At 37.0% G+C, this 144,179-nt stretch overlaps 1 protein-coding gene, 1 non-coding gene and 1 pseudogene across 2 annotated transcripts; 1 reads left to right on the forward strand and 2 right to left on the reverse strand.

Annotated features, from left to right (window-relative positions):
• Nucleotides 1–22,824: 22,824 nt before the first annotated feature.
• Nucleotides 22,825–93,186, reverse strand: VWDE (von Willebrand factor D and EGF domains). Its single transcript, XM_066240367.1, has 30 exons — nucleotides 93,120–93,186; nucleotides 90,954–91,138; nucleotides 86,821–87,052; nucleotides 82,547–82,612; nucleotides 77,946–78,193; nucleotides 77,280–77,369; nucleotides 74,934–75,078; nucleotides 71,080–71,297; nucleotides 70,763–70,836; nucleotides 69,107–69,377; nucleotides 66,077–66,285; nucleotides 64,954–65,921; nucleotides 62,023–62,159; nucleotides 57,379–57,534; nucleotides 57,161–57,265; nucleotides 54,740–54,854; nucleotides 53,116–53,366; nucleotides 51,337–51,556; nucleotides 49,046–49,183; nucleotides 46,333–46,881; nucleotides 42,830–42,925; nucleotides 42,654–42,749; nucleotides 41,599–41,694; nucleotides 40,473–40,568; nucleotides 38,400–38,495; nucleotides 33,549–33,644; nucleotides 33,349–33,444; nucleotides 32,499–32,594; nucleotides 28,203–28,306; nucleotides 22,825–23,004 (listed from the first exon to the last, which is right to left on the reverse strand). The coding sequence occupies exons 1-30, from the start codon at nucleotides 93,184–93,186 to the stop codon at nucleotides 22,825–22,827; spliced, it is 5,496 nt and encodes a 1,831-aa protein (XP_066096464.1).
• TRNAI-GAU (transfer RNA isoleucine (anticodon GAU)) lies at nucleotides 37,266–37,341 on the reverse strand. The gene has a single exon. It is a non-coding gene; the product is annotated as a tRNA-Ile (tRNA).
• Nucleotides 93,187–103,129: 9,943 nt separating the features above from the next.
• On the forward strand, nucleotides 103,130–104,435 carry LOC136310807 (bifunctional phosphoribosylaminoimidazole carboxylase/phosphoribosylaminoimidazole succinocarboxamide synthetase pseudogene; annotated as a pseudogene).
• The last annotated feature ends 39,744 nt before the right edge of the window (nucleotides 104,436–144,179 follow it).

Here is a 144,179-nt window from a genome sequence, read left to right on the forward strand (position 1 = left end):
TTAAAAAAAAAAAGAACATTTAACTTTTCTTTCTTCTCTGGGACACTTGTGGAATTTTATTCTGTGTTCCCAGTTTTCAAACTCCAAGACCCTTAACTAAGTATTATTTATTTCTAGCCAAGTGTCCAGACTCTGCGTTCAGTTGACACCAGTATGAAAATATATAAATCAGAAATATATCATGTATGTTAGATAAATTGTTCCTTTTGATTTTAGTCTCTTTTGAGAGCTTTAATAAATATATACATTAACTCCATTGATTAAATTTAACTATTAATAAAAATTTTTTATTTCAATTGCTTTTAAAAATAATATTGAAAGATTAGATATTATTTTTCCTCTTGTCTTCTATACATAATTATAAATAGGCATTCATCATTTTCTCAGTTTACTGTGATATTAATTTATAGTTATATATGGCTTTCAATATAAAGCAATTAAATATTAGAGAAACTAAATATAATATTAAAACTTATGTCATGATAATCATCAGTGGGAGCAAAAGTGAAAATAAAGCAATAACACATTCAGAGTGGACTATTCAGGTTATATTCTTTAACATAAAAATGATGTTTTGAAATGTAAAACTTAACTGATTGGTAAAATGCAAGAAAACGGTCAAAGCTTAATAAAACCAAAAAGTCAACAAAAATATTATTCAAATTAAAAAACAAAATATCAATTCAAAGAAAAAAAATCATAAGTTTCTGAAAACTCTCTTAAAGACTTTTAAATCGAGGTCATCAGATGTGCTTTAAAATATGGAACACTGTATGCGAAATAGAATTTTTTCTGTAAATGGAAGGAACATCTGGGTAGAATCCGATGAAAACAGAATGCCACAATCAACTTATAATACAAGCTAATTCAAATGGAAAAAGACGATTCTCAAAAAAGAAAACGCATTTTGAGAATAAAGAAACGTACCCAAAACCTACAATTTATTCTTACTGATGCTTCATTTTTCAGTTGTTTTATAGCAGCCTTCTACCCAAGGGTCAAAGATTGACAGTATTCCTTAGTCCCTTCATTTTAGCTGTCCCTTTAACTATAACTCTGCTACTAGAATGCACAAACAAGACAATAAATCAGAAGGAACAAAGAACCTTTAAAACTATATGGCAGAGCAGGGAAGGAAAGAGCACTGAAAAATTCCCTTTACTCGCATCCTCAATAATTGATTAAAAGTATCTAGTTTGCTGAGCCCAGTTATGTATTTTTCAAGACAGAGACATTTGTTCATGGTTTTCCCTTGTCTAACTTTAAGCAACACAGAGAGTGCTTCTCACATTTTCTTGTTGACGTTACACTATAGTCAATTTATTTAAAATTAGAATAAATTGTGTTTGGCTTTAAAAATATTCATACTTGCCATGTTCTCAGCACTTTGAAAACCCATAACATATGCCTTTGTTAGTTTGCAGTAAACCTTAATTTACACATCTTTTTAAAAGGAATACACTGTTGTTTTAATCCATAATCCTCTGAACTGGGGATTTCTCTTTAGATAAACCTAAAACTTCTGGACATGCTTAGTTTGCAAACTCCAAAACAGAAATATTAGGACTTTTTAGCTTCATGCATTGTAATAGACCAGATCTCATTAGATATTTTTTCTGATTTCAATGTTCTGTAATTTCATAGCTGAACTATGTTTTATCTGTGCTGAAATTTTGCAAATACTTTTCTTTATGTAAACATGGAAACATTTTTTGACCTAACAACCAGAAGCATGCATGTCAAGGTAAAAGGTTGTCATTGAGCATTCATTACTGTTTTATTTCTATCATTGTAAAATGGTTAAAAGGACAGTCAGGTTAGAAGGAAAGCCGGAGAAAGAGGGGCTGGTTAGAGGTACTTTGGAGAGAACAAACAAACTTAGTTATTTCTCATCTCAAGGACCTTGGCAAGACTACGACAGGTAACGAACAGTAGAATAATCATTGGGTAGGTCCGGGGAGTTGGTTAAGAGTAAAATGAAGAAACTCTGGAAATGGTGTGTACATTCTTCAGTTTCACTGAACTTTCCAGGGAACCTAAAAATGAACCTGGACCATGGCAGGGCCCATTCTCACACGCATTAAATATAGGTGGTCAGGGAATGTTTATGAAATATAACAGGAGTGAAGAAATTTTGTATAATGCAATAGCTTTTCCTTTATGGTATGTAATTAGTTTTTTCAAAATTTAAAAATTCTGTTCTTCCTTCTTACATTTAAATGTTAACTTACAGGGTTGTTGGTTTGTTTTTTTTTTACTTCATGTATGTCATTAATATTAATTGCCTATAAGTAAGTAAAAAATTATATAGAAAAGTAGCAAAGCATTTTTATGATTAGCATCTATCTTTTATGTCAGCAAGAAAAATCGTTTTAGCTTATAACTTCACTTTTCAGGATTCTTTATTTTTCCCATTCTAAAAGCTTTTGATCATATTATGCCAAATCTCTAAACATCTTTTTCCTTTTTTTAAAATTATTTTATTTTATTTATTCATTTTAGAGAGGAGAGAGAGAGAGAGAGAGAGAGAGAGAGAGAGAGACAGGGAGGAGGAGCTGGAAGCATCAACTCCCATATGTGCCTTGACCAGGCAAGCCCAGGGTTTCGAACCGGCGACCTCAGCATTTCCAGGTCGACGCTTTACCCACTGCGCCACCACAGGTCAGGCTCTTTTTCCTTTTTTATAATGCGATTCTTCATTTTCATTCAACAATGCCCGTTCTGTTACCAGATGTGCTACATTTACAGAGAATTGCTCTGCCCTTTTTATGTAGAGTGGAATGGATTTGCTTATTTATTCTTTGCATTTCTGCAAAGAACGCACCTAAAACACTCAGTGATGATGGGCATAGCAATATTCAGGTGAAGCAAAAACGATTTGTTTTTCCTGATTTATTTGACAATTGTTTATGACTTCGAAAAATTCAGTTCAGTCTTGTTTGACAAAAAGTACCCTTTGTGTTTTTGTGCCTTTCATATAACAAAGAATAAAGTGAGTGTCACAAAGAAGTCAAATGTTTACTGTATTAAAATGCAAATGTTATGAAAACATGGGTAGAGAGAGGAGACTAAGTACCCTGACATCTCCCTCCTCTTGACCTTAGATCTGCTCTGTTGATGCACATTGGCCTGGCCCCAACAGAAACTATAGAGTGGGGAGCCCAGGTGAGGTACTCTGTAAAGTTCACTAAACTGAGCACAGAGCCTGACCAGGCAGTGTTGCAGTGGATAGAGCATCAGACTGGGATGTGGAAGGACCCAGGTTCAAGACCCCGATGTCGCCAGCTTGAGTGCGGGCTCATCTAATTTGAGCAAAGCTCACCAGCTTGGACCCAAGGTTGCTGGCTTGAGCAAGGGGTTACTTGGTCTGCTGTAGCCCCACGGTCAAGGCACATATGAGAAAGCAATCAATGAACAACTAAAGTGCCACAATGAAAAACTAATGATTGACGTCACGGAAATGGTGCCGTGAGAAGCGCGTCCGACAGCTCTCCCCTAAATCACAACAAATTTATCAACTAGAAACAGAAAAATTTATCCTCGGAGCATTCCGGAGTTCCACACAAACTGAAAGCAAAAGGACTGTTATCACTTGAATCTGAGAGACGAGGGTGTGGAGGAAGCTACCTCAGCGACGCTCATTCAAGCCGCCAGGGAGTGCGCCTGCGGTGAGTCAGCCCATATACTTGAGAACCGCAAGCCGCCGCGAGCCCCCGCGAACCGCCCACCACCGCGAGCTGCCACGAGCCCCCGTGAACTGCCACCGCAAGCGGCCGCCACGAGCCGCCGCGCGCGCGCGCGCCCGGTCCGGTTGAGCACCGCTGACGTTCCCAGCGGCCCGCACACTGCGAGTGGGGGTCGCTGGCCACCGGTGCCCGGAGAGCCCCATTCGCACGCGTGCCTTGGGCATTCCACGCGCCCAGGGCGCCCTACTGGCCCGCACACCCAGGGGGCTCCATTATCCTGCGCCTGGTGCGGTCCAGCCGCCAGCGGCGGGGCGAGCGGGAGAGGCTTGGGAGATTCTCTCCGTGGGCGGGGCACCTCACCCAGCCATTCAAGCTAACAATCAAGCGTTGGGGGAGGGGCGCGCGCAGGCAGCCTAAAATACCTTCGGAAACAAAGCTGCGACCCAATCACTGAAATTAGCTTAACCCATAAAATCTGCGCACCCTCGGTTCTAATTGATAAGATCTCTCTCAGTTCAGCGATCCAAGACAAGAGGCGTGATATTTTTTAGTGCCTCTCGCTAAAGGGGCGGGGGCAACTTCTGATTGATAGAGCCTCCATATTCAGGGATAAACGCTAACAAGAAGGACTTGGCAGATAATAAGGTCTATACTACACTAGTCGTAAGCAGAGACTAGTGCCTCTTCTTCCCTGCAAAAACAGGCTACAAAGTGTGGAAAGCCTGGGTTGAGAGGTCCAACTAAATGATAGGCGCTGAACAGTCACCTTGACAACAATTGACTCCCACCCCCGCCTGATTACACTGGAGGCCCTGACTCTCAGAGCCTTTCCCAAAGCCTTGCACTGAGTGGGGATAGAGTGGGGATTTCCCAGCTCTTTGAGCCTCTTACTCCCCAGGCAGAAGCAGTTGCAGCCTTATAGCTGGATCACCAGGCTGCTAATTCAGAAAGGGGGGACTAGGAGAGAGAATCCAGGAAAGCAAACTCTCTCATCGTTGGACCCTGCAAACGCCAACAAGCCTTTACTTCCAGCAAGACTAAAGCCAATTATATGACATTGCCATAGAATCCCATCAACTGCAAATCCCTACCTAAGAGTGACACAGGGGCAGAACCTGGGGTACAGAGTCACCGACTAGGAAGAGGGAGAGAAAAGAAAAAGGAAGAAGTTAACCTCTCAAAATCAAGAAAAACCCACAGACTTTACAACTTGATCCACTAATTTTTTGTTGTTGTTGTTGTTTGTTTCTTCTATCTTTTTGCCTTTATTTCCTCCACCTCGGTCCTTCTATTCTCTGCCCATCTTATGCTTCCCCTTTCTTAAACTACACTACCCATGAGTGTTGCATTTTATTTTTCTTCTTCATCCTCACCCTCCTTTAAGGTTATACTCCAAAACACTTAACTCTCACTCTCTCCTCTTTTGTTTTTGTTTTTTTTTTGTCTTGCTTTATTTTGTTTTTTTCTCCTCCTATTTTATTTCTTCCTTCGTTTTTCTCTTTTTCTTATTTTTTCCTTTCTATTCGTTTTTTCTTTTCTCATTTTACTTTCCTCCCATATAATCCTCAATCACGAACAAATTAGTTAATTTGGGACTCAAGGCTTTTTTTTGGCTTTATTTCTCTTTTTTGCTTTTGTTTTTATTTATTTTTTCTCTTGTTTGTTTATTTTTGTGGCATTTTGGGTCCTCCCAACCCAAGGTCTCCATTGTATTTAGTCTTCGCTCCACTTAATACAACAGATTTTTACTTATTATTTTTATTTTTTCTTCTTTATTATTCTTTTTTGGTCCTTTTTTCTGATTCCCTCTTATCCCTCTCATTATATCTCTTAGTTGACCATCACTTACAAGCAAATCATCTTATGCTTGTCTAAGATTTTCTTCCTTTTTTTTTTTTTTTGCATTTAGTAGGTCCCTACTCCCTTTTTTTGCCCCTTGAACTCTTCACCCCAAATCAGGCCCTCCATTATAGGCACGATATTTCCCTGAGGAGGGGAGAGGAGGGAAAGAGAAGAGAGAAAAAAAGGGGGAAATAATAAATTATTACTGTTTTTTTTTTGTGGGGTGTTTTACCCTTTTTTTTTTTTTTTTTTCTTTTTACTCTTTATTAATTCTAATTAGTGCTATCAATAAGACCACCCTCAGATGCCGATAAGAAAGAGGAAATCAAATATTATGGATACAAAAGAAAGAGAGGTAACACAAATAGATGTGGAAAAATCTATGGAGAAAACACTTAACATATTGGAAGCCTTGGAGCTAAATGACAGAGAATTTAAAATAGAAATCTTAAAAATACTCAGAGATATACAAGAAAACACAGAAAGGCAATATAGGGAGATCAGAAAACAACTCAATGAACACAAAGAATATATTACCAAGGAAATTGAAACTATAAAAACAAATCAAACAGAAATGAAAAACTCAATTCACGAGCTGAAAAATGAGGTAACAAGCTTAGCTAACAGAACAGCCCAGATTGAAGATAGGATTAGTGAAATAGAAGACAAACAACTTGAGGCACAACAGAGAGAAGAAGAAAGAGACTCAAAAATAATAAAAAATAAGAAAGCCCTACAGGAATTGTCTGACTCCATCAGAAAGAATAACATAAGAATAATAGGTATATCAGAGGGAGAAGAGAAAGAAAATGGAATGGAGACTATACTCAAACAAATAATAGACGAGAACTTCCCAAGCCTGTGGAAGGAACTAAAGCCTCAAATTCAAGAAGCAAACAGAACACCAAGTTTTCTTAACCCCAACAAACCCACTCCAAGGCACATCATAATAAAGATGACACAAACCAATGACAAAGAAAAAATTCTCAAGGCAGCCAGGGAAAAGAAGAGTACAACATATAAAGGAAGGCCTATTAGATTATCATCAGATTTCTCAGCAGAAACTCTACAAGCTAGAAGAGAGTGGACCCCAATATTTAAAGCCCTGAAAGAGAGGAACTTTCAGCCAAGAATACTATACCCATCAAAGCTATCCTTCAAGTATGAAGGAGATATAAAAACATTCACAAATACAGAAAAGATGAGAGAATTTATCAACAGAAAACCCCCACTCCAGGAAATACTAAGGGGGGTTTTCCAACCAGATTCAAAGAACAAAAGAAAACAACACCACAAGTAACAGCTCCACCAAGAACACAATAAAACCAAACTTAAACTGTGACAACAAAGGAAAAAAAGGGGGGAGAGGATGGAGATTAACAGTAGCAAAGGATGATGAAGTGCAGAAATACTTATAAGATAGGGTACTACAATGAATATGGTAGGTACCCTTTTCATTACTTAATGGTAACCACCCTTAAAAAAACCACCACAAAAACACTTGACTTAAAAAAGGTAGCAACAGAGGAAAGAAGTATGGAACACAAACAAACAAAAACAAATGATAGAAAAACAAAAGAGAAGAATCAAACTAGATACAAAACTAACAGAAAGCAATTTATAAAATGGCAGTAGGGAACCCACAAGTGTCAATAATTACACTAAATGTAAATGGATTAAACTTACCAATAAAAAGACACAGAGTAGCAGAATGGATTAAAAAAGAAAATCCAACTATATGCTGCCTACAAGAAACACATCTAAGCAACAAGGATAAAAACAAATTCAAAGTGAAAGGCTGGAATACAATACTCCAAGCAAACAACACCCAAAAAAAAGCAGGTGTAGCAATACTCATATCTAATAATGCTGACTACAAGACAGAAAAAGTACTCAGAGACAAAAATGGTCATTTCATAATGATTAAGGGGAAGTTGAATCAAGAAGACATAACAATCCTTAATATATATGCACCAAACCAAGGAGCACCAAAATATATAAGACAGCTACTTATTGACCTTAAAACAAAAACTAACAAAAATACAATCATACTTGGAGACCTCAATACACCGCTGACGGCTCTAGATCGGTCATCCAAACAGAGAATCAATAAAGATATAGTGGCCTTAAACGAAATACTAGAACACCTGGATATGATAGACATCTATAGGACACTTCATCCCAAAGCGACAGAGTATACATTTTTCTCTAATGTACATGGAACATTCTCAAGAATTGACCATATGTTGGGCCACAAAGACAATATCAGCAAATTTAGAAAAATTGAAATTGTACCAAGCATATTTTCTGATCATAAAGCCTTGAAACTAGAATTCAACTGCAAAAAAGAGGGGGAAAAACCCACAAAAATGTGGAAACTAAACAACATACTTCTAAAAAATGAATGGGTCAAAGAAGAAATAAGTGCAGAAATCAAAAGATATATACAGACAAATGAAAATGAAAATACGACATATCAGAATCTCTGGGATGCAGCAAAAGCAGTAATAAGAGGAAAGTTCATATCACTTCAGGCCTATATGAACAAACAAGAGAGAGCCGAAGTAAACCACTTAACTTCACACCTTAAGGAACTAGAAAAAGAAGAACAAAGACAACCGAAAACCAGCCGAAGAAAGGAGATAATAAAAATCAGAGCAGAAATAAATGAAATAGAGAACAGAAAAACTATAGAAAAAATCAATAAAACAAGGAGCTGGTTCTTTGAAAAGATCAACAAAATTGACAAACCCTTGGCAAGACTCACCAAGGAAAAAAGACACAGGACTCAAATAAATAAAATCCAAAATGAAAGAGGAGAGATCACCACAGACATCATAGAAATACAAAGAATTATTGTAGAATACTATGAAAAATTATATGCCACCAAATACAACAATCTAGAAGAAATGGATAAATTCCTAGAACAATACAACCTTCCTAGACTGAGTCATGAAGAAGCAGAAAGCCTAAACAGACCAATCAGCAGGGAGGAAATAGAAAAAACTATTAAAAATCTCCCCAAAAATAAAAGTCCAGGCCCAGACGGTTATACTAGTGAATTCTATCAAACATTCAAAGAAGACTTGGTTCCTATTCTACTCAAAGTCTTCCAAAAAATTGAAGAAGAAGCAATACTTCCAAACACATTTTATGAGGCCAACATAACCCTCATACCAAAACCTGGCAAGGATGGCACAAAGAAAGAAAACTACAGACCAATATCTCTAATGAATACAGATGCTAAAATACTAAACAAAATACTGGCAAACCGAATACAACAACATATTAAAAAAATAATACATCATGATCAAGTGGGATTCATCCCAGAATCTCAAGGATGGTTCAACATACGCAAAACGGTTAACGTAATACACCATATCAAAAAAACAAAGAACAAAAACCACATGATCTTATCAATAGATGCAGAAAAGGCTTTTGATAAAATACAACACAATTTTATGTTTAAGACTCTCAACAAAATGGGTATAGAAGGAAAATATCTCAACATGATAAAGGCCATATATGATAAACCATCAGCCAACATCCTATTAAACGGCATAAAACTGAGGACTTTCTACCTTAAATCAGGAACAAGACAGGGTTGTCCACTCTCTCCACTCTTATTCAACGTGGTGCTAGAAGTTCTGGCCAGAGCAATCAGACAAGACAAAGAAATAAAAGGCATCCATATCGGAAAAGAAGAAGTAAAGCTATCACTTTTTGCTGATGATATGATCCTATACATCGAAAACCCGAAGGACTCCACAAAAAGATTATTAGAAACAATAAACCAATACAGTAAGGTCGCAGGATACAAAATTAACATACAAAAGTCCATAGCCTTTCTATATGCCAACAATGAAATATTAGAAAACGAACTCAAAAAAATAATCCCCTTCACGATTGCAACAAAAAAAATAAAATACCTAGGAATAAACATAACAAAGAACGTAAAGGACCTATATAATGAAAATTACAAAGCATTGTTAAGGGAAATCGAAAAAGATACAATGAGATGGAAAAATATTCCTTGTTCTTGGATAGGAAGAATAAATATAATCAAAATGGCTATATTACCCAAAGCAATATACAAATTTAATGCAATTCCCATCAAAATCCCTATGACATTTTTTAAAGAAATGGAACAAAAAATCATCAGATTTATATGGAACTATAAAAAACCCCGAATAGCCAAAACAATCCTAAGGAAAAAGAATGAAGCTGGGGGCATTACAATACCTGACTTTAAACTATATTATAGGGCCACGATAATCAAAACAGCATGGTATTGGCAGAAAAATAGACACTCAGACCAATGGAACAGAATAGAAAGCCCCGAAATAAAACCACATATATATGGTCAAATAATCTTTGATAAAGGGGCCAACAACACACAATGGAGAAAAGAAAGCCTCTTCAACAAATGGTGTTGGGAAAACTGGAAAGCCACATGCAAAAGAATGAAACTCGACTACAGCCTGTCCCCGTGTACTAAAATTAATTCAAAATGGATCAAAGACCTAAATATAAGACCTGAAACAATAAAGTACATAGAAGAAGATATAGGTACTAAAATCATGGACCTGGGTTTTAAAGAACATTTTATGAACTTGACTCCAATGGCAAGAGAAGTGAAGGCAAAGATAAATGAATGGGACTACATCAGAATTAAAAGTTTTTGCTCAGCAAGAGAAACTGATATCAAAATAAACAGACAGCCAACTATATGGGAACTGATATTTTCAAACGACAGCTCAGATAAGGGCCTAATATCCAAAATTTACAAAGAACTCATAAAACTCAACAACAAACAAACAAACAATCCAATAAAAAAATGGGAAGAGGACATGAACAGACACTTCTCCCAGGAAGAGATACAAATGGCCAACAGATATATGAAAAGATGCTCAGCTTCATTAGTTATTAGAGAAATGCAAATCAAAACTACAATGAGATACCACCTCACTCCTGTTAGATTAGCTATTATCAACAAGACGGGTAATAGCAAATGTTGGAGAGGCTGTGGAGAAAAAGGAACCCTCATTCACTGTTGGTGGGACTGTAAAGTAGTACAAGCATTATGGAGGAAAGTATGGTGGTTCCTCAAAAAACTGCAAATAGAACTACCTTATGACCCAGCAATCCCTCTACTGGGTATATACCCCAAAACCTCAGAAACATTGATACGTGAAGACACATGTAGCCCCATGTTCATTGCAGCACTGTTCACAGTGGCCAAGACATGGAAACAACCAAAAAGCCCTTCAATAGAAGACTGGATAAAGAAGATGTGGCACATATACACTATGGAATACTACTCAGCCATAAGAAATGATGACATCAGATCATTTACAGCAAAATGGTGGGATCTTGATAACATTATAAGGAGTGAAATAAGCAAATCAGAAAAAAACAAGAACTACATGATTCCATACATTGGTGGAACATAAAAATGAGACTAAGAGACATGGACAAGAGTGTGGTGGTTACCAAGGGTGGGGGGGGGGAGGGAGGACATGGGAGGGAGGGAGGGAGAGAGTTAGGGGGAGGGGGAGGGGCACAGAGAACTAGATGGAGGGTGACGGAGGACAATCTGACTTTGGGCGAGGGGTTTGCAACATAATTTGATGACAAAATAACCTAGACATGTTTTCTTTGAATATATGTACCCTGATTTATTAATGTCATCCCATTACCATTAATAAAAATTTATTAAAAAAAAAAAAAGAAAAACTAATGATTGATGCTTCTCATCTCTCTTCATTCCTGTCTATCCCTATCTATCCCTCTCTCTGACTCTGTCTCTGTAAAAATAATAATAATAATAAAACCTTAAAAAAAGAAAAAAAAAAAAAGAGCACAGAGTCAGGCAGAGAATAGCTAACCACCAGCACCAACAGGTACACCAGCAGATTAGACAAACCTTAAAAGATAATTAGTTACTGGGCCTGAAAAATAATTACCCAGTAGCATAGAGAGGCAAGGATTTGAAAAATAGGAAAGGCTAGTTAATTGACAGGAGTATTGGAATGGACAGTGTTTTATATTTCTAATTGGTGTCCTAAAGGAAAGAATACAAAAATAATAGGTGGGGGCAATATTAAAGAAGATGCCAGTAAGGTTTATAATTATTCATTAACAATAGAAACCATGTATACAACATTTACTATGTGCCAGGTACTGTTCATAGCACTTGACCTTTATTAGCCAATTTAATTCTTGTAACAATCGTTATGAGTAGGTATAGCATGAATCCATAGATTCAAGAAACAAAAATTATCAAGCAGTATAAATAAAAAATAAATTGATATTCAGCCACCTTGTACTCAAACTATAAAATACCAAATAAAAAGAGAAGAATAGAAAAAGAGCCAGAATAAAAGACAGTAGTAACAACAGTTAGATTAATAATAAAAATTTTAAGCACAGTAAAATAATAGCTTCAATGTATAGAAAAAAAATGACTATAAACCTAGAATTAGGCATTCTGGAAAACTATTTTTCAAGTATCAGGGAATCTCAGTAATACTTTAAGATAAAAACAGAATGTTTACCATTAACAGACTTTCACCAAAAGAGCACCAAAATGAATGTACTGCAGAAAAAAGAACATTGATTTTAAAAAGAAGACCCAGAGGCCAGCAAAAATGATGAACAAATTGGTAAACATTTAACTAAATTTAAGCAAATATTGTCTTATGAAATAGTAATAATATCTAATGTAAGTATAAATGAGAATAAAATTGAAATACAACAAGAGCATGTAACGTGGGAGGAGACTGACAGGAATTAAACTATGGAAGAAAATGTCATTTTTAAAAATAAGAGTGAAGATTGGTTTATATTTTGTTCATCAGTTCAGACTTTCAAAGGCAATAATAAAAAGGATCAAAATATGTATTACTCCGAAGACGGTTAAAGGGCAAAGATTAACCAAGCATCAAACAAATAGAGCATCTTAATCAATACAAAAAAAAAAAAAAAAGGAAGAGGGGGAAAAAGTAGAAGTGGGACAGCTAGCAAAAACAAAAATGGTAAAAATAAGTAAAAAATATTCATAACCATAATACACCTAATTCTTTCCAACTGAAAGACAGAATGACTAATTGTATTTAGAAAAAAATGAAGTTCAGCTATTCATTGATTTAAGAGGTACACATAAAACCTAAGAAGACAGGCCCTGGCTGGTTGGCTCAGCGGTAGAGCGTCGGCCTAGCGTGCGGAGGACCCGGGTTCGATTCCCGGCCAGGGCACACAGGAGAAGCGCCCATTTGCTTCTCCACCCCTCCGCCGTGCTTTCCTCTCTGTCTCTCTCTTCCCCTCCCGCAGCCAAGGTTCCATTGGAGCAAAGATGGCCCGGGCGCTGGGGATGGCTCTGTGGCCTCTGCCTCAGGCGCTGGAGTGGCTCTGGTCGCAACATGGCGACGCCCAGGATGGGCAGAGCATCGCCCCCTGGTGGGCAGAGCGTTGCCCCTGGTGGACGTGCCGGGTGGATCCTGGCCAGGCGCATGCGGGAGTCTGTCTGACTGTCCCTGTTTCCAGCTTCAGAAAAATGAAAAAAAAAAACAAACCCCAAAAACCTAAGAAGACAGAGAAGTTGAAAGTACAGCAGAAAAAGATCAATAAAAAAAACCCCACATTTTTTAGAAAAGTATTTTTTTAAAGATGGGGTAGCCATCAAAATAACCTTTAAGCAGAAAATGTTATTAGGGATAATGTTTTGATAAAGAAGTCAAAATACTGCCTGACCAGGCAGTAGCGCAATGTATAAAGCATCAAACTGGGACACTGAGGACCCAGGTAGAAAACCCCAAGGCTGCCGGCTTGAGCCTGCCTCATTTGGCTTGAGTGTGGACTCATCCAGCTTGAGTGTAGGTTCACCAGCTTGAGTGCAGGGTTGCCAGTTTGAGCGTGGGATCATAGACATGACCCTGTGGTTGCTGGCTTCAGCCCAAAGGTTGATGGCTTGAACAAGGGGTCACTGGCTCAGCTGGACCCCTCCCTGCACCGGTCAGGCACGTATGAGAAAGCAATCAATGAATAACTAAAGCGCAACTACGAGTTGATGCTTCTTATTTCTCTCCCTTCCTGTCTGTCTGTCCTTGTCTGTCTATCTGTCTGTCTATCTGTCTCTCTCTGTTTCTCTCTCCTTCACTTAAAAAAATACTTATTGATTTACCATTAACAATATGTAGTAGTATTGTAGACTTGTAAGTATTGACTTATTTAAACTTCATTTTAATTCTATCAAATAAGAATTATTTCTATTTCCATTTTTCAGGTGAGGAAATGAAGGGATAGAGGTCACACAACTAGTAAGGATGAGTTAGGATTCAAATCCAGAAGGAAGTCTGTCCCCAGAGTCCATGTACTTAATTAACCACCATGTTAAACTGCTTGATAGAGCCTTATTATACTAGAAACTTACAGGCATCAAATTTAATAAACTCATGAATATAAAGTAAAACTTGATGAAACTACAGTGAGAAATAGACAAATACAAAAATGATTTAAAAAAGAGATTTTAATACTTCTTTAAATTATTAGAAGATTAAGCATAAAAATTTTGCAAGATGAAGAACTAAACATATAATTTTAAAGTTTATAAGAAATTAATAAACTCTGTGGTCTTTATCAAAACTTTATAAAAGGCCAAGATATTGGTTATCTACTGCTGACTTTTAAATTACTACAAATATAGTGGCTTCAAATAACACCCATTTATTATATCACATTTTCTGTGGGTCAGATATTCAGGCATGTTTTAACTTACTACCTTTTGCTCATGGTTTCTGAGATTTTTTTTTTTTTTTTTTTTTTTTTTTTAGAGAGGAGAGGGAGAGACAGAGAGAGAGAGAAGGGGGGGGGAGGAGCTGGAAGCATCAACTCCCATATGTGCCTTGACCAGGCAAGCCCAGGGTTTTGAACCGGCGACCTCAGCATTTCGGTTTCTGAGATTTTTATCAGGATGTTGCCTGGGGTGTGGTCTCATCACAAGGTTTGGTATGTGGATGACCCACTCCAAAATCATGCAGGTAATTGTCAAGATTCAGTTCCCCCTGGGCTGTTGGACTGAGGGCTTCAGTTCTTCCTGGTTGTTGGCTGGAACAATCCCTCAGTTCTTTTCTCTATATAGGTCTTTTCATTGGTAAACTGACGGCATGACAACTGGCTTTTTTTCAGAGCAAGCAAGAGGAGTGGAGAGAGAGAAGCTATAGTCATTTTATAATGTAATTTCAGAAGCAACAGTTATTACTTCTGTCATTCAATTTGTTAGAAGTGCATCACAAAGTCCAGTCTACCCTCATAGCAAAGGTATCACCAAAGGGTGTGAGTAACAAAGTGGTAGTTATTTGGGGCCATCTTAGAGGCTGCCTGGCATAGGCCATAAACACAAAACACAGGCCAGTGGTTTGGGTTGAGTAGAAGCAGGTACAACCGTGTTGGCACTGGCATATTTCTGAATAAGATGATTGAATTGTAGGTGTTCATTTTTGATATGCTTTTTAACTTTAGATATACAGTATAGTACTATTTTCTTTTGTATGTAAAAAAAACCACAGCATATGTTTTTTCCAAAATGAAAGATAGTAGTCATCTTATGACATAAAACAATTTTCTACTTCTTCAAGACTGACCCCTTAATAACTTTAGTTTTCACTGAAAATTAACCACTGCATTTCATCTGATTTATAAATTTTAGGGGAGATCACTTCATCTCTACACACCTTGGATTTTATTTATATAAAATAAGTAGTGTGCTTTAATAACCTCTATTTTTAAAGTTAAATGCTCATCAATTTATTTTAAAGTCTCATTGATTCAGTCCTGTGGGCCCATTAGTCATGGCCGCTGTTGCTGCCAGGCAGGTCAGGTGCAGATTCCCGTTAGGTTCAGGCAGACAATAGAGAAACAGTGGAGCCAAAAAATGGCGGGCCATTTCTTTATTCTACTCTCTTACCGGCCAACGAGCAAACACACAGGGCTCCAAAACCCTGACACATTCTCCAATTCCACAATCCGGAGAATCTTCTCCGGTTTTTCCTAGAATCAAAGGCCCCACCAGTCTCAGTCACCTCTGGTTTCCCATCTGCACACCTTCTCCCTTCTCCTCTCTGCACAAACTGGCTTCTCCTTCAGCACCCTGCCATCTTGGCTTCTCTCCTCCTTCCTCACTCTGCAAAAAAATGGCTTCTTTCCTTTCTTCTCCTTCTTCCTCTCTCTTTCTTTTAAAAGTTTTTGGTGCGAAACTCCTCCTCCAGCAAACATTAGCATAACAATAGCCCTTTCTAAGCAGGAAAGTAATCCACAATTTGCCATCAACTGCCCTGCTCTGAGGGCAAGCACACATGTGGCTGCCTAGTGCCATTTTCAACAATAAATGTGAGAAAACTCAAAAAATACAAATCTTACAACTCATTTGCCCAACAAGTTTTTTCACCTTCCAAAATTTTCACATTAAAGGCATGCTACAAATTAATAAGAAGAAAAATTATTTTTAGTGTATTTGCTTTCATAAATTTAGGTAAACATGAGATTTGTGCTTAAATTAGTCATTAAACTAATGAACTCTTTGCTATAAGTGGAACCTCTAAATATTAGAATTAATGCAAACAAAAGAACGTGGTTCCATCACTTTGACATGTGAGGAGCCCTCAGGAGCCACTGCACCACTTCACCGGCAGGTGTTGTAAGGTACCAAAAACTACAGAATTAATATTAATATTTTAAGAGGCTTGAAGAACATTTTATTAATTTGGGTTAAGGTGTGCAGAGAAATGAGGAGAAATAGTCTCTGTACTGTGTGATTGGCAAAACCAGGATGGCCCTTGGCATTGTATTGTAAATGCAAAGGGGAGGAAAACATGGATTCCCAGACATTCCACCACACCTGTGGGGAAAGGGGTGAATGGCTAGCCAGGTGCAGGAAGAGAAAAGCCAGAATAAACCTTTTCTTATAGTAATGAGCCATTTGCGGGCATTTGTTCCCTCGGAAACTACCTCTCCCATATGAATGCATATAGTTAATGTGTGTGACTCTGGACAAAGAAATGGCAGATAAACATTAGAAAATATAGGAATGTTCTTTAATATGTAAAGAGACATCTTTCTACCATTGTGTTGACTTGTAAATTTTGTTTTCTCCAAAATGATGTATGGCTTGCAAATTGAACATGGTCCTATCATGTTAAAGGACATATGACTATAACCAATAGTGGTAAAGGACTCCTAATTACAATTTTTGCTTCTGTACTTCCCACTTACAAAACTATAAAAACTAGGTAGAACAAAGGGCCAGCGCGCTCTCCCTCAGATTTCTGTTGGAGTTGCCGCCACTTGGCCAAACTAGACAGTAAAGCTTTGGTGTGTAATCGACGGACCTTGTTCCTGTCTTCAATGTTTCGGGTCCCTCCGGATTAGGCTTAACAACATGTAGTATATTTCTCTCTTGTCCATCTACTTGCCTGGTATTATCAGAAATATAGTTTGATAACATGAATCAAGCTAATAACATTAGCTTATGACTGATTACCTGTCCAGTTCGGCCTCATATGTTAATTTTGAGCAATTAATTTTAATAGTATGATAACACTCACGGGACTGTAAACCATTCTCATTAATTTAAATACAATTGTTTCCAACTTAAATGCATATGCACTAAGAGATAAGCAAGACCTTTTACTCTAAAGACAGTATGAATTTCACAACTAAAATTTTATACAAATAACATCACTTTTTTATTAATTTTATTATCTTTTTTCAGTTAAGAAAAATTATGCAGTGGTTCTTTGATTTTCAACTCATATTATTCGAATGTTTCCTAATTGGTATTTCAAGAAAGTTGCATTGTTGGAGGCAAATTGGAGAGTCTACAAAAACATAAATTACAAAAATAATTTAAGATCACTATAAAATTTTCAGCAGTACAATTATATATGAAATAATAAGTAAAATCTCTCTTAAATCACCACACTGCTCCTAATCCAACTTCCCTGAGGTAACCAATTTAAAAATTTGGTATCTGTCTTTTTAGAAATTTTGTTATTAAAACACATATGTGTTACACACATGTACACACTCATTTTAAATGAGAGAGTACCATAATTATGGTCTAGAAGTTTGCCTTTTCTATAATATAATAGCCATATTTATAAGGTACAGCTCTATGTAAATTGCTGCTTTATTGACTGTATAGAAATTCCATAGATGGATTTATAATAATCTAACTATTTTTCTGTTGATGTCATTTAAATATTTTATGGATTAATATTTATTTTTTATGATGCCACAATAAATTCTTTCGACAGTGAAATTATTAGAAGAGGAACATATCAGAGGCTATTATTTAAAATTTTGATGTCCTCCCTTGAATTGCCATCTCTCTCAAATTTCCCACTGACAGGTTCAATCTCATAACATTATTTTTAATAGTGGGTGTGATAGTGCTTTAAATTTGGGTCTCAGTGAGAAATTACAAATCTTGATTTTAATTTTCATTTGCTAACTAAATTATTATTACATATCAGCTAAACTCTTCATAATAGTATATCAATTGCATCTCAAATGAACAGCTTAAAAATATAGTTAAGTTTTAAATGTTTTATCTTTTTTAGCATAAAAGCCATAATATGGTAGTGTAAGAGTGTTTACTTTTCACTGACACTTTTGTACATAAAATAAAGAATTTGCTTTTTAAAAAAATAATGAGTAGCAATCATCTTAATTAATAGCAATGCGGCTTTTACAATGAGCTTGGGGCCTAATTAGTTAAAATCTCATATGTAATATTTCCAGCATGAGTTGTCCATCAGAAGTTACAAACTGATTATTCATTTTGGTGTCATCCATGCTTGTCACTTTAGTATTCCCGGAGGGTTGGGGAAACTAATAGCACTCTCTTTCTAGCCAGTTGTCTCAGAAGTGCTTAGTGATATGGACCCGCAGAGCCTGTAATCTGTCTGCTTACATGGCTTGGTACAGGGTTTTTGTGTTGTGTAGCAGAAACTCAGTATATTACCCACTGGGAAGGCTATAATAGTGTTTAAACAATTAGAATAGAAATTTTCTCTTAATAGTTTGCTTTCATAGTGATTGAACGGTTAGGTCATCTAAGCAGAACTGACAGGTGCCTGGAATCTTTGTTTTCTCATTTCAGGAGAAGAAAAAAAAAACACATCAATATATTTCTTGGCAGCCTCCTCCTTTATAATGTGAATCTAAGATTGGAGCTTGTTCAAATATATTATGCCCAGGACTTTATCGTTAACTCTAAACTGCCTTCTGTCCGCTCTAGCCCGTTGCCCTTCTTGATTCAGCCATATGGCTCTAGGAAAATCTCTCTGCAGAGTCAGGCACACAGCCATATGCCAAACCTCAACACCAGCAATTTAGGTTTTTATGTTCTGGTGATGCAAATGTCCATTTCCTACAGCTATTTCTTCTTTTTTTTGGTGGAGAAAAAGAAAACTAAAACTTTCTTTTTCAAATTATTTGTCCAACTCACTTGAGTGATGATGCGTTTTTCTCCATGAAGGTTCCCTCAGCCACCCAACTCGGCTGCTGCGCTGTGATTTTCTCCTGGATTGACCCATTCTACTCTTCTGTGTAGACCACTGTGTAGGAAACAAGGTGGTCAGACTATATATATTGTCTCTTTATTTATTTCACTTGTAGAACTGTAGCAGGGTATGCTGATGACATTTCACTAGGAATGGCTGGACTCTTTGATATGGAGAAATAGATTTCAAGTCAACTCCAAAGGAAGAATTGACTATTATCACAAGAAGTGATTTTTTTTTTTTTTTTCATTTTTCTGAAGCTTGGAAACAGGGAGAGACAGTCAGACAGACTCCCGCATGCGCCCAACCGGGATCCACCCGGCACGCCCACCAGAGGCGATGCTCTGCCCACCAGGGGGCGATGCTCTGCCCATGCTGGGCATCGCCATGTTGCGACCAGAGCCACTCTAGCGCCTGAGGCAGAGGCAACAGAGCCATCCCCAGCGCCCAGGCCATCTTTGCTCCAATGGAGCCCTGGCTGCGGGAGGGGAAGAGAGAGACAGAGAGGAAAGCACGGCGGAGGGGTGGAGAAGCAAATGGGTGCTTCTCCTGTGTGCCCTGGCCAGGAATCGAACCCGGGTCCTCCGCACGCTAGGCCGACGCTCTACCGCTGAGCCAACCGGCCAGGGCAAGAAGTGACTTTTTAAAACAATCCTGTCCCTTTCCCCAGTCCTCAGAAATGGTCAGTCATCAGTTAGAAAGCATCCGCAGAGAACACGGACACGGCACAGAGCAGTCAGAGTAGGGGGTGAGCCCGCCAGCGCCTGCCATCTCCATTAGCTAATACAGGAGGCATTGTCAAAGCCTTTCCACCTTCTGACAGGTCTTGGTGGCTAAAAACACAACTTGGGGACACGGAAAAGGCAAACCCTAAGAATTTCCTAATCAGAGCCTTCAGCCAGCAAGGAACATTGCAGCTCAAGCAGCAGTGACTCAAGGTGGTGAAGGAAATGCAGGTGAAGATCCTGAGATCCTAGGCTCAGAATCCAAACTAGACAATAAGAATATCTCTTGGCCACACTAGCAAGGATTACCACCAATTCCGTGGTGAGGAAGGTTGATTGTGAATAACAAAATTCACTCTCTACATGTTTAATTCATATATATATATATATATATATATATATATATATATATATATATATATATATAACAGTCAGACAGACTCCCGCAGGCGCCCGACCGGGATCCACCCGGCACGCCCACCAGGGGCAATGCTCTGCCCACCGGGGGGCGATGCTCTGCCCCTCGTGGGGGGGGGGGTTGCTCTGCGCGACCAGAGCCACTCTAGCGCCTGGGGCAGAGGCCAAGGAGCCATCCCCAGCGCCCAGGCCATCCTTGCTCCAATGGAGCCTTGGCTGCGGGAGGGGAAAAGAGAGACAGAGAAGAAGGGGGGGGTGGAGAAGCAAATGGGCGCTTCTCCTATGTGCCCTGGCCGGGAATCGAACCCGGGTCCCCCTCTATCGCTGAGCCAACCGGCCAGGGCCTACCTATATCTATTGATATTTATGTAGCTGTCTAAGTTGGGGTTATTCTCACTATAATGTTCATGTCCAAGAAGTCTTATTATATTTTTCAAGTTCATAGTGACTCAGGTCAAAGGTTTCCCAGGTATTGTCATGTACTAGATGTATAGCTAGGAGGACCCTACTTACTTCAGACAAAATTATGGTACCAAGAAGGAGCATATTCAGAAAAGCATTATCCTTTACAAAGACTATTTTCTTTCAGGGTATGCTACCTATTGACCAGTGATTATTTGTCAACGGCAAAATAAGATATAAAGAAATAAAAAGGGGAAAAAAGATATCATTTTGAAAACCTGAAACTGTTGGCTGTTTTGATGGACTTTTCCAAGATCAATGTATGTATGAAAAACAAAATGTGTCTGCTTACCCTAATGCCCCTCACAAAACCATTTTGATCTTATATAGACTCAGTAAGGCACCAGATCTTCAAATGGAAGTAATATCCCTTACTAGCACAATGGGAATCGTTAGCAGCCCTCAGCAAAGTGGCTATAATTATTGATTAATCGCTAGGTATAATGAAGACTTCTGGGCTCACAGAAAAGACTTAAGTTGTGTTCATGAAAACTTTTATTTTTGAAAAAAAAAATGTCATTTTTGCATTAAATATTTAATATGCTTTCTTACCAAAGTGGTAACTTTGCTTTTCTGGCCTGTTACCTGGGAACTGAGTATCTAGCACCATCTGCAGGCAAAAATCTGCTAATTCCATCTGGCTGTAGAAACAATTTCAGTAAAGCCTTACAACTGAGGTTAAAATTGTTTCCATATGAAGGAGAGGCTGTTCTTACAATTAATAAATAAATTACTCAGTAAGCCTATGAAATAAGTTTTGTTTAACCCTATTTTACAAAGGAAGGAATAAATATAGAGGAGGTGAAGCTCTGCAAATCCAGGTACACTCTTTTTGTTTACTTGTAGCATGGATTGAAAAGATAATGGGGAATATAATTATATATTCAGGTAAGATCCCTCCCTTATCAAGTGTTGTGAGTCATCAAAAGCCACTGAAAATTCTTGGTTTTTTTTTTTTTAAATAAGTGATACTATGTCATTGAAACAGGTCACAGGCCTCCATGTCAGACAGATGTACCTTCAAACACAACCATTACAATATGTGAGCATTAGGAAATTAAATAATTAAACTTTTCTGGCATCTGGCATCTTCATCTATAAAGTAAAGGTATATCTTCTTTTCTCAATAGTTTTGTGAGGTCTAAATAATATTAGTTAAAATCCCTAGCATCATGCTCAATACATTTTAATTTTCTCTCCTCAAATTAGCGTAATAATTTAACAACCACATAATTGATCTATTTCTGATGATGAAAACACTTCTGATTCTTATAGTGTGTTATTGAGTAATTTATGAAAAAAATGAATATTGACTGGATATGGCATCATACCTAGCACGGCCTTTGACAGATACATTTATTCACACAAGTTTTAGTTTATCTTCCTTAAATAATATTAAAAACCCAAACGACTAACAACCTCCCTTAATAACCATGATCTGTCTAGAATTACCATAATTTCTCAAGAATAGGGGCCCGTTCTGACATAATTATTGACCTCAATTAATTGCAGTATCACAAAAGTCAGGCTCAGGAACTATGGCATACTGGGAACTCCTTGTGCTCAGACCTACTGTGTGCTCAACTCAGAACATGAACTTCCCCATAGTCCAGCACATAGGCAGCTCCACACATCATATAAATCTGCTGGCCCTGATCATGACTGATGGCCCAGGGATGGACACTAGCTCATGCCTGCGCATTCTACTGGTCAGTCGTTACCTTCCGAGATTGTTCTTTCTTAAGGCTGGAACTAAACATGTTTTATAGTCAATGGATAGCAGCTATAGGAACTGAAAGATTCCCATGTCCATCTGGTGACCACATCAAAACCCGAGGAAGATCAATAAGAGATGGCAATAGTCAGGGAGAACTAGAGATTTCCAGAGAAGCCAAGGCAAAAAAAATTCTATGCAGCTCCAGAAAGAGAAAAGAGTGATTCCTTCCTGGTTTTCATTCATCCCAGTGTCACATCTTGCCCTTGAGTTCTGTGAGATTTTTCTATACCCTTTAATAAACCACAATTCTCATTGAGTTGAATCAGACTTAAACCTCGACTTGATGTTTTTCACCTGAGAGAAAGGAAACAGTTTTCACCAAAATGAGACTTAAGATAGAAAACAAAGAGCGATTATCCACTCTTCAACACCAGGGATAGGTAGAATTCAAGCATAATAGTCGCGTCAAACTCCAGCTCACTCCAGGCCATTGAGAACATACGGATAAGAGGATGCAGAATGTCAAGGATCTTGTCTGTTGCTTTCAACATTAATGAATTACAGGACGAGGTCCTTGTGAGGTAAACTGAAAACTGGGGAGAGAATTTTGACAGGAACGAAGCAACAAGATCAGTTTTTATAGCCTGTTTTCAGGCATTAAGGGCCGAGTTTTATGAAAAAATGGAATGTATATAGAAATAAGCTTTATAAAATGTTTCTATTAAACATTAAATATTAGTGATTTTAGCACAACTCTGTTTTTACTGTTATCTTTACAAATACACCATTTTATCCACTTCATCCGATGAGGAAAATGTGTTTAAGAGTTTTATGCAATTTTAAGACTGTCAAACATTAACAAACCAACAAGAATTGAGTTGATACTTTCAGTATCATTTGCAAACAGTGACTGTGAAAATACCAGCGTCAGTACTAGTCAATGTCCATTATATAAAAATTAATTGATATATTCCACTTAGATATTTATGTTGCTTTCAGTGAACAAGTGAACAAATTCCTCTTTTAAAAAAATCTTAAAATTCTTCCTATTATGTACTTTTTTTTTACTCCTTTTTATAGTTTGTTCACTGTAGATATGCGATACAGTGTTTCTCCTTTAACGTTGTCTGTATTTACTGTGTTCCCCCCCATTTAACATGTTTAATATTTAAGTCACTTCATCTCATTTTAGAAGTAACTGGCATGTATATCATAAGAAATAAATTATTAGGTGGCATACAGGGAAGCAAAATATTATATTAATTTGATTAATATAAATATATAGGGCTTAAATTTTAGCCTATAAATAGTTTTAAAACAATTACATAGTTATAATGGTGTTTATAAAATGGTATAATAGCCTGACCAGGCAGTGGTCTAGTGGATAGAGTGTCAGACTGAGAAGCAGAGGACCCAGGTTTGAAACCCCAAGGTCACTGGCTTGAACATGGGCTCACCAGCTTGAGTGTGGGGTTGTTGGATCACAGACATGACTCCATGGTCACTGGCTTGAGCCCAAAGGTCACTGGCTTGAAGCCCAATGTCGTTAGCTTGAGCCCAAAGTGGCTGGCTTGAAGAAGGGGTCACTCGCTCTGCTGTAGCCCCTCAGTCAAGGCACATATGAGAAAGCAATCAATGAACAACTAAGGAGCCGCAACAAAGAATTGATGCTTCTCATCTCTCTCCCTTCCTGTCTATCCCTATCTGTCTCTCTCTGTCTCTGTCACAAAAATTAATTCATTCATTAAATTGGTATAATATATATAATACATATATATCTTCATTATGGGCTCAAATATTCCCAGGTAGTTCTAATCTAAAATTTTAAACTTTATCATGTATATTACAATTTATACAAGTTTTATGATTTGTGAATATAATAAAATACACTTATAATTTTATTGAAAAGATTATGATACTTTAATATTTTAGAATAAGGGTTATTAGGAATATTTTAAAGTTTAGAGAAGTGCTGTGTTATTTTTTGTTGTTGTTGTTGTTTTGTATTTTTCTGAAGTGAGAAGCAGGGAGGGAGACAGACACTCTCCCACATGCGCCTGACTGGGATCCACCCGGCATGCCCATCAGGGGGCCCACCATCTGAGCCTTTGTTTCATTGCAACTGGAGCCATTCCAGTGCCTGAGGCAGAGGCCATGAAGCCATCCTCAGCACCCCGGGCCAACTTTGCTCCAATGGAGCTTTGGCTGCAGGAAGGGAAGAGAGAGATAGAAAGTAGAAGGGGAAGGGTGGAGAAGCAGATGGGTGCTTCTGTGTGCCCTGGCCAGGAATCAAACCCTGTACTTCCACACGCTGGACCCATGCTGTACTGCTGAGCAAACCGGCCAGGGTTGAGAAGTGCTGTGTTTTAAATAGAGGATCAAAGAAAGAACAATAGTATTTGTTAACACAAATATTTTATGTAAATATAATAGAAATAAACATAAAGTAAGCATATTAAACAGTTTACAATCTGAATATTTTTTGGAAAATTATTTATAAGGTGAACCTTGAATATTATAGATTTTAAAGTACTATAGCTTAAATTCTCAAACATTCATATCTCCAAATATTTTCCAAATAGTTTGAGTAATAAAATTTTAAGGTAATAAATGTGAAAATATCACAAAGATATAAGCAAAAAATTAAATTTCTTCTCCATAAATTTATTAAACTACTTGCTCCTAAACTTACATTATATTTCTAAGACATTAGTTTCATTTGCATGAGTCATTAGCTTTCACAAAGAATGCTTTTATATAAAATCTGTAAACCATAGCACTTCTTCATTATTAGCATATACAGGTTCATTAAATCTATTATAAATGAATAGTCTACTTACTGATTAATTAATTGTAGCTTGGGATTTGTGGTGTGGATCTAGGAAATATTTATGAAAAATTTAAAGTACTGGTTTAAACATTTCAGAATCAATCCCTGAGCAATTATAACTTTTTAACTATAAAAAGCATATTTTGAAAATCAATTAAATAAGAGTACTGATAAAATTGCTATGTTGTATACCAAGCACAGGTGGTGAAGAGCAGATATAAAAATTGTATATATTTCCATAGCAGAAATTTAAGTTCCAATTATTAGCTTTAAAAAATATTCATTTTTATCCAGAGTATTTTTTCCTTCTAGCACTCATATTTTCACAAGAGCTTAGCATTTTAAGTACACACTAATTGCTAAAGATTTATTTTGCATTTACATTTCTGTATTTTTGGTATTGAAATAAAACTTCATGAAACATTACATTCTTTCAAATAATTCTTTAAAATTGCCTTTTAGCAAATATAAAATGATAAATTAAGATCTTATTGATTCTGACATTAAATGCTATTACTTAAAATTTTTTTTATCAAAGTTAGCAATAATTTTATTCTAATAATCTCTCACTTTATCTTATAATTTAGACATGGCTCTTAGGAATGCTTACTCTTTCTACCTAAATAAACAAAATGAGTTTTGTAAGCTCACATAGTTTAAAATAGGTATGTTCAAATTAAAATAAAACATTTTTTGGATGACAAATGAAAAGTTTGAAGTCAAATAATGAAACAGTAATGAAAAAATTTATAACTCTAATCTATGATTATTTGCATCTCTGACACAAATTTTTCAAATATATGTATATTCCCTGTTGACATTAACTCACTTCCCTAACAATTCGTGTCGTTTAATTTTGCTTTTATTTAGCATACACTTTTTCTTTGATATTTTAGAATGATTTGATTTTTGGTTTCTCTCTTGCTTCTACACCAAAATAGATCAAGAATAAAAAGAAGAAATATATATTCAGGTTATTTTTAACATAAACACAATGACCAAGTCCTTTTTATTTTTCTTCTTCATTTTAAATGGAATTAATTGGGGTGACATTGGCTAATTAAATTATATAGGTTTCAAGTGTACAATTCTATAATTCCATCATCTGTATATTGAATTGTGTGTTCACCACTACAAGTCAAATCTCCTCTGATCACCATTTATCCTGTTATTCCTTCTCTTACTTCTTCCCCACCCCTTTTTCCTTTGTAATCATCATATTGTTGTCTGTATAAGAGTTTTGAAGGTTTTTTTGTTTTGTTTTGTTTTTGTTTAATCCTTTCACTTTTTTTAACTCATGCCCCATAAGTCTTTTAAATCCCAAATTTTATTATTTCTTCTCCATTGTTTCAGAAATTGTTCAGGTGAGAGCAGTAGAAAGACTGGAGAAGAAAAAAAGCTAATGAAATTAATGTTTTTATATCACATTAGAAGAGTGATGGCTGGCCCTGGCCGGTTGGCTCAGTGGTAGAGCATCAGCCTGGCGTACGGAAGTCCCGGGTTCGATTCCCGGCCAGGGCACACAGGAGAAGCGCCCATCTGCTTCTCCACCCCTCCCCCTCTCCTTCCTCTCTGTCTCTCTTCCCCTCCCGCAGCCAGGCTCCATTGGAGCAAAGATGGCCTGGGCGCTGGGGATGGCTCTATGGCCTATGCCTCAGGCGCTAGAGTGGCTCTGGTAGCGACAGAGCGTTGCCCCGGAGGGGCAGAGCATCGCCCCCTGGTGGGCGTGCCGGGTGGATCCCGGTTGGGCGCATGCGGGAGTCTGACTGCCTCCCCATTTCCAGCTTCAGAAAAATACCAAAAAAAAAAAAAAAAAAAAAAAAAAAAAAGAAGAGTGATGGCTTTTCTCAGGAATATATTAATAGTTCAAAACAATAAGATGAAGAATATTTAGTATGTCTGTGTTAGCTCCCTTTTGTGCCCTTGAAACCACTGTTGCTTCCTTCTAAGGCTTGGAACAAATTTTCCAGAATACTCCTCTCTGTGAGGTTCTGGATTTGAGTCTGTTAATGAGAAAAGTTCTTTGGAGAATTAGAAGATGGAAATGAATAGGAAGCCATTTTTTTTTTTTTCAGAATTATTTGCAGCTACATACTTGGATAGATGAAAGATTCACAGTGGCATTTCAGCGAATTTTGGATAATGACCCACATTGCCTGAGATAGTAGGTCTTTTTTGGAAGGTTCTCAAGTATTGCAGAAGGTCCAGGAAAACTTCTGAAAAGCACTGACATCTTCAGTATCAACCTCTTTGACCTTCAGCAGCTACTTTCCTGACCTCTAACCTCATCTCGAGCCCTACTTCCTCCTTCCTCACCATTAGGTTTTCCAAAAGTCCTGCAACTCCTAATTCTTCATTAAACACTTTATATCTGAATACATTAAGTGACTTCTGTTTTGCTGACTGAACCCTGATGATGAAGACACTGTCAAAGTAAGGACTGGGAAAATACTCAGTTTATTAAATATTGTGAATGGATTATCAGATACATCATCTCAATATATAAATAGCAAATCACATTTCAACTTTAAATTTAGGTTATTGGGATTTCTTCTTTGCTTTTCTCTGACCTTGACAACAAAGACAATTGTATATTTTATTAGTTTCTTCAGCCCTAAAAATAGCTTTTTAAATGATGTTCAAATAAACTTCAAGTAGCTATCTTCAAATTTTTCTGAGTAAAAATTTCTGTTCTTAAGGCATAGGCTCGTAATCCATGTACTTGATATTATTCCAGGCGTTTTATCTGTAGAAGGAAGAGGAAACCCAAACTTCTTAGAGAACTGTTTAGTCATTACTCATTTACTGCCTCTTCCTCTGACTTGACACATGAAGCCCTGCAGGTTCTGTATTTGCTGCTAGATACTAAGTACAGATAGGTGTCAGCTAATCAGTAGAATATCTGAGTGGATAGCATATGTCAAAATCTAATATATATTTTCCATTAAAAATTTTAAATACCTGTATTTTCTTTTCACATCTGACTCCAGAATATCCATTGCGGCAAGAACAGATGTTGGGAAGTACACATCTGCCTCCATGAAGACACTTTGGATTGCAAATTGCTGTAATACACAAGTTTTTACAATTACGTACTATCTTTTGACACAAGTGCTTGTGACATATTATATTCTGGTGGTCTTAAGCCATTCAACGACGTGGTTAAGAAAATAGTCATAAGAATCTATGTATGAATGACCAACTGCATTCCCTTCCTCCTACACCCAGAGTGCAAACCACACACACACACACACACACACACACACTCATTCACACACATTCAAAAACAGAACACCCAGAACTCAACAGTTTTACAATTCTATAAAGACATTATTAAAGTAAACAAAATTTTTATTGACTATAATTTAAAATGTAACTTTTTCTTATCTTTAGACAGAAGATTTCAATCAGTAACATTCATAATTTGCTTTTTAAAAATTTAGCAAAATTTTTTAAAAAGATAGTTCAGTACAGGCCATGGATGGAAAAACAGACAACTTTATATGCCATCATTAGAAGTATAAAGTGAAACAACTTAGTTGAAACTTTTCTAAAGATTTTCACACTGCACTAGAAATGTTTTCTTTAAAATCTCTTCTAATGAAAATTTAAAATATTTCTCTCACTATACCTCAATATCTATTATCTGTTTATCTTCCTATCTATTTACTTACCAACCTATCTGTTTATTTCTCATCTGTCTATATACCCACTGACAGAAAGAAAATGCTTGTAATAGTAATAACTTTTAAATAACTAGAATGTTCCACATAAGGGGAAAGGTCAAGTGAATTATAGCATTAGTATTATAGAATTTAATATGTCATTTAAAGTTATGTTTTTAAGGACATGGAAATGCTTCTAAGTACAGTAATATTGAGTGAAAATAAGCCTAACATAAAATTATATATCAATACATTTATTTTTCATGGGAAAGGTATTTGCTGCAATAGCTCAAATTGGACACTGGTTTAATTCAAAATAATATTTCCTTTGGCATAAATGCAACATTTAAAGGTTATGTTTTCATCAGGACTGTTGTGTATTATTGGGCAGGATGTGTAATGAATTGCACATCACAGACATCAAGGATTTGAATATTTATTAAACAACTTCCAGAAAATGGCAGTAGGACAACGTGTTCAAATAAAGTCACCAATATTTAGACAGTTTATGGATAGTTGGAAATAAAGAATTTTAAGAAATGAAACTTTTAGTTGATTCTTTTATGTGCCCTGATGGGGTATCAAACCTGCAACCTTAGTGTATCAGAATGATGCTCTAACCAACTAAGCTACCCGGCCAGGGCAGAAGAAGGACATTTTAAAAAATACACATAAAGAACCAAAGTGACCTTGATAGAGGATCGGATAAAAAAGATATGGTACATATATACAATGGAGTACCACTCAGCCATAAGAAATGATGACATATTACCATTTATGACAACATGGATGGACCTTGAGAACATTATATTGAGTGAAATAAGTCAGAAAAAGCTACGAACTGTATGATTTTACACATAGGTGGGATATAAAACTGAGACTCATGGACATAGATAAAAATACAGTGGTTGTGGGATGGGGAGGGGAGAAGGGAGTATAGAGGGACAGATATGTATATGGTGACGAAAAGTGATTTGCCTTTGGGTGATGGGAATACAACCTAATCATCAGTTCAAATGCTATAGAAACGTTTACCTGAAACCTATGTACTGATCAATGTCACCTTAAATTTAATTTTCTAAGTAAAATTTACACACACGTGATTGCGCACACACACACATACACACACACACACACACACACACACACACGGAACATTTGACCTCTTGCTCCCTGACATGTTACCAGTTTGGCTCAAATATGCTTATATAAGTTATCTACAGTTCTGATCGTTTATGACTTATTACGTCAAGTGAACATTGACTAGTGCGTCAGGATTCGGGAAGAAGCCCACGCAGGCCCACGCCAGCTTCCTGCTTCACATCTAGCAAACTTGGTGAGTTTCTCGCAGAATTCTGGGTCTCCTTGCTCTACATAGCAGGCCCTGACTTCATTTAAGCTGTTCTTAAGAAATCCTTGAGGTGGATAAGAGTTGAACTAACCCAGGGAAAGAAAAAGAACGTTGCTGCTTTTAATTTCAGCTTTTTAATTGGATTGTGACTGAGCATCTGAGCAAAAGTTTTGCTGGTTACTTGAGAGACTGAATTCTTTTCAGTTCCAAAAGAGAAAGGACACTTTTTCCCCCCAACTCAAATAGCCAAAGGAGTGACAGCAGTCACTGAGGCGTCACCCACCCCCTTCCAAATCCAGAATGGCAGAGATAGGAGCCTCAGTGTGTGAAGTGCGGAAACGCACCTAATCCCAGAAGAAAAAAGGATTTGGTGGGAGCCGGGGAGAAGGGGGGCGCCTTGGGTGGGTTCATCCTGAGAGAGGGGCCCAGGCCTTGGAAAGCCTTGCAGTTCCGGTCGTCCAGGAAGCTCTCACTGGCCCTTGCTCAGATATTGTTAGGTGACTAAGAATTTTTATGGGACTGCCTAAGGAAAAAATTTTCTTTAGGGCATAAGGCAGTGTTATAAGGGTATTCTCTGCAGATCTCAAAATTCAGACCTGGGAAATCATGCCTTAGAGCTGTGGTCCCCAACCTTTTTTGGCCCACGGACTGGTTTAATGTCAGAAAATATTTTCACGGACCGGCCTTTAGGTTGGGACGAATAAATGTATCACGTGACCGAGACAGCGTCAAGAGTGAGTCTTAGATGATGTAACAGAGGGAATCTGGTCGTTTTTAAAAAATAAAACATTGTTCAGACTTAAATATAAATAAAACGGAAATAATGTAAGTTATTTATTCTTTCTTTGAGGACCGGTACCGGTCCGCAGCCCAGGGGTTAGGGACCACTGCCTTAAAGGCCAACCACAGTTAGCCTCCCATTAATACTAAAATGACTGAAATGAGGATCCTTTCATACTCCTAACTTAGCTTTTGCATGCACAATTAGAAGAAGCTGGCTAAATAGGCAGAATGAGTGGACAACATATTAGTCTTTCGGAGCTTCAAAGAGAGGATTTAGATAAATAGATCAATCTATGATATTGTCCCAATTCTTTGAGGTATATGAATGTCTTTCCTAAATTTAAAAGGGGGAAGATCTTTTGGAACTTGAATTGTCAAGAACACATATAAACTGTAAATGGCTCCAGGGAAAATTAGGATCTAATTGTTCTTTTATAAACTAGTGAGTTTTTCTCATGGCTAAAAGTTTTCTGTTTGTGTCTTATTTATGTCGTAAATGTGAGATAATTTTCTACCTCTGATGATATTGTTAAAATTTAATTTAAAAGCAAGGGCTTGTAAGAATGAGGGATTCTAAAATTCTCAGAAATATAGAGGCTAACTCAAATGCTTTTCAATTCATGTGATCTAAGATTAATCCTAAGTAAATAAAAGCTAGCTTAAGGTTGTTGGTTTAAGCAAAACAGACATGTCTTTATTTTGCCCAGATTTTACAGAAATAATTCCTTGTTAATAATTGACTTAGATCTATAAATAATGTTTGTAGTGGTTATACAGTGTCCAAGCTAAGGAGTGCTAATTGTTTATTTCATTTTTATTAGAAGTTGAGGTTTTAAGGGTTAATTAAAAATCCATATATATATTTTGCCTGACCAGGTGGTGGTACAGTGGATAGAGCATCTGACTGGGATGTGGAGGACCCAAGTTTAAAACCCTGAGGTCACCAACTTGAGTGTGGCCTCATCTGGTTTGAGCAAGGCTCACCAGCTTGAGCCCAGGGTCATTGGCTTGAGCAACAGGTCACTCAGTCTGCTGGAGCCCCCTGGTCAAGGTACATATGAGAAAGCAATCAATGAACAACTAAGGTGCGGCAACGAAGAATGGATGCTTCTCCCTCCTCTCTTTCCCTTCTTGTCTGTCCCTATCAGTCCCCCTCTCTGTCTCTTTCTGTCTTTGTCACGCACACACACACAAAAAATCCCAATATATGTAGGAATAATGTAGCATTTCAGAAGGACCCATGGAACACCTCAAAATATTTGAAATTGAATAGGAAGCATTATCAAATAAGTGAGGAACACTTCTAAGAATATTGTACGGGTAAACAGTAGTTATAAATTAAACAAATAGTAGGGGCTATGGGAAACCCAAGATGGCTGCTTGGTTCTTCCCTGCTCACTAGCTAATAATTATAACAGATTCAGAGCCTGTAGTAGAAAGTAAGTGCTGTAGGCTTACGTATTTGACACTGCACTCCTTCCCACGTGGTAGGACAACTGCATATACCAGGAGCAATACATTCACCACCATTTTTACATGTTTGAAAGCAGATAGCTGCAAATAGAAATATGAACAAGTTAAAAATATCATTTACTAGTCAAATCCTATCATAAACCACAAAAATGTTCTTTAGAAAAATAGAGAAACAGGTAAAAGTCAATGATGAAAGGATCTTTTAACATTTTATCCAGAATATTTCCAATGTCACTACTTATTCTTGAAGAAGTTGATTTTAATGATTGTATAATGTTCCAACATAGAGAGCATAGTGATTTAACTTTTCTCCAGTTTTTGGACATTTCTGTTGCTTCTCCTTTTTCTCTTTGACCAATATGTTATAATAGCTGCTAGTTTTAACCACTAATTTATAAAAAAGGAATAAATGAAACATTTGAATGAGGAAAGCTACCATCATTTTAAAAACTAACCAGATTTGAAAACAGTGGCACCATACCTTGGGAGGTTCTGAATTAATTGGTCTCAGATGGAACCATTGAATTAGTAATTTTTTCCAAACCTTCCCCTGAGTCCTACTTATACTAGGAGACCAGGACTGTTATTTATCCTGGCAACTGTAGTGGACAGATTGAAACATATGGTGTATATCCTCTTCCTCTGCAAACTCAAAAGAATGAGTTGAAAGGACTGGGCATTTTGCTCAGTTTTCTATTTCAAAACGATATCATCTAAAATAGAAACAAGTTAGCAAAAAATAAAAACCAACAACAACATGGAAATGCCGCATGTCTTAAATTCAAACTGATGTTCACAATGTAGCGCAGGCCTCAGCATTGAGCATTCCTCTTACGTGTGCTACAGCGTTCCCCTCTCCAGCCAGAAGGACAAGAGCACATGTTTGGTCCCACACACTTTCCTCCATTCATGCACATGGGATCACAGACACCTGAAGGTAAACAGATGAAATACCGGCCCTTAAATAGCGTTGTTTTTGCTGTATAATGTGTTCGCTTTACCCATAGTTGGCAAATACAGGTTATGGTGTCTTACTTTTTTGGCATCTCCTACCCGTGTATCCTTCACGACAGATGCACACGTTATTTCTCATGCAGTGGCCACCATTCTTACAGGCAAGGTGACAGATAGCTAAAAGAATACATGGCAGCAATCGGTGAATATTACACATTCAATTATTATATATTACATATTGCATCATGAGCTTATTATAGTCTATGGGGCCATAAGGCAGAGAGATGTGCTATTAAAATAAAAGATCATAACTGCAAGTCGTTAAAAGCATCCTTTCTAAATCATAGAATACAATGCTTAGAGTTCTAAGCTGCTAGTGGTTTAGCACAATTTGCAATTTACTGGGAAAGTGTTCATAACAAATAGTCTTTGGTATTGTAGTGTGTATAATATGAACTTCACCTTATGTTTCACCATACTTTGAATTAAAGAGTGGAGTGAGCTGGTCAAAACCAAGAAAATAAGTCAAAACCTAGCTCAAAGTAAGGCAGTATCTGTTCCTGTGGTAATTAGAAAAATCTGAATAATCTATCACATAATATTTAGAAAATATTTTTAAGTTAACTTTGAAATACCTATCATGGTAATGAATGCAGAGCTTTGTATGTGACATTTCTGTGATGTTTGGTAAAAATCTTTTTAATACTAAATCCTTGGCTTTGTTAGGAATACTTGGGTAATCTTGAATATGCTGTAGCATCTTCTATATATAATATATGATTCTGTCCTATGAAGTTCAGAAGCTAATATATAATCTTTTATTAGGGGATTATTATTGCTTCGTGTTTCTTCCAGATATGACAATTAAATGTAGTTGTTTTTACAATAGTAATACATAGGCAATTTAAAGTTTAATTTTCTCTAAATGAAAAATAAATGGAATTTAGATCGTTTTAAAAAAATGAATGTCGAATTAAATTGTTTTGATAATAGGAACATTACAAACCGACTCCCCATTTGAATTAGACTCATCTTAAATTGCCGCTTTCTTCCTTTTTTTCAATTAGCAATAATAAGCCCTCAGATAAACCTCACTGGCAACGATTCTGCCACTGAGCAAAGATTAAATAGCTGCTCTCTTCACTTCCAAACACTGTAGGAAAAATTCAGCTGATTTCAAATGGATTCATAAATGAAAAGAATGTAGTGTTTTATGTATAAAAACAATATAACTGGATTGTATTCATGGATAATTTTCTTTTTTAATTTTTACTGAGTTGATTGGGGTGACACTGGTTAATAAAATGTATAGGTTTCAGGTGTACAGTTCTATAATGCATCATCTATATACTGTGTTTGCCCCCCCCAGGTCAGGTCCCCTTCCCTCACCATTTACCCCCTTTACCCTCCTCCCCCTCCCCCACCCGCCTTTTCTCTGGTAATCACCATACTGTTCTCTGTGTCTATGAGGGTTTTTTTTCCCTCTTAATACCTTAGCAAATAAATATTTTTTATTATTTTAGACTGAGCTTTTTCTGGTTAATGCTTGAGTCTACTGTTTCTGGCATTTTAATTGCTACTTTTTATAATGAAGAAATGTTCTTGTACTTTCTGCTTCTTAATCTTTATATAATTTATAATTATTTCCATTTATTAAAAAATATATATAGCCCTGGCCGGTTGGTTCAGCGGTAGAGCATCGGCCTGGCGTGCGGGGGACCTGGGTTCGATTCCCGGCCAGGGCACATAGGAGAAGCGCCTATTTGCTTCTCCACCCCCCCCCCCCCTCCTTCCTCTCTGTCTCTCTCTTCCCCTCCTGCAGCCAAGGCTCCATTGGAGCAAAGATGGCCTGGGCGCTGGGGATGGCTCCTTGGCCTCTGCCCCAGGCGCTAGAGTGGCTCTGGTCTCGGCAGAGCAACGCCCTGGAGGGGCAGAGCATCGCCCCCTGGTGGACAGAGCGTCGCCTCTTGTGGGCGTGCCGAGTGGATCCCGGTCGGGCGCATGCGGGAGTCTGTCTGACTGTCTCTCCCCGTTTCCAGCTTCAGAAAAATATAATATATATATATATTCTTTTTATTATAAAAGCACCATAAGAAATACCTCTGGTTAGAAATTTAACCGCCCCTTCAAAATTAAATAAACAGAAGTTCTATTTATGATGGGCAACCTTGCTATAATCAATACTCATTATTTCACAAAACTTGAGTATGGAGATAAATACTATATTTATACAGAAAAGTATGTGTAATAAAAGTAATATAGAGAAATATACAGCGTAAAAGTAAGGCGTGGTCATGTCTACCTCTAATCCCATTTTAGGAAAAGGAGGTTTAGGAAAAGAATTCACCTTCAGATATATACCTGCTCGCAAAAATTAGGGGATATTTTATTGCTTCGTATTCATTTTGAAATATCCCCTAATTTTTGTGAGCAGTATATTTAAGAGATTCTTTCGGCTTCAGTTGAATCTTCAATCAGACTTCAAACTGAGCCAAGTAATCTGGCCTCATCTTCTATGAGGATCAAGCTCATGGCATTCAAGGGATAAATGAGATTGGAAGATGTGTTTAATCATCGCTCTGGCAACACATTTTAAGCCTTGCTTATTCATAGTGTTGTATAACTTTTGAACGATGTTGCTAGCTCAGTTTCTATCTTCTTCTTTTGAACTCCTAAACTGTGTTTTCCTATAGAAAAGTTTCTATAGAACACACACTATATACTTCTACTTTACTTTTAACCATAATGCACCTAATTTTATTCAATGGCTTTTTAAAAAAATTTTTTTTAAGTTATATTTATTTATTTAAGATTTTATTTATTCATTTCAGAGAAGGGGAGGGAGAAAGAGAGAGAGAGAGAGAGAGAGAGAGAGAGGGGAGGGGGAGGAACAGGAAGCATCAACTCCCATATGTCTTGACCAGGCAAGCCCAGGGCTTTGAACCTGTGTGCGACCTCAGTGTTCAGGTCAACGCACATCCAAAGATGTGCAACATCTTTCCTTCCTCCCAACTGGGCTCACATTAGGCTCAAAGGTGCAGGTGTTTTAAAAAGAGTGGAAAATGTATTTTTATTTCCTTTTCATCTCTCTAATGTGTCTAAATGACAATAACTTAAGTAATAACTTAAAAGCAGTTGGCATGTGCTGATTGTATGTGCAGGTATTCACTTGTCTTCATGTCTCACTGGGACCCCACTCACAGCAACTGTCTGGTGCAAACTTGAGAACTATGGTAGTTGAGCCCTGTAAACTTTAAGTAAGTTTCCAAAATCCATGCTAGCTAAGAAGTTGTGGAGACTAATTCTAAAACCTGCTAACATGACATATGTTCAATAGATAATTTTTACTTGTACTTCATAATTGAGAGATCTTCCTCCTTTCGCACTTATCTGCATATATTTTAGAGAATTTTTTATTATAGCTTACATGTACTTCAAGTATATAGTATAAGAGATGTAAGTTTTTCTTTTTTTTTTTTTTATTATTTTTTATTTTTTCTTCTGAAGCTGGAAACGGGGAGAGACAGTCAGACAGACTCCCGCATGCGCCTGACCGGGATCCACCCGGCACGCCCACCAGGGGCGATGCTCTGCCCACCAGGGGGCGATGCTCTGCCCCTCCGGGGCGTCGCTCTGCGGCGACCAGAGCCACTCTAGCGCCTGGGGCAGAGGCCAAGGAGCCACCCCAGCGCCCGGGCCATCTTTGCTCCAACGGAGCCTTGGCTGCGGGAGGGGAAGAGAGAGACAGAGAGGAAGGAGGGGGTGGGGGTGGAGAAGCAAATGGGCGCTTCTCCTGTGTGCCCTGGCCGGGAATCGAACCCGGGTCCCCCGCACATCAGGCCGATGCTCTACCGCTGAGCCAACCGGCCAGGGCCAGGGATGTAAGTTTTTCTTTTCCCTTCCTTTACTACCCACTCACCACTATAACTCATAAACATGGGTTTCAACATAGTCTCCTAGCTTTCAAGATTTGCCTTAACTTTGTCTTTACTTTCTAGCACTTTGCTATCTGTTTCCTTAGAGGAAATCTGAATTAGAGAAATTTATTTCCTGTATGCACATAAATGATATTAAAGTGATGTGTTTTTTTTTTCTCTGCCTCAATTGTAGCCTAAAACTCCAAGCCAACCTCCAAATAAAACAATGGGATCAAATCAAAGTGTAACATAGAAAGAAAAGTATAGATTTTAGGAACTAAATAATGGTATGTTCTGATAGGCTTATACTAAAAAAAAATCTACCCTACATTTTGCATAAACTCAAAAATATCAAGATCAGAAAATGCATTTTAAATTTTATTGACACTAATTTATGCCTACACCGATAGTTTCAAGACATGCCCATTGTTCTGAAAATAAATAAGTAAATAAATAAATAAAACAAAGAAAACACCCTGTAGCATTAACATTAGGAGGAAGGTGTTCAAGTAAGAGGCCATAAAGGGGACACGATGCATCTTTCTGTTCCCATATCACCTTGCATAGTGCTGTGCACAGCTGGCTCTTCGCACATGTTTAATGAAACTAAAATCAAGAGAGATCATGAGATAACAGTAGACATGATAGTGAGTACAAGTCAAATGTTTTTGCTGTGAAGGAAACAGAAAGGACACCATTTCACTGTAATAGACTGCAGGGAACTTTGCTTATCTATCTTACACATCACTTCTAAAAAACAGAACAGACCACTGCCATGGTTGTGAACCTAATATATGTTGAATAAATAGGACCATTTTTTGGCAATAATTATGATACGCTTCTATAAAGTGATCCTTTTGTGGCAAAATTGTAACCTCTTAAGAAATAGAGAATAAAGAAATAAAACACTAAATAGCGCCTTCCCCTTTGGGACTTGTCTCTTCGTATTTACTCAGGGCTTTCTCTATGTCTAACTTTCCCTTTGCCCTTTTATTTATAAAGAAAGAATGATTACCATTCTGACACTGTGCACCAAAGAATCCATTCGGACAAAGGCAAGTGTTTGGCTTTTTACAGGAACCACCATTGAGGCAAACAGGGTCGCACAAAGCTAATGAACAGCAGTAGGGAGAAAGACCATAAAAGTTTTATTATTTAAAAATAAAAGCTACACAGAGGGACAAAATAGTACATAATAAAACATTTTATCTTTACTACAAATAAAACCCATAGTCTATAATTAATTAGACTTTGCCAAACATAAGAGGAATGAAATAATGAGTAATAGCTTTGGAAGTCTGCTCATTAAGCTTAAAATAATAGCAAGCTAAGAATGCAGAGGCTGTGATTATAATTCAGAATGTCCTTGGTAAGCTGATAGAATGACTGGAAGTTAGGAGAAGACCATTCAAAAGCTCAAGCAGGATGGTCTGTAATGCATTCAAATACGTGTGGCCCTGGGTGTCTCTTCAACTCAAAAAGACACACTGCAGTGAGTCCTAGACACCCAGGAACAATCTCCGTTTCCTAGACACTCAAGAACAATCTTCATTTTCACTCATTGCCTTTTTTCACTTCATTGCCCCAATTTTTTTTTTCTTAAAGTTACTTTACTGAGGTAACACTGGTTAATATTTTATAAATTTCAAGCATATAACTTTATAATACAAAATCTGTATCCCTGGCCGGTTGGCTCAGTGGTAGAGCGTCGGCCTGGTGTGCGGGGGACCCGGGTTTGATTCCCGGCCAGGGCACACAGGAGAAGCGCCCATTTGCTTCTCCACCCACCCCTCCCCTCCTTCCTCTCGTCTCTCTCTTCCCCTCCCGCAGCCAAGGCTCCATTGGAGCAAAGATGGCCCAGGCACTGGGGATGGCTCCTTGGCCTCTGCCCCAGGCGCTAGAAGTGGCTCTGGTCTCTGCAGAGCGACGCCCGGGAGGGGCAGAGCATCGCCCCCTGGTGGGCAGAGCATCGCCCCTGGTGGGCGAGCCGGGTGGATCCCGGTCGGGCGCATGCGGGAGTCTGTCTATCTCTCCCCGTTTCCAGCTTCAGAAAAATATAAAAAAAATAAATAAAATAAAATAAAAATCTGTATATTACACGTATTGTATTCTTCCCCAAGCCTAGTCTGCTTCCATCACCATGTATTCGACACCCTTTACATTCTTCATCCTCGCCAACTCCCTTCCCCTCCGGTAACCACCAGTCTGGTTCATCTGTTGCTTTTCGTTTCATACCCCACGTACGAGTGAAACACTTGTCCATTTTTTAAACCCAGATTTTGCCCACTCTCTGACATCTACCTCAAATACTATTTTCTTCCAAACTGCACTTGCCAAAATTAACTCTCCTCTTCTCTGCCTCCAAGGAACTGTATGTTAATTGCATAACTTATTATATCACTCAACTTTTATCATAGTCTCTTTTGTGATTGTACCCTGTGTCTCTTTCACTAATGATATGCTCCTTAAAACCCTGGCAAAATCAAATTAATCTTTGTTTCCCTTTGTTTCATGCTTCACACATATTTGGCAAGATATCAACATTGAATTAAATCAGTGTTGAGAAAAGTTATTAGATCACAATGTATCAGATTATACATAATTACAAACCCTGCTGCCAAAGAAGAAAGCCTGATACTGTGATAAATAAATGGACTCATGTAATAGTGCCCACTTAACCCAGAGTTGCTTGAATGTTTAATGAAATAGAATGTCTATGAAAAAAAAGAAAAGAAAAACTTGAAATAGATCTAGACGCAACACAAATATATCTCCCTCCACCATAAGGCAAGTTGATAAAGAAAATATCTAAAAAAAAAAAAGTATTGGTTGGTTTGGATAACCTGGATGACATTAAAGTTGTTATAAAGTCTATGTTCTAATATAAGAAGAAAAAGAATGAAAATAATTATTTTTGAAAGACAGGTTTTTTCTTTGTTTGTTTTTGAAAGACGGGTTTTTAAAAATTCCTAAAATAAAAATTTTATACCAATCTTGTCAGATTAGTTTTATGTTTTGGGACATAAACGTTCAGGACATTGATGCATTTAAAATTTCTTTGAACTGACATTTATTGAAAAGATTTTACCTGTACTGCAGGTAGGTCCATACCAGCCAGGCTTGCACTGGCAAACATCTGGTGTAAGGCATTTACCTCCATTTTCACAGTGTCTGTTACAAACCACTAAGGTAAGGTCATAGAATAAAAATAAAAGAAAGGTAAATTAGGCTTGGAATTGGTTATTACTTGGCTAGCTCGTAACTGTCAATTGCATTTTCTAGTTAATAAGGTCAGAGAAAAAGATAGAAATAATTTATTCTTTGACTTTAAATGGTCTTTAATTTTCACATTTGGTTATTTTTATTTTTTAAGAGAGAAAGAGAGACAGGGTCAGATGGAGACAGAGAGACACTAAGGGAAAGAGATAAGAAGCATCAACTCATAGTTGCAGCACCTTAGTTGTTCATTGATTGCTTTCTCATATGTGCCTTGACTGGGGGGCTCCAGCTGAGCCAGTGACCCCTTGCTCAAGCCAGCAACCTTGGGCTAAAGCCAGTGACCTTGGGCTTCAAGCCAGTGACCATGGGGTCATGTCTATGATCCCACGCTCAAGCCAGCAACCTTGGGCTAAAGCCAGTGACCTTGGGGTTCAAGCCAGTGACCATGGGGTCATGTCTATGATCCCATGCTCAAGCCAGTGACCCCACGCTCAAGCTGGCAACCTTGGGGTTTTGAATCTGAGTCCTCAGCGTCCCAGGCTGATGCTCTATCCACTGCACCACTGCCTGTCTGGGCAGTTTTTTTTATTTTTTTATTTTTGCTGATAGAAATGGGGGGAAAAAAACATTAAGCTTAATGGTAAACAAGAAATGGCCATTTGGAATCATTATTAGTTATTGATGAGAGCAATCACAGACATAAATCAAATGAGATAATTATACGTAATTCAACAAACCAAATTTTTGTTATCTCAAAAAAAAATGGAGAAGTGGTCATGAATAAGGTTAAAAAGAGAGTTGCTTTTAAGAAAAAACTTCTTTATCTTAGTATTGAACCCCAGCAATCCCAGTAGTATGCAAAATAGTAACTGCTGTAATAAATCATAAATGTATGGTTTTTATTTGGGTTTGGGTTTATGTCACTTAGCATTGAAGTCATAAACTGTTCAGAGGAGCAATTTCATTATATGAAACCACAAGAAAGGTTTGCTTACTTATTTCACACCTTGGTCCCACAAAACCATAAGGACAAGTACAGAGATTTCCAGCCAAGCAGGTGCCACCATGTTGACAAGGCGGGCTGCAATATTCTGCAGACACAGATTATGTTATTAAGTCAGCTCTCAAATTTAAAAGAGTCAGTTTATGTTTATGAAGCACAGCCACAATAAATGCTTTTTGTAAGCGCAAATTATAATAAGCTCTATTCTCCTTTATTTTAAAACTTGGTTCTGTGGTATTTACTCTGAGTTCACACTCTGGAAACACCCACAAATCATTAGCATGTCTTGGTTTATATAATTTATTACTAACTGTATGATGTCGGCTTTTTTTTTTTTTTAAAAGCCTACAAATAGAAAACTTTAATATTTCCACAACTATTTTCATATGTTATTGATGTTGACTGTTTTTTAGTTCATTCTACATTTACTTCAACTTGTTAATTTGTACCTTGTTATGAGAACATTTAATTTGGCTTTATTTTATTATATTACCAACATATTTTAAAATACTTTTTAAAAATAATAAATTTGTTTTCTTTTAATATTATCCAATTTAAGAATACCATTTTATAAACTCTCCACTTAAGATTTCAAGCAAAGCAATAAAATTATATGGTTATAGACATGTTTTTAAAAATCACTTTTTATATTTCTTCTTACTACTTGATATCTCTTAATTATTTGGCATTTCAGTTTTTTGGAGCCATGATTGACATGTCATGAAATAATCAGATGTCCTTTGCTTGAAGGTAAAATATTTTTAGGAATGTGGCAACTTATAACTAAATCTTAAAACATTATTTCTGAAGATAATTTTACCAAGGACAAATAAGCTATTGCTCTTGGGATCTCTATTTTAGAAATTTAAGTTTTTTAAACCTGCAGGTAAATTATTTTAAGTAAACATTAAAAATTTTGACTCCCTCATCAGCATTAATGATGATAGATTAGTATATAATACAGTAAAACTATCTTTAAAAATGTTTTAAAGACAATATTGTTTTATTTTTGGGCTCTATTATTTGATTTTTAATTAGAATTATCACCTTCATCACAGGTTGCTCCACCATATCCTGGGGGACATTCACATGTATTAGGTTTAATACATTTTCCATGGTTTTTGCAATCAGGATGACATACAGCTGTGTAAAATAAAGCTCATCGTTAGAAATATCAGCTATCAAGTAAATTTGCTGTGCAAACTAATGAGTGCTATACCTACCAGTTTGGCAGTTAGTGCCGGTGTAACCAGGTTTACATTTGCATATGTTTGGGGCAGCACACTCCTTCCCTTTTCCACATGGGGGTCTGCAAATGGCTGCAAAAATCAAGGATAAAAGGGTGAGGTATTGATACTGTATGTATATGTTGCCCATAGAGTTAGCTATAATCAAAATAAGTCTCTGAATTTGAATATTTTGATACTGTTACTAAACAATAACCCCTACCTTTATCCATGAAATTATTTTCCCCCTAATATTTTGATACTGTTACTAAACAATAACCCCTACCTTTATCCATGAAATTATTTTCCCCCTTATATTTGTTTTTCTACTAAAATGGCTGAGGGAAATGATTAATAAGGTAAGAAAGAAGAACCATATGGGTCATTCCTCCCATAGCAAAACCTGATGTTAGAGGTGGTGGCTAACCATATGTGCGATTAAAATGTTTTCCAGAGGACAATGAAGTGTCAGTTACTAATCAGGTAAATGTTGATGAATGGCAAGAATAATCAGAATTTTAAAGACCAAGATGCCAGTAACACAACATTAGCTTATAGGTTTGTATTCCTTAAGCTTCTATAGCTACCTGATATATTCTATTAGGCATTTAACACTTCTGAGGTAACTTAAACGCATAGGGTTGTTTTGTTTAATTTTTTTTAATAATAATAGTTTTATGTTATAAACATTTAAGCATTGAAGATTATTATTATCATTATTCCTACAGAAAAAAAAAACCAAGAGTTCCTCTAGGGAATGCTGATAACAAAAAAATATTTCAACAGCGCTGTTGTATAAGTAGGTCTCAAACAAATCAAAACAACAATAACAAAAAATTGGCTTTTTTTGTTGTTGTCAAAGCCAAAAATTCTGATTTGTATCAGAAAAAAAGAATGCTGATGATTTAGAAGAGATGTAAGCACTTTAAAAAAATTAATGTGATAATTTATTTTATTCTCAAGAGCTAGAGGAACTGCAGAGAAACCTAGTTTACGCAAATCAGCAGATATGCCAGAATTAGTCCTTAAAAGGACTAACTTCCAGCTGTGAGCTGAAAAGAACGGGGGCCACAATGTTATTCCCATCATTATTTCATCTCTTAGGTGCTTAATCGCAGGAAAGTCAGGTAGCCCTGCAAGGCTCTGCATGCTCATCTGTATGAGAAAAATAACACCCAATGTGGGGGTGTTTTATAGATTACACTGGGGAACAATTTTATTTTAATTTTCTGCTGCATGAGGTTTTAGAACTGTTTCTATATATTTCTGCATCACTGATTCCAAATCTGAAATCCGTTTTTAGGTGCATGCTCTATTTTTTATGCAATTTTAATTTCTTTTTGTTACAGTTAATGGCATGCATTGGTTTTTAAATTGGAGTTAAAGGGCAACGACTCTTGGATTGAACATAACCATAAGGCAATTAATGTTTTACAAACATCACTTTTACATAATTGTAGTTGTTTTTAAATGTAAAAAATTATTATCTGATAAAAACACACTCTTATTTTGTTTTAAGATTGAATCATGGCTTCTTCAAGTAGGCGTAAATGTAAGAATAGTCCTGACACCTTCTGTTATATATGTGGCTGTTACACACTTCAACGTCAAAGGCGCAATATTTCATCACTTGTGACACGTGCATATATTGCCTATTTTCAAGTTCCCCTTGGTGAACAAGACAAGAATTGGGCTCTTCATATTGTCTGTCATAATTGTGAGGAAATGTTTCATGACTGGACAAAAGGAAAACGCAAAGGAATGCCTTTTGGTATTCTCATGGTTTGGCGTGCACCTAAGGACCACAGAAGTGACTGTTATTTTTGTCTGATTCATACAAAGGGCATCGGCATGAAAAAACAGCATATGATTGCATATCCTAATATTCCTTCAGCAATACGACCTATCCCACACTCTGAGACACTCCCGGTTCCAGTTTTCAATGGTTTTATTTCTTCTAAGGACGAAGAAAGTGAACATGGTGACCAAGTGTATTTTGATAAGATGTATGAGGAAATGGTTGTAGAATCTGAAGGGTCTTCTTCTGATGCCAAGCAATCATTATTAACCCCTCAGCAGTTTAGGCAACCCGAATTGAATGACTTAGTAAGAATGACATAAAAATTGTCCTCGACTTTCTGAAGTATGAGAGCATAACTGGATCATTTGTGTGGATCTTAAAATGGTATATTTCCTGCTAGGACAACAGAGAGGTTTCACAAAGTATTCTTGCTTTCTGTGTTTGTGGGACAGCCAAGCTCGGGAGAAACACTGAACACAGAAGGAGTGGCCGAAACCTGAAGCTCTGGAAGTAGGGATGCAAAATATTGTGAATGAACCTGTAGTTAATTGAGACAAGATCATTTTTCCCCCACTTCACATCAAACTTGGCTTAATGAAGCAGTTTGTTCAGGTTTTGAATAGAGAAAGTGAATGCTTTCAACATATTATTTCTGTTTTTCCTGCCTTGTCTTTCGATAAGATAAAAACAGATGTATTTCATGGACCTCAAATTTGAACCCTCATACATGATGAAGAATTTGCCAGGAAGATGAATAAGGAGCAGAAAGCATGGCAATCTTCTGTGGCAATTACAAAGAACTTCTTTGGCAACAAAAAAGCAGAAAACTATGAACTTCTGGTTCAAAGGATGCTGTTGGCTTTCCATGACATTGGATGTAACATGAGCATTAAGATTCACTTCCTGAGCAGTCACCTTGATAAGTTTCCTGAAAATCTTTGAGCTATTAGTGATGAGCAGACTATTGCTAGAGCATCAAACGAGATTGTCCTCAACAAGTACACAAACACAAGAGCTACAAATGCAAATTTTTGCCTGAATAGAATTTAAATAAGTTTTGCCCAAATTTTATGATTAAAATAAGTGTTTTAATATGTTCTATTTCAATATTGTAGACAAATTCTGATGCAATCATATATTTTAGTGTATTGTATTTACTACATTATATAAATTATTATATTTTCACAAAGATGATGCCCAAGAGGACATTCTACTTCATTATGTTAAACTAAATGTTGAAAATTTTACAATAAGATAAAAACCTAAAATCTTGAATTGCAAAACAACTGTAGCTTACAGAGAAAAACTAATGTCAGATTTGAGATCAGCACACTCGAATTAGGTAAGAACAAGTGTTTTTGTGGATGTATCAAAAATTTTGCTCCCCAGTGTTATATGACAAAATTGGACATAAATGTTTCCATAGACTCTGGAACACAGTAGGTATTTAAGAAATATATTTATATTATATAGTTATAATTCTATTTAATATTAATGTTACTTTAAAAAATAACTCAGAAATGTTCATATTCATTTTTTAAATGTGCAAAGAATATAGATAAATAATAAGTAAATAAGATGAATAAAAATTAGTGAACAAAATGGAGTAAATAGAAATTAATAAATAGAAAACATGTCTTAATTACTTTAATGTGAACTAGATAGTTCTTTTGAATCTTTTGAAGAGTTTTCATACTACCTCTGCAATTGATACCATCTCCATAATATCCAAAGGGGCAGCGTCCACATTGGAAGTGACCATCGGTGGTTGGCACACAGGAGACACCAAGAAAACAAGGTGACTCAGCACAGGTTGATATTGTGGTTGACTCAGGCTCTTCTGACAAAATACTGATGGCTCTAGGAACTGATGATGCAGACTCAGTTTTGTGCTGTGTGTAACTTTGGGCAGACTCGTTAATTTTAGAATTATACCCTCCTGCCTTTGTTTGGATGGTGCCTTGGGTAGTGTCCCTTACTTCATCATGGGAACGGTTCAGATTAATGCTTATAGAACTATGGTTGTTCAAAGCTTCTAATTCCTCCATCCTGAGATCTGTACTCAGAGTCTGATCCACATGTTTAAAACCTGATATCTGATCAGAAATAGCCTTTGAGTTATTCATTTGAGTTGGAACTGATTTTAATGAGAAGTATGAGATGTCATGGGTTTCAGTAGTAGCTGGACTGTGGTTAAAACTTGCACCAGTTCGTAAACGCTCTGTTGATGGTGATTGAGAATTTATATCTATACAACCAGAAAAAAAAAAAAAGAAAAAGATATGTTAGTCTATAATAGTTGTTCATGTTCTACTCTATCCAGTATTTAATATGAAGTAATGCATTTCTTCATTTAAGATCTATTACATGTATAACACTATATTAGAAGCCATGTAATAATGAGGAATCATCCCATGATTCCTGCCATCAAAAACCTTATCATATATTTGAATACACAGGGTAACAAAAAATATTAAACAGTATAACAGTTAAAGGACAATATTAATAATTTTATGAAGAGTTAGAAATAGTAAACAAACATTTATTACCACCTAATACACTCAAAGGAAAGAAGGCTCAAAGGAAAAGAAGGCAGAGCTCCAGCCCTGAGAAACTCACTCAGTGTGGTCAAGGATAGAAATACGCAAGCAATTCATGTTAATGTTCTGTGATTGTTACTATAAGAGTGACAGCTATGAAATCTATAGACGCGTAGGAGAGTGAACAAACTTATTTTGCCTGGAAAGGGGAGGACAACAACTGATTGTATATATGAAAATTAATTGGTAAATTATATAAATGCTATTTTGAATGAGAGGCAAAGAACTGTGGCTCTAGTCATTTTACCAATGTGACAAAACAGGATTTTATAGCCCATCGGTGTTGAATGCTCAAGAAGAAATTAAATATTTTTGTGTCTTTATTTTGAGGTGGGTCACTGGGTCATCATTTTCTCTCTCTTCCAGGGTACTTCATTTTCCTTATGCCATCACTCTTTTTTTTTAAGTTTCTTTAGTACGGAGAAATCTAATTAATTTTAGAGTATGGACAATTTTAAGTGGTGATTAGACATGTTTCCCTTGGATACTTTCACTGTCAATTTAGGGTTGATTTTTGCATCATCTTCATGCACAGATCTTCTCAAATTCCTTACAGTATGAAAAAAAGGGGAAACCAAATCAAAATCAAAATAAGACAGAAGAAAACAAACCAAAAACAGTAAAAAATAATCCTTAACACAATGGACGAGCAGAAACAAGGTGAATGAAAGACTTTTGGTAATTTTGAGGACTTTACAAAATTATTCAGCCTCTAACTCACAACATAAATTCCAAGTGGACTAAGAACTAAATGTAAAGTATAAAACAATATAATATAATAAATATGTATAGGAAAATTTAAGAGATTATATGCATAACTTAGAAGTTAGGTGATCCTTGAAAATGCAAGCTAAAATAAAAGCTAGAATAAAACCTGCCTATATTTGACTACATAAAATTTTATTATTCTGCATAAAAAGACAGCATTGATAAAAGCAAGCCACTGAGATAAAAAAGTTAGTTTCAAGAACATGCAAAGTATGCCTACAAATCAACAAAATGGCAAACAGGAGTTATGAATAGAAAATTAACATAAATGCAAATCTAAATGATTTTTATGGAAAAAAAGATAACCTTTGGCTAGTTCTGTCTAGATAAAAACAGTAGGAAGATACAACTATAATTTTAGAGATAAGAAAAGAGAAAAAGCTACATATATGAGGATAATTTTAAATTATACAGCAGTACTGCATGTGATTTTAAACTAATAATTTTTAAATGTTTTAAAAAGTATTTATCTTGTTGATTTTTAGCGAGAGGCAGAGCAGAGAGCAAGAAAGAGACAGAAACATCGATCTGTTCCTGTATGTGCCCTGACTGGCGATTGAACTGGCAACCTCAGTGCTTTGGCACAGTGCTCTATAGTCAACTGAGCTTTCTGGCCAGGGCTAAACTAATAATTTGAATTCTTAATGAGATACATGATTTGATTTTACTAAATATAAATGATTAAATTAAAGAAGTAGTATAATTGTTGATATAATAATTACTATGAATGACACACAAAATAATATAAAATTACCTCCCAAAATGAAGTCAGAACAGATGATCTAATGGAAAAACTTTTAACAAATACTCAAGAAAAGAATATTTTAGAAAACCATTACAATAAACCATTACAATGCACAGAAAGAGATGAAAAGTTTCAACTCTTGTATCATATTTTGGTATTATCTGTATCTAGCTTAACGCATGACAGTTAATGCATATATACTGAATAAATGCATAAGTAAAATAGAGAAAAGAACCGAGTAATCTAAATTAATTAAATTCAGAAAAAAGCATTTGATGGCAGACAGTAGGGACTTTTACCTTGACATATTTTTCCATCCCCATGAAACCCTTTAGGACATGAGCCACAATGATAGGAAGCAAAGGTGTTGAGGCACTCTACTCCTGGGAAGCAGGGTCTGGAGTCACACTCATTCACATCCTCCTGGCAGTGTTTACCTAAATGAAATAAACATTGAGCCTTTACATTATTCAATTTGAAAAAAATATATGTCTAATCAAGTGATACGAGCGTGGGATCATAAGTAAGACCCAAGGTCGCTGGCTTGAGTAAGGGGTCACTCACTCTGCTGTAGCCCCCTGGTCAAGGCACAGATGAGAAAGCAATCAATGAATAACTAAGGTGCCACAACAAAGAATTGATGCTTCTCATCTCTCTCCCTGCCTGTCTGTCCCTATCTGTCCCTCTCTGTGTCTCTGGCTAGAAAAACAAAACAAAACAAAAGAATAGTTGCCTGTTTAGTTTGAGGACAACTTATTTAGTCCAGTTACTGCACTGGCTGTGAAAATCTATGAAAATTTTACTATGTGCAAGGACAGTCTTTCCTCAATAAAAATTTTTAGGTGAAGTGTTGCTCTTTCAAATGCTTAACTTCTTTAAATAAATATATTCACAGCAATTAATGGATGGTATCTCCTATTATAGTAAAAATCCATGAAGCAATCAACATTTGAATTCTTCCAAAGGTAGTCTTTATCATAATAACCCCAGATGATGAACTTGTTATTTTAAAAAGCTGCAGAAAATTAGAAAGCACCTAAATATCCTTCTTAGTTCTATTATAATGTTAAGATAGATGTCTTTAAGGAAAATACCAGCTCAGTAACTTCATATTTATTTATTTTGTATTTATATCTATTTAAATTAAATAAAATATTAATGTGAGTTTTTAAAAAGCCTTGGGAAGTTAAAGGTTATCAATTATATACTTATTTGAGGTTTCTAGAATCATATTTTAAGAAAACTAATGAGTAACAAATAGGTTAATATTTTATTTGATTTCTTTTTAAAAAATGTATTTATTTATTCATTGAGAGGAGGGGAGGCAGGGACAGATTCCTGCATGTACCCCCATCAGGATCCACCCAGCAAGCCCACTAAAGGGTGATGCTCTGCCCATCAGGGGCATTGTTCCGTTGCTTAGAAACCAAGCTCTTCTTAGTACCTGAGGTGGAGGTCACGGAGTCATCCTCAGCACCTGGGGCCAACTCTCTCTAATTGAGCCATGGCTGCAGGCGAGGGAGAGAGAGAAAGAGAGAGAGAGAGAGAGAGAAGCAAGAAGGATGAAGAAACAGATGGGTGCTTTTCCTGTGTGCCCTGACCAGGATTTGGTCCCGGAATATCCATATGCTGGGCCAACGCTCTACTACTGAGCCAACCAAACAAGTTCTTATTTGATTTCAAGTCTAACTTTATACCATGACATTTCTAAGTTAATAAATTAATAATATCTCTCTTAAATGATAATCTTTAACTTCCCATAACAAATTTCTTTAGTATTTCATATTCTATTTCAATAGTAATGCATTTTAATATATTTCTGCCCCAGCTGGTTGGCTCAGTGGTAGAGCATCGGCCTGGCATGTGGATGTTCCGGGTTTGATTCCCAATCAAGGCACGCAGGAGAAGTGGCCATCTGCTTCTCCATCCCTTTCCCTCTCTCTGTCACTCCTCTCCCTCCCCTCCTGAAGTCAAGGCTTAATTAGAGCAAGTTGACCCCGAGTGCTGAGAATGGCTCTGTGGCCTCCACTTCAAGGGTTAAAAAATGGCTCTGGTGGCAATGAAGTAATGGCCCCAGATGGGCAGAGCATCACCCCCTAGTGGGCTTGCCAGGTGGATCCTGGTCAGGGTGCATGAATCTGCCACATGTGGGAGTCTGTCTCTGCCTCCCCTCCTCTCACAAAAAAATAAAAATAAAATAAAATATATTTCTACCTATCAAATACAGTAGGAATGTTTAAAAACCTGCAAAACATGTAAAACTGTGCACCTGAAACCTGTATAACTTTGTTAGCCAGGGTCACATAACAGATTCAATAAAAAGGAACCAAAAAAGAAACCTGAAAAACAAAATGTAAAAACAGAATATTTCCACTGAAATTATTAAAATGTGCAAAATTGTAAGAGTATATATATAAGCAATTTACAATAAAAAGGAAATATGGATAACAAATGTATTTGTGATCACTTTTACTAGAATTTTTAAATGTGTATTAAAATCTTTAGGACCATACATATGCTTGAGTAATGTGTAGATGAAGGTTCCAAGGAGCTTTTCTTTCTTATTTGTTCCTGAGGAACCCAAACTTACCTTTGAGCTCAGGTGGACAATCACAGGAATAACTGTGAAAACCGTTAATACATCTGCCACGCCCACAGGGGTTTGATCGGCACTCAGTGATACCCACTTCACAAAGACTGCCCTGGAAGTCAGGCAAGCACACACACAGGTATGCACCACTTCCTGGAGGAAATTTAATATCAGACACACATGATCCGCCATTCAAACAATCACAAGATTTCACAGTCAACTGAAAAAGAAACAAAAAAAGATGCTTTATTTTCGATAAAGTTATCTTTGGTTTATGTCCCAGATGTCACAATAGGCATGTATGTTTGTGTACAAATAGAACCAGATCATGCATTTATTTCAAATATGTGTAGATTTAATATACAGAATTAAAAATAGTGTAATAAGGCAAATTATGCCCATTCTCAAGAGTACGGCCAAAATACAAATGCTAGAAATGTCTTTAAATGTTACGTGATGATCAATTTCTGTACTGTAAGAATAAAAACTAGAAAAATGTGGATGCTAGAAAAGTTTTTAAATGTTATGTGATGATCAATTTCTGTAATGCAAGAATAAAAACTAGAAAAAAAATTGAGGTGGAAAGCAGTTTGTCATCAGTTTAGAGAGGGTAAACAAACACTTGAATTATTATGGTTAACAGGACATAGTACAAATTTCCCTTCATAACACTACTTCTGTGTGAAAAGTGTACCAAGTTTCAAGTGAATTTAGAGCACAAAAAACAGTTTTGGGAGATTATGACTGATATAATCAAAATAATAATAAATTTAAATGAGAAAATATAATTATTTATAATTATAATTATCTCACAATTATTATTTCAAATTATATTTATAGTTCAACATCTAAAATTCCTTCTCCTGAAGGAAAGAAATATGTTGACACCATGAAGGGATAACCTGCCAAGAAGGGCTCCTTGAGGTTAATTGGACTCCAACCATAATCAGAACCTAGATGGCATTGCAGGAAGAAGCCTCTTGCACACACTGCCTTTCAGGGAAAAAAATCATAGACCTGAGTTGCCAGCATCCTGCACTATGACCCTGACATTTGGGCTCACCCTTTATAAGGAAGTAACTAGAACCATCTTTCAACCAATGGGATGAGACCTGCCCTGCTCAATCAGACATACCCGATACCCTCATTTGCATCTTTACTGACCAATCAGAGCAGCTCCATAATGATCAATAAGAACACATGATTCTGACCAATCAGGACAGTTTTATTTGGAGCAATCAGACTGGGAAAATTTCAATTTCTCATTTGCATAGAAATGAACCAATCAGGGACAAGGGTGGGAACCTCCTTTGTAAAAGTGGGCCTCCCACGTTGTCTTGGCAGAGAGCACTTTCAATTTCTTTTGGAGACTGTGTCTTCCTGGTTTGAAAACTGTTTACCTGAATAAAGTTTTTCCCTTTACCGTGCTGCAGATGGGGGACTCCTATTGGCATTAGATTGATAACAGTGACCTTTTGTTGACAGGTATCAATCTTAGATTAATCACAGGTCTTTCACAGATATGAACATGAATGGGTTCCCTATCTTAGTCGTAGTTAAGTGCAGAAAAAAATGGTTTAGGAGTTTGTAATTTAAATCTGTGCTCTAGACTTGAAACTCTCTGTAAGATTGTAAATTCTTATAAAAATAAGTCTAAATCGTGGCAGTTTAATTTTGCATGACATGTTTAATAATTTAATTGCTCTTCATGAATTAGGAATATGAAGTTATCGATATTGTTAATTAATTCAGTCACATTTTTGCAATTATAAATAATACCTCAATTGTGACTTCAGTTTCAGCATTGCAGTCATCGCTAAGGTATAGAGTGAATGGCCGGGGAGTTTGTGACTCTGCTTTCCACATAACAAGTCCTGCAGAGGAAACATTGGCTCCTTCGGGTCCAGAGTACAAGGCAAAATGAATGTCAGAGCCTTCTGGATCGAAGGCTGTGAGCTGGTACACAAACGTTTCCCCATAAAATGTCTGTAATTTGTCTTGCTCTATTTGAATCACTGGGGGTTGGTTGTCTGTAACAGAGAAAGCATTTACTTTTGTACCGGTGCAGAAAAAGAACTTTGTTTTTAGAAAATATAGAGAGGTGCAAACTTCAAGCTTTGCTATGAGAGTTCGAACCGACTTTGAATATAGCATAAAATGCAGTTTCATTGGGTTGTACCTTGTCTTCTGTCTGAAATTACTTAGTGTTGACAATCTCACTGCTTGCTCTTTTACTCGCTCTTGTTTTCCCTCTGTCCTTTTCAGCTTTACTTTCCCTCTTTACACCTCCTTTCTCTATTTCTCGCTTCCTGTCCATGAGAGGATTATTTATTTGGGTCCCGCTGAATTTTTCCTTGTTGTATATGCCTCCTCAATTAGAGCAAAGGCGAGCCTTGTAGGCATTACCAATCACGTGCTTCTCAGAAGTCCTTCTAATGGCTGAGCTCACACGCTGGAATGGTACTTATTTTAGGGGACAGGAAGTGTTCTCTTTATTCTCACAAAAGGATTTAAAACATTTATATTGTCTTATATTAAAATGTTCCCCTTTCTTGCCTACATGCTTAGTAGATAGAATAACCTCACTTCATTGCACTGGGCACAGACACTTTGCTTGCATTAACAAAGCACCGAGCCAACAGACTGTAGTTCTGGTTCCCATATTGCCCATGAATATATATCCTTGTACAATTTACTGATTTTAATTTCCTTATCCTCAATACAAAGGATTTGAACAGGTGATATTTCCAGACCCGTTACATCTTTGAACACTGTCTTTGATGAATCAGTCATTCCAAAGCCATTAGAAAAAAAAACACCAATTTAGAAGTTATATTGTGTTTTCTCTTATCTCTTGCACTAAATTATTCTCCAAATTTCCATTGTCTTCCCATAATATCTCATCAGTTTTTCATCTGAACAGTGAATCATCTGATGTATGGTCTAACAGTAATGAAATTTTCACATGCAATAACATGCACAGTGATATTACAAAGCACTGTATAAATATAAGGTTTTAGGACTCCCTTAGATAAAATTACATGGGGCCACGGAGTAATTACATCTTGTATCTTATGATGCCTGGTCTCTTGACTAAGGCAAAAGGATGTGAGGAACACCCATATGGAATCACATAGCTATATTCAAGGAAGGAAGAAATTATATAGTGCATGTCTATCATTTAGGATATTTTCTATGTGTGCAATAATGAACCCAGTAATTATTTGTGCCCAAATATTATACACAGAGAGACATAAGATGGTGGAACTGGAAGGCATTTTAGAAAGTCCCGATAATCTTATTTAACAGGTGATGAATGTATGACCATTGGAATGGAAATGGAAAAATGTCATGTCACTAAACTGAAAATAGGAAATATTTGAATTCATAAAGAATAACTTACTTTCTAAAAATGACCAAGTAAATTTTGAAGTTTTAGGTCTACAAATCAAACAAGGTCTCGTAGGATTTTTATCCCCATCAATGTAGCAGAGTCCATCAATAATGCAAACATTTTCCTAATGGAAAATTTTAAAAAATTAAAAAAAGGAAAACACCGATCAAGATGCAGCTATAGTCAATATTTAGGGGAAAAAATACAAAGAAGAATAGTAGAATATATAAGGTCTACCGGAAAGTTCTGTCCGTTTTTGGAATAAAACAAAATACAAATTTTTCTTACCATCAAAAACTTTATTAAATAATGTAATTGCCATTATTATTATTGATTTCTTGCCAGCGTGAGGGCAATTTGTACATCCCATTTTTGAAAAACGTTTTATCTTTTGATGTGAAAAATTGAACCAGTGCTTGTTTGATATCTTCTTCATTTTTTAATTTTTAGCCCTTCAAAAAATTTTATAAGGACAAATACAAGTGATAGTCGGAGGGTGCTAAGTCCGGGGAATATGGTGGAAGCGACAGACATGCTTCTGTAGCATTTCTTCCTTGTTGAAATTCGTAAAAATTACAGTGGCGTAAATGAACTTTATCAGTAGCCATGGGTACACTATGGCTTCACACATAAGACTAACGTGAATCAACTTTGTTTTAGTTAATTTGCTACCTCAGTATGTATACATTAAGTGATAAAAATAGAGAGGCACACATGCGCCAAATAAACATGTGCTTACATGTCGAATCTTGTGATAGAAACGGACAGAACTTTCTAGTAGACCTTATATATTGATTCCAATCAAGTCATATTATAAAATTTCTATGATCGGGGAATATTTTTTTCATACCTCCTAGTCATAAATGCAAGCTAAAAAACAATCTCTTTTATGTGTTACTGCTTATGGAATAGATCAATATGAAGGAAATAAGAAAATACAGTTGTATCTCTGTGCAAAATTATAACTGATAGCTTATAAATGACATGGAAGGAAATCTCTTTATCTTTTACTGTTAAACTCATGCTGGAAGTGCCTGACCTGTGGTGGTACAGTGAGTAAAGCATCAACCTGGAATGCTGAGGTCGCTGGTTCGAAACCCTGGGCTTGCCTGGTCAAGGCACATATGGGAGTTGATGATTCCTACTCCTCCCCCTTTCTTTCTCTCTCTCTCTCTCTCTCTCTCTCTCTCTCTCTCTCTCTCTCTCCTCTTTAAAAAGTGAATAAGTAAAATCTTAAAAAACAAAAAACAACTTATGCTGGAATTGCTTTATTTGTTATAATAAAAATGAATCAGATCTTCCCTCTCGTCCCAGCACATCTTACAGACTCACATAAGTTTATAGATATTCTCTCTGCTGAGAGCCTACTACTATGTCCTGTGAACACAGCAAAACTAGACCAGACCCATATCATAGTAATCTATACACCAAAATGAATATTATGCAAAACACGGGAAAGAAATGCTGACATGCACAGAAATAGTATTAAATGTAACAGTCATTTTTAACCTTGGCCGAAGAGCAGAATTTGTTCAGCATATATGAATTTAGAGCTCACTTTAGAAAATCTCCTTGAACGTCACTCAGAGCATTGCTCAAAAGTAAGAACAAAATAGGCCAAGACGATAAAACAGCCACAAATAACAACATTTCAAAAGTACTTATTGTAGGACATGTGAAAATGGAATATTTGAAAGAAAATAAAAATGAAACAACTTATCAAAAACAGAAACTTCATATTGATATGATCTGATTGCAAATACAAAGAAAAAAATTTAAAAAATTTTAATTTTCATATATGTTGATATTAATCTGCTTCTCATTTTTGAAGACTCAAATGAATGATATTAGATCCACAGCATCTATTAAATCAGCAACTGACAATTGAGAGAAACCCAGTAAATTGGCTATAGAGAAGAGGGTGTGGCTGTGAATATTCAGGTCAGTCTATGCTGTTTTTTGTCGCCCTCAAGTGGTAGGTATTTGCATGCTTCAATGGACTTAGTTGGTACAGAAAAAATTCCCTGTATAAGTGCCAGTCTTACATGTTTTACAATCTCTACACAAATATTGTAACTTGCCACAAAGAGCATTAGGTAACCACAAAGAAATAGCTTATTAGAAAATTGTCATTATTACCTTAAAAACAACATATGTAGGAGTGAAAATCCAGTCTGAACCTCCTCTTTTGATTTTTTCAGAATGAACAACAGGCCACTTTAAATGTTAAAGATAGAAACCCTTTCCTTGCCATTAAAACAAGAGTTATGGGCAGAGTAGCAATTTTATTTACTCTTGTGTAAAACTGAGAGAGGATTTTCTATATTAGTATCAATATTTCTAATATGAAGATTTAAAAAACTACATTAATAAACCAACAGCATGGGAAATGAAAATACCTATGATGAAAATAAGTGAAAAGATACATACCTTTATGGTACATGAGTCCTTTTCATAGCGACCACACACATGACAAGCCCCATCATATACAGTCATTATTTTGGGATTACTGAACCTATAACCATCATTAGATACCTGTAAAATGCAGTACTCTAATAAGGTAACATATTAAATGTAGCTTCATAAATTATGAAATTTTAATATCAATTTACTTTATTTATAAATATGAGAATATGTATATTTTTTACCTTTAATTGCCACTTCACAATTGTTTTCTCACCCATTGGATACATGGTAGCAGATTGCTGAACACCAGCAGGCAGCTGACAGTCAACAATTCTGCTATTTTTGAAAACAGAATGTGTATAGACGGCTTCTTCAAGGATCCACTTACTGCCATTATACTAAAGGCATAATGAAATAGCAGTTAACCTCTTTGGAAATATTTTGCTTGTGAATTACATATAATCAAAGCACAAATTTTAAAATACATGCCTGGTATAATGGAATATATAATGAATAAACAAAAGAGATACTTTCAGAATAATGAAAAATGTATACATCTTATTTTGATGTAAACGGCTTCTAATCACTCATACATTTCTTGAAGTTCAAGTCAAAGTAATTACTCATATTGACTCTATAATGGATAGCTATGTAATGACTCAGAGCAGAAGGAAACACCCTTGACTATGCAGTTGGCACATAATGATTTTCTGTCCGCAAACTGCATTTTTCCTTAAAGAGCTCCTACTTTCTACTTCTACTTGAAGCTGTCCATTCTATCTTCCACTGACATATCCCCCCACCCGGACCTCTCATGCTCTTAGATGAGCCCCTCCCTGACTCCACATGACTGCCCCAGAGGTGAACTAAGCTGACCTAATGCTCAGATTACTTGGGATGTTTTAAATTCGTACTGAAGGGTATTGAGTCAGCCCACCTCTGGTGGCTTGCGTGGCAAGGTCCAGAGCTATGGAGCTGTTAGTGGCCATGTTTTTCATTACATGGAGAAAATCGGTATCAAGTAAAAGGGAAAAATGAAGCCCGCAAACAGGGAAAAGCAGAACTTAGATATGTGACACACGTACCAATGCACACGTACTTAATCTTCACAGTGTTCAAGTCCCAAGTTCAAGTTTTTCCCTGAGAATTCAACTACATGCCTATTCTTGATTCTGAGAAACACACTGTCATCATAACAGACATCATTTTTGCTCATTAGTACAAATGAATTTATGTAAGTTGAAAACTAAATAACTTCTAGCCAATTCACTCTATTTAATAACTCATATTATATCATGCTTAACTTAAACAAGTATTGATTTCAGTATTAAAAATGCATTGGTGTTTAAAGAAGAAAAGCCAGAATAATTTTCTAGGTACTGGTAACTACATAGACAATTAAAAGGATATATTTTATCACCAAAATTTAGATTTGGACTTTTTTTTTAATTTATGACTGTAGAATGCTTTTAATCACTCAGAAATAGTCATTGAGCTTGTGGCTACTTCAACATTGTGGGTCAGTAGGAAAAGAAAAGGAAGGTAAGAACTCGCTAAGCTGTGGCTAGTAGGAACTATCTTGCTGAGGATTTGGTGATTGAGAGTGGGCCTCAGTACCAATCTCTATAACTAAGGGGGCTATATAGTCCGGCCTAGCAGATATATCAGTGGTTCCCCTCTAGCAGAGGGGCATTGACAGCAATGCATTGGGGTAGTCATGATATCGACCTGTGATGGAATTCAAATAATTTAACAATGGGTTTTCTGCCCTCGTGACCATTTTAAGTATTAAAAAAACGATATACCAAAAGATAGTTTATTATTTCATGCATTTAATACTTAAAAACAATAAAAGAGGTACACAAAATTAGATCATAAAAAAGAGTTTTAAAATATTGGTGAAAAAATATTGAATAATACCTGGCAGAGAACAATAAAACTGTTATTTAATGTATTTCCAATGACCGCTTGTCATCCCCTGGTTGTTTGGCAGTTTTTCTCTTTACATATATGTATGTTTACTGAAGTAACAAATGCAAGGGAATTAAAATGTAGCATTTTATCAAAGGTATAATGAGTTTTATGAAATGAATAAATAAATACTACAAGCATAGTTCCATCAATTTTTCTTTTTTACCTGTGGATGGAATAAACATTACTATGAGCTTAGAATATGCTGTTGTGCAGATGATCATTTAAAAAAGAGTAAGGAATGTAAATTTGTGATTTCCATATTGGGCAGCAGCCCTGGAGCCCACCTTATAGAGCAGGGGTCCCCAAACTACGGCCCACGGGTCACATGCGGCCCCCTGAGGCCATTTATCCGGCCCCCGCCGCACTTCTGGAAGGGGCACCTCTTTCATTGGTGGTCAGTGAGAGGAGCATAGTTTCCATTGAAATACTGGTCAATATGTTTATTTAAATTTACTTGTTCTTTATTTTAAATATTGTATTTGTTCCCATTTTGTTTTTTTTTACTTTAAAATAAGATATGTGCAGTGTGCATAGGAATTTGTTCATAGTTTTTTTTATAGTCCGGCCCTCCAACAGTCTGAGGGACAGTGAACTAGCCCCCTGTGTAAAAAGTTTGGGGACCCCTGTTATAGAGAATACTGATTACAAGTGCCGTTTTAACAACTGGTTTGCCGAACTCAACAAAAAATTAGGTACCGGTTCTGCTGAACCAGTGCAAACCATCTGAATCCCACCACTGATCTCAACACTTACATGGACACAGGATCTCTCACTTTTGTGGGTTGAAACAAGACTCCAGTCATGACTGGGAATACAAATATTATTTCCACTCCCCTGTTTGGAGAAGCTTACCCAAAATTAGGAATAAACAGGTTTTATTTTTTTTTCTATTCATCAATATTTTTTGAGTATCTGTATGTGCTGGGGATAGTCTTATGAAAAAAGATAACAGAGGAAAGAGGAAATAGACACATAAAACATATTTTTGTTATTGCTATACCTAATATTCCAAAAAAAAGGTATAATGAGGGAGAAAGAAGATATTAAATGTAACTAGCACAGTCAAGGAAGCCTTCAAAAGGAAATGGTACTTTTCTTACTGGAAGTAGAGAAGGTGATTGTCATTTGGACACTGGGAGCAGAAATGGAGAGTGTGATTCAGTACCGCTGGAGGGAGTGTCACGTGAAAAGATGAGGATGCATGAATTGGCATATGTTAGTACAGCACATGCAAGGAGGTATAGTCTGTAAAATTAGTCAAGAGTCAGATAATGATGGCCCATTCATTTCTAAGATAACAGCTTGAATTGAATCCTATAAGTAAATAATTTAAAATGAGATTCTGTAGAGTTTTGGCTACTTTTTCAGGATGGAGTGAAAGAAATAATTGGGTAGTTTGATCTTTAGCTACAAATTTATTTAAAATTCTACTGCAAAGGTAGAAGAGAGCATCTATAAACATCTATAATATGTACCATTCATGTAAAAGAGAAGGCACGTATCTCCACGTTAGTACAAAAGAAAATACTGAGTTAATACCTTCAAGAGATGAATGCGAATGGGATGGAAAGAAGGGATGATGGCAAGAGGGAGTTAGGGATGAGAGGAAAGTGACATTTCTCTGTTAATACCTTTCGTATGACCAACTCTTAGAACCATGATACTATTTTACATACCTTCCAAATAAGTAAATAACTAAAATCAACTAGGGTGTGGAGGAAATCCAAAATGGAAAACAAGTATTTAAAAATAAACCTAACTGTATCACAAATAAAATACATAAACACTATGAACAGGGTGCAAAAGAAAATAGCTAATCTGTTTGGTTTTTGCTAGTGAATATGTTTGTTTCTTTTTATAACTCTGTATAGTGTGTTAGAGAATTCCAGAGTGTACCCTATTTATCCAATATTTGGAAAAGGGATGTTGTATGAAAATAAACATCACAGCAAATATTATGTCTAAGAGTAAGTACAAAATGTGCTTTCCAAGGGAATATAAGCCTATAAAATGGTCTCTTGGCAAATCACTTCATAGTAGAGTGATATTGAAGCAAGTAAACTTATACATATATTATGTTACTATTTTGTGTCTTACTGTTTTGTTGGCATTAAAACATTTCATGACTCAATTAGAACAATTGTACTCATAAAATCATGAAATACGTATACTTCTTGAGTGTAACTACTTGACAAAAACACATACAAAAGTTATTTTTTTCTTGTAAATTCTCAGTCTGAGAATCACATTTAGCTTCACCATTTTGGAGAAAAGGTAGAAATAGTGTTAAAATATGAAACTTACCCATGTAAATACTTCCTAAATTCAAAGGGCTTTCTTTAAAATAAAATTCTACTTGAATAGGGAAAAATTAAGACTATGTAGATAATAATAAAAAATAGGGTACAATTTGATATACCAATATTTAAACTGACTGATCTTGTCTGCTTTTTGTGGCCTCAAGAAAGAAAAACACTATTTTTTTGAAGTTTTCTAGAATGAAATTCTCAGTGAGGGAAATATAAAGAGTGAGCTGTATGTAAATGAAATTGTTCCCATCTCTGTATCCTATAATTCATGTAGGATGTCTTAAATTAAAAATAATCTTCATTCTTCATATTTTTACATTTTAAGAAATAGAGAAGCTTACATATCAATCTTGATATTCTTTTAATTTCTAATTAGGACTGAAATAGTGAGCTAATACTTTAATAAAAATTATATAAAATAATAAAATAGAATTAACAACTAAGGAAACTTAAAGGTTAAATGACTTAATCATGTTCCTGTTCACATGTGGATATGATATCCTTTGGTATTGTGTTAATAATAGACACATCACATTATTCCAAATAAAATTAGTCTGAATAATTCATAAACTTAATTGTTTTTCACCTCTGTAATGAACATACCTGCAATTTAGTAACTTCACATTTAAATGAAGGTGATTCTGTGAAGCCATGACCAAAAACTCTTACCATCACACAATTGTATTTTCGAACATTACAGAATCCAGCATTCTCAAGCTCTATAATTTCAGGAACCTTGTCTTTGGAAAAGATGGTGACAAAATAAGACATATTTTCCTTAATGCTAGATAAAAATGAATTATTTTTAAAGCCCAAATTAAAAACATGTAAAATAATATTTCAATGTCTACCCCAAATATTATTCAGGACCTTAATTAAACTATTGAAAGTTTAGAGTGATCTAATATTACAAGAAGTGTTATCTACCATCAAACCAATAAAAATATATACTATTACAGATACTACCAGTCCCTAAACATATAAGCTTAATTATTGTTGCTATCAACTAAGAGCAAGTATTAAGAAATTACTACTACAATGGTCTGTGTTCTAGTTTTGCCATTTTGTTTTATGCCATAGATATAGGTATAAACTAATATAATATAAAAAATACTTTTTTTTTTTGTATTTTGCTGAAGTGAGAAGCATGGAGGCAGAGTTACAGACTCCCACAGGTGTCTGACTCTCACATGTGATCCACCCGGCAAGCCCACTAGGGGGCAATGCTCTGCCCATCTGGGGCCATTGCTTCCTTACAACTGAAGCCATTCTAGCGCCTGAGGTGGAGGCCATAGAGCCATCCTCAGTGCCAAGGCCAACTTTGCTCCAGTGGGTCTTGGCTGTGGGAGGGGAAGAGAGAGATAGAGAGAAAAGAGAGAGGAAAGGATGGAGAAGCAGATGGGCACTTTTCCTGTGTGCCCTGGCCAGGAATCAAACCCAGGACTTCCACATACCAGGCTGACGCTCTACCACTGAGCCAGCTGACCAGGGCCAGAAAAATACTTTTTAAATAAAATAATGTAGTTAGCAATGTAGTGTATTAAAAATTTTATATCCTCAATATAAGCTTTCAAAAGAGTTATCAAAATTTATGTCTTCTGCCATTGTAGTATTGTTGATGATTTGGGCATTATTGCAGTTCTACAGGCTACCATGGTCTTAGGTGTACTTCTCAGTCATAAAAGAAAAAACAATATTAACAGAGTTAATTTACCTTCATATGGTTATATCTCTAATCTTGGTAAGATCATATATACTGCTCACAAAAATTAGAAGATATTTTATAGCTTCATACTCATTTTGAAATATCCCCTAATTTTTTTGAGCAGTACATTATCTATATAAGCAAGATCTGTTTGTCAAAATAGATAAATGCAATATATAAAAGTAATTTCATCTTTTGTCTGAGTACTGGAAAAATAAGCAAATATAATTTTACTAGCAATAGGATACAAAATCATGTTATGTCTACTCAAAACCCTACAAATATTTATAAAAATGTTAGTTTATTCTTTTATATACTCAACAAATGAATACTCAGCAACTTTTATTTTTCTGGTATTATTCTAGCTATTGGGGATACAGTAATAAACAAAACAAAGTCCTTGCCTTTTTGTAACTTACATTCTAATATGGGAAGACAAGAAATAAACAATTGAAAAATAGAAATAAAGTATATTACATAAGCCTATTAAAATTTAAGTTTATTACATTCATGTCTTTGGAGAGAAGGTATATTAAGAGAGATAAAGACCATAGTGTTGTGTCTGAAAAAGTACTTCATTTAAAATAACCATGACAATATTCTCTTGTAATAGAATATTTGAACAGAGAAGAAAGGGAAGTCAATCATAAAGATGTGTAGTAGAAGAATGCTTCAGTTAGAGGGATCTGTAAGTACCAAGGTCCTGAGGTAGAAGTAGAGACTTGGCCTCTTTGAGGAACAGCAAACAGCCACCTGAAAACCCCGGACAGGAATGAGCTATAGAGAGCTTATTTATGGTAAATTCAGTGAGAGAAGGATCTCAGATTATGTAGGGTCTTCTAGATAGGGATTGTGAATTTTACTCAAGAGATGGACAGCCATTAGAGGGGATTAATTAAGCAGAAGAGTAATATGATCTGACTGACATTTCAAAGGTACCATTTTAACAGCTCAATGGAGAATAAATGTTGAGAGAATCAATTAATAATCCAGGTAAGGGATCATGGCAGCTCGGACTAAATTTGTAGCAGGGAAAGACATAAAAAATTTTTGAAGCTAAAAGTGGATATGCTAGTCAATTTATTAATGGATTAACATAGATTAACTCATGTATTTGCAAATGGGTTAGACATGAGGCAAGAGAGAAACAGAGAAATCAAAATAACCACAAAAATTTTGATGTGAGCAAATAGAGGACTAAAGTTTGCATTTACTGAGACAGAAGTCTGCAGTTGGAAAAGGGCAGGATGGTGATGGTAGAAAGAAACTCAGGAGTTATAGGGTTACTAGTTAATAAATCAAATTGATTTAAAAACTTCTTTTTCTAATATGTTGGGAGAAAATAGTTCCATGTAGATGGATGAGAGAAAAAACATAGGCAAATTAATAGTAGCACAATATTATAAACACAGGGCTTAAAAAATACTAAATTGGAGCTCTAGAAAAACTTATTCGCTGCCAGGAAAGGGACCGACTGTGTGCCAATCAATCCTTGAGGTCAAAGGAACCTGACTTTTTCAAGGAAGAGCACAGAGAACAAAGTGGGCGGAATGAAAAGAGGGAGGGTGAGAACAGTAGGCGATGAGTTTGGACAGATTTGTGTGCAAGATCATGTTGTGCCTACAGGCTCTCGTGGCTATTGTAAGTGCTTCAGCTTTCACTCTGAATAAGATGCACCACTTTTGGGAAACCATTATGTATTAATCAGTATAATTTGTTTTTTCTCCTACATTATCTGAACAACCTTGCTAAAACACGGAAGGTAAAAAAGAATAAAAATATTTTCATAATCAATATGCACCATCTCGCAGCTGGAGAGTATCACTTACCACGTGACTCACTGCAGTCATAGGAACTGAAACCCAGGGAGCATGCGCACCCCCAGTGCATACACTGACCATTGCCACTGCACAGATTGGGGCATTTCAATACCAAGAGAATGTCTTCAATCGATTCGCCATATTCTTCTGTGCCGTAGTTCCTCTCTTCCAAAATCCTCCTTTCACATTCATTTTCTAAAAGGGCCACACCTGCTTCTGCCCAGCTAAGATCATCTTTTAGGAGAATATCTTTAATGCACATATTTATAACGCTGTCTAGTCTCTTGCCAAGAAAGGCGAGACAGCGCCTTCCTATGCTGGAGTTGGCTAGAGTCTGCTGACACAGTGCGGAGGTGCTGTATTCCGTGAGGCCAGAGGGTGTGGGCCACATGGGGACAGACTCTTGTTGGACATCCTCAGTATGATCCTCAGGGAAAAAATAAGTAAACTCTTCTAGGTCACTGTGGCTGAGACTTTGGAAAGCGAACAAAGAAAGAAACTCAGAAAAGTTTTGCCTTTTCCATCTGTTTTGTTGATTCCACTCTGTTTCTTGGCTGTGGTTAACCTGGTCCCATGGGTGTGTCCCATTGTCCAGAGTTTTTGGTGCGTCTTGATTCTCATTCCCAGGATATTTTTGTAGATTGGAATCCAGTTTGGTTAGGTTCACATGCTTTCTTTCTTGAGAAAAGATATTCGAATCATTTTCTTCTTGAGATGTATGCTTGTTGATCCCTCTGACAAGAGCTTCTGAATTAATATATTTAGAGGTGACATCTAGTTCTGGTATCAAGGAAGAGAATTTAACATGAGTGAGGTCTTTGCAATCTGAAGCGACGTCTGACTGGGAAACACTGACTAGATGATTGGAAGGGGGATGCAAGGAAGTGGTGTCCAAGGAGCAGCCACAAAAGAACAGCTTCCCAGACGAGGGCACAGAAATTGGCATTGTGTCAAACAGGCTTTTTCCTGGCAAAATCCTTCCAGGTGAAAAACAGAAAAGAACAGTAATTTGGACAAACATGTTTTTTCCCCAGTAAGGTGTTACCAAAAAAAGCAGAGTATTGAGTCAACACTCATTTTAAGTCCAAAATTAATTTATACAATAACAAGTGAACATAATTTACTTTCTTACCTCCATTCATTAATAAAAGCAGCACAATTATTAAAAGTTTGGTCAATTTTTATCCCATTTTTGTCATGGAAATCATTTTCTGGGTTTTCATCAAAGGTGCCACAAAGTCCCAAAGTGTTTCTGAAATCTAAACCAGGGGCCCTGATTGTTAAACTCATGCCCCATTCACCAAGGTCAGCACGGATAAACGCTCCAGAAGAAAACCAGATCTGAAATATAAAAATAAGTCCTTCAAAATAATACTCAATATACATTAAGAAAAAAAGATATTAAAAAAGAAATTTATTTATTCCCTCAATATAAAAGGAAAGTAAAATACTGATTCTCCTTAGACTGTACCTTTCCTTTTAACGCTGTATGTCAAGAAAATGGGTTTTTGCATTTTGCTGACCTGTAATTTGATCTCCATCTCGATACTTTTATTGAGATAGTTTGTTCAAACTTCTTTCTTTAAATAATTTAAACTCAAGTGAAATGTTATACAGTCAAAACAGCTTTAAATGTTAAAAATAATGTTTACCAAGTCATGTCTCTGATAGTAATTATTTGATATTCCCCCAGACTGCTGAGTAATTGATATACACATATAAATGTAATTTCAGAAGGGTGCATTTTCCTAATCAGCATTCTCCTGTAGCCAGTAGGGAAATAGAATTGGAAGCCAAATTATAACAGAACATTGCTTGGAGAGTCAGGAATGAGAGCCCGAGTTTGTTGAGTCATCCTAATAGCTGTGTCATCTAACTGATCCTCCTCACAGGGCTGTCACCCTCCCAGATGAGGGACTTGGATGTACACGTTAAGAACCTCTCCCTTCTAAAAATCACTGAAGATATACATGTGTCTGTTCCTCTGACTCTACTTCCCCTTTTAATTTTTTTTTAACAGAGACAGAGAGAGTCAGAGAGAGGGATAGATAGGGACAGACAGACAGGAACAGAGAGAGATGAGAAGCATCAGTCATCAGTTTTTTGTTGCGATACCTTAGTTGTTCATTGATTGCTTTCTCATATGTGCCTTGACCGCGGGCTTTCAGCAGATCGAGTAACCCCTTGCTCAAGCCAGCGACCTTGGGTCCAAACTGGTGAGCTTTGCTCAAACCAGATGAGCCTGCGCTCAAGCTGGCGACCTCGAGGTCTCAAACCTGGGTCTTCCGCATCCCAGTCCAATGCTCTATCCACTGTGCTACTCCCTGGAAAGGCCCCCTTTAATTTTTTTAGATTTAAAAATTGCATCATTTTCTTTTTAGAAAAATGGTAAGTGTTCATCACAGAAAAATTATTTCAAAAGCAAATGGATCAATTATTACTACTCAATTTGAGGTAACTAATATTAGGATCTTGGTGCAAATCCTTCAAAATTTTCTTCTATATTTCTTTAATTTCTTTTCCTGTCAATAAATACATACCTACTCCAAAATTTTCATGACTACAAAGTGTTCTGCTATGTGACATTACTGTATTTGGGGTCTTGGTTAAATTCTTTTATTCATCACTGATTAATTGTAACTTTTCCCTCTTAAAAGGAGAGTTGCAGTGAATATCATGGAGGTTACGCACATCCTTAATTATTTTATTATAAGTTTTCAGAAGTAAAATTTCTTGAAAAATTATATACAGAGGTTTGATTTATATATATGTGAATAATGTATATTTTCTCTGGAAAGACTGTACATCTAACTATTGCAAATATTCTAGAGAAATGTATGATTTGCATTTCTTTGATTACTAATGAAGTTGAAGTATTTATATTTTCATTGATTATTTGTTCTTTTGGACATACATATCAATTTTATTTCTTTTGTGAATTACCTGCTTATATTATTCCCTCACTTTAACTGGAGTGCTGACTATATATTAGCGATGCATAAGTATTTTCTATGTTAACTGTATGTGTTACATATTGCAAATATTTTTCCCCTTTTTTGATATACATATTGGTTTTTGATGATGGAATTTAAGTATATAAAGTTATGCTAAAAATTCTTGTTCACCTAAGTATTATAAAAATATTTACCTACATTTTCTACTATTTCCATTTATGTGTAAATTTCATTTATGTGTAATTTACTTTTTTGGAAGATGACCTTAAAATACAAATAGTTAGATGATAGATATGAAATATTATTTAAAAATACTAATGACTATGTCATCTTTATTGCGTTTTGATTTACTAATCTCTTCTATGTATCTACAACCTATTCCTGAGGTAGAACCATCCACATTCATTTTCAAAAAATGACTAGTTATTCCTGAATATTTATTCTTAATTATGTATTTCATTTCTAACATTGCATTTATTAGGCACTGTCAAAAATAATTTTTATAAATAATCCACCAAGTTATATTAAAATCTTAAATAAAAACTTTATTTTTTTTAATTTTAAATGTTTTTATTGATTGATTTTAGAGAGAGAGAGAAACATTGACTTGTTGCTTCACTTATCTATGCACTTTGGTTCTTGAATGTGCCCTGACCAGGGATTGAACCTGAAACCTTAGCATTTCAGAATGAGGCTCTAACCAACAGAGCCAACTGGAGAGGGAAGGAATTTTAGATTTTTCAAAAATTTATTTATTGATTAATTTTTTTTGAGATAGAGAGGAATGGGAAGGGAGTGAGGTAGAGCGAGAGCAAGAGTGAGCAAGAGAGAGAAACATCAGTTTGTTGTTCTACTTATTTATGCATTCATTTGTTGAGTCTTTCTTGTATGTACCCTGATGGGGGATCCAACCGCAACCTTGGCTTATTGGGACAACACTCTAACCAACTGAACTACCCAGCCAGGGCAGGAGTCTAGATTTGACAAAGTTTTGACTATTGTGTCTATTTGTGTGTGGTAAGTGAAAAAAAATTTTATTCCTAAAATCAGTGTTATTTTCCTGAAAATTCCTAAATGCTATTTTCCTGAAAAAAAACCCTAGTGTTGAAAAAGATTGTTTTAAATTAATAGAGAAGAAAAGAAGTTCAGAAGAAATCCAAAATCTATAGAAAAAAAGAAAAAGTACTTTTAATAATAATCATACATACTGTGACTTTTCTTCCCAAGTAAGATTCACTTATCTTGAGATTGCTGGTTTCATCTTGTCTCTTTACAAATAAATATGGTTGTGATTCATGTAGCTGACCACCGCACATATCGAAAGTAACTATATCACCTTCTTCTTTGGCAACAAACCCACAGTTACAGGACACAGGAAAGTGAAGGTTTCCACAATACCACTGACGTACATGGACTTCAAAATCACGCGACATACTCTTATATAGCACAAACGTTCCCGTCTTGAAATTGTCATATACCCTATCATTAACAAAAGTCAATTGCATTAAAGAATTGGTATAAAATATCACAACAGTATGTCATAAACTAAAGGTGTGTGTTAAATTTATTTATATGCATTCAATACACTTTGCTGCAAGAATGAAAAATCCGTATTTCTAGTAGGATTACTTATCTTGAGCATTATTTTGTCGCACATTGAAGAAAACAGTGAGAAACACCCAAATCTCGCTTACTATTTTTCTTCCCTTTCAACACTTCTGTTAACCCCTGCTTCCTGCCTTCTCTTTCCACCCCTGCTTTAGTTTTCTTCATAATACCTGTCTCAGATACACCATATATTTTATTTATTAACTGTGTATATCTCTCTTCACCTATGCAAAGGTGAGCTCCGTGGGAGTAGAGTGTGCTATCTGTCTTTTCTCTGTGAACCCCCCGCCCCAGCATTTAGAACATGGTTTGTCACTTATTTGTTGGACAATTAAGCTTGTTGGATTATAATGGATTAAATTATTCACCACTATGTTTTCCTGAGGTTTTTCTACTAAAACATTTTATGTTTTTAATTATAACCATAAAAGATTCTTGCACATGGAATCAGTTCCTACAACTTTAAAGTTGGTCAAACTTTGGAGAATCATTTGTTATTGGAGGGGATCTGCATCTATGCACTAATACTGAATAATTTTACTGACAATGATCACTAAATTATAACTTTTTAAAAGAATGAATTACCTTGAAACATGAAAAAAATTGACTCAACAATGAAATATTCATATCATTTTCTTTAGTGACATCTTAATATCATAAATTCCCCAGAACATTTACAACTGAATTTAAATCCTCCTATAAAGATTTTAATAGTAAGATCACTATATTTCTTTTTGGTCATTTTGTCCATTTTGCTTTAAGTTTCAGAGATAGATATTCAGTTATTCATGATAACTAAAATAACTTTTCTCCTAAGTATCCTTGCCATGAATTAGAAGTAATTAGATTTTTAAATGATTATAATGTATTTAGTCATCTTGTCTTAGATCTTAAAGAGTATTTCAGTATCATATAGAAATGCAATATAGTATATATCTCTAGAGAAAATATATAATTTAATCATTGATAAAAATAGGATAAAATGATTGTCTGTATCTGTATCTTCATTTTTATAAATTCAGCCTCACAGCTAATCCATATATTTGCTAACAACTAAATTTTAAAGAAAAAATATTTCATACAAATAAATTAGTATTTTGAAACAAACCAATGATGTCCACATATGCCTTCCTTTTTAATCTTTCAGTGAATAGGACTAAGAAATAATGACATACTATGATGGTTTAAAAAATACCACAACAAAATCCAAAAGAGAAACAAACTATTAAAAGACAAAAATATTTTAAGAAGATTACCTGCCATCAAATGTAATAATATGTGGGTCAGTAAATGAATAGCAGTAAGCAGTTGGGACATCCTTCACACTGATCTTAAAAGCAAAAATATTTTCAGTAAATATTACCATTAATTGTTATTTAGTAATACACAATAAATTGCTTAGCATGCTCAATAAATTTGAATGAATTATTTTACCATAGTTATTGAAAAAAATCAATAAAAAATGAAATAACATTTAAAATTTTTGAAATGAAAAGTTTTCAAGGTCTAATAATTACATATACATAACATTTTTAAAGCTCAAGTTATAATGGTATTTTTGTGATCTGTTGACCTGGATGCTGTCTGGAATGTAGCTGTTCCACAGGAAATCCTCATTAACTATAGGTTCCACTATAATGTCTGTAACTCTGTTTCCATCTTGAGAAAAATCTGTCACAGCAGTGTAGTACACGAGGGCATGGCTACAGGTTCCGTTAGCACAGGAAGATGTCTGGTGAAGGTCCACACGACAGGAAGACAGTGCCAAATTTAAGCCTAGCTGTTCTTTACCTGTTATAAAAAGAAAAAAAAAACACATTGAAATATTTTCTAACGGAATATACCAACCAAAGCATGTTACTGGTTGATTAACATGGAATATTAAATTGAGAGATTACTCTTAAATTATTTTTTCTTACTTAAAAAATATGGTTGTAACATTAGTCTAAATAAAAGCAAAGCTGTTGAACTCTACCTGATCTTTACAAATAATCAACTTTAATATATACATATACATATACATATACATGCCTATTACTATTTCCAGTAAGTTTTTAAACCTATATGCACTGGAAAAAATTCAAAAGCAATATATTAAATTCACCTTTGCTTCTATAAAAACATTATAATTCTAACACTGTAGCATAATTTGATTTTATTTCTGGCTAAGAATAGGGCCTTGAGTCTAGATGTGTCTTAACATTTCTTAGGGCTTGTACTCATGTTCTATCCATTGAGCAATAGCAACGATTATTGAAACAGGGTTCGCCATCTTAAAAAACTAGAAAAAATTTTAAAAATTAAGGTAATCCCACACTAATAATAAACTAGTAATTAAGGTAATCCCACACTAATAATAAACTCTACATCTTTTCACCTCCCAAATGTCCCAATACTACATTTAGAATGTCAAGATGCTTTCTTGCCTAATGGAGCAAAGAACAAGAAAAAAATAACTTGAAAAGAAAATGGTAACAAGAGTAGAAACTCTAGGAATTTGCATAACAAAACAAAAAGAATAGATTCTTCCAAAAACTGTCTAGAAAGATAGTTTGTCCATACATCCAATTAATGATTACAAAATATTTCTGAGGATCTAAGAGAAAGAGGAAATTAAAAACTTTCTTTTTTCCACGCATCATTTTTGGGTAGACTGCACTAGATTCAAAATTCATGGAAAAATGTTTCTTTTCATGCACTTTTTCTAAGAATATATACTTATTTCATGCACATAAAAAATAACAGAAGCATCCAAAATCTTAAACAGTTCCCTAAAGTGAATATTAATTATGTATATATCTGGCTTAGACATAGTCCCTGACGTAATTTTCCTTGGTCTGTGGTATGAGGGACAAATATTGTTCTCCTTAAGCCTGTAAAAAAGTACATAGTTTTTGCAGAAATAGACTAGGAGACACCAACTTGTTCTTAATGAAAGAGGAAATATAATAAAAATACACTTAAAGAAATTCCTATTAGATGAGGAATACCTAGAATAAAATCTGGAAATTTTTCTTCAGAAAAAAATTATTTTTAATTGACAAAGAATCAGAACATGCAAACTTATGTAGGTGGGACATAAAAGTGAGACTAAGAGACATTGATAAGAGTGTGGTGGTTATGGGGGGAGGGGGGAGATGGAGAGGGAAAGGGGGAGGGGGAGGGGCACAAAGAATACTAGATAGAAGGTGACAGAGGACAATCTGACTTTGGGTGAAGGGTATGCAACATAATTGAATGACAAGATAACCTGGACATGTTATCTTAGAATATATGTATTCTGATTTATTGATGTCGCCCCATTAAAAAAATAAAATTATATATAAAAAAAAGAACATGCAAACTTCTAAAATGTGGGAATATATTTAGGCTGTTTTATTTATAGCAATGCATGACTTGTGGAAAAATTAAGAGCATGCAGATAAAGTTTAAAGCACATTTGTAGCTGAAGGAAATCTTTGCCTAATATAATTTTGGAAAATATCAATAACATTCATCACCCTTTTCTTATTATGCCTTATAAATTATAGTAAAATTTGCATAATATGTTGTCAGAAGTAGTTTGAAGTAGAATTGTGTCAGACCATCTTAGATAGAGGGTTTAATTTTATATTTGTGGGCTGTATCTAAAAATATAGTGTTGCTCATGGTGCTTCTAAAACTTGAGTGGTATTATTTACTAAACCTAGGTATTATCAACTAAGCTTGTTTACTGTCAAGTATCTTGGAATTGCCTCTCTTGCTTCCTTTTTCTACTTTAATGTCATCTCTCCTCCTGGGTTCACCATTCCCAGGATACTCGGTTCTATAAGCTTTTTGTTTCTCTGATTATTATTATTATTATTATTTTAGTGAGAGAGGGAAGGAGAGAGAGAGGAACAGACAGGAAGAGGTAGACAGGAAGGGAGAGAGATGAGAAGCATCAACTAGTAGTTGTGACACTTTAGTTGTTCATTGATTGCTTTCTCATATGTGCCTTGACTGGGGAGTGGGGATGGCTACAGCCTGAGCCAGTGACCCCTTGCTCAAGCCAGAGACCTTAGGCTACAAGCCTTTGGGCTCAAACTAGTGATAATGAGGTTATATCTATGTTTCTACACTCAAGCCAGAAACCTCAGTGTTTCGAACCTGGGTCCTTAATGTACCAAGTCAATGCTCTATCCACTACACCAATACCTGGTCAGGCATCTCTGATTTAATTAGTAATAATATAACATGAAGACCTAGATACATTTTATTTGGTGCATTTACTAAATAAAATATATCTTATGGTAAAAATGTAGCTAATAGATTTATAATCTCTCCGAAGGTTACATTTTAAACTATGTATCTCTTACATGCTTTGGTCTCTACTTCGTAGACTTAGTAGGACAAAAGAACCCAACCAATCCTATCACTGCTTACATGGTTTGCTGCCTCGTATTTTATCTTGTTCTGTGGAAGAATTTTAGGTGTGTGTATGGCTGTGACAGTGACATGTATGTGGCCATGTATCATAAAACCTACATAATTAGTCATTTAAATAGAAGAAATTTTTAAAAATCTTAAACATAAGTTTATGTGAGAGAGGGAGTGCAGAGAATGCATTATGAGATCCATGGTGCACAGGCTTTAACTTGTAGCATAACTTGTCACCCCTCACTCATTAGATATGATTTGGAAAATCTTAAAGAGCACTTTGTTCTTCAACTTTTAAAAATGAAGCAAAGAGAAGAATAATCAGGAGGATGATGAGAAGGAGGAGAGAAAGAAAAAAGGAAGAGATAGAGGAGAAAGAGGACAAGGAGGAGGACATTATTTCATTACTGGATTTTTTTTTTTTTTAATTCAGTGAGAGGTGGGGAGACAGAGATAGACTTCCACATGCGCCTTGATCAGGATCCACCCAGCAAGCCCACTAGGGGGTGATACTCTGCCCATCTGGGGCATTGCTTTGTTGCTCAGCAACTGAGCTCTTCTTAGTGCCTGAGGTGGACGCCATGGAGCCATCTTTAGCACCCAGGGCCAACTCGCTTCAATCAAGCCATGGCCACAGGAGAGGAAGACAGAAAGAGAGAAAGAGAGAAGCAACTGGGGGAGGAGTGGAGAAGCAGATGAGTGCTTCTCCTGTGTGCCCTGAACAGAAATTGAACCCAGGACATCCATATGCTGGGCCAGCGCTCTACCACTGAGCCAACTGGCCAGGCCCTGGATTTTTTTTTTATTTACACTTTGAGCCTAAAAGGGATAAACGTGGACTGCAATGTTGACTGCTCTGGTGATCATACATTTGGCTCAGTATTATTAACACGATTAGACTATAATTTGATGTAAATCCACAACACAATGAACTATATGAGAACACTTCAGTGATTTTTTTTCTATGGGAAAAAGCATTAGTCACTGTTTGAAATCTAATAATAAAATCGAATGAATTTAGTATATTACCTTGATCAACAGTTCTCAGTTTTAATGAGATTTTGCATTCCTGATCAAGCTCAGTGGATTCAGAACAAATGACAGGAACGGTGCTCTCTATCCGCAACTGGTATTCTTTTCCATCTTCTGATATAGTGCTCAATTCAGGCTGTAACTGGTAGAAGAAAATATGTAAAGCAGTCATGTAAAAATAGAACTTATTTCTATGCTATAATAATTTTTAAAAAGTTTTTTTCTCAGTAGGTCATATTTTCCTAAATGAGCTGGTAGTAATAATATTTTATTACTGGAATTTTTTTAAATTACACAAGATAAATGAAAACCAACCCCTTAAAAACATCAGCAACACACGGAAGAACACAGAGTTGTGGTATTGCTCTGAGTTTGGGTATTTGATTCTCCAGAACAGGGGTCCCCAAACTACGGCCCGCGGGCCATATGCGGCCCCCTGAGGCCATTTATCCGGCCCCCGCCGCACTTCCGGAAGGGGCACCTCTTTCATTGGTGGTCAGTAGAGGAGCATAGTTCTCATTGAAATACTGGTCAGTTTGTTGATTTAAATTTACTTGTTCTTTATTTTAAATATTGTATTTGTTCCTGTTTTGTTTTTTTACTTTAAAATAAGATATGTGCAGTGTGCATAGGGATTTGTTCATAGTTTTTTTTATAGTCCGGCCCTCCAACGGTCTGAGGGACAGTGAACTGGCCCCCTGTGTAAAAAGTTTGGGGACCCCTGCTCCAGAACATGGTAGTAATCAGTCTGGTTGGGCCTGCCTTAGTGATTCTGGTTCTGTGGTGGGCACTGGAGATTGGAAAAGAGAAAGATTCTTATCCTTTCATTTGTTTGCTAATGTTTACTGACACACTAATGGAAGAGACTATTTACCTTTAGGGGTTAATATCATTCCTAATATAAATATACATATAAGTATTTTTAACACATATATCAAAATATATATTATTGTCATCGGAAATATCTCAACCTTCAGCTTATTTTTCAGTCTCTGCTTTCCACAGTTGGAGTCAATGGCTTCTGAAATCTAGGACTGATTCCATCCTAGTTCATAGGCAAATCATCTCTTGAAGCAGGAAGTATTTTGTGTAGTCTTAGTTCTTGGCTAGATTTCAAAACAGATGCTTCTCAGTACGGAATACTCTTGCTTTAGCCTAATCAGAAACAGTTCCTGGGGGTTGACTGCTGGCCCTCGTAGTCTACTGAGTTCTCATCAATGTAGATCCAAAGATTTTGTGTTCTCAAGGTCTGGCTCTGCTTCCACTCCCACTGTGACTATGCTATTTTGACAAAGTTGTTGACCTGTCCTACTCCTTTCCCTGGTCTCTGCTGTATACAAATGGTCTTTATTCAGGAACAGGCTTTGTACTGGTTCTGAGTCTTCGTCTCACAATCTATCATTAGCCAATCTTGTCCTTGAACAAGATATGAACCCAGGTCAAACTCCAGTCCCATGGCTGGGACCCTGGAGGGTGCTCAGTGCTTGCCTAACTATATCTCTTTGTTTAGCTAGTGCAAGTTTTGCAGTTCATAAAGTCCACTGGGCCAATTATACTCTAGCCAGAGGCTCTAATACATGACTTGGTACCTGTTTTCCAAAATGCATGATAAGAACAAGAACAAGGCCCTGGCCGGTTGGCTCAGTGGTAGAGCGTCTGCCTGGCGTGCGGGGTGCCCGGGTTCGATTCCCAGCCAGGGCACACAGGAGAAGCGCCCATTTGCTTCTCTACCCCCCCCTCCTTCCTCTCTGTCTCTCTCTTCCCCTCCCGCAGCCAAGGCTCCATTGGAGCAAAGATGGCCCGGGCGCTGGGGATGGCTCCTTGGCCTCTGCCCCAGGCGCTAGAGTGGCTCTGGTCGCGGCAGAGCGACGCCCCGGAGGGGCAGAGCATCGCCCCCTGGTGGGCAGAGCGTCGCCCCCTGGTGGGCGTGCTGGGTGGATCCCGGTCGGGCGCATGCGGGAGTCTGTCTGACTGTCTCTCCCTGTTTCCAGCTTCAGAAAAAAAAAAAAAAAAAAAGAACATAAATGCATAATAATTAAATATTAATACTCTAACTTTTATTTACATGATGGCATAAATTATGAGAATAAAAATTGTAGTTTATTCTAATTTTAACTATTTCTGAAAAGATGCAAGTATATTCTGACTTTAGTTCATTAACAGAGGCCCTCAAACTTTTCTGTGCATTAGAATTATTTGGGTTATTTTTCAAACATACCGATTCTTGAGTTACAGCATCAGTCTGTGATGAGTGAGGTCCTATAACCAGCATTCACAAATCACAATAAGGAAAACATCAATCTGGAGGAATAATCTTTCTGATCCATCCCCACTACAACATACCTTAATGCCTGCAAAAAATTCTTGGCTTTCAATGGCTAAACTTTTTACATGTGGTTTCTCCAAGAAAAAGGTGGAAGCCGTACAGAATATCTATAAATATAGTTAACAAATAATCATTTAGCAATAGCATTATTGAGAAAATATGTGTCAATTATTATAGTTAAGTACTTAATTTTAATTTTTGGTAGATACTTAAGAGGTAATATAAAACTAAAAAATCTAAAAACTTGCTTAAAAATTGAGAAAAACTTTGCCTTTATAAAAGACTAATTATTCAAACCTCAAAAAATTGAAGTGTTGTAGACTTTGTATGTAAGATGTATTTAAAAGTAGATAAGTGATATCATCACTGAAAAAATAAAAACATTATTTTAAAAATAAAAGTATGTCATTTTAAGACCAGAAAAGATACATAAAGTTATAATTGTTCATCGCTAATAATCAGCGAATTGCTAGAAGCACATGCTCATAGTCTCTAAGATTATTGACTCATCCAGTTATCATTGGGGTTGGCACAATAACCAAGGAAAAAAGAAAAAGAAAAATATTAGTACTTTATATTATGGATACAAAAGCTATTTTTAGAATATGATTTTAAAAATCCATTTTTGCAAGTTAGCACATTCAGGAAAATAAAAAAAAAAACCCAATTGCTTTTTAACATACCTTATCTCCAAGTCTGAGGTTTATGCCATCCAGTTCTAAAACAGAGAATGCCTGAACAGTGGTCTCTTCCTTCAGCTCTTCTTTGATGTCTTGAGGAGAAAGCCTGGACCAAGCTATGAGAAATCCCACTGAGTTGTTTGTAGGGGAAACATCAAAAGCACACCTACAGAAAACCCTGGACTCAATCACTTGCACCACAACCGCTGGCCTTGTTGGAGTCGGGGGTGGCAGTGAGGCAGACAGCTGACCTGGTAGAAGGAAATGCATTATCTGCAGTTGGGCATCTTAAAAACAGACACTGGCTTGTGGGGAAAGCTTATGAAGACTGTAACTCGAGGATTTATATTAAAAAAATACATTTAGAAAAATATTGTATATCTCTAACAATCAGCAAGTACTACGTTCTTATTATGTCTCATAATCACATAAATATTTATAGCAGAGGAATTCATCAGCTAATCAAGCTTATACTAATTATGTTAAATATGCCTGCCCTTGAAAAGTCTAGCTCTGGAACAAAAAGTAATCTACCCTCTTTTAAGCTATTATGTTTCTTAAAAGATGAAACAAACAAAAAATTAAGGTTTGCTACATCATTTCTTATTATAAAGAAAAAGTCACTAAAATGTAAAATCAAATGACTTCCTATTTTGTTTTTATAATTTATTTTTATAACTCAATTTGTCATTACTTTAAATTAAAATATTCATTCTTTATGAGATTGATTACAATGTCTTAGTGAAATATACCAGTGTTATAAAAAAAAGTCTTGTTCTTTCATTTTCCTTGGGTTAAATATGTTTGAAAATTCCTCCCAGAACTGAAGAGATTTTAATATTTTTTATCTCTGGATATTTGCAGGATGAAACCTGGGAATCTAAAAAGTTTCTAAATAAGTTTTTAATTTATTTTGTTGTTATAGAAAAGAGAAAAATATCTGAGTGATAGTCTTTAAAGTAAGATTTTTAAATGTCCTAACATGTACAGATATTCTTCTATGATATACATGGTAATTTTTGGACTATCAAAATATTAATTTTTCAGTCCTGTAATGTAGATTTTGAAAAATTCTGGGAAACTTTAACCTAAATGTGTGTGTATATATATGTGTGTGTGTGTTTGTGTGTGTGTGTGTGGGGGGATATTTATGTATTTCTGAATATTTCAACATGTTATTTTGTTAGATATCAGATTATAAAACCCCAATAACAAATACATTGTTTTCAAATTAATCTGATAATAAATATTTTGTCAGTTATTTGAAATATTAAGCCAAATAATCATATTCAGACTTAAAAGAAATAATAGGCTACTAAGGAGTATGTATTGATTTTATAAAATGTATCTGAGTAAAAATTTCTTTTAAAATAAATTAGGACACTGGTACATCAAGACACATGCAGCCCCATGTTCATGGCAGCATTGATCACAGTGGCCAAGACATGGAAACAACCAAAAAGCCCTTCAATAGATGATTGGATAAAGAAGATGTGGTACATATATACTATAGAATACTACTCAGCCATAAGAAATAATGACATCAGATCATTTACAACAACATGGATGGACCTTGATAACATTATATTGAGTGAAATAAGTAAATCAGAAAAAACTAAGAACTATATGATTCCATACATAGGTGGGACATAAAAATGAGACTCTGGGACATGGACAAGAGTGTGGTGGTTACAGGGGGATGGGGGGGGTAGGGAAGGGGGGGAGAAGAGAGGCACAAAGAAACCAGATAGAAGGTGATGGAACTATATGACTTTAGGTGATGGGTATGCAACATAATCAAATGTCAAAATAACCTGGAGATGTTTTCTCTGAACATATGTACCCTGATTTATCAATGTCACCCCATTAAAATTAGTAAAAATAAATAAATAAATAAAATAAATTAGGAAAAAGTTGAATTTATTTTTAAACAGAGAAAAACTATCTACAGAAACAATTATTAAGACTAAGAAATAAATATGACTAAAAAAATAAATCATGAAAATTAAAAAATTTAAATCACTATTTTAAATAGCATCAACTACCAGGATTATTAAAAGAAACTTTAAGTTTTCAAAATGACATGTAAATTATTTCTGCCTGAAAAGCACAATTTAGCTTTGACCAGATAGCTCGGTTGGTTAGAGCATTGTCTCAAAGCACAGAGGTTGCCAGTTTGATCCCCGATCAGGGCACATACAGGGTCAAATTGATGTTCATGTCTCTCTCTCTCTCTCTCTCTCTATCTATCTCTCATTAATAAAATAAACATTAAAAAAAGAAAAGCACAATTCATAGACAGACAATAGTATGGTGATTACAAGAGACAAAGGAGTGTGGGAGGCAATGGTAGGTAAAGGGGGATAAATGGTGAGAAAAAGAACACTTGACTTGGGGTGCTGAGCACACAATACAAGATACAGAAGATGTAATATAGAATTATACCCCTGAAACCTATATAATTTTATTAATCAATGTCACCTCAATAGATTTTTTTTAAAAAGCACATATTACTGCCTTGCCAATTATATTAGTATATGCTAACTATGCTGTTAATACAGTGTGTCCGTAAAGTCATGGTGCACTTTTGACCGGTCACAGGAAAATAAAAAAGACAATAGAAATGTGAAATCTGCACCAAATAAAAGGAAAACCCTCCCAGTTTCTGTAGGATGCTGTGGCAGCATGTGCGCATGCTCAGGTGATGACGTAACACTGTGTATACAGTGGAGCAGCCCATGGCCATGCCAGTCGAGATGTGGACGGTACAGAGGAAAGTTCAGTGTGTTCTGTGGCTCGCTGAATTCGAATCCACGACCAAAGTGCAACGCAAATATCGGCACGTTTATAACGAAGCACCACCACATAGGAATAACATTGCTCGGTGGGATAAGCAGTTGAAGGAAACCAGCAGTTTGGTGGAGAAACCCCGTTCTGGTAGGCCATCAGTCAGTGATGAGTCTGTAGAGGCTATACGGGATAGCTACCTAAGGAGCCCTAAAAAATCTGTGCGTGAGCCCACATCGAACTGCACTGCATAGGTATGAAACTGGGAGAGTTTTCCTTTTATTTGGTGCAGATGTCACATTTCTATCGTCTTTTGTTGCTTTCCTGTGACCGGTCAAAAGTGCACCATGACTTTATGGACACACTGTATAGTCTCTCTTTTATCATGAAGCTTTATTTTTTAACTTTTGACTCATTTTTGTGTGTTACTTGCCCAAATTTTGTATGATTCTGTATAGAATTTTTCCGTTAACTGTACATACATTGAGAATAGAATAACAAGTAGCTTAAATGTATTGCTTACTCAAAGGGAAAAAAGTAATTTTACTATAATAAGTGTATGATAAAGATACTTTATACATATTATGCAGAATAGCCAAACAATTATATTTTATGATTAAAGTTACTATTGTTAGGAATATTGTTTTATTCTCCTAAATCACAGGGTACACTGAGAGTTGCAGATAAAATATTAGCTTTTTTTAAGAATGCTAGAAAAGGGGACTGGAAAATCTATTTAGAACTGGAGTGGGCACAGAAAAGCAACTCAGAGTATTTATTTTGAGGATTATTATAATATTCTTTAAAGACAAATCACATTAATATTTAGGCATGCTATCTGAATATTATATAATCTATCATAATTTGTTTTGTCATTATGGCTTATTTTACCATAAAAATATTTGTTAATTATATGTATATTAACTATATGTCAACAATCCCATATTCATTTAGAATATCACATTTGGCCAACAGGTCCTAGGAAAAGGCTAATGTTTCAATAAATAATTTTGATTTCTGCCCATTCTTTAGGAACATGTCATAAAGTTTATTAGACAATCTATTTAGCATGATTTCTTCTAAAGACTATTATAGCAGGGGGTTTCTTAGTGTTTGGAATAACTTAAAATTTTTAATTAAGTCAGAAAATGAAAATTACGGATTAAAAAACTTATGACCACCATTAACACTTTTGGTCTTTATTTTTCAATACTTGTTTAGTATAAATGCAATCATTCCTAGAAGACAAAAATGAGATTGTGTTGCATAGTCTGATTTCTTAGTTTCAGTATACCATGGACATCTATCTACTAATATCAAAGAATGTATTCCTGCATTTTAATTTTGTTTACAGAATACTTTTTCATGGTGGATACATCAAAAATACTGAATCATCCAGCAGTTATTGGATAGTTGCAATTGTTTTACAATATTAGAAAAATACTGCTATAAATATTGTACCTGTACACTTCTTTAAATATTTCTCTAAACAAGAATTTTGGAAATCAAATTGCTAGGAACAAATTCATGTGGATTTTTAAGATTGTTCAAAATTGGCAAATTTTCCCATAAAATGACTCTACCAATATACATACATTTCAGTTGGGTGTAAATATACCCAGTTCTCTGTACCTTTGTTGAGTCCAATGCTATTTCGTAAAGATATGATAAAGTGATTTTTATTCTTGATATCCACTAGACTGGGGTGTTGTCAAGTATTAGCATAATTCAACATTTAAAGTAAGCCACAGAAAATAAAAGCCTGTTGAAATCATTAGTTTATATATACAGTACTAAAAATGAAATCTGGTACTTACGAACGCAGTCACCTCCAATTTCAGTTTCGTCAGGGTCACATGGATATAATTTTGCATCAGAAATAGCTGCAAAAGTTGATGTTTTCATATTTATTTAGGTGAGCATAAAGATACAAATATATTTATGTATATGATATATATGAGATGATAATTCTTCAGAGAAGTATTTTTTAATAGAAATTAAACATTTACATTTTCCCCCTTTTCAAGTTGAGAACAAATAGTGATAATTTAGGGTTATATTTTGAAGCAATTATAGCTTTATATCTTGTGTTTTAAATTTCAGTTTACATTAAGTAATGAAACATTACAATCTGCAGAAATTTATACAACAGTCGGTTTGTATCAGTTCCTTGGGATTGCCTTTCCCGTAGTCATTCACAGAATTACAGAAATGTGTCGACAGCTATCATGGTGATATTAATAAATCCAATGCCAGTGTTGGTTTATTTCTGGACTCTTTATTCTTTTCCATTGCTCTATTTCTCTATCTTGATGCTAACATAACACTGTGCATTACTGTAGCTTTACAATAAGTCTGAAAGTGAGATAGTGTAAATTGTTCAACCTTTTTTCTTGTCAAAGTAATTTGGCGATCATAGGTACTTTCTTTTTCCATATAAATTTTAGAATGCACTTTCCAATTTTCACAAAAAAGCTTGTTTGCTGGAATATTGGTTAGGACTATTTTGGAACTATAAATCATTTTGAGGAGAATGACATCTTAACATGGAGTCTTTTAATTTCATGAACATGGTTTATCCATTATTTTAGAACTTATATAATTTCTGTTCAGAAAATGTTATAGTTTTTACTTCATAGTTCTTGTACTTTTTGATATTTATTGATAAGTATTTCATATATTTGGTGCTATTATTGGTATTTTAGATGAAATTCTGATTGTTCGTTGCTAGTATAAACAAATATAAATGATTTTGTACATTGACCTTTTTCTTTACTAAACTCACATAATAACTCCCGTAGCTATTTTGTAGATTCCACTAAATTTTCTAACTAGATAATTAAGTAATTTGCATTTAAATTCTTGAGGGATCTTGTTTCATACTTTTCTTTTCTTGTAATATCTATATCTGGTTTTAGTTTCAGAATGACGCTAGCCTGACGGAAGTTTAGAAGTAATCACTTTTCTTTATTTTTCTGAAAAGCAATGGTGTGAAATAGGTATTACCTCCTTCTGTAATTTATTGTGTTCACATGGCTGTTTCCTTCTTTTTTTAAAAAAAATTTTTATTAATTTTAATGGGATGACATCAATAAATCAGGGTACATATATTCAAAGAAAACATGTCCAGGTTATCTTGTCATTCAATTATGTTGCATACCCATCACCCAAAGTCAGATTGTCCTCCGTCACCTTCTATCTAGTTTTCTTTATGCCCCTCCCCCTCCCCCTCCCCCTACCTTCCCCCTCTCCCTCTTTCCCTCCCCCTGCCCCAGTAACCACCACACTCCTGTCCATGTCTCTTATGGCTGTTTCCTTCTTAAATGGCTTGGTGGGATGGTGGAGTTTTTATTGCTTTTGTTTTGCTTTATTTTTTAGTGGGATAGATCTTAAAGAAGTTTAGCTTCTAGGAGTATCTAACAGTAGATAAGTTATATGAAAATGATGTAGGAATTCTAAAAACAAGTCATGAGAGAATATTTTAAGTGATTTTTTTTCCTTAATTTCTGCTGCTTTGGTGATTTTAGAATAAATATGACTGATTGTTGTCTATCCAGTATCCACCAAGGTGCTATTGGTTGAGGGCAACAATATGCCAAAGTAAAAAAACTACATTTTATAAACTGCCTTTGAAATTAAAGATAAACCAGAACATTCTTCTAAAGTCCTTGTGATAAGGCTTTTTCCAAATAACTTATCTACTGTTCATCATTTTCATATAACTTATCTACTGTTAGATACTCCTAGAAGCTAAATTTCTTTAAGATCTATCCCACTAAAAAATAAAGCAAAACAAAGCAACAAAAACTCCACTTCACTTAAAAGGAAGGAAGTTTCAGTTAGCACAAGACCTCTTTGACCCTTTGGACTTTCCCTTTTATCTTGTCTAAAATGTAGATAAAAAAAACTAATACTGGACCCTCATCCTGTTACCCTGAAAGAAAAGCCAAGAAACTCATCGAGTCCTGGGCCTGACACTTTAAAAAGGCCCCATCATGATCAGCAGCGACTATCTGCTCCAGATTTATGGTAAGCCAGAAAAGGAAACTCTTAACTGGACTAAGTGATTGTCACTTTAGTTTGCCACGAGCAGTCTAACTCAAGTTCTCAGTGGTATTTTAAGGTAAGCTTTTATTGGCAAATCAGAGAAGATAATTTATGTATGTGTCTGATTAATGAGTTATACATTAAGAAGGTGAATAAGCCTGACCAGGTGGTAGCACAGTGGATAGAGCATCAGGCTGGGACTCAGAGGACCCAGGTTCGAAACCCTGAGGTCGCCAGCTTGAATGCAGGGTCATCTGGTTTGAGCAAAGTTTACCAGCTTGAGCCAAGGTTGCTGAGTCAAGAAAGGGGTCACTGGCTCAGCTGTGGCCCTTCGGTCAAGGCACATATGAGAAAGCAATCAATGAACAACTAAGGTGCCGCAACAAAGAATTAATGCTTCTCACCACTCTGTTCCTGTCTGTCTGTCCCTATCCGTCCCTCTCTCTGACTATCTCTCTCTCTGTGTTAAGGAAAAAAAAGTAGAAATAAAATTTTTTCCCAGAAGTCCCCTCTCCCTAAAACCAGTAAGAGGACTTGAATACGGTAAGATAGAGAAATAATTTGAATCTTCAAACTTGAAAAATTCAGTGGATGATAATGACATTACAAAACAGAAAATATTTTTTTATTTTTAAAAGCATGTCTTAAGGATGCAAATTTAAATATTGAATTTTTAAATTCAATGTAAATAACATTTCTGTTAGAGTTATTATTTGTATTTTATAGTATTTTCTAGTATGAAAGTTTTGTTTTCATTTTTAATAGTTTTCAGTGGTTCTTAAACTAACGTAAGTAATTATTTTTTGCATTGTAACACCTATAGAACTTTCCACATCTATTTTGTAATATTATATGAAATTTTACAAAAAAATAACTATTTTTTAAATGCAAGAGTACTGAGAAATACCAAAGGTGTACATTTTTCAAAACCTCTCATCTTGGCCACCCTGTGAAGCTGATCTCTCTGGCTTTTCTCCTTTTTAGTGACAATTTATTAACTGAGCAGGAGCTAAACTTTCGTATTGAGCATATTGCTTTCAGAGAAAGTTTAGCTAGCCAGGAGCTGTGTAAGAAATGTGAAGATTTACTGCTTCACCCTCTCAAGATAATTCTCCAAAGATTTCTCAGGGCACAAAAAACAAAATGCAGAATTCCCTAAATGTCAGGTCCTGCTGCCCTTCTGTTATGCGTTCCTTCACTCTTTGAGACAGATGCACCATCTCTGTCTGCTCTCACGGTGAGAACGCCACATTGTTACCCCTTAAGGACTTTCAGTTTTTCCTGTATTGTTGCTCTTTGAGATGTCCTTCCCCTCACTCTATCTGACCAAGGACAGCTTACCCTCAAACTCTCGGTGTGAAAACCTTGTTCTCAGAAGCAGCTTTCTCTGGTGACACCTCATTATAAATTTCATCCTCTCCTCACCTCCAGTATTCTCATCTACAGCAAGTTTTAATCTTTTCTTCCATACCACTAATTGGAATTTGTAATTGTATTATAGTCTTTGCCACTCTTTTGCTGTACTTGTGTTCTTTGGGGTTTTTTAGTTTGGAAAATCTAACAACCTCAGGATGAAAGTATTCATAGGTTTTATTCACATAGTTATTATTTGCAAGTGTTTGCCTAGTTGAATTACACTAGCGTGTAATAGTATCTTTCAGCATTTCTCGTCTGGTACATATAAATTTGCTCACGATTGCACTGGGGTTATGGCTTTTGGGGAAGAGTATGCTATAAAAGAGAAATGACCTTGTTATTGAATGTCATCTGTAGATAAATGACATCAACATATATTATCACTAGTGACGTTAACATTTGATACTTTCACAACAAGTATTTTTGAAGATTTTAAGATCTTGGCAAAGAATTCTAAACAAATCTGGCCAATATAAACTAGAAAGCTAGCTTCACTGAAGCAGTAATAGTAAACTGAATCTCTTGAGCTTTGCATTAGCTCCATACAAAGTATCCAGAGAATGGCACAGACACACCAACATACAGTTCCATGATTAGCAGTTCATATGTATTACCCATGTTTTCTTACCTTCCGCACAATATCCCATACATCCCTGAGTGGGCTGCAGTAAGTACACAAAAAATTGTCCACAGTTTCTTACAGAGACTGGGATTTGAAAAAGACAGCAGTCTTTTGTAGTGCTAAGCAAAAACTGCCATGTGGCACAAGCTGTCAGTTGCTTCATCTCTCCAGGTGGTGGCAGTGTTTCTGAGTCTCCCAGAGACAGCCAGATGGGAGCCTGCGTTCCACAGTGGTTCATCTTTTTGCGTTAGAAAAAACCAAAAGTTGAAAATCCAGTTTATTTTCATACATGGTAGATAAAGCCATTTTGCATTGTGTTTTAAAAAACCTTTATAATAATCTATTAAGTTAAACCTATATTGTAAAAGAAAAAGTAATTTTATGGAATAGTACACTTAAAGGGAGATTCCTCAAAATTAATATGATTTAGTAGATTTAAATACCTTTATTTCATCTGTTACATTTGTATTATGTTTTTTTGTTTTTTGTTTTTGTATTTTTCTGAACCTGGAAACGGGGAGAGACAGTCAGACAGACTCCCCCCGCATGCGCCCGACCGGGATCCACCCGGCACGCCCACCAGGGGCGACGCTCTGCCCACCAGGGGGCGATGCTCTGCCCCTCCGGGGCATCGCTCTGCCGAGACCAGAGCTACTCTAGCGCCTGGGGCAGAGGCCAAGGAGCCATCCCCAGCGCCCGGGCCATCTTTGCTCCAATGGAGCCTTGGCTGCGGGAGGGGAAGAGAGAGACAGAGAGGAAGAAGGGGGTGGGGGTGGAGAAGCAAATGGGTTCTTCTCCTATGTGCCCTGGCTGGGAATCGAACCCGGGTCCCCCGCACGCCAGGCTGACGCTCTACCGCTGAGCCAACCGGCCAGGGAACATTTGTATTATGAACAAGAGAAATTCAGTGTCAGATAACTTAGTAAAATAGCTGAACATTCTAAGACAAAATCAATCTGTCTGAAGTCATCTTAACATGTAGCACAAAGATAAACTGATCTTGGCGATTTCTTGAAAAATTGCCGTGAACAGTATATGTAAAAAATTAAAGTTCAGTTCAGGAGGCCTCAAAATAGCAGGGGAAAGGAAAAAAATGGTTCAAAATCTGGTGAAAACAAGTGGTTGGCAATTTGGAAAAAATGAAGGTAAAGCCTCATTTGTTACCAATTATCTAAATCAATTTCAGACAGAAAATAGAATTAAATAGAAAATTAACCCACGGAAAATAGCAGACTGATTTGAGAAGTGCTGGGACATTTACTAAATGTGTCAACTTGGGCACTTAGGTGCATTGTTGTCGTATTAGGTGAATTGTAGTCGTATTAGGTGAATTGTAGTACCCGCCTCACAGTGCTGTGATGAATAAATAATGTATATAAAACTACTTCTACGTAGCAATAGGTCAATAATCGTTAGCCAGATTGTAATTTTGCATGTTACTCTTTCCAAGCTTAAAAGCAAAGGAAGCCCTGGCCGGTTGGCTCAGCGGTAGAGCGTCGGCCTAGCGTGCAGAGGACCCGGGTTCGATCCGGCCAGGGCACACAGGAGAAGCGCCCATTTGCTTCTCCACCCCTCCGCCGCGCTTTCCCTCTCTGTCTCTCTCTTCCCCTCCCGCAGCCAAGGCTCCATTGGAGCAAAGATGGCCCGGGCGCTGGGGATGGCTCTGTGGCCTCTGCCCCAGGCGCTATAGTGGCTCTGGTCGCAATATGGCGACGCCCAGGATGGGCAGAGCAACGCCCCCTGGTGGGCAGAGCGTCGCCCCTGGTGGGCGTGCCGGGTGGATCCCGGTCGGGCGCATGCGGGAGTCTGTCTGACTGTCTCTCCCTGTTTCCAGCTTCAGAAAAATGAAAAAAAAAAAAAAAAAAAAAAAAAAAAAAGCAAAGGAAAAATCATAAATGAAAAGATTGATAGATTAAATAATTATTTTAAAAATATAAGAAAAATTAGAATTAAATGAGGAGGAAATTACTTGTAAATAGCATTATATTTAGTATATATTATATTGTTTATATATTATTATATTTCTTATTTTATTTTAACCATGTAATACCCATTTAAAAATTCTAAGATCACAAATTGGCAAAATACACAAACATAATTTAAAAAATAAATACAGATGTCTAATGAATACATGAGAATATTCAGTACCAGAAAAGATATTTTTATCTATTGCTACTAGAATTTAAAATTAGCATTATATTATTGAAAAACAAAGTAACTATACATATTTAAAACCTCAAAAATACTAAAATAGAACAGTGATTTATATGCACATTTGCTAATTGCAGAAAGCCTAAAAGTATATATATATAATGGTCTAAATCAGGGGTCCCCAAACATTTTACACAGGGGGCCAGTTCACTGTCCTCAGACCGTTGGAGGGCTGGACTATAAAAAAACTATGAACAAATCCCTATGTACACTGCACATATCTTATTTTAAAGTAAAAAAACAAAACGGAAGTAGTACTGTACGTGAGCCACGCCGCCACATACAGTATACTCCAGGAGCACAGGATGTGGATGTTGACCACCAATGAAAGAGGTGCCCCTTCTGGAAGTGCGGTGGGGGCCGGGTAAATGGCTCAGGGGGCCACATGCGGCCTGGTAGTTTGGGGACCCCTGGTTTAAATAAATATGTTGTATGTATGACAGGTTATTTTCAAACTAATACAAAGAATTTCTAATATAAGAAGAAAATGTTAATGCTATAGCTGTAACTGAAAAAAAACATGTTATGCAACTGAATACATAGCATGAATCATACAAAACAATATAAATAATAGGGAACTATAGCAAAATGTTAATGGTGTGAAGAATTCAGGGGTGTATTATGAATGAATATTATTCTATTATGTGTTCTTTATTTTCTAAGTTTTCAGTAATGCACGTGAACTATTTACACAGACTTGTATTATTCTGTAGACAAAAAGAGAATACTACCAATTCTCCAGCTGAATGGCCCAAAGGTTTGGTTCAAGGGGGCATGAAAGAATGGAAACAGGGAACACTTCCTCATCAGGCACAGTGAGCTCCAGGAAAGGAGACAGTTCACCTCCACATTTGTGTGAGGATCTAGAACTGATTATAGCTAATTTACCCGCGGAACTAAAATATAGAACCAAAACAACACAAATATTTAAGGATGTAGTGAATTTCCTCAAATTTTACTTTTTCAGTTTAGGCAAAGTGTCACAAAAATGATAAGCAAAGAAACAAAAAGGAGAAAACAAGGCAGCTACAATGTCACAACTTAATTTTTTTTTTTTTTTTTTACAGAGAGAGAGAGACAGAGAGAGGGATAGATAGGGACAGACAGACAGGAACAGAGAGATTAGAAGCATCAATCATCAGTTTTTCATTGCAACACCTTAGTTGTTCATCGATTGCTTTCTCATATGTGCCTTGACCACGGGCTACAGCAGACTGAGTAACCCCTTGCTCGAGCCAGCGACCTTGGGTCCAAGCTGGTGAGCTTTGCTCAAACCAAATGAGCCCGCGCTCAAGCTGGTGACCTTGGGGTCTTGAACCTGGTCCTTCCACGTCCCAGTCTGACGCTCTATCCACTGCGCCACCGCCTGGTCAGACAACTTAAAATTTAGATATATTTTCTGAGTTCTTCTCATTAGTTGCATGCTTAAAGAGGAAAATAATTCCTGTCTCTGCATAATTCACAAAACGTGGGTACCAGTAAGGAAAGTGGGCCTATGCTCAAGCCTGACAAGGACAGAATCAGGTGTTCAGGTTATCTGGGGTTAAGTACAGGAGCTCTGGAGAATGACAACCTGTAACCAGAATTTGACTGATTGATCTGCTAGCTGGGTGACTCCAGGGGTGTTACGTCTAAGAATATTTGTCTTGCACTGGATGCTAGAAATAACAATAATAGGCTTCATTCTAGAGTTGCTTTAAAAATTATATAAGATGCTCTAGGTAAAAGCACTTGGTGGACTGGTTGACTATAGTATAAACTATTACTATCATTATTACATAATATAAAAAGAAGCATGGGGATATTCCAGATTAGTTCAATCTGGATGCAAATTAAAATAATAATTCAGCATGAGAAATAAATTGGTTATAATAAGATTCAAGCTTCCTATGGAAAAAAAATAGGTAAGAAGAAGTGAGTTGAAATACCTCGACACATTTGGTTGGCATCTCAGCAGGTCTGTCAAAGAGGAGAAATCTATACCACCCGGCAGCAAGGGAATGGTCACATATGAGGTCTTGTGCAGCTGACTGCTGGAGGTGCAGTGAGTCAAAATGGATACTTCTATGAGGGCTCTGGAGCAACTGGTGTCCCCCAGGAGAGCACTCCAGAGCTGGGATGGAAAGATAAGTGTTTTTATGGAGGTGTATTCTTCATTAAAATAGTTCAGTCCTCAATTAAAATTGATTCCCAAAACAAAAGTAAATCAAATCAACCTAGAATTACACATACAGATTATCTGAAATGTCAGGTCTCTTAATAGTCAAAAATTACTTAACTTGAACTTTTTATAAATACAATAAACCAATCAAAAAACTTTTTAGAATGCCTTTTTGATACACTTAAGCTTCAAGAACTTTATTTCCATTTAATTTGGGATAAGAAATATTTTTAAAGTTTATTTGTTGGATACAGATGACATATTATATATTCGCTTCAGGTGTACAACATAGCAATTAGACATTTATATACTTTATGAACTGATTACCCTGTGAAATCCGCAAGCAATATTACTGATGGATTTTGAGTTAGGATTTGTTTACTTCTACCCTTGGAAGTTCCAGGCTCTAAAAGATTCCTGTTGGGAGTGGTCCTTCAGATTTGAATGTCATTATTGACACACACCCCCCATGACCTACTTTCTCTGCATAGCCACCTGTCCCCCAAGTCCTACCTCTCCCAGGTCGTAGAAAACAACCAACTAAACCAATCTTTTAATGCCCATCTGATTTTTGTAAGACATTGTCCTACACAGACCTTCCCGGTATTCTTTAGTGCAAGAAAAAATATAAAGATTTTAAAGATTTTTTTAACGATGAATTATTGAAGTTTGATTTTATTATTAAGCACAAGAAAAGAAATAGGGTAGAGGGGAAGTTTTGAAGCACAAGAAAAAACCAGAGAGAAAGGGAGGTGTTCTTAGTTGTTTAAGGAAGCCAAGTTAATTCACTTAGTCACAATTCACATCGCTGAGACCCGGGTGCCTCCGGGAAGGCGCTCGAGCACAGGGATTGTTCGGGTGCCAGCTGGGTTGGTCTCAGGAAGGTGTCAGGAGATTGGTCCTGGTTTCAGGGTCCCACCTTAGGTACCGTGGAGTGTCAACCAAAGGTCACTGGCGCCAATTTAAACGTCAACAGTAACCCCCAATTTGGGTGCGGTGAAGAAGGAAGGTTTAGAGTGAACTGCTCAACATAACAGCAGAGTGGTGAAAACAGCGCAGCTGGAGAGCAGCTGGAGGAGCTGCAGAGCGGCTGCTGGGGAAACCCCAGGACTGGGAGGTTTCCCGGGAGGCCCGGCGACCGCGGGGCCAGGCCGGGGTTCAGCCAGGCAGCTCCGCGAGGGTCCGCTTGGCCCAGACCCACTCGGTTCCGCTCTGGGGGGGAGGGGCCTGGGGGGGTGGGGCTCCGCTCCGCAGCTGCGACAAGGTTTCGCCGTCTCAGCTCCACGGGGGGAAATAGTCTTCCGTCTTCAGCCTTCTGTCTTCAGTAGAAAGTATATTTTGTTTTAACCTCATTGTATTTTAAACCTTCCTTTGTGTGGGTAAAGCAGTGGGAGGGGGGCGCTATTCTCTCCGTAGAGATCTCTTTTGCAGTTAGCAAAACCGATTCCAACAGCTACACAAAATTATCATCGCAAAACATTAACCTTTTGATATTGAAGGAATAAAATGCTCATTCATTATTAACGGCTGTGGGGCGGAGCTAGGGAAGAAATCGTGCAGTTTGGAATTGAACTCTTTTCGGATAATTCGCACCTGACTGCATCTAGGATATCTGACAGACCCGGGAAGGTTCTGGCGTTAAATGAAAGGGAGCTAAAGGAGCAGGATATCCGGACACAAAGGAACAGAAACAGGGCTGAGGGTCTTAAAGCAGGGAAACTGGAGGCAACTGCCACCTGCATACTGAGGAAAACAGAAACACAGTGGCTGTGAAGTGGCCAAAGACAGCAGCTGGACAGAGCGGAAGTCAGTGAGAGACAGAGGGCAGATGTGGCCGCGAACACGCACAGGGACGCTCCCACGTCACCAGGAAAGCCCCCTTCTCCTAGAGGTCCAGGGGGCGCCCCTGTACTCCCATCCGCCAGCGCCCTACCTGGCTGACCATTCCCCGGGGCCAGGAGCGTCAGTGCCAGTGCCAGCGCCCACATTTCGCCAGGCATCGCTGCCGTCACCGTCACCGGTAGGGACGAAGGTGTCGCAGATCGCCCCAGCCTTAGGTGCAGGGAGGATGGGGCCACCGCAGCCCCTAAGTCCTCCAATTACAGGACTTTCCTGTTCCTGCGCGGCCGTTAGGGTCGCTGCTTGGCCCGGCTGTGGGGCGCAGTAGCCAACCCTTTACAGGGACAGGGGCCCCGATCTGGCGCCTCCTCCCTCTAAGCCCCCCATCTGGCTGCCAAGAAGCCACGCCCAGTTTGTTCCAGGAGACTGCGGCGAGGCCACCCGTTCTGGCTGCGGAACCGTGGATGCCAGCAGAAGTCGCAAGCTCCCAGATAAAAGTTGGCACCCCGCATCTCCCTGTTTGAGCAGATGCTTTAGGAAAAATGTAGTAATTCTAGAATGTTCAAACGGACCTCCAATAAAAGAAATCTCACAAGGTTCTGTTAAAAGAGGCAGTATAACCCATCATACCTGCAGATTAATTTTTAATCTGATAATTGGGATTGCTTGCTTGCTCCCCAAAGGTGCACATGCTTCTCAGAAGTTACTCTGGCCGCCTCAGAGATCAAGGATGGGAAGAGCAAGTAGTCATTCTCTTCTTCTACCTCTATGACAGGTTTCCAGAAACGAAAGAGAGGACATCTAGACATTCTCCAAACACGTGGGTCAGACATGGTGTATTTGCTGATTAATGATTCCCACAGCTCTTCCAATTGTTCAGTGGTGACCCAGTGCCTCAGGATCCTTGAGCATATGGTCACATGACCCCCAGGGTTGCCTTGGGGATTCTCCAATCTGAAGTTGTCTTCAGATGTCTGGTGGCCTCTGCAAAGGGAGCCCCCTCCTTTTTAAAAATGAAGTCTGAATTTTTTTATTTTTTGTCGTTAAATACAACCTCGCCCTCCTAGTTTTTCTTTGGCAGGGTCAGTTCTATAGTCTCCTCATTCACCTCTTGGGACTTGTTTTCAGAGCCTGCACTGAGGAGAAAGAAGACGCTGGTCAACAGAGCTAGCTGGTCCTGGGCTCCTGGTGGGCACCAGGGTTCAGGACCCAGTTCCACCTGTAGGTTTGGATTGAGGCTTGCATTGGGCACGGTGCTAAAGACAGGAGGTGCCTAGATACATAAATAAGCTTAAAAATCATTTATAAGTTTTTATTTGAAAGAGAAATTGGCATTTAAAATTTCAAAACCTGTTTCTAAACATAGAAGCACTAACCTATCTTGGAAAAAATTTTGTTTGTGGTGCAAAACACTGTGTGGAGCCTCCTTTTACACGAAGAGAAGGCTCCCAACCGTCCAGAAGAAAAGTGAAGTATAACTTTGGGGGCGGGGGTAGGCAGATTATTTTTATCTTAAGATCTTTGTGGAAGAACAATTTAATGTGAGCAGAATGAAATTACGAGATTTTTAGTGTGTATCTATTGTTTCAGTTTATAAAGCCTAATAAAACTGGGAAAGGAAAATAAACATTAATTTTTCTCAATCTATTTGTGAAATCACCAGGAGTAAAGAAATATCTATAATCAGGAAAAAATTATAACAGGCTTTTTGTGAATTTATTATCCAGCAATATCTGTAAAAATGCAATCAACTTCTATACTTTCTTGGAGCGTAATGTCACTTAACTAACTTCCAACAAACCCTGAGCATACAATTTAAATTCTAGCAGGTCTCATTTTCCCTTCCATTTTTGATTGATGAATGCCAGTTTATGAGTTTACAATAGACAAAGACCCAATTTGCCTCCATATAAATGAGTTAAGATGAAAAAAAAAACAACCCCAGCAACTTAAATTGTTTTTCAAATCTTTGTAGAAAATTTATGTAAACTGGCTTTGGGTCTGCAAGAATATACTGAATAAAAATTATGTAATAAGACAGGGTGAGAAATAAAAAGGTATAAAATGACATTTTAACATATCAGGTCAAGTGTATCAAAAAATTGATATATAATTCAAACATTTTTAACTTTATTTTTGAAGAAAAGAAAAACAATAGATGCATGGTATCCTAATCATAAATATTGATGATACTTGTAAAATTCAGTGAATATAACCAAGAGAGAAATAATAAAGAATGTTGAGGGAAGATGAAAAAAGCTAATAAGTACAATGTAGCTTAATGAAAAGAAAAGCCTACCGAGAGAAAATTTTAAATGATTTCCTTGGGAAAAAAAATAATTTCATTCATTTCAGTTTCATGCCCAAAATGATGATAAACTTTATTAGAGAAACTCCCAAATTCAGGGGGCAGAAAGAGACAGTGATTAAGTATATGAACCCTGGGGTCAGGACACGTGGGTTCTAATTCGAGACCTGCTACTTCTTTGCTGGCTGTGTAACCTTGGATGCTATATTTCTCCTCCTAACCTTATTTTTCTGTACAATGGGAGTGACAGCAATTAAGTCTACCCCATAGAGTTTAAGAAACAAAGGTATATGCATGTGGGGGTGTGGTAGGAGGAGGACGGATCTGGAAAAGAGCATTTAGATCAGTGTCTGACACAGAGTAGCTAACACAAATGACATAATAGTTTGCTGTTAATAAAACAAAGGTGCAATGCCACATAATTATACATTTTATATATTGTTTTTTAAAAAAGGTGTCTCAGGCCCTGGCCGGCTGGCTCAGTGGTACAGCGTCGGCCTGGCGTGCAGAAGTCTCAAGTTCGATTCCCAGCCAGGGCACACAGGAGAAGCGCCCATCTGCTTCTCCACCCCTCCCTCTCTCCTTCCTCTCTGTCTCTCTCTTCCCCTCCTGCAGCCGAGGCTCCATTGGAGCAAAGATGGCCCGGGCGCTGGGGATGGCTCTGTGACCTCTGCCTCAGGCGCTAGAGTGGCTCTGGTCGCGGCAGAGCGACGCCCCAGAGGGGCAGAGCATCGCCCCCTGGTGGGCAGAGCATCACCCCCTGGTGGGCGTGCCGGGTGGATCCCGGTTGGGCGCATGCGGAGTCTGTCTGACTGTCTCTCCCCGTTTCTAGCTTCAGAAAAAAATAATAATAAAAATAAATAAATAAAAAAGGTGTCTTTTTTCAGCATTATCCTATTACAGTATGCAGTGTAATTCAGAGTGCCCTTAGGAAAACCCATGTTTGTATAAACATATGAGTTCCTTGGCCTGTGTAGTTTTTACTAAATGAGAGTCTTGCTGTCTCCTGGCACATCTTTAGGGGGAGATTCATAGAAATAGTATCGGGAAGGAGGATGCTGTAGAGCTCAACACTTGAGCTTCACAAATTAATGCCTTGGTTCTGGCCCTGAGTTTATATTCAGGAAGCCGTTCCGCCCAGACAGAGACATTAAATGAAACAATCTCACTCTCAAGAACAGCATATTCCTTTTTGTTGAAGAGGAGTCAACTAGACAGAGACTTGCTATGTTAAAGAAAAAATTTTAAGAACACCCATTAGCGTGAATTTGATCATGTTTATTGTGGCATGACCAGTGCTGAGATTCAAGTGATGTAACCACTGGCTCTCTGCCCTAATGACCATTTTAAGTATATAAAAAGGATACACTGAAAGGTAGTTTATTATTTCATGCATTTAGTACTTAAATAAGAATAATAAAAGAGATACACAAAAATAGACTGTGCTATAAGAGTAATGAAAAAATGTTAAATGATACCTGACAAAAAACAATAAAACTGTTTTTTGCAATATTTCCAATGACAGCTTGTCACCCCCTGGTTGTAATATATACAGACATTTGATACCATGGAATATTATTCATCTGTAAAAGGGAAGGAAATTCTGATACAAGCTACAAACATGGATAAACTTTGAAGACATTATGCTCAGTGAAATAAGTCTGTCACAAAGATTCAAATATTGTATGATTCCACTTAAATTAAGTACCTAGAGCAGTCAAGATTAAAGACACAGAAAAGAAAATGGTGGTTGCAAAGGCTGGGGGGAGGGGACAACGGCATGTTATTGTTTAATGGGCACAGAGTTTCAGGTCAGAAAGATGAGAAAGTTCTAAAGATGGATGGTAGGGATGCTTTCACAATGTGAATATACTTTTGCTACTGAACTATACATTTTTAAATGCTTAAGGTGGTAAATTCATGTTATGTATATTTTGCCACAATATGAAAAATAAATGTTTTTAATGAATCTTTCACCCACCAGCTGTTGGAATCCATGGGAGTCCAAAAGACCAGAGTCACAGGCTTTATTGAAAGGAAGAAAAGAACCCTGCCGGGCACTTCTCCTGGGGGAGAAGAGCACCGGTTACAGACTAGGGGCCAGTTATATAGTGTTTGGGAGAGCCTGAGGGGATACTGAGGCAAAAGTCCTGGTATGTCCAGAATGCTTCTCCTTGGGGGGCTTCGAGCATGTGGGTGTTGAATCAAAAGTCCTGGTGTGTCCGGAGCCCCTCCTTGGGGCGGCTTCTCAGCTTTTTGGAATTCCTCTGTCTCAGGGGCGTAAGTCCAGTAAGGGTGAGGTCTAACAGATAAGCGGAACATCAAGAGGGCAGTTTGGAATTCATGTATCTATCATTTCTCGACTCTGTGGTTACATATAAAAGAAAGGCAGTTATTAATTTTATAATATATGGTGAGCGGTGATGAGGAGAAAGAGGAGAAACAATTGGAAAATTATTTCTTCTTCTGGAGAGAACTCAAGAAGGGAATCTTGCCAAGCCAAGTCCCTCATCCAGTTAAGGAGGTCATCAATTTCCATGCTGTAAGGTCTGAACCAGGTGATGTCTCTGAAAACCTGAGTGAGGAAGTAAAAAAATTTTGCGAGGTAATAATTGTTAGTTGCTTGCTGCTAGTGCCAAGTGAACAGAGTGACATGGTGATACATGGTCTCCTGGATGAGTCTCATGAGACGTGATGGACTGGTTCCCTTCAAGTGGGAGGACATGTGGAGATTTTAAAATACAAGAAACCTGTTGGTGTAAGATTTTTAGAAGGATTGAATATGTGTGGTAAAGAGGAAGAGGATTTGGAGAACATTCAGGAGGGAACTTCTTGGGCTGAGGGGCGGCTTCTTCCTGCTGTCATCCCTACCTATTTGATATTTCCCTCATGAAGTTCTCCTTGGGGTACTGGGGAATAGGAGTGTAGGAGCATTTGATTTTAGGTAATCCTAGAGATTTCTCTCATCCCGGCCTGTAGAAACTTAATAAAGAAAGAGGCAGGTATTTGGAGATTAGCAAGGTTGAAAGATAGAATTTAGAAGGTTTGCTGATACAGGGTTTCAGATTTTTCTGTTTCATGAGGGCAGGTTTCAGGGTTGATGTGTAGGGTTAGGTAGATTTTTCCAGTGGTCTGATTGGCGAAGGTCTGCATGCAGTTCTGTAAGAAACTAGTAAACAAATGTAAGAGGCAGGGTTTAAAAGTTAGAAAAGTAAATAGGAGAGTGAGTGAACTAATGAAAGGCAATAGTAAGATGCCCAGGTTGCACAAAACCACTGATTCCATGTATACAAATCCGCTGGGCTTCAGGGAGAGAGAGAGAGAGAGAGAGAGAGAGAGAGTAAATAGGAATAAGACAGGGCAGTGTGGCTAGTCCCCTTGTCCCTAGATCTACTTTTGTAGAGATTTCTAAAGCAATAAGAAGAGAAATTACCTGTATAGCTTGTTTGGTCCTTACATTGATGGATAGTGTATTAGGAACTGGAAGAGGCTCATGGGGTGGGATTAGGTTGATATTTAGGGTGAGATAGATTAGGGTATAGGTTTTTGTCTAATTAGTATGGAGGCGCAGATAGGTGTTGGTCCCACACGAGTAGAAAGTTCCTGATTTGGTGAGGCAGGCTGAGAGGTGAATAGAGAATTGAAGGACAAGGGGTCAGTTTTGTTTCTCTGTTTCTGAGCTCCAAATGGTCAGGGTGGAGGAAAGAGTCGTCCTAATAAGTGGGGAGGGTAGAGGATTGTTAGCTAGGGTGACTGATTAAACATTCTTTGAAAACCAGGTTTCTGACTGTACAAATTCTTTTTTCTTGGTATTTAAAAAATTTTAACCTCTAGTGACAATCAAGTTGACTTTCTTTTTATCCTAGTTTCCCTTTTCCCAAAGCCTGACTAAAAGAGTCCTTAGTTTTTTCATATATTTGCCATACATAGACCAACCAGCTTCAGGTTTGTGATTGGAGTAAGGCATTCCGTTTTTCTATTTTAGCAGCAGTGGGAGTTGTCAGGATCATGGTGTGTGGACCTGTCCATGTGAAAGTCAGTCCTTGGGTGATGTAATGCTGGAAGTGCCTCTTGGACAGTGTTTGAACAGTTTGCTGAGTGACCTATAAAACCTGCAAGTACTTAGGGAAAGAGTGTTACATTTCTACACTTTGCAGTTAGAGTTTAAGTCCTAGTGACCACTGCTTCTAGCTGGAATTAGCAGCAGGTCCCAGCCTATAATAGGCATGGGGCATTGAGATAAGAGGAACAAAGGAGATACTAAACATTAAATAAAGCAATAAAATCAGACTGTCAATACTCACAGTAGAGATCTTTGAGGGATAAATAAAACTTAAATATTCAGGCAAGGCATAGTAGATGGCCCTTGTGTTTACAAGAAAGGAGATCAGTTTATCTGCTACTTGGAAGAAATACCTTAGGCTCGTGAATGATGTCCTTGGGCCTTCAGTGGCAATTCCCAGCACGCTGGGCAAGGTCAGGTCACAGGTAGCTGGAGCAGGGCTAGAAGTGACTGAACCCTCCCTCCATGGAGAAAGGGGGCAGCTTACCTTCTCATGTCCCTCTTTCCACAGCACAGGTGTGTCAACCGGTGGGGCCAGGAAGCCTAGCAGGCTTCAGTTCAGTGACCTTTCTTTCCACTCTGGAGCAGGGCCTTGATAGAATGCTGTGAAACCCCTTAGGGCGCTGGAGCCAAAAGTTGGTATTTCCTGACTTCTTTTGGGCCTTATTTGCCTTTTCTGTTACTTCCTTGGTCATTATGGACCTTAAAAGCCATGCTCAGAAGATCTCACTGAGGGGCTTGACTAAGAGAGCAAAATTGGGAATTCAGTGTTTAAAGAAACCAATTAGACTGAGGAAAGAAAAGATTTGATCTGTGGTGGTAGGTGGTTGGAGACTGTGGAGGGTCTGAGTTTGATCTAGGGTGAGACTTCAGGTGGTGGGGATTAAAATAATGCCTAGATAGTCTAGGGACTGAGAATAAAGTTGAGCCTTAGCAGAGAAGACAGGATAACACTTCATAGCGAGGAAGTTAAGAAGGGTGGTGGTGAGTCTCCTTGAGGCAGGCAGGGAGGGGCTGCAGAGGAGTAGGTTATCTACATATTGTAAGAGAGTACTAGTTTTGAGATTGCATGCTGCTAAATCCTGAGCTAGTGCCTGCCGAAACAGGTGTGGGCTGTTTCTGATTTCCCTGGGGTAAGACAATCCAGGTAAATTGCTGGGCTGCATTAGTGTCTGGGTAAAGGCAAACAGAAAGTAAGAGTCAGGGTGAGGAATGGTAAAGAAGGTATTCTTGAGGTCTAGGGCCATGAAGTGAGTGGTATTTGAGGGAATGTGTGACAGTAACTTGTAGAGATTAGGGACTACTGGATGGAGGGGAATTACTGCCTCATTGACTAGGTGTAAGACTTGTACGAGGTGAAAAACTCCTGAAGGTTTTCGAACAGGAAGGATGGGGGTATTTCAGGGAGATTCCGTGGGGATGAGAAAACCTGGTTTATAAGGTGGGTAATTACTGGTTTAAGGCCTTAGAAACAGACACAGTTACACATTAAACAAAGACTTCACATATTATGAATTAAGAAATTTAAATGAGCGCACTTTACTTGTTTCAATTCACTAGAAATATTTTCTGACAAACAATGAGACAAGACAGATTACTTACTCACATAGCTTAATATACAATTCTGTTTTTTAAGTTTTTCAAGATGGCAGGGAGTTGCCAGCAAAGAGGGGAGGAAGAGAGAAAGCAGACGGATGGACAGTGTGAGCAGCTGGATGGAAAGAAGGAGGGTCAGAATCTGCAGGAGGAGAGAAGGAGGTTAAAGTATTGGTGTGGCGCCACATGGTCAGAGGAGTCAAAAGGATTTAGAGCTCTGAGGAGAGAGGAGAGGGCAAGGAGGAAGGAGGCACAGTCACAGTTTGTAAGGAAGGAGGAGGGGTCAGAGAGGAGACAGACAGAACTGCAGTTTGTAAGGAGGGAAGAGAGGTCAGAGATGAGACAGGCACTGCAGCCAGAGCCGCAGCTTGCTTCTTTGGAGAGGGGAGAGGACGAAGAACACAGTGGAGAAGGGAGAGGCCCCTGGCCAGCAGGGGAGGAGAAAGAGAGACTGATGAATGAGAAAACAGGATTTAGTGAAGGAAAGAGGCTTTCTGGAGGGAGACTCCAGCAAAAAAGATTTGCTGAGGGAGTAGAGAGGGGTCCCGAGAGAGGGGTGCCCCGGGGGTAAGGCAGGAGAAGGAGAGAGTTTGGGAGCCCGCGGAGAAGGAAAGATTAGGAGCAGAGGTTTTAGGTGAGGTTTCTTTGGCCAAAACCGGCCTGCGTGTGGAACAGAAAGTACAGAAATTAAGGACAGGAGAGAAGGGAGAAGAAAGCCTGCACGTAAGGAACTTCTGATGCCCTCCCCGTCCGGTGGCAGAAATTATCAAGATCTCTTAGGATATTATAATCGAATGTCCTGTTTTCAGGCCAATGGGAGTCATTGTCTAGTCTGTACTGAGGCCATGCCATGTTAGAGAAGAAGATTAATTTCTTTGGTTTAAGGTCTGAGAGACCGAATTTGGCGAGGATTTTTTGAGACATCCTAGAGGTGGTCTGGTCAGAAGGCTTAGACCCTGAAGAGCCCAGAGTGGAGACAGGTGAGCAAGAGGGGGGCATCCCCGCCTTTTGTCACTGTCTCAAGAGGAGAGAATCTCCGTGTGGGGGGAGTCGTCCCTGATAGAGGTCGTCACCACCTGTCAGGGAGCTCCGAGGACGAGAAGTCCGAGAGAGTGGAGAGGTTTGGCTAGGCGCCTAGTCTTCCGTGCAGTCCACTGAGACTGAAAGTCAAACCCCTCAAAACGTGAGGCGTATCAGAGAAAACCGTCCGACCAGAAAGGGATATTTTTAGAGAGAAATTTAGAGGCCAACCAGGGAAGGGGAAGGGAGAAACTCCTTACCTTCTGGTCCAGCAGGGGTTCAGGACAGGGTTAGACTGCTGGCCAATCAACCCACAATTACACGTCCAAACAGAATCAGGGAGTAAGCCTGGGATGAGCTGCTGCTGCCCATTGCTTCCCTGGTTGTAAGTTTGGACGGCAAAGAGGGATCGTCTAGGCAGTTAGTACCCTGTCCTGGGTTTCGGCACCAAATGTTGGAATCCATGGGAGTCCGAAAGACCAGAGTCACAGGCTTTATTGAAAGGAAGAAAGGAACCCTGCCAGGCACTTCTCCTGGGGGAGAAGAGCACCGGTTACAGACTAGGGGGCCAGTTATATAGTGTTTGGGAGAGCCTGAGGGGATACTGAGGCAAAAGTCCTGGTATGTCCAGAATGCTTCTCCTTGGGGGGCTTCGAGCATGTGGGTGTTGAATCAAAAGTCCTGGTGTGTCCGGAGCCCCTCCTTGGGGCGGCTTCTCAGCATTTTGGAATTCCTCTGTCTCAGGGGTGATAGTCCAGTAAGGGTGAGGTCTAACAGATAAGTGGAACATCAAGAGGGCAGTTTGGAATTCACGTATCTATCACCAGCCAGAAAGCAAACCCTTTATATAAACAGATCTCAGCATCATTGACTCCAAAGAGATTTCCTGGAAATGTTCAGTAGAGTAGAAATGTTTTAATCCTCAATTAAGTTAATTTTTGGACATAAATTCATAATCACAGAGGTTGAGAAACTGATTACATATCAATCATCCATGCAGAACTGCATAGCTTGTAACACGGTAACACAAGTTTTACCAGCTAAGTAATCTTCCTATTTTATAGATAAGAATATTTCAGACCAGAGTCCAGTGTCTCTTCCTATCATGGCCGCTGCCCTCAGCCCACCCAGGATAATGGCGACTGCTGAGGTATTGAACATTGGTAAAAAAAAAAAAAAAAAAACAAAACTCTGAGGGTAAAACAAAAGAAGTCTATGAATTGTTAGACAGTCCAGGGGAAGTCCTCCTGCAGTCCAAGGACCAGAGTACAGAAGAAATGCAGCCAGAAAGAATCACCTGAAAGGAAAAGCTGCAATCTCAGAGAAAATTACTAGTTGTATTTTTCAGTTGTTACAGGAAGCAGGTGTCAAAACTGCTTTCACCCGAAAATGTGGGGAGACAGCTTTCATTGCACCTAAGTGTGAAATGATTCCCATTGAACGTAGAAGAATAACAACTGGTTCTTTTCTCAAAAGAAATCCTGGTGTCAAGGAAGGGCACAAGTTTTACCCTCCTAATGTGAAGATATTTTTTTAAGGATGATGCCAATAATGACCCACAGTGGTCTGAGGAACAGCTCATTGCTGCGAAGTTTTACTTTGCTGGTCTTGTTATAGGCCAAACTGGAGTAGATATCATGAATCATGCTACACAGGCTATTTTTGAAATATTGGAGAAATCCTGGTTGCCCCACGACAGTACACTGGTTGATATGAAGATTGAATTTGGTGTTGATGTCACCACGAAACAAACTGTTCCTGCTGATGTCATTGATAATAAATCCCGGAGACTCTGGTCATCAGTAGATGGAAGCCAACAGAAAGACAAACAGTCGTATCATGACCTCAAAGAAGTAACTGCTGAAGGGCTTCAGATGGTCAAGAAAAATTTTGAGTCAGTCGCTGAAAGATTAGAGTTGCTTTAGAAACCAGAAATTCAGTGCAGTGTAGTAGTATTGCTGGGCTCCAGTTTGGATCTCAGTCACTGTGAAAAAATCAAGAAGGTTTGTGGAACTTTTGGCATTCCATGTGAATTTCGGGTAACCTCTGCCCATAAAGGACAAGATGAAACTCTGAGGATGAAATCTGAGTGTGAAGGGATGGCATTCCTGCAGTCTTTGTGGCAGTGACAGGCAGAAGCAATGGTTTAGGACCAGTGATGCTGGTGACACTACATATCCAGTCATCAGCGGTCCTCCCCTCACTCCAGACTGGGGAGCTCAGGATGTGTGTGGTCTTCTCTTCAACTACCCTGTGGTCTTGGCTGTTCAACCATACTTTCTTCAGAATGATCAGCTCAGTTTGTTGCCCATATATTTGGATTAAACAACCATTTGGTATGGGCCAAACTATGAGCAAGTATATTGAACACAAGAATTTCCTTGAAGCAGGCTGACAAGAAAACCCAAGAGGGCAATTTATAAGAAGGAACAACACTGTATTTTTTTAGGAGGAAAATGACAAATTTCTAGTTTAGCTGCAGAAAAAATAGCAAACGAGATGAGAAGATTTTAAATCAATCAGAGAAAAAAATTGTTAATAAATAAATGCTTCTCTAGCTTCATGTATTAGTAGAATATATGTATATATTGAAGGGCATTTTAAAATTAACCTCTTATCCACTGCATGGTTATTGTTAGGTAGGTAACATAATCAAATATATTTCTCAAATGGCCATAATGTTCTATCATAGAACGCTGAAGTTACTACTTGACCTATATCTCAACCCATAAGTTCTAGAAAGTTAAAATCATTTTACCTTAGAAAGGATGATAAGAGCAATAAAGTTCTCTTTCTCAATTAAATCTTTACAAAATTATTTTTTTAAAAAATAATATTTTACAGAAGACCGAGACATTACTTTTCAAAGATTTTTTCTGTCATTTTTATGCAGTAAAAGCAACTTCTACAATAGTTATTCTGTTTTTTTTTTTTAATTTTATTGAATTTATTGGGGTGTCATTGGTTAATAAAATTATACAGAATTCAGGTGCACAATTCTACAATACATCTTCTGTATATTACATTAAGTGTTTACCCCCCAAGTCAAGTCTCCCTTCATCACCGTTTATCCCCCGCCACACTCTTCCACCTCCCCCCACCTCCCTTTTCTCCTTCAATCCCCACAGGAAATAGTTATTTTAATAAATTGTTTCAACATAATGTTTTTCATAATGTGATTTAAAATGAGATTGGAATACGAATGTTCCTTTCAATGGAACTGGAAAAAGTGTTTATTTTCCTTTTCAACTGCCATCCAGAGACATAAGCAATAATGTTTGCCTTTTAAATATATATTATAAAATACTTTTATAATTGAAATGTCTGGCTAGTAAGAGTCATGATTATACCCTAAATATTATTTAGATTCTTTTGGAAGCCTTCAATAAAATGTTGTAGCAGGTGGTAAAGCTGTGTGACATTTCTGTTTTTGTTTATATGATTTAGGTTGCCATACTTTTCTAAATCATAAAGCATTTTGAGCCTCCCAATTATAACTTGTAATATATAATTAGTTAAGTTCTATAACTATAGTAAGAATGTTTGATACTATTGGAGGTGTAATTTTATTATTCAGGGCCTGAAGAGTTAGATTTATAAAACAATCTAATAGATGTCAATAAATTTAGATTTTGTCCAGCTGTCCCAAACATTTACCCTAATCCAATTTAAAATAAATCAGAATTTTACAAGATACAGACTCATTTTTAAAAATAGCCTTAATGAGATGAATTCACATGACAAAATATACCTGTTTTTAGTATTTAATTCAATAAATGTTAGCATGTTTAAGGAGCTGTACAAACATTATCATAATCTAATTTTAGACCACTTGCATCCCTGTAAAGATAAACCTCATGGCAACTTACATTTCTTTCCATTCCAACCTTCAATCTTAAGCAACAACTAATTTCCTTTATATCTCCATATACAGTACTTGCCTTTTGGTAACATTCTGTACAAATGGAATCATGTGTGTTCTTCTGTGACTGGCTTCTTTCCCTTTTTGAAATTATCCATGTTGTAGCTTTATCAATACTTTATTCCTTTATATTGGCAAATAATATTCCATTGTATGGATATACAATATTTTGTTTTCCTCTTCATCAATTGATGGACATTTTGGGTTGTTTCCACTTTTTGGTCACTATGAACAATGCTGCCATAAACAGTTAAGTATAAACCTTTGTATATAAATAGGTATACACGTTGGTATGTGTGACTATTCACATATATGCATTTTTGTCTTTTTGGCTCTATAGAATAGAGACCTCAAAAAATTATTATACAAATCAGAGTTGTTTAGTTACATTAGTTTATTATTTTGGGTAGTGTTCTAGAAATGGAATGCTGGAGTATATGATAAGTCCTTGTTTCATTTTGAAAGAAATGTCAATATAGTTTTCCAAACAAACTTACTTTAAGAGGGAAAATAAATTTGTATCTCATATATGTGTTCCTGGCTTTTTCTCCATACAGAAATCCCTCAGAAATTGTTTGATCAGAAAATTAGCTTTCTTGTTTATTTCCATTTTAAAACTTTCTTGGCAAAATTTTATAATACCTTAAGCCATAATTTATAATACCATAATTTAAAAAATAAAACTACCTCAAAAATCTCAATGCATTCTATCTGGTATTAGAAGTAAAGCCTCAAAAAATTTTGTTTGTGTGAAACAAAATTTCAAAACTTGTGAGATGACAAGTTTTTTTGTGTGTGTAAAACAAAATTTTAAACTTGTGAGATGACAAGTTTTGAAGTCAACCTCTAAAAAGTTCTCATACTCTTATGAATATTGCACCTGAAAATATTTTCAACATTTCAGAATTTTTCAGCTGCTTTTTTTTCAAGAATGATTTGTCTATTGCCAACCATTTCAGACTTCAAATGCTGCTTAGAACCTTCAAAGAAAAAGATTTGTTGTACTTTGTACAATAGAATAAAAACAGTCATAGATAATATGTAAATGATTGGGTTTGTCTATGTTACAAGAAAACTATCTCCCAAAACAGACTGCAGTCAGATTTCACCTGTGGGCCATAGTTTGCAGAATCTTCACAGATAATTAAAAGATGACATCTATTGCCTGACCAGGTGGTGGCGCAGTGGATACAGCATCAACCTGGGACACAGAGGACTCAAGTTCTAAACCCCGAGGTTACCAGCTTGAGCACAGGCTCACCAGCTTGAGCGCAGGGTCACTGGCTTGAGTATGGAATTATAGATATGACCCAAAAGTCACTTGCTTGAAGCCCAAGGTCACTGGCTTGGTCCCAAGTTCACTGGCTTGAGCAATGGGTCACAGGCTCAACTGGAGCCCACCCCCTTCACCACTCTCCATCCTCATCCCTACCCTACACCCTCACCCCCTGGTCAAGACACATATGAGAAAGCAATCAATGAACAACTAAGGTGCCACAATGAAGAATTGATGCTTCTCATCTTTCTCCCTTCCTGTCTGTCCCTATCTGTACCCCTCTCTGTCTATCCCACTAAAAAAACAAAAACAAAAAATGACATGTATTATTATCTACCTGCCTTGCACACAGTGAATTTTTTTCTTCTTTATTATTTAAATATATTATCTTAATTTTTGTTTTATTGAAACATTTTAAACCTACCTAAAATTTTCTATGTTTTCTTATCTGCATAATAATAAAAATAGTAAAAGATATTCTAGTAATATCTAAATAACCTGATTTAGAGCTGAAGAAGTCATCTAGATTAAGGGTTTTTAAGCTTATTTAAGACAAAAAGTTTAGTCAACGAGAAGAGTATGTATCAAAGGCTTTGTCTAAAGAGGGAGTGGATGTCCTGGAACCCTACCCACAGGGAAATGCACTGTTCACTAACATATTATCTTTGATTTGAGAAGAGAGCTGGACCGATCATGAAGCAGTTAAAAATGAAGACCTTGGCCCTGGCCGGTTGTCTCAGTGGTAGAGCCTTGGCCTGGTGTGCGGGAGTCCCAGGTTCGATTCCCGGCCAGGGCACACAGGAGAAGCGCCCATCTGCTTCTGCACCTCTCCCCCTCTTTCCTCTCTGTCTCTCTCTTCCCCTCCCACAGCCAAGGCTTCATTGGAGCAATTTGCCCGGGCGCTGAGGAAGGCTCTGTGGCCTCTGCCTCAGGCGCTAGAATGGCTCTGATTGCGGCAGAGCAATGCCCCAAGATGGGCAGAGCATCGCCCCCTGGTGGGCCTGCCGGGTGGATCCCGGTCGGGTGCATGCGGGAGTCTGTCTGCCTCCCCATTTCCAACTTCAGAAAAGGGGGGAAAAAAAATGAAGACCTTGTGGATGGAGAGATCTGTTCTAGAAATCCCAGCCCTGGACCCTATTATGTCTCAGTGTTCTCCTTTATGAAAGAAGAGTATAAAGGCACCCTCAAAGAGTTGTGGTGAGGATTACACAGGATAGTGAATGGAAAGCACTTAGCCCATTTCTAGCATGTATTAATCACTTGATAAATGGGGCTATTATAAAATTTTAGATTGTAATAAAAATTTTGATATGTGGTGTTAAGAAAATACAGGACTGATGAGTGTCATTTGGTAAGCATGACTATGCACATATATGCATTTTTGTCTTTCTGTATCTATAGAATAAATATCTCTAAAAATTATTATACAAATCAGAATCGTTCGGTTACATTAGTTCTTAGTCAAGAGAAAACAGCAATGTGAGCACTTAGCATAGTTTGCCAAGGGGGATGGGATGAGACTGTAGCTCTCCACATATGTAACTAATAATTTATGGGCAACCAAGTCATATAAGCCAGCCTGTCTGTCAGGTGACAGTGAAACATTCTGTATCTCAGTTTTGCCCGTAATGTTGTGACACTTAGTCTGGATGAGAAAGGATCTACACCTCAAAGGAAGCAAATAGATGAATGTAATTCACTACAAAAGGAAACTGAAAAATTAGCATGTAGAGGAAACATGTGGCTTCTTGTAAATTATGTCGTGTTGAACAATGGTTTTAATAAAAGACTACCGATAAAAAGAAGCCTCTGAAAGATCTCTTTCTTCCCCTTTAACTACTACCAAGGTAAATCCCCAGTCTTGCTTCAGGGAACTGAATTTCCTGCCTGTTGCTTCTTAGAACCACAGTTGTTTCTATGAGTGTCGGTTTCAACTTTCAGCAGTAATGAAATAGGCATGTACCACTTAGCACTGTAATAAAAGGATTTTGTAGATGATAGAGGACAATATCAGAATTAAGTGGAGAAAAGTTTCAAAAACAAATCACTATATTTAGGTTTCATTTTTTTTCTTTTTATTTTTATGATAGAGGCAGAGAGAGGGACTGATAGGGACAGACAGACAGGAAGGGAGAGAGATGAGAAGCATCAATTCTTTGTTGAGGGCCCCTTAGTTGTTCATTGATTGCTTTCTCATATGTGCCTTGACCGGGGGCTACAGCAGAGCAACTTTCCCCTTACTCAAGCCAGCAACCTTGGGCTCAAGCCAGAGACCATGGAATCATGTCTATGATCCCATGCTCAAGCCGGGGACCTTACACTCAAGCTGGTGAGCCTGTGCTCAAGCCAGTGACCTCGGGGTTTCTAACCTGAATCCTCTGTATCCCAGCCCGACACTCTATCCACTGCGCCACTGCCTGGTCAGGCTAGGTTTTATTTTTAAAAATCAAATGGATAGCTTACTGTTAGAAGCAAGATATAAAACACAAAGATTCCTGGAAGTCCTTGGCAGAAAGATCTTTTTTATGGTCCTCTTTAAACCTGATTATTTAAACAGTGATCAGCTTATTTTAATGAATCACCATGACTTACTTCTAGTGATAATCTTCAAAAACAATAGAGTGTCAAACTGTCAGTATAGTTGCATTTTATAATCTTCTAATTAAACTAAACATTCCCAAGAAATTGAAATACATAGAACAGTTATTGTATTTTGCATTTAAATAAGTATTTAAGTGGGCTATGATTTGTTGAGTACTGTTGTTGAAACATATAAATAAAAGGCTGATTTACAAACAGTGAGAAAGCTTTTGCCAAATGACAGGGCAGCAAACAAATGACGTTAAGATATGTAAGTCAAAAAGGGTGGAATTTGGGTGCTCTAGAAATCATTGTAAGGGCTGAGAAAAAGACCAGGTTGATGAGTACATTAACTTACCTCCTGGTCTTCCATTTGTGCCTTTAGGCCTCTTTAATCTCTTCCATGGCTCCCCCATTACCTTTGTCCATAAGATAACCTGTAGGACTCTTCAGAGCAGCTGTTCACCAGCCTTATTTCTTTTTAGTCTCCCACCATAATATATATCTCCAGATACAGGAAGCAACTTAGAATTATTTGGACTTACCAAGTATTTCCTGTTCCTGAGATACCTTTAAGATATTTTTTTGGTCCTAATCACTTGCAATGGAAGGAATTTTGATGCCTCTTCACATAACTATATCTGCCCTCAAACAAGAGCCATTATCATTCCACTGAATAAAATTTAAAGAAATCACCCTTCTGTTCTCTTTAAGAATATCTACTATGTGACTTTACCATAACCTTCAACTGGGGCAGAATATCTTTTGGCTAGCTCTATTTCCCTTAGAATATGTCAATGTTTTACTATAAAAACAATCAAGTGTGTTCTCTTTTCATTCTGTTTCTTTGGAGAGCTCTAACTAATATACTTGCAAGGAGTACTCTAGCCTCAGGAGTACTTTATCAAATATGTACTTATTTAATTCTCACAACCAGCCAGTGAGGGCAGGTACAGAGGTATCATTAGATCTGTATCTGTATTATTCATTTTACAGATGGAGATCATGAAACTTTGGAAAGTTAAGTGACATACCCAAGAAAGAACATTTAGTAAGTGACCAAATGAACATAAGAACATAGGATGTTTGCCTCCTAACCAAGAGCATTTTCCATAATACCACACTCTGTCACTATTTACAGCAAAACAGCACAACACAAAACAAAAGTAACATTCTTGGTGGCCTGTAATAATTTCTATCTTTGTAATCATTTCTGTTAAGTATACCTAAAGTATACAAATCTTGAATGTACAGCCTGATGAGTTTTTTTCAAAGTAAACATATCTGCATAGCAACCACCCAGTTCAAATTTTCAATATTATCACCTCCCAGAGGCTCCCCCATGCCTCCTCTTGGTCATTATGCCATGAAAGTTAAATGACCCTTCTGATTTCTCTCACTATACATTATTTATTTTGTGATTTTGAACTTTATTCAAATGAAATCACTCATGATATGCACACGTCAGTCTTGCTTCTCTCAACATTATATGGTAATCTTTATCCATAATAATGTAAATATTAGCAGTATAGAATATCATTGGGTAAATTGACCACAATTTAATTATCCATTCTTTTATTAGTGGATAGTTAGTTTGTTGTCTGACAATCTTTTTCCTTATTCTGGATTTATACCACTTACATGTAATAAAACTACAGATACTTTTTGTTTAAATCTAACAAATTACGATTTATTTGCTATTTTTTCATGTTTTATTTTTTCCTGATTGTTGTCGCTTTTACTTCTTTTAAGTTAATCCAATTTTTGTTTTAGTTTGTTGGATTTTTGTTGTTTTATTTGTTTGTTTGCTTGTTTTTCAACTTTTCCTCTTGCTATTACTTTGGGGTTAGACATACTTTTTCTATGCCTTTAATGTTTATCTTAGAGATTACATCAAATTTTTAATAGGCTTTAAACTAATCTTTCATCATTTTTTGGATCTTGTAATAAATTGACTCCCTATTCTCATTCCTACCAATTTTTTCTGTTGTTGCTGGGTGCCTGCCATGTGTATTCAGACTCTGTCAGTAAGAAAGATGTTGCTATTTTTAACTAACTCCTCCTATTCTGAGTTATAGGTAATTCTTCTATCTCCTTCAGACGACCCAGACATGACATATCATAATGTTATGAGTTGGGATTTTGATGAAAATGGACTCTATTACCTTTATTATTTTATTTTAATATTAAAATGAATTATCAGTTATATATCTATAATAGTAACTATCACAGTATAAAAAGTCATTGATTCCATTATTATTTGCATATACTTTAAAACCAAGATGTTCTCTGATACCACATCTCAAGGTAATTCTTCTATATTTCTAGTGCTAATGACTTGTAAATATAGTAACTCTACCATAGTTTAACTGAAACTAACCTCCAATTTAATGAGGAGTATTTAATTAAATATTTCATGCCCCATGATGCTTGCTAGATATAAAAGATGCTCAACAAACATTAATTTCCTCTCACTTCCTCTTGTATCCCTACTTGATTAAATGTATAAATGTTATCCACTTTACTTTTATAGGAGCTTAGAACCTAATAAGTGACAATATTATTCTTAGAGAGATGTCAATTCTCTTATGTGAAGGCTTAAAAAGATTTGTGGTCTATAATAAAAACCGAAAGGCATTTAGTTTTTATAAAACATAAGGGAACTTTGAAAGCAAGAACAAACTATCTTTCTTTTCATATTCCTGTATGAATACTGAACAGTAAGGAGGAATGACTAATGAATACTATTGTTTGTTTTAAGCTACACTGTATATTAGCTATATTTTCTTTGCCTAGATTAAAGGAGTTGAGGGTGGGAGGGTCTTCCTTCCATATGTATCTAATTTCCAGGAACAAAAGGGATTGTAACGGAATCAGTATCTGATTATTCTTTTTGTTAATTAGAATTTTCTTGCTCCTGTGATGCCTGGCAGGATCTAGTAGAAGTTTCTTAAAGACTGTTAAAGGGACTTTAACAACTAGGATATTAGCAAACAAAAAAAGAACCAAAATCAGGACTTCCGGGAGGGGCAACCACTGCCAGTATGAAAAGGAAAAAACCCTGGAAGCTAAGCGACCATTGCAAAGGCAGGAGCCAGTGGCCCCGCGTCAGGGCCAATCAGAACATCCGAATATAAAGATGCTCAGCGACACTCCTCTTGTCATCTGAGTTAGAGCTTCTCACCTCCGCAGTAGGTAGAGTCCCTGTACCCTACTGGCCAGCCGCTCTGATCCGGCTCCTCTGATCACTGCCCCTCTGACCCGGCTCCTCTGATCACTGCTACTGCGGCGGGCAGGACTCAAGGCGTCCCAGAGCTCAGGCGGGGAGAGCAGGGAGGACAGGGAGGATGGAGCCATCCCAACACTCTTCTGTTCCTGCTACACTTTCGGGCCGGGCCGCAGGTCCTCGCTTGTGGCTCAGCCAGTCCTTTGCGCGGACAGCGCTGCCAGCCCGCGCTCTGCCTCTGCGACTCCTCCCTGCGACCCGGATCTGCAGGTCTGGGTGTCGTGCGGCGCGCCCGCCTGCCCTGTGTCCAGCCCTGGCATGAGGTTGCCTGTGCACCAAGGAGCCCCTCATCTCCACGTACTTAGCATTCTCTCAGCTCCCATCTCTACCCACTGCATGAAGTCCCATGTCCCCGTTTATCTACGCCACCAAACTGTGAGATCCTTGGCAGTAAAGATTGAGTGCATCTACGCGCTATATCAGGGGGTGGGTCAGTGACTGAGACAGGGATGACACTCAAAGAGTCCTCGCCACATTAGATTAAACATAGAACAGGTGTGAGTTATGCTGTGCAGGGAGGATAGGTCAAGGGTCTGAATGGACAGAATTATACAGCAGGTTCATGAGAGAGTTAGGAATAAAGGCCATTATTAATCTCAAATAATAATAATAATTACTTTTGCAACCACATCAGAGACCTGGCTTCCATACACAAGGGCACCAAATAACCTACTTAAAAACAACTACTTTGTCCTCTAATTTCCCCTCTCAAATAATTAAAAAAAACAAAATACAAAACCAAAGTCAATACACAATCATTACCAATCGGCTCTAATGCCTCTCAGGTCAACAAAAATCCCAGTTAATTACTCATATTCTCAGAATCTGCCTCGCATTGTTTTTCAAGTCACAGGATAATCTATTCCAGTGACACTGGCTTAGCATGACCCAACTCGGTGGCATCATGTCCAGACTACAGGATGTCAGATGATGAAAGCACCTTGTGTTTGGATTAGGAAACTGAGATTGATCCCCCCTCCCTTCTGTAACCACAGGGTATCTATTGCACTATGACAGAAACGTACCACGTGGTCTTTCACTACCAAGCCCTTGTCCGTGCTGTTTCCTTTGCCTAACCTGCCTTCCCCGCTGTTTCTGCAAAGCGCGGAAGATGCTCTTCAGGATTCGGCGGCAGTAGGCCCGGTGATAAAGGAGTTATAAATTCCATGCCAAGAAGAGTAAATCATCTCCGAAGTGTCACATTCATAGCTCTCCATGCCCCCTCGTTGTCATACCCATTAATCTTCATTTATTCCTGCAGAGTAATTGTCTAGCTGTTTTAATAAACTTTGTATGTCTCTCCCCAATGTTAAATATGATTTATTTCTTGTAAATAAGTGACATTGGCAGGGTGTGTCTGGAAAATAAAATGTTGCTAAACAGGCAGTACTAGCGCTGTAAAGCAAATACAGTGTGTGTGTTTTTTATAAGGATTAATCTCAGTTGTACAATACCACGTGAAAGTAGATAGACTTCAGACCACATACTGTATGATTCCACTCATGTCATTACTGCAAGGCAACACTATCTAGTCAGAGGACAAAAAAGCAGATGCCAGAAGGGGAGGTAAGGCGGTTGATGATTTCAAAGGGACATTTTGGGGAGCTATCTGTTCTATATCTCGCTCATAGAGATACGTGCACACCAATTATATTTATGAAAACTCTCAGAACTGTTCGCAAAGAAGGTGTATTTAGTGTAATGGAAAGTATGCTATTTTAAAAGGAGAAAGAAAAAAGAATTAGGAAGCAGCCACAAGGGTGATTCATACCCATAGACCAGAATCCCTGTGGACAAGCTTCCCAGCTCTGCAAGGGGCGCGCAGTCTGAGGACTGCTGCAGCCGGACACTTCCTCTTGACCAGGGTGTGGTAACAACGGAGTGCTTTGTACTCAGCTGTCCCTGTGTACTTCTGGCTTATTCTCCTTTATGTACTGACATTAAAAATTCACAAAATTAAAAAAACCAATCTAACCTACTTATAACCTTATTCCTGTATAGCAACCTGTGAATAATACATCCCAAATTTAGTAAAATATGGAGCAAATAAATGACAAATTCTGAGATAATACCCATAACTGTACATTTTGAATAGCTCACAGAATTCAGTAAAGATAAAGAGCAGCTACTGAAGGAACAATGGCCATCCAGTATGCATGAAATAAAATAACACCTGTTTTGTTTTGTTTTGTTTTTGTCAGATCGGCAAAACAATGTATATTTGCTGTGCCACCGAATTTTAGTAATTATTTTATGTGTGCTATAAGATGAAAAAGATTGAAAATCGCTGCCTTGGTTCATTGAGCTTTCTTAGTCAACACAGCTATCAAGTAACTTTTTTTTAAAGGGTTTTTTGGATTGTTTTGTTGTTTTTTTCATAGGAGAAAATCCACCTGTGGTAGAAGTGGTTTCTTTCCTTTTTAACAATGTTTTATTAATTTTAATTTATTGTGTTAACATGAATTCAAGGGTCCCACTCAATATAACTCCCACAGCCCCGCCCCCTTGTCCCCCATGACCCCCAACTTCCCTTTGGGATTTGCTGTCCTGTTTTCTGTATCTCTGTGTTATGTATATAGAATTCCACTAATCCCTTCACCTTCTCTGATTCCATCTCCTCATCCCCCTTCCCTCTGACGGCTGTTCCTCTGCTCTCTGTGATCCTGCCTCTGCCTCTATTCTGTTCTTCAGTTCACTTTGTTCATTAGATTCCACATGTAAGTGAGACATATGATATTTGTCTTTTTCCGCCTGGCTTATTTCACTCAGCCAGGTCCATCCATGCCATTGCAAAAGGTAAGATTTCCTTCTTTTTCATGGCTGCATAGTACTCCATAGTGTATATATTTACCACCGCTTTTTAATCCACTCATCCACTGATGGACACTTGGGCTGTTTCTAGGTCTTGGCTAGCGTAAGCAATGCTGCAATAAACATGGGAGTGCATTTCTCCTCTTGAATCATTGATTTGGTATTCTTAGGACATATTCCTAAAAGTGGGATAGCTGGGTCAAAAGGCAATTCCATTTTTAATTTTTTGAGGGAATGCCATACTGTTCTACACAATGGCTGCACCAGTCTGCATTCCCACAAACAGTGCAGGAGGGTTCCCTTTTCTCCACATCCTCACCAGCACTTATTGGGCATTGATTTGTTAATAAGCACCATTCTGACAGGTGTGAGGTGGTATCTCATTGTGGTTTTAATTTGCATTTCTCTGATGATTAATGACATTGAACATTTTTTCATATGCCTATTGGCCATCTGTATGTCTATTCAGTTCTTTTGCCCATTTCTAATTGGAGTGTTTACCTTCCTGGGGTTGAGTTTTACAAGTTCTTTATAAATTTTGGTTATTAACCCCTTATCAGATGTATTGGCAAATATGTTCTCCCATTGTGTGGGTTGTATTTTAATTTTGTTCATGGTGTATTTTGCTATGCAAAAGCTTTTTAGATTGATGTAGTCCCATTTGTTTATTTTGTCCTTTATTTCACTTGCCGGTGGAGATAAATCGGCAAAAATATTGCTACGAGAGATATCAGAGAGTTTACTACCTATGTTTTATTTCAAGATGTTTATGGTATCATGACTTACATTTAAGTCTTTTATCCATTTTGAGTTTATCTTTATGAACGATGTAAGTTGGTGGTCTAGTGTCATTTTTTTTTTTTTTTTTTTGCATGTACCTGTCCAATTTTCCCAACACCATTTATTAAAGAGACTGTCTTTACTCCACTGTATGGTCTTTCCTCCTTTGTCAAATATCAATTCATCATAAAGGTGTGGGTTTATATCTGGGTTCTCTGTTCTGTTCCATTGATCTATATGCCTCTTCTTATGTCAGTACCAAGCTGTTTTGAGTACTATGTATGGCCTTGCAGTATAACTTGATATCAGGTAGTGTGATACCTCCCACTTTATTCTTCATTTTCAAAATTGCTGAGGCTGTTTGTGTTCTTTTTTGGTTCCATATAAAGTTTTGAAATATTTGTTCTATATCTTTGAAGTATGCCATTGGTATTTTAATAAGAATTGTATTGAATATATAGATTGCTTTGGATAGTATAGACATTTTAATGATGTTTATTCTTTCTATCCATGAACACGGTATATGCTTCCACTTGTTTGTATCTTCCTTGATTTTTTTTCAATGTCTTATAATTTTCTGAGTATAAGTCTTTTACCTCCTTGGTTAAATTTACTCATAGGTACTTTATTTTTTGACGTTGTTGCAGTAATGAAGGGCATTGTTTTCTTAATTTCTCTTTCAGACAGTTTATTGTTGGTTTATAAAAATGCCACTGATTTCTGAATATTAGTTTTATATCTTGCAACCTTGACGAATTCATTTATCAGATGTAGTAGGTTTTTTTTCTGAGACTTTAGGGTTTTCTATGTACAGTTTCATGTTATCAGCAAATAATAATAGTTTCACTTCTTCTTTTCCAACTTGAATGCCTTTTATTTCTTCTTGTCTGATTGCTTTGGCTAGGACTTCCAGAACTATGTTAAATAAGAGTGGTGAAAGAGGGCACCCCAGCCTTGTTCCTGATCTCAAGGGGATTCCTTTTAATTTTTGTCCATTGAGTATGATGTTGGCTGTGGGTTTGTCATAGATGACCTTTATTATGTTGAGGTATGTTCCTTGTATTCCCACTCTGCTGAGAGTTTTGATCATTAAATGGGTGCTGGATTTTTTCAAATGCTTTTTTTCTGCATCTACTGATATTATCATGTGATTTTTCTCCTTCCTTTCATTTATATGATGAATCACATTGACTGATTTGCAAATATTGTACCAGCCTTCCTCCCCAGAATAAATCCCACTTGATCATAATATATGATTTTTTTAAATGTAGTGCTGGATCTGGTTTGTTAAAATTTTTTGAGAATTTTAGCATCTAAGTTCATCAAGGCCTTTAGTTTTCTTTATTGTAGTGTCTTCTGGTTTTGGAATGAGATAATGCTTGCCTCATGATAGGAGCTTGGAAGTCTTTCCTCCTCTTGAATTTTTTAAGATAGCTTGAGGAGGATAGGTGTTAGTTCTTTGAATGTTTGATAAAATTCACCTGTGAAGCCATCAGGTCCAGGACGTTTGTTTGTTGGAAGTTTTTTGATAAGTGTTTCAATTTCATTTGTTTTAATTGGTCTGTTTAGGCTTTCTGATTCTTCCAGATTTATTGGATGATTGTATGTTTCTAGGAATTTGTTCATTTCACCTAGTTTGTCCAATTTTTTGGCATACAATTCTTCATAGTATTTTCTTACAATCCTTTGTATTTCTGCTGTGTCAGTTGTTACTTTTCCATTCTCATTTCCAATTTTATATATTTGAGTCCTCTCTCTTTTTTTCTTGGTGAGTCTGGTTAAAGGCTCATCAATCTTGTTTACCTTTTCAAAGAACCAGCTCTTTGTTTTATTGAACTTCTGTATTGTTTTTTTTAGCCTCTATGTCATTTATTTCTGCTCTGATCTTTATTACCTTCCTTCTACTTCCTCTGGGTTTTACTTGCTGTTCTTTTTCTAGTTCTTTTAGATGCATGGTTAAGTTGTTTATTTGAGCTTTTTCTTGCTACTTAAGGTATGCCTGTAATGCTATGAACTTCCCTTTCAGGACTGCTATTGCTGTATCACATGAATTTTGAGTTGTTGTATGTTCATTTTTATTTTTTTCATGAAAATTTCTTATTTTTTCTTGATCTTGCTGTTAACCCATTTGTTATTTAATAACATGCTGTTTAGACTCTAAGTGTTTGAATGGTTTTCAGTTTTTCTACTGTAGTTGATTTCTAGTTTCATGCTATTGTGATCTTGGTATTATTTCAATCTTCTTAAATTTATTGAGATTCGTTTTGTGTCCTAACATGTGGTCTATCCTAGAGAATATACCATGATCACTTGAAAAGAATGTATATTCTGCTGCTTTTGGGTCGAAAGGTTCTGAAGATATTTATTAAATCCAGTTGATCTAGTAAGTCATTTAAGGTGCTGTTTCTTCATTAATTTTCTGTCTGAGGATATATCCATTGATGTTAGTCGGGTATTAAAATCCCCTACTATTATAGTATTGCTCTTCATCTTGTCCTTTGTGTTCATCAAAATCTGCTTTATATATTTAGGTGCTCATATATTAGGCACATAAATATTTACAATGGTCATATCCTTCTAATGGATTGGTCCTTTTATCATTATGTACTGACCTTCTTTATCCCTTACTATAGCCTTTGTTTTAAAGTCTGTTTTGTCAGATATAAGTATTGCTACCCCAGCTTTTTTTCCATTTCCATTTGCATTAAATACTTTTTTTCCATTCGTTCACTTTCAGTCTATGTGTATCTTTTGTTCTGAGGTGGGTCTCTTATAGATAGCATATGTATGGGTCCTGTTTTCTTAACCATGAAGCTACCCTATATCTTTTGATTGGAGCACTTGATCCATTTACATTTAAGGTTATTATTGACATGTACTTATTTATTGCCATTTTATTCTTCAAATCTACAATTTGCTTTTTCTAGATTTTTTTTTCCCTTTGCTCTTTTTACAGCAGGCCCCTTAACATTTCTTGCAGTACTAGTTTGGTTGTTAAATTTTTTGAGTATTTTTTGCTTGTTTTTGTTTTACCTGTGAAGCTTTCTATATCTCCTTCAATTTTAAATGATAGCCTTGCTGAATAAAGAAGTCTTGATTGTAGGTTCTTGTATTGCATCACTTTGAATGTTTCTTGCCAATCCCTTCTGGTCTCAAGTGTTTCTGTGGAGAAGTTCACTATCATCTTTGTGAGGGCTCTTTTTTTTGTAATTAACTTATTTTCTCTTGCAGCTTTTAGTATTATTCCTTTGTCTCTTAACTTTGGCACTTTAATTATGATGTGTCTTGGTGCAGGCCTCCTTGGGTTCCTCTATAATGGGACTCTCTGTGCTTCTTGAACTTGTGTGACTTTTCCCTTCATCAGTTTAGGAAAGTTTTCCACTATGATTTCTTTAAACAGGTTCTTTAGTCCTTGTTTGTTCTCTTTTCCTTCAGGAACCCCTATGATGTGGTTGTTGTTTCTCTTCATGTTGTCACAGAGCTCTCTTAGAGTTTCCTCAGACATTTTGAGCCTCTTTTCTTTTTGTTGCTCTGCTTCTGTGCTTTCATTTATCTTGTCCTCTAAATCACTGATTCAATCCTCTACTTCATGTGTCTTGCTATTGATTTCTTGTAGTGCAGTCTTCATTTCTGATATTGTATTTGTCATTTCTGACTAGTACCTTTTTATGATTTCAATGTCCTTTTCGATGCTTGCTATCTCTTTTTTAGGTGATCATTATGTCCATCCATTGTTGCTTCAAGACCCTTAAGCATCCTAAAAACTATTATTTTAAACTCTGTATCTGGTAGTTTGATTATTTCTATCTCATTCAGTTCTTTTTCTAGGGATTTACCTTGTTAATTCATTTGGGTTGCATTTATCTGTCTGCCCATTTTGTCTGTGCATTAGGTAGTGCTGTCTGACTTTGAAATTTTGGGGGTGACTTTTTGAAGAAGATGGGCTTGATGGTACTGACTTTCAGGCCACCTATTTTACTTGTTCTAAAAATACTTCTTGAGGATACTATTTTTCTTCTTATTGTATGTAAATATTAAATGCTGTTGGTCCTTTCATGGGTACGGTTATCTCTTCAGGCTGGCTGGCTTTAAGGGTCAACCTTGCTCATGTGTATTACACACTGTGTGATATCTCTCCTATTGGGCATATTTATTTTCCACAGTGTCTGGTTCCTGTTAGACTCCATCTTTGGGTATGCTGCTTGTGTAGGTAGCTGAGTCTAGGGTTGGTGCTGTCTGCCACCCACTACCAGTTGTATTGGCTCTAGGTTTTCTTGGGTTGGCATCAGTTGTTTTTTGTAACATGCTGTGGGCTACCTGTCTGCAGCTACTGCACTTTTTGCTGTTTGTGTCTGCATTTTCTGTGCCTGGGTAGTGTGGGAAGGGCCAATCTCTATATAAGAATCAGCTTTCTCCTGCTTAGAGATGACAGCAACTCCGTAAAATTCACAAGTTCTTTAATATTTGTCTTCACTTTTCAGCTGCTCCTCTTCCTGCAGTTGCCTGGTCTTCCTTCAGAATCTTCTGTAGTAAGACTGTAGTGTGGGCTCAGATTGGCCTCACCCAACCAGTATTTTTACAGGTTGCATACTTGGTGGATTAGGGGAGCTGAGATTGTGAATACAACCTTAGTGGGACCCCCTATGTAAGAGATCTCTTGATCAGGAGCTTAGTACAGGGAATGTGACCCCTATTCCAGAGTTTAATCCCTCAGCCACTGCTGTATACTTAAATTTTATTTCTCCCCAACAAAGTGAGTAGCAGGTTCAGACCAAGTGTAGCCAACAGTCCCCTCTGCAGAAGTTCTTTCAGCTGGTGAGACCCTAGTCTCAGAGAGGAAGACTGAGAGAGTCCTCTCCTGGGGCTGACTGTGCCCTGCCCCAAAGGTGGCTAAACCCCTTGACCAGACCCAACAATAGACTCACAGGGACCCACATGTTAAATGTCCATTCTCCAAGCCTCTCTCCCTTCCCCCTCTGGAATATAGCCCTGCAGGGCAGGATATCCAGTGCCAGGGTCAGCTGACTGTAAAGCCCCACCATATCCAATGCCCATGAGTCGCTGTGCTGTTGCTGATCATAGAGAGTGGAACTTGCCTCAGCTGGGCCAAGTGTGAAGAGCCTCTCCTTAGGATACAACTCTAGCAAGGGTTGCTAGGTTCTGAACTGATGCTTTCTGCAGCTGGCCCCTGGATGTGCCAGCCCTGGGCCTCCCTGGCAGGAACCCAGCACAAGACTAGTGGGAGACACTGCCCATGACTGGCCTTCAGCAACCTCTTGGAGCTACAAGCAATCCAGAGTTTGTGGCTGCCTCTGCTGGGCCCAGGTGTGTTTACCAAGCTGCACTCCTAGGCTGGCTTTTACCCATACTAGGTCTGGGGAAAGGTCCACTTAAAAGGCCAAGTTTCCCTGAGTCCCGCCTCCTGCAGCCTTGGTCTGCTGGCTGCTTGTTGGGCTCAGCTGCTGAAAACACCTCTGGTAGAGTCTAGCGCCTGCAGCAATTCAGAGATTAGGAAAGGTGGTGTGTATAGCTCAGCTCCTCGGCCCCGGGTGTCAGTCTATCCAGACTTTTTCCACATCCCTCAGTAGGGCGTTGCCCCAGGAGCCCAGTGATTGTGACCTCTAAGACTCAGAGGTGTGGTCTGCTCGCTCTCTGGACAGTTTCTACTGAGCCTCCTGTGAGGTGGTAGCACCAGTCTTAGAGTCGTGAGTTGTGGGGGAATACCCCAGTCTCAACAACACAAAACTAAGCCACTGACATGCCCTTTGCTTCCTGGCCTCTCAGGATGACCCTTTGCCCTGACTGGGGTAGGAGAGACTCCCAAGGGCGGAGCAGTTGCTTTTCCCCAGGCTGATGCTGCACAAAGGGACTGCTCTGCCCAAGAAAGATGGCAAACTGCAGTATTAGAGAATGACTCAGCACAGGGGTTCCAGTGGGCCTGGCGCTGAGGACCCACACCTCTCAGGGTGCCCCTTCCCATGGTGGAAGTCCCTCTGAACCCTCAGCTGCCACTGGCTCGTGGGTGCGAGGCAGCCCTTTCCGCGTCTCCACCCTTCCTACCAGTCCCGGTGTGGCTTCTTCTGTGATCCTTGGTTATAAACTACTCTTTGTTTAGTCAAAGTTGGTTTTTCAAGATGATTCTTCTTAAATTAAGTTGTAATCCAATTTGGTTTTGGGAGGTGGCAGTTGGAATGTCTGCCTACTACATCACCATGTTGGATCCTCTGAAGTGGTTTTTTCAGGTTGTGGATGACAAGCTTTCATAGTGTAAGCCTGCTATTTTTATAAACTTTATAAAGTTTGTACTCTATTTCTTCTTCTCTTTTTTTCAACAAGAAATTTCTTCCACAATTTTGGAAGCCAGAAGTCAAAAATCAACTCTCTGGACTTAAATGATGTTTCTAAGTTTACCTCACCTACTTGACTATGAGCGTTCTAAGGATCAAAGCCTTTCTTATTTACCTCTAACTCAGCAGTTCTCAACCTTTGGGTCGCGATCCCGGTGGGGTCGCGACTCACAGGTTGAGAACCACTGCTCTAACTGTTCAGTGCCTAATTCAGTGTATAATATTGTAATAAATATTGTTTGAACTGAATCTAACTGATATAAAGTGAATGAAACTCAGTCTGTGTCATTCATTCACTACTATATAATTCGCTGGTGTATATTGTAGTCTTGATGCAAAGTGTACTACTCTCTTTTTACCCACAGGTGGCAGCAAGGCCCTAAGATTAGGGGGGAAATGGTCTGCATAGACATAATTAATTGTAAAGGTTAAAATGATATATTCTAATTTATATTTGGGTTTTTACATAAAAACTATGTAAGATTTTATTTCCCAGAAACACTAAGGAAAATAAAACACAACTTGTTAAACAGAGCTCCTTGAAACGAATGCTTTCCTGTCTTGATTACTCAGTATCTCCAGTCACCTACAAAGCTTCATTATCTCACTCTTGCCAGCCTATTCTGTGTGGAGGCTGTCTGTCATGCTGGCCTCTACAATTTTGTTTGATGGTTGCTGAGTAAAACTGTGAAGTTGGTTAAGTTTGTTTGAAATAAAATTTCTCCCTTTGAGGCCCTGGCCGGTTGGCTCAGCGGTAGAGCGTCGGCCTGGCGTGCAGGAGTCCTGGGTTCGATTCCCGGCCAGGGCACACAGGAGAAGCACCCATCTGCTTCTCCACCCCTTCCCCTCTCCTTCCTCCCTGTCTCTCTGTTCCCCTCCTGCAGCCAAGGCTCCACTGGAGCAAAGTTTGCCTGGGTGCTGAGGATGGCTCTGTGGCCTCTGCCTCAGGCGCTAGAATGGCTCTGGTTGCAACAGAGCGAAGCTCCGGAGGGGCAGAGCATTGCCCCCTGGTGGGCATGCTGGGTGGATCCTGGTCAGGCGCATGCAGGAGTCTGTCTGCCTCCCCGTTTCCAGCTTCGGAAAAATGAAAAAAAGAAAAAAAAAATTTCTCCCTTTGAATTGAATATATCTGATAAGGGTTTAATATCCAAACTATATTAAAGAACTCCTTGTAACTCAAAAATAAAAACACCACTCAATTAGAAGCAAAGTATTTGAATAGACATTTTTCAAAAGAAGATATGCAAATGGATAATAAGCATATAAATAGATGTTCAATACCTTCAGCCATTAGGGAAATACAATATAAAAGCACAATGAGATATCACTTCATACCTCCTAAGATGGCTTTAATTATTTTTTAAAAACCTGAAAAACAATAGAAAATAACAACTTTTGGTGAAGATGTAAAGAAATTGAAACCCTGTTCAATGTTAATAGGAATGTAAATTGTGCAACCACTGTGGAAAACTGTTTGGTGATTCCTCAAAAAAGTTAAATGTAGAATTACCGTATTTCCCCATGTATAAGGTGCACTATTTTAAAAAGATATTTGGGGTCTAAAAACTGGATGTGTCTTAAACAGTGCTTATAGATGTTTTTACTTGCATTTACTGCTTTTCCGTGCTTGTCTTTGCGCTCATTGCTTTACACCTGTTACCGGTATATTACGGTAGGTTATGTTTTGCCATGTTCTGCCCAGAAGTGGCTCAGAAAATATTTTTGTACAGCACTGAATTCAAGTTAAAAGTAATCCAGTTTGCAAAATGAATGGAAATCTTGCTGCTGAATATAAGTTTGGTTCTCCAACTGAGAAATCAATCTGAGACTGGCTATGGGAAAAAGAAACACTACTGAAAACACCATGGCAGAGGAAGGCCATGAGAGGCAAGTCAGCAAAATGGCCTGATTTAGAGAGGGAATTGAAGACATGGATTGAAGAGCAAAGGGCAACTGGAATTCCTGTGTCCACAAAGATGGTTCAGCATGAGGCAAGAAGAATTGCTGATGAAAAAGAAGTTACTGATTTCAAAAAAGGACACAATTGGTGCTTCAGGTTCATGATACAGAATGGACTAAGCATGTGAACACACACCAGACTTGCCCAAAAGTCGCCTGAAAGCTAGAGCAGAAGGTCCTAGAAGTTAATCATTTAGTCATTCAGTGTTGGAAGACACATCAGTTTGAGTTAAGACAGATTACAAATATGGATGAAGTCCCCCTACAATTTGATGTCCCAAGTAACAGAACTGTTGATAAGAAGAGGGTGAAAACTGTAACTGTTAAGATAAGTAGACATAAAAAGAGCCATTATACAGTTGTTCTAGTTTGCTGTGCTGATGGCACTAAGCTGTCTCCTCTGCTTATTTTCAAAAGCAAAACAATGCCAAAGGAAGACATGTCTTGAGGAATGATTGTCCACATTCATGACAAAGGTTGGATGGATCAGAATGGGATGAAGATCTGGTTTGAGAAAGTTTGGAGGAGACCAGGTAGGCTCTTAAACAAACCTGCCCTATTGGTGCTTGATCAGTTCAGGGCACATATAACAAAAAACACAAAGAAGATTGCTGCAGAGCAAAAAACAAAACTTGCCATCATACCTGGAGGCTTGACATCCCAGCTCCAACCACTTGATGTCAGCATTAACAAACCTTTCAAAGCTGCATGAGAGACGAATGGAACCAATGGATGAAGTCTTCTGGGGACAATTTGACACCAGCAGGAAGAGTAAAGAAACCACGTATAGGGGAAGTTTGTACCTGGGTGAAAAGATCCTGGGATCATATCAAGATTGAGATCATTGTCAAGTCATTTAAGAAGTGTGGCATCTCATGTGCTATAGACTGAAGCGAGGATGAGGCAATATATGAAGATAGTGATTTGTGATCAGACACAGATGCAGACAAGCTAATGGATGGGAGTTTTGACTGTGATGAGGAGTTGTTTGAATTTTATGATGAATAAAACTTGAGTTCAATAACTTTATGTAATATATATTTTTTTCACATTGGGGACCCCAAAATTAAGGTGCATCTTATACACGGAAAATACAGCACCACCTGACCTAGCAATTCTGCTTTCAAGTATACATCCAAAAGGAATAAAATCAAGGACTCAAAAACAAACTTGTATGCCAATGCTCATTGCTTGTTGGCTCTTCACGGCAGCCAAAATGTGTAAACAACCTAAGTGTCCATTGACAGATGAATGAATAAACAAAATGTCATATATGCATGTAAGGCCAGTGGCTGCCGCCACCATGGCTGTGCAGGTTCTCATTGGATTTGGGCAGATGATAAAGGGGCTGTGGAGCCAGAAGATGGTGAGCGTTGGGCAAATGAGTTTATAAAATATGACTTTTTGGTTTGCTCACTTTTATTGTTAAAAATAGCACTAGGTGCCAAGGATGTGTCTGTGATATTGCTAATTACCTTCCTGCTTGGGAAGGGCTACTATTATGCTAATGTTGCTAGAGGAGGGTTTTTTGCACCAAAAAGTTTTATGAAGAAAGAGGAAGAAAGAGAAGAGGAAGAAGGAAGCCAAGATGGCAGGGTGCTGAAGGAGAAGCCAGTTTGTGCAGAGAGGAGAAGGGAGAAGGTGTGCAGATGGGGAACCAGAGCTGACTGAGACTGGTGGGAGGCCTTTGATTCTAGGAAAAACTGGAGAAGGTTCTCCTGGTTGTGGAACTGGAGAATGTGTGAGTGGGTTTTGGAGCCCTCTCTGTGCTACTCACCAGCCAGTTGTGAGGCTAGAATGAAGGAATGGCCCACCAGTTTTTGGCTCCACTGTTTCTTTACCGTCTGCCCAAATCTAATGGGAACCTGCACGTGCCTGGCAGTGATGGCCGTGACTACTGCCCATACAGTGGGCCATTCCGTTTATTAAAGTCTCATAACAGCAGATGAGCTAACAGACAGGGAAGACTGCTATCCTCTCACTCAGGGCTCCCAAAGCCCAGACTCATTCTCAGCCCCCACCAGCCTCAGCAGGGCTTCCTAGCCCCAACTTGGTCTATGGTTGCACAACCCTGACTTATTCTCCGAACTCTCTCTGCACTCTCCAGCCAAAACTGGCTGGGAGAAAAACCTCTCCTCCAGCAAACAATTGCAAACAATGACCCCTTCCAAGCAGGAAGGCAATCCACAATTTGCAATCTGCCACCCTGAGGGCAAGCACCTGCAGCCTTCCACAGACTACACACATGGCACTGCCCCAATACAAGTGAGCAAACTTAAAAAACATTTGCTTACCCAACAATACACACAAGTGAATATTATTTAGCCATAAAAAAACATTATGCTAAGTGTAATAAGCCAGACACAAAAGAACAATGATATTGAAGCATCCACCAGGTATAATAATAAAAAACAAATGTCGGAGACTTTCAGAGGTAGGTATAGATGTAACTTTATTGGCCAGTTTCACCTGCGCAGGGGCAAGTTCCCTGATGTCCAGAGACACCTTACTCAGTAGGAGCTGCAAATGGGAACAGCCCCGGGCGCTTACAGCTAGTTCCTTATATATCCTAAGTAAGCAAGCATAAATACAGAAGCAAAAATAGTGGTCACTTATTTGCCAAGGGAGTTGCACATAGCATAGCAACAGGGGCTGGGTATAGCTCATTGGCGAACTTCAAACATAAACTTCTGATAAGGGTCTCTAACCAATGGAATGCAAACGTTTGTCTTCCTTTGTTCTTAGCCTTACAGGGTCCCTATCCTTACCTCCCTGTCTCTGCGTCTACACTCTAGCAATCCCAGCACACTTTCCTGAATCTAACAATTTGATCTTTTCTTGATCCTTACAATATGATTCTACTTATATGAAATATCTAGTATTGGCATATTCATAGAGATACAAAGTAGGTTAGAGGTTGCCAGAGACTAGATGAAGGGCTTAATAGGATTTTTTGCTTAATGATTGCAGTGTCTATTTGGGGTTCTATAAATTTTGGAAATTGTGGTGATGGTTGCACAATATTTTGAATGTAATGAATTCCACTGAGTTGTTTAAAAATGGCATTAAAAAATATACTTCCACCAACAACACACAACCTCACATTCATGACAAAACTGGATAGGAAAACTCCTATTAACTCTTGCCAGTCTGATGGGTGAATAATCATATTGCTTCAATTTGTATTTCTCCAACCACTAGTGAGGTAAAATATTTTTCCATTTGTACTACCTATGGGTTTTCTTACCTGTGAGTTTTAATATGGGTTTTTTTTTTTTTTTTACCATTTTCATATTTGTTTTCTTATCAATTTATAAGAACTCTTGGAATATATGAGTATCAAGATATCGCCCATATGTGTCACAATTTATTCTTATTCGCTCATTTTTCTTTTGAAACACAAACCTTTAAATGCCAAAGGCTATTTACTCCATATACCTATAGAGAGATGTTAATAGCATTCCTAATACTACTTTCACACAGATACACGCACAAAATGTTAGATAGATAGATTGATAGATAGATCAATAGATAGATGATGGGTAGATAGACAAATAATATAGTATATTTGATATGTATATGGATAGGTATATGTTTAGGTATATTTTCAGTGTAATGAAAGAAAATGAGCTTATGGTATTAACAGCCCATTTCCCTAGTCTTACATTCTTTTTCATTAAAGTTAATGCATTTTTTTGTGACCCAGGCTTTATTTTGGATTTGACTAGTGACGAAAACCATATGCTTGATTTCTCCTTGACCATATCTTTGAATAGTTCAGGGCATCCTGCTCTAGTTTATAGTTATAGAGGAAAGCCAAAATTTTTACTTAAGTCTTTATGTATTAACCCAAATAAACATCATGCTCAGTACAACTGTCTCAGTCCCTAAGAATAATTTTTTTTCTTCAGGTATAAGGTCCCCACCACCAAAATCAGGAAGCTACTCTTCCTTGAGGCATATTTCACAGATTTATATATCAAAAGTCAGGCGCTATTTATAATTCAGTCAATAACATTGTTTGATAAAGCGAGTTGTTAGTAATTTATGGAATTAAATTTTGCTTAATCATGTCACACAAGTAGCACTATTGTTACTTTTTATTTATTTTCATTATAGGTACAGTCTAAAAGAAAAAAATTAAAAACTTAATGTTTATCCTTTTCCATAAGACCCCAAGGAAATCACAAACACAAAAAATGTTCCCATAATAAACAATTTGCACAAACTAGGGGAAAAAATTTAGATAGCAGAACGAATAGTTTACTAAAGATGAAGATCAAGGATAATGATGAAGTTTGAGGATAACAGTAATCAGATGATGATAAACATTCTTTTCTTCTAAAGGAAGAGAGAGGGACAAAAACTTTATGCTTTTAAATTTATAGTATTTGCTTGGTTTAAATAGAAACTATATCTGCTATAGTGTCTATATTTATAGTGAGCACATCCTGGATACTTATATTTGTCAAACTGTCAATTTTAATAATTTCTTTAGTAAATAAACTGAACTTGGCCAGCATTCTTCAGGCTTGTTCTCCAGTTTCAGCATACTATATGAATTTGGAAAATTTTATTATCCATAAAATTATTTCATAAATTTCTTCCAAATCCTTTTACACCCAAAGTAGTAATGAAGCTCTGTAATAACTTAGTACCAACATTCTAAGCATCAGCAAAACTACAACAAAACAGAAAAATAATTCTTACCAAGGACTTCTTCTTTTCTTAATGCTATTTGGAAGAACAAAGCGTTAATATTATTTTATTTTATTAAATCAGCATTAAACTCTTGTTTCCAAATGTGAGTTAAATCAGCATTAAACTCTTGTTTCCGAATGTGAGTTCACATTGCCAATTAGTTTATTAAGAAATACCTAATGCAGTTATATCATCTTTCTGGTTTGCATATACAGTTTGAATAGTCATAGTTTTATTTTATTATTTAATGAGATAATTAAATCATAAAAGAAAAGTAAATTATTCCTGAAAAAAAAGTACAGCGAAGTCTGAGAACATTTCAATTAGATGGAACAACAGAGTAAGAAGAAAACAGGTTCGTGTGTGGTTACAGGTGTCCATTTACATCTGCAAATACTTTGTTAAAATGGGTGAAGCATGTTAACTTATAGACCTGGCATCTAATCCTTCTATGACTTACACTGCTTTATTTTATGCCATATGGCTTATTTTATCATAATTTCAATTCTGACATGCTATAAATCACCTTTGTTTATTATATTACTTGTAGCTTTACAATTCCTCAGTCATTTAAAAATATCCCAGAAACATATATAATGTTACTAACCAATGTCACCCCAATAAATTTAATTTAAAGAAAAATAAAAAATTATTAAAATTCCATTTAGTCAATAAACCCCACAAAGAGACTATGGTTTCAATAAATAACTTTAATGTGTTCATTCTTTAGATAGAAATTATAAGCAATTAGTTATTCTATCCCCAGTCTTTTAAATTTTGCTTTATTTTTAGTTAATATCTATATATAACAAAGGAGAGCATTTTTAAGTAACAAAATAATATTAAGGTTTAAATTTACCTGGAATGATAATATTTATTTTCCCCTTATTTTATTGGCTGATTACACATAGCATTTGTCTTACTGTATTCTTTTGGTGGAATCAATCATCCTCCCGTTCGGATTCAAGAGAGGGGCACAGACTCCCAATTCTCCGAGGGAAGAGAGTCAAAGAATTTTGGTCTACATTTTAAAACCATTACCATACAGTAAGGCATAACTAAAGTTTAGTGTCATAGCTGGCCTTATTTTAATAAAAGACCTTTAAATATTTCTACAATGAAAATGCCTAAGCTGTTTTTCATTGTATTACACTAAAAGGGTTCATATGATACCTCTTTTTACATTTTTTTTTTTTTTTGTATTTTTCTGAAGCTGGAAACGGGGAGAGACAGACAGACAGACTCCCGCATGTGCCCGACCGGGATCCACCCGGCACGCCCACCAGGGGCGACGCTCTGCCCTCCAGGGGGCGATGCTCTGCCCCTCCGGGGCGTCGCTCTGCTGCGACCAGAGCCACTCTAGCGCCTGGGGCAGAGGCCAAGGAGCCATCCCCAGCACCCGGGCCATCTTTGCTCCAATGGAGCCTCGGCTGCGGGAGGGGAAGAGAGAGACAGAGAGGAAGGAGGGGGTGGGGGTGGAGAAGCAAATGGGTGCTTCTCCTATGTGCCCTGGCTGGGAAAAGAACCCGGGTCCCCCGCACGCCAGGCCGATGCTCTACCACTGAGCCAACTGGCCAGGGCCTCTTTTTACATTTAATATATGAGGATCTTTATAAATCTTTATGATCTTTATGTGACTTCTGAACTAGGTCAGAAAAAGCCATGTGACTTCTGCCTGGTTCTCTTGGAATACTAGTCAGCCTCCACATAAGAAGTCTGCCTACTTTTCCATAAACTGAATGTCATAGTGTTAATGCTGAAAAAGAAATCTATTTTAGAGACACTTTAGAGGTAAAACTTTGAAATGTTGTTCCTTATACTCCTCTGAATAACAGCTGAAATTACTGAGAACTTGTTTTGTTCCAGGTAATTGCGAGTATATCTATATATCTTATCTCATATAAATTTCATAGGATATTTAAAAATATTATGGGAAAACCATGCTATGGAATATTCTGCAATTGAATGAATAGGATCTAATGTGTTGATATTAGAATTGACATTCACTGTAATGTATATATAGATATAGATATGTCTCAGTTGTTGTAAATGAAAATGTTTGTGTTTATATATATTAGCTTAAAAATATTTGTCAGCCTGACCAGGCGGTGGCGAAGTGGGTAGAGCATCGGACTGGGATGCAAAGGACCCAGGTTCAAGACCCTGAGGTCACCAGCTTGAGCGCGGGTTCATCTGGCTTGAGCAAAAAGCTCACCAGCTTGGACCCAAGGTCTCTGGCTCGAGCAAGGGGTTACTTGGTCTGCTGAAGGCCCGCGGTCAAGGCACATATGAGAAAGCAATCAATGAACAACTAAGGTGTTGCAACGAAAAACTGATGATTGATGCTTCTCATCTCTCTCTCCATTTCTGTCTGTCTGTCCCTATCTATCCCTCTCTCTGTACCTGTAAAAAAAAATTGTCAGGATTCTTATCAAATTATATCATTAATATTTCCAGGTGCTGGGATTGGAGTAGGGAAGGACATTTTAGTTTTTATAGACCTCAAACTGCTAGAAGACACATATATTGTTTGTGTGGTAATAAAACAAATAAATAAACAATAAAACAATATTTTCAGAGACTGTATTGGGACAAAGGAAAACTGAGAATAGAAAATGTAAAATGAAGCCAGGAGTCTAATCAGAAAGATAAGATTTTCAAGCCAGAGTAATATGCACTGTGGGAACCTGAGAGAAGAAATGTCAGACAATGCTTGTGGTGTTAGGGAAGGTGGTTCTGTGCTTTAAGGGGTCCTCTGGACAGAAGCAAGAAGAGGAGCCCGCATGCAAATCCATGCAGGAGGAAAAAGCCTGGGAATTAAGAATGTTGACTGAGCTCAGTGTTTTAGGAGAGAAATGTTGCAGGGCAAGAGAATACAAGTGAAGACACTGGATAGGCCAGAATGAACCCGTTTGTAAAAAGCTTTGCACTTTTGTCAGAATAATATTTTCAAATACTCTTCTATGCACAGAACATCTACATAGCTTTGTGAATATTTGCTCAACTTAAGTAGGTCTCTTTCCATAGTAAAGATTATTTCAGTATTTCAGTGTATTGGACTAATAAGTTTAATAATGCATTTAATGTATAACATGAGGGCAAACAATAATAATAATTAATAGTTAATTCATCCATGATAATATTTCCCTCTGTTTATATGGTATTTTTAACTTTTCAATGTACATTTCCATAAAGTACTACAGCTGTTAACTAGATTCCCTGTCACCAGTAAAAATCCAGATAATACATGTAAATATGAATCAGTAAAAAGACCCATAATTTCACTTATTTACATAGAAGTCAACCTGCATTTACCTACAGTATGATGATTTCATGTATAAACAGACACAACAGGAACTACAACCTTCCTATGTAAATGTGTGCCATCCTATATATTCAAACTACCTCTAGAACAAAATGAAGATTAGATAAATGGAATTAAAACCCACAGTATATGATTTTATCTTTATAAGTGTGCCATAAAAGTATAACTGACATATAAGCAGTTTCAAGTGTTGTTTTGAGATGCAAAATTTACTAATCTTTTTTATTATAGCACAGATCTAGTTATTTTATGATCTAGTTACTAACAATAAAAATTTAAATAATATTCATGAATAAGTTATGGAAGAAAAAATACAATAATTAATTATGAAAATATCTGTATTTCTATGAGGTATTATGACCAAAAAGAGTGTTAAGTTTTAAGAAAATGTATATTATTCTGTTTTATATCTGTATTCTAAAAATTATTATAATTAAAGTTTTCTTTCAAGTAAAATATACAATCAAAATAAAAATGAGAATTCTTATAAACTAAGACACACAATAAGCATTCAAACTTTTGTTTATGTTTACTTCATCCAAACAAATCAGTAATGTATTAGTTAATCAAAAACAAATTCAAATAGAAATTTAACTGGAGAAGCAATAAATCAACTATGTTATACTGCTTTTTGAACATGATGAATGTTCAGAACCCATGTTATATGACACTATAAAGCCTTTTTTTATACTCAAATAGAGGACATGGTAGTGTCTAGATGATTTCCTGTGGAAAAAAATCAGTTTCAGGAAATATTCCATAAAATTAGTCTTGGTATTCACAACTGATGCCTTTTCAAAGTTGGCTTATTTTTTTTTTATTATACCAAAGAAATGTTATAACCACATCTCATTCACCTAACATTAAATTAATTAGAGTCTCACAAACTTATTTGATATTAAAAATACGTAAAGCCTGACCTGTGGTGGTGCAGTGGATAAAGCGACCTGGAAAGTTGAGGTCACAGGTTCAAAACTCTGGGCTTACCTGGTCAAGGCACATATGGGAGTTGATGCTTCCTGCTCCTCCCCCTATGTCTCCCTTCTCTCTCTCTCTCTCTCTTTCTCCTCAAATGAATAAATAAAATCTTTTTTAAAAAGTTATACTACAAGTCCATTGTACTCAAAAACAATAAATGCACTTTTGACCCAGAGTTTTGGACTGACCTATGACTGATTTTGACTTAAACTTTCACTGTAATTTATTAATTGTGATTTATAAAAAGATATCTCACAGGTAAATGACCAAAAATCTCTTTATTACCATGCCCAACATGTTAAAATCCAGTTGCTTTGCCATGTAGCTTTTATGACACTCTAACACCTATAGTTATTTTTCCTTAGGACAAGGGCCTTAATTGGGGTCTAATATTCATGAATCAACTTGAGGTTTTGTGAAACCTCTGAAATTATATCAATAATGTTTTTCAAGGGAGGGGTATAATTATAGGAAGATAGTTCATGATGTTCATCAAATTCTTAAAATAGTCTGTGACCCACAATGTTTCAATGCCTAACTGACATCAGTGTCATCTGGAATGTAAGAAAGTGAGAAACTAGAATCTGGGAAAGCCTTTGGAACCCCAAGAGACCAAGTTTGAGTGTCTGTATCCAACTGAAGTTTTATATTGGTAAGTCAATTTTATGGATAGCTTTTATTTGTTTTACTCGCAAGAGAGTTCCCTCTTCCCTATGGTAAACCAGTCACATATCACAGATAATACTTAGTTGAAGAACTATACAGTAATCATTCACTTAGTATTTTTGAAAATTACTAAAAGCTAAGGCTACGTATTTTTCTTTTAGTTTAAATAACAGTGTAACGAGAACAGTAAATTCTGTTCAAAGGAGTCTCAAAGTGGTTCACTCATTTTGTTATTCTTAATAGGCTATAGGGACATAGCGCTTTGTTTCTGTGTGGGACGTGTATCATTTGCTGCAGAAGCACCTGCACAAATACATTGTCCATCTTCACTTTCAACTTAACGTTCCAGCACTCCCTTTGTATCTACTTCCCAAAATGTCATTATAATTTGCTTTTCATCCTCTGTTTGACACATTAATTGTTGTTGTTTACTAATATTTAACTTGTTAAAAGGGACAACTGGGAAATCACCAATATATACAGGCAGGAGTTTGTCTTTTAAGATAATATCTTTAGAAATTTATTTTAAAAACAAAAACTTTCTGCATTGTGTTTTAATATTCCCAACTGAAGAGGGTATTGTCCTTCATTTTTATTTTGTATTTTTTTATTTTTTTTATATTTATTCATTTTAGAGAGGGGAGAGAGAGAGAGAGGGGAGCAGGAAGCATCAACTCCCCTATGTGCCTTGATCAGGCAAGCACAGGTTTCAAACCGGCAACCTCAGCATTCCAGGTTGACGCTTTATCCACTGCGCCACTGCAGGTCAGGCTATTTTGTATTTTTTTTTGTTTTGCTTCCTAACTGGCTTCAAAGGAGTTGGATGTAGGATATAGAGTTGTTATATATATATATATATATATATATATATATATATATATATACACACATATATATGTATAATTTCTTAAGAAAATAAAAATATGTATTTTATTAGTACCTCCATTATTTAAAATTAAATTAGAATTGCCAGAATTGAGAGTACAAGGTAGATAAAATTATTATTAGTTTTTGAACAATTGAATAGTATGTTGGGTTTATCAGATCTTCCTGTGCTAATTATATCATTCTTATCAGATGGTTTTGTTCAACAGCCACTCATTTTTTGAATTAATCCATTTGAGTTTTTTTTTATTAAAGAGCTTTTAAAAACATTATCGGGCACATTATAAGTCCTAAAGAAAATCATCACAGGAAAGAGTGGAACACTGAATTATCCACAGAAAAACAAAAAGTCTCAGATATTTAACACCAACAACATTTCAAGATAGTTTTCAAGTTTGTTTGAATGGTAATTTTGCCCTTTATAAAATATGTACACACTTCAACCTAGAAGAAACTATTAAAAAGTAGTTTTATTAGGAGAAAAAAAAAGTATATCTATTTTTCTTTTAGCATGATGAACGATATATGACTTTAATATTGTAAAATTGTTTGAACTCTGCTATATAAGAAGACTGAATAAAACCACTTGAAATAGCTAAGAGCATTTTATAGCTTCTCTGTAAGTTATTCATATAGCCATTGCTTGGAACAAGTAGAAAATATGGAGCTGTTTAATTCAGTAAGTTCCTACTGTGAGATGTTTCAAAATTCCAGTCTGAAAGAAGTTCCTGCCTCTTATTATTAATAAAGTCCACAGAAAAACAAGAATATATTTGAAAATTTGAAAAAAGTATTTTTGATGTGAGTTTTATGGTGCCCATAAATATTCCACTCTCTCAGTTCCTAGTCATATATATGTTGATGGCTTCATTTCCTCTCCCACTATTTTAATTTGATCTTCGTTCTCACCGACCTTCAGGATGCTTTTCTGAAAAGCAAATTTAATCTAGGAAAAAAATGTACACCACTACCCTCATTAAAAGAGCATCATCTCTTGGGATCCAGGGTCTCATCTCTGCAGTTTAACAGGAGTAATCCAATCTCTTATTCACCACAAACACACAATAAACACCAGCAGTCACCTTGTATAAAGTATATTATTATTATTATTATTATTATTATTATTATTATTATTCAAGAGAAGTTGAGAAACTGATGCATTTTTTAAAATGTAGTTTGATTATATGCACTCTTCACCTAGCAGTGATAAATTACTGATTTAATAAAAGGGAAATTTAATGAAATACATAGATAGTTTAAGAAGCTTAATTTTAGATACCACTTTGAAGACTTTTACTCACCTAAGGGACCAACATTACAGGGGAAGAAAGTGAACTATTTAAAATAGCATGATTTTTTTTATTCCCTGTTGTTCAGTAGAGATATTATATATATATATATTATATATATATATAATATATATATATATATATTATATATATATATATCAGCCAGGAAAGGAGAGATGAGAAGCATCAACTCATAGTTGCAGATCTTAGTTTTTTATTGATTCCTTTCTCATATATGCCTTGACCACAGAGCTCCAGTTGGGCCAGTGACCCCTTACTCAAGCCAGTGATGTTGAGCTCAAGCTGGTGACCTTGGGCTTCAAGCCAGCGACCATGCTCAAGCCGGTGACCTTGTGCTCAAGCTGGAAAGCCCATGCTTAAGCCATCTACCTTGGGGTTTCAAACCTGGGTTCTTTTTTTTTTTTTTTTTAATAAATTTTTATTAATGGTAATGGGATGACATTAATAAATCAGGGTACATATATTCAAAGAAAACATGTCTAGGTTATTTTGTCATCAAATTATGTTGCAAACCCCTCGCCCAAAGTCAAATTGTCCTCTGTCACCCTCTATCTAGTTCTCTGTGCCCCTCCCCCTCCCCCTAACTCTCTCCCTCCCTCCCTCCCATGTCCTCCCTCCCCCCCACCCCTGGTAACCACCACACTCTTGTCCATGTCTCTTAGTCTCATTTTTATGTTCCACCAATGTATGGAATCATGTAGTTCTTGTTTTTTTCTGATTTACTTATTTCACTTCTTATAATGTTATCAAGATCCCACCATTTTGCTGTAAATGATCTGATGTCATCATTTCTTATGGCTGAGTAGTATTCCATAGTGTATATGTGCCACATCTTCTTTATCCAGTCTTCTATTGAAGGGCTTTTTGGTTGTTTCCATGTCTTGGCCACTGTGAACAGTGCTGCAATGAACATGGGGCTACATGTGTCTTCACGTATCAATGTTTCTGAGGTTTTGGGGTATATACCCAGTAGAGGGATTGCTGGGTCATAAGGTAGTTCTATTTGCAGTTTTTTGAGGAACCACCATACTTTCCTCCATACTGCTTGTACTACTTTACAGTCCCACCAACAGTGAATGAGGGTTCCTTTTTCTCCACAGCCTCTCCAACATTTGCTATTACCCGTCTTGTTGTTAATAGCTAATCTAACAGGAGTGAGGTGGTATCTCATTGTAGTTTTGATTTGCATTTCTCTAATAACTAATGAAGCTGAGCATCTTTTCATATATCTGTTGGCCATTTGTATCTCTTCCTGGGAGAAGTGTCTGTTCATGTCCTCTTCCCATTTTTTTATTGGATTGTTTGTTTGTTTGTTGTTGAGTTTTATGAGTTCTTTGTAAATTTTGGATATTAGGCCCTTATCTGAGCTGTCGTTTGAAAATATCAGTTCCCATATAGTTGGCTGTCTGTTTATTTTGATATCAGTTTCTCTTGCTGAGCAAAAACTTTTAATTCTGATGTAGTCCCATTCATTTATCTTTGCCTTCACTTCTCTTGCCATTGGAGTCAAGTTCATAAAATGTTCTTTAAAACCCAGGTCCATGATTTTAGTACCTATGTCTTCTTCTATGTACTTTATTGTTTCAGGTCTTATATTTAGGTCTTTGATCCATTTTGAATTAATTTTAGTACACGGGGACAGGCTGTAGTCGAGTTTCATTCTTTTGCATGTGGCTTTCCAGTTTTCCCAACACCATTTGTTGAAGAGGCTTTCTTTTCTCCATTGTGTGTTGTTGGCCCCTTTATCAAAGATTATTTGACCATATATATGTGGTTTTATTTCGGGGCTTTCTATTCTGTTCCATTGGTCTGAGTGCCTATTTTTTTGCCAATACCATGCTGTTTTGATTATCGTGGCCCTATAATATAGTTTAAAGTCAGGTATTGTAATGCCCCCAGCTTCATTCTTTTTCCTTAGGATTGTTTTGGTTATTCGGGGTTTTTTATAGTTCCATATAAATCTGATGATTTTTTGTTCCATTTCTTTAAAAAATCTCATAGGGATTTTGATGGGAATTGCATTAAATTTGTATATTGCTTTGGGTAATATGGCCATTTTGATTATATTTATTCTTCCTATCCAAGAACAAGGAATATTTTTCCATCTCATTGTATCTTTTTCGATTTCCCTTAACAATGCTTTGTAATTTTCATTATATAGGTCCTTTACGTTCTTTGTTATGTTTATTCCTAGGTATTTTATTTTTTTTGTTGCAATCGTGAAGGGGATTATTTTTTTGAGTTCGTTTTCTAATATTTCATTGTTGGCATATAGAAAGGCTATGGACTTTTGTATGTTAATTTTGTATCCTGCGACCTTACTGTATTGGTTTATTGTTTCTAATAATCTTTTTGTGGAGTCCTTCGGGTTTTCGATGTATAGGATCATATCATCAGCAAAAAGTGATAGCTTTACTTCTTGTTTTCCGATATGGATGCCTTTTATTTCTTTGTCTTGTCTGATTGCTCTGGCCAGAACTTCTAGCACCACGTTGAATAAGAGTGGAGAGAGTGGACAACCCTGTCTTGTTCCTGATTTAAGGTAGAAAGTCCTCAGTTTTATGCCGTTTAATAGGATGTTGGCTGATGGTTTATCATATATGGCCTTTATCATGTTGAGATATTTTCCTTCTATACCCATTTTGTTGAGAGTCTTAAACATAAAATTGTGTTGTATTTTATCAAAAGCCTTTTCTGCATCTATTGATAAGATCATGTGGTTTTTGTTCTTTGTTTTGTTGATATGGTGTATTACGTTAACCGTTTTGCGTATGTTGAACCATCCTTGAGATTCTGGGATGAATCCCACTTGATCATGATGTATTATTTTTTTAATATGTTGTTGTATTTGGTTTGCCAGTATTTTGTTTAGTATTTTAGCATCTGTATTCATTAGAGATATTGGTCTGTAGTTTTCTTTCTTTGTGCCATCCTTGCCAGGTTTTGGTATGAGGGTTATGTTGGCCTCATAAAATGTGTTTGGAAGTATTGCTTCTTCTTCAATTTTTTGGAAGACTTTGAGTAGAATAGGAACCAAGTCTTCTTTGAATGTTTGATAGAATTCACTAGTATAACCGTCTGGGCCTGGACTTTTATTTTTGGGGAGATTTTTAATAGTTTTTTCTATTTCCTCCCTGCTGATTGGTCTGTTTAGGCTTTCTGCTTCTTCATGACTCAGTCTAGGAAGGTTGTATTGTTCTAGGAATTTATCCATTTCTTCTAGATTGTTGTATTTGGTGGCATATAATTTTTCATAGTATTCTACAATAATTCTTTGTATTTCTATGATGTCTGTGGTGATCTCTCCTCTTTCATTTTGGATTTTATTTATTTGAGTCCTGTGCCTTTTTTCCTTGGTGAGTCTTGCCAAGGGTTTGTCAATTTTGTTGATCTTTTCAAAGAACCAGCTCCTTGTTTTATTGATTTTTTCTATAGTTTTTCTGTTCTCTATTTCATTTATTTCTGCTCTGATTTTTATTATCTCCTTTCTTCGGCTGGTTTTGGGTTGTCTTTGTTCTTCTTTTTCTAGTTCCTTAAGGTGTGAAGTTAAGTGGTTTACTTCGGCTCTCTCTTGTTTGTTCATATAGGCCTGAAGTGATATGAACTTTCCTCTTATTACTGCTTTTGCTGCATCCCAGAGATTCTGATATGTCGTATTTTCATTTTCATTTGTCTGTATATATCTTTTGATCTCTGCTCTTATTTCTTCTTTGACCCATTCATTTTTTAGAAGTATGTTGTTTAGTTTCCACATTTTTGTGGGTTATTCCCCCTCTTTTTTGCAGTTGAATTCTAGTTTCAAGGCTTTATGATCAGAAAATATGCTTGGTACAACTTCAGTTTTTCTGAATTTGCTGATGTTATTTTTGTGGCCCAACATATGGTCAATTCTTGAGAATGTTCCATGTACACTAGAGAAAAATGTGTACTCTGTCGCTTTGGGATGAAGTGTCCTGTAGATGTCTATCATATCCAGGTGTTCTAGTATTTCATTTAAGGCCACTATATCTTTATTGATTCTCTGTTTGGATGACCGATCTAGAGCCGTCAGCGGTGTATTGAGGTCTCCAAGTATGATTGTATTTTTGTTAGTTTTTGTTTTAAGGTCAATAAGTAGCTGTCTTATATATTTTGGTGCTCCTTGGTTTGGTGCATATATATTAAGGATTGTTATGTCTTCTTGATTCAACTTCCCCTTAATCATTATGAAATGACCATTTTTGTCTCTGAGTACTTTTTCTGTCTTGTAGTCAGCATTATCCGATATGAGTATTGCTACGCCTGCTTTTTTTTGGGTGTTGTTTGCTTGGAGTATTGTTTTCCAGCCTTTCACTTTGAATTTGTTTTTATCCTTGTTGCTTAGATGTGTTTCTTGTAGGCAGCATATAGTTGGATTTTTTTTTTTAATCCATTCTGCTACTCTGTGTCTTTTTATGGGTAAGTTTAATCCATTTACATTTAGTGTAATTATTGACACTTCTGGGTTCCCTACTGCCATTTTATAAATTGCTTTCTGTTAGTTTTGTATCTAGTTTGATTCTTCTCTTTTGTTTTTCTGTCATTTGTTTTTGTTTGTTTGTGTTCCATACTTCTTTCCTCTGTTGCTACCTTTTTTAAGTCAAGTGTTTTTGTGGTGGTTTTTTTAAGGGTGGTTACCATTAAGTAATGAAAAGGGTACCTACCATATTCATTGTAGTACCCTATCTTATAAATATTTCTGCACTTCATCATCCTTTGCTACTGTTAATCTCCATCCTCTCCCCCCTTTTTTCCTTTGTTGTCACAGTTTAAGTTTGGTTTTATTGTGTTCTTGGTGGAGCTGTTACTTGTGGTGTTGTTTTCTTTTGTTCTTTGAATCTGGTTGGAAAACCCCCTTTAGTATTTCCTGGAGTGGGGGCTTTCTGTTGATAAATTCTCTCATCTTTTCTGTATTTGTGAATGTTTTTATATCTCCTTCATACTTGAAGGATAGCTTTGATGGGTATAGTATTCTTGGCTGAAAGTTCCTCTCTTTCAGGGCTTTAAATATTGGGGTCCACTCTCTTCTAGCTTGTAGAGTTTCTGCTGAGAAATCTGATGATAATCTAATAGGCCTTCCTTTATATGTTGTACTCTTCTTTTCCCTGGCTGCCTTGAGAATTTTTTCTTTGTCATTGGTTTGTGTCATCTTTATTATGATGTGCCTTAGAGTGGGTTTGTTGGGGTTAAGAAAACTCGGTGTTCTGTTTGCTTCTTGAATTTGAGGCTTTAGTTCCTTCCACAGGCTTGGGAAGTTCTCGTCTATTATTTGTTTGAGTATATTCTCCATTCCATTTTCTTTCTCTTCTCCCTCTGATATACCTATTATTCTTATATTATTCTTTCTGATGGAGTCAGACAATTCCTGTAGGGCTTTCTCGTTTTTTATTATTTTTGAGTCTCTTTCTTCTTCTCTCTGTTGTGCCTCAAGTTGTTTGTCTTCTATTTCACTAATCCTATCTCCAATCTGGGCTGTTCTGTTAGCTAAGCTTGTTACCTCGTTTTTCAGCTCGTGAATTGAGTTTTTCATTTCTGTTTGATTTGTTTTTATAGTTTCAATTTCCTTGGTAATATATTCTTTGTGTTCATTGAGTTGTTTTCTGATCTCCCTATATTGCCTTTCTGTGTTTTCTTGTATCTCTCTGAGTATTTTTAAGATTTCTATTTTAAATTCTCTGTCATTTAGCTCCAAGGCTTCCAATATGTTGTCTTTTCTCCATAGATTTTTTTCACATCTATTTGTGTTACCTCTCTTTCTTTTGTATCCATAATATTCGATTTCCTCTTTCTTATCGGCATCTGAGGGTGGTCTTATTGATAGCACTAATTAGAATTAATAAAGGGTAAAAAGTAAAAAAAAAAAAAAAAAAGGTAAAACACCCCACAAAAAAAAACAGTAATAATTTGTTATTTCCCCCTTTTTTTCTCTCTTCTCTTTCCATCCTCTCCCCTCCTCAGGGAAATATCGTGCCTATAATGGAGGGCCTGATTTGGGGTGAAGAGTTCAAGGGGCAAAAAAAAAGGGAGTAGGGACCTACTAAATGCAAAAAAAAAAAAAAAAAGGAAGAAAATCTTAGACAAGCATAAGATGATTTGCTTGTAAGTGATGGTCGACTAAGAGATATAATGAGAGGGATAAGGGGGAACCAGAAAAAAGGACCAAAAATGAATAATAAAGAAGAAAAAATAAAAATAATAAGTAAAAATCTGTTGTATTAAGTGGAGCGAAGACTAAATACAATGGAGACCTTGGGTTGGGAGGACCCAAAATGCCACAAAAATAAACAAACAAGAAAAAAAAAAAAAAAAAGCAAAAAAGAGAAATAAAGCCAAAAAAAAGCCTTGAGTCCCAAATTAACTAATTTGTTCGTGATTGAGGATTATATGGGAGGAAAGTAAAATGAGAAAAGAAAAAACGAATAGAAAGGAAAAAATAAGAAAAAGAGAAAAACGAAGGAAGAAATAAAATAGGAAGAGAAAAAAACAAAATAAAGCAAGACAAAAAAAACAAAAACAAAAGAGGAGAGAGTGAAAGTTAAGTGTTTTGGAGTATAACCTTAAAGGAGGGTGAGGATGAAGAAGAAAAATAAAATGCAACACTCATGGATAGTGTAGTTCAAGAAAGGGGAAGCATAAGATGGGCAGAGAATAGAAGGACCGAGGTGGAGGAAATAAAGGCAAAAAGATAGAAGAAACAAACAACAACAACAACAACAAAAAAATTAGTGGATCAAGTTGTAAAGTCTGTGGGTTTTTCTTGATTTTGAGAGGTTAACTTCTTCCTTTTTCTTTTCTCTCCCTCTTCCTGGTCGGTGACTCTGTACCCCAGGCTCTGCCCCTGTGTCACTCTTAGGTAGGGATTTGCAGTTGATGGGATTCTATGGCAATGTCATATAATTGGCTTTAGTCTTGCTGGAAGTAAAGGCTTGTTGGCATTTGCAGGGTCCAACGATGAGAGAGTTTGCTTTCCTGGATTCTCTCTCCTAGTCCCCCCTTTCTGAATTAGCAGCCTGGTGATCCAGCTATAAGGCTGCAACTGCTTCTGCCTGGGGAGTAAGAGGCTCAAAGAGCTGGGAAATCCCCACTCTATCCCCACTCAGTGCAAGGCTTTGGGAAAGGCTCTGACAGTCAGGGTCTCCAGTGTAATCAGGCGGGGGTGGGAGTCAATTGTTGTCAAGGTGACTGTTCAGGGCCTATCATTTAGTTGGACCTCTCAACCCAGGCTTTCCACGCTTTGTAGCCTGTTTTTGCAGGGAAGAAGAGTCACTAGTCTCTGCTTACGACTAGTGTAGTATAGACCTTATTATCTGCCAAGTCCTTCTT

Source organism: Saccopteryx bilineata, chromosome 7 (assembly GCF_036850765.1).
Source record: "Saccopteryx bilineata isolate mSacBil1 chromosome 7, mSacBil1_pri_phased_curated, whole genome shotgun sequence".
Lineage (NCBI taxonomy): Eukaryota > Metazoa > Chordata > Mammalia > Chiroptera > Emballonuridae > Saccopteryx > Saccopteryx bilineata.

Coding starts and splice junctions, on each gene's coding strand:
- VWDE (XM_066240367.1), bottom strand. CDS start 93,186: ATGCCTGGCGAAATGTGGGCGCTGGCACTGGCACTGACGCTCCTGGCC. Junction 75,079..77,279: donor AATTTTTTGCAGGCATTAAG/GTATGTTGTAGT, acceptor TTCTTCTACCAG/TTACAGCCTGAATTGAGCAC. Junction 32,595..33,348: donor AGGGGAACGCTGTAGCACAC/GTAAGAGGAATG, acceptor TTCTATTTGCAG/CTATCTGCTTTCAAACATGT.